General features: G+C 42.0%; 3 long non-coding RNA genes across 3 annotated transcripts; 1 reads left to right on the top strand and 2 right to left on the bottom strand.

Annotated features, from left to right (window-relative positions):
- Positions 1-11,862: 11,862 nt before the first annotated feature.
- Positions 11,863-58,858, top strand: LOC147912903 (uncharacterized). The gene is made up of 4 exons (XR_015549581.1): positions 11,863-11,964; positions 55,963-56,162; positions 57,759-57,797; positions 58,739-58,858. It is a non-coding gene; the product is annotated as an uncharacterized LOC147912903 (long non-coding RNA).
- On the bottom strand, positions 24,329-48,332 carry LOC147912904 (uncharacterized). Its single transcript, XR_015549582.1, has 4 exons — positions 48,268-48,332; positions 34,052-34,128; positions 28,166-28,232; positions 24,329-24,951 (listed from the first exon to the last, which is right to left on the bottom strand). It is a non-coding gene; the product is annotated as an uncharacterized LOC147912904 (long non-coding RNA).
- Positions 58,859-58,883: 25 nt separating the features above from the next.
- On the bottom strand, positions 58,884-103,863 carry LOC147912902 (uncharacterized). The gene is made up of 3 exons (XR_015549583.1): positions 103,838-103,863; positions 79,171-79,370; positions 58,884-59,142 (listed from the first exon to the last, which is right to left on the bottom strand). It is a non-coding gene; the product is annotated as an uncharacterized LOC147912902 (long non-coding RNA).
- Between the last annotated feature and the right edge of the window lie 5,872 nt (positions 103,864-109,735).

The following is a 109,735-nucleotide window of genomic DNA, read 5'->3' as shown; positions in this document are numbered from 1 at the left end:
TTTATCCATGCTCCCAGCCCCCAACACTGGCCCCAGGACTCACACAAGTGTCCAGTCCTGAAACCAAGAGTCCACATCTAGTTACACCCAATCAATCACCAATCTTGCTGATTCAACATTACATTTTGCAATTCATGTTTCCTGTATGCTAGGGCACCAGAACTATGCATAAACACAGGTGATCGGTGTGGTAGCCCACAGTGCATTATGCATTTGAATCTCCAATTTATGTGCTAGAAAAAGGTTGAGAATTGTGACACAAATCACTACCATAGCTTCAAAAAACCCAAATCCCATGTTGCTCCCTTGCTTAAAAACCATTAATGACTTCTGGTAGCCTACAGAAAACATAATTTCCCTACATTGAACATTTTCAGCAATCGAAGTTCTAGAATTTCTACATTGGAGGGGTTAAGGAGAGGCAATCTGGTTGAAATGGGGAAGATTGGAGGCTTGTCCAAAGCTGTGTTTCTAGCTAGTTTCACTTACATTTGTCTTTGTTTGGTGAACCTGGGGAGTGGTTAATGGTGATGCAGAATATGTAAGAAACAGGTCTCCTGCCCATCACTGTCTTTCGGTGTGGCCATTGTTATTTGTTGTAACTCCAACATACTCTCTGCATGCCTCAGGCTCTGGCCACACTGAATTAATTGTTTCCTGGAATAAATGTTTTATTCTCCCTCCTCTAATCATTCCTTCATCTCCTGTTTGATATGTAAGGCTCTCTATCCCATCTCCATTTGACAGGAAAGTTTCAAAGTCACCCTCACACTATAGATAAAAATTAGCTCAGAATAGATCTAAGACCTCAATGTAAGAGCTAAAATTATAAAACTCTTAGAAGAAAACATTGGAGTAAATCTTTGTGACCTGAATTAGGCAATAGTTTCTTAGATATGACACCAAAAGCTCAAGCAACCAAAGAAAAAGTAGATAGATTGGACTTCATAAAAATTAAAAACTTTTGTGCTTCAAAGGACACTATCAAGAAGGTGAAAAGACAACCCACAGAATGGGAGAAAATATTTGCAAATCATAGATCTGATAAGAGACTTGTGTCCAGGATATATAAAGAACTCTTACACCTAACAATAAAAACACAAGTTAAATCGCCCAATTAAAAAATTGGTAAAGGATTTGTATAGACATTTCTCCAAGGATGATATACAAATGGCTAAATAAGCACAGAAAAAGATACTTAACATCATTAATCATTAGGGGACTGCAAATCAAAACCACAATGAGATATTACTTCATAGCTACTAGAATGACTGTAATTAAACAGATGGGCAATAACAAGTGTTAGTGAGGATGTGGAGAAATTGGAACCCTCATACATTGCTGGTGGGAATGTAAAATAGTGCAGCCTCTTTGGAAAATAGTTTGACAGTTCCTCAAAAAGTTGAACATAGAGTTACCATACAACACAACTGTTCCATTCTTAGGTGTATACTCAAGATAATTGAAAACACATGTTCCCACAAAAAAACTTGTACATAGATGTTTATAGCAGCATTATTTATAATAGCCGGAGTGGAAACAACCCCAATATCCACTAACTGATGAATGGATAAACAAAATCTGGCATAGCCATACAATGGGATATTATTTAACTATAAGAAGAAATGAAGTACTGTTACATGCTACAACGTGGATGAACCTTAAAAATATCATGCTTATTGAAAGAAATCAGACCCAAAAGGCCACATGTTGTATGATTCCATTGGTATGAAATATCCAGAATGGGAAAATCCATAGAGACATAAAATAGATTAGTAGTTTAGTGGTTGCCAGAAGCTGGGAGGTAGGAGTGTGGAGTAGGAATGGGGAGTGACTGCTAGTGGGTGCAGAGTTTCTTTCTGGGGTGATGAAAATGTCTCAAATTGGATAGTGCTGATGGTCATATTGTATTATAAATATGCTAAAAACCACTAAATTATACACTTTAACTTTTTTTTTTTTAGTGAGGAAGATTGGCCCTGAGCTAACATCCTTTGTCAGTCTTCCTCTTTTTGCTGATGAAGATTAGCCCTGAGCTAACATCTGTGCCCATCTTCCTCTATTTTGTATGTGGGATGCCGCCACAGTGTGGCTTGATGTGTGGTGCGTAGGTCCGCACCTGGGATTTGAACCTGGAAACCCTGGGCCACCGAAGCAGAGAGCACAAACTTAACCACTATGACACCAGGGTGGCCCTGTAAATTATACACTTTAAAAGGATGAATTTTATGGTATGTGAATTGTATCATGTTAAAAAATATTTAAAGTCTCCTCATATTATGACCCTATAAACTAAGGTTATATGGCAACATGGGCACATGCTTATAAGATAGTATTTAAATTAAAAAGCTAGGGCCGGCCCTGTGGCTTGGTGGTTAAGTGTGCGCGCTGCGATGCTGGTGGCCCGGGTTCGGATCCCAGGTGCGCATCGAGGCACCACTTCTCCGTTCATCCTGAGGCCGAGTCCTGCATACAGCAACTAGAAGGATGTGCAGCTACGACATACAACTATCCACTGGGGCTTTGGGGGGAAAAAATAAAATAAAAAAATAAAAAATAAAAAAAAAATAAAAATAAAAAGCTGAATACAAAATTGTATGAGTATAAAGACTTTTTTGAAAGAAAAAAACAGGCAACGTGAAAATAAAGCAGGAAAGTAATAACTTCCAAATGTTCTTGTATCCAGGTATTAGATATAAGATTTTATGGTAATTTTTTCTCTCTGTGTTAGCTATTTGTTCTGGTTATCTATTGCTGTGTAACAAACCACCCCCAAATTCAATAATTTAGAACTATTATTTTATTATGTCTCATAATTTTATGAATCAGGAAATTGAGCAAGGCTTGACTGAGCAATTCTATTCCATGTAGCATCAACTGGGGTAATTTGGTGGCAGCTTGCCTGGTCTAGAGGTAAAAGATGGCTCCACTCACATGACTGTTTGGCAAGAACAGCTAGAACGCTGGGACTTTTATGACCCTGTGAAGCTACCTTACCACTTTAACTGTCAATTTTTGTGCCAGTGTTAATTTGAGTCTCTCTTAACTAGCAGCCAAATGCATGTCCTAAATGATGCAAAAAGGAAGGCAACTAACATCTACTGAAGGCCAACTTTGTACCAGGTATTGGGTCAGTCATTTTACATACATTGGAGGTGCCACATCTTACATAGTGTTGAGTTCTAAACCTAGGGTGTGTATTACTTGGTTCTTCTCAAAAGTAAATGCTGAGACAGTTAGGAGCGAAAGAGGCTTATTGGAGGTAATGCCTGTGGCAGATAGAAGGGAAAAGAAGCAGGATTGAGCAGGGAGAGCCTCAGACTATATTGCAGATCTGACAAAGTCTCTGCCAACCTAAAAGGGAGTCCTGGAGCAGAGATTACTCTTTAGAACAGACCCACATCAGGCAGAAATTGTCAGGCCCTAGTACCCCTGCTGTGCTCTGTCATTGGCTGGCACTGCCCAGAAAGAGCACTGACTTGGATTGAAAGCTGTCAGCTAACTGCACTCCAGCAGCATAGAAAGTTCTTTCTTGAAGTGAATAAACATTAGGTAGAGTCAACAGTACCTTAAAGTCTTATCCTGCAATCACATCTTGCTTTATCAAGTGTTGGTGCACTTTTTCCCCAGATTAATGAGCTTCTCTTTTATGAAACTTTACATTCTTAGAGAACTTTTGAGATTTTCTATTTCCTCTATCAGTTTCATTAAGCTGTGTTTTTCAAGGAATTTTCCCATTTGATCTAAGTTGTGAAATGTATTGGCATAAACTTGTTCATAATATCCTGTTAATATCCTTTTAGCATCTGTAGGCTCTGTAGTGATGTTTCCCCTATAATTTGCATCTTCCTTCTTTTTTCCCTTTATCAGTCTTGCTAGGGGTTTATCAGTTTTATTAATCTTTTCAAAGAACCAGATTTGGTTTTGTTAATTTTATCTATATTTGTTTGCTATTTCATTGACTTCCGCTGTTATCTTCATTATTTCCCTCCTTCTACTTATTTTAGGTTTAATTTGCTCTTCTTTTCCCAGTTCTTAAGGTAGAAGCTTAAATTATAGATGTTAAACCATTCTTCTTTTATAGCATGAACATTTAAACCTATACATTTCCTTCTAAGCACTATTTTAGTTGCATCCCACACAATTTAATCTGTATCATTTCTATTATTATTCAGTTAGAAATATTTCCTAATTTCCTATTGTGATTTCTTCTTAGATCCATAAGTTATTTCAAAGTGTGTGACATAATTCCCAAACTTTGGAGAATTTTCTAGTTGTCCTTTGTTAGTAATTTCTCATTTATTTCCATCATGGTCAGAGAATATGTTCTGCATGCAATCCTTTGAATTTTCTGAGACCTGTTTTACAGCTCGATACCTTGATGAATGTTTCATGTGCACTTGAAAAGAATGTGTATTCTGTACTTATTGGGTCTAGTGTTCTATAAATGGTAACTCAAGCTAGTTGGTAGTGTTCTTGAAATCTTCTGAATTTTTTTGTCTGTTCTTTCTTTCAGTTATGAATGAAATATGTTAAAAAATCTCTATGATTATGGATTTATCTATTTCTCTTCTTATATCTATCAATTTTTGCTTCATTTATGTTATTAGGTGCACGTAGTTTGGATTATTACTCTCTCCTGTTGAAGCAACCATTTTATCATTATGAAATGTCTTTCTCTCTGGTCCTTGTCTTGAAATCTACTTTGCCTGATACTAATACAGCCATAACTGCTTTCTTATGACTAGTGTTTGCTTGGTATATCTTTTTAATCCTTTTACTTTCACCTATCTGTATCCTTTTATTTGTTTATTTATTTATTTATTTATTTATTGTATCCTTTTATTTATAATGTGTGCTTTGTAATAGCATATAATTAAATGTGTTTTTATTCAATTTGACAAGTTCTAACTTTTATTTGGAGCATTTAGTCCATTTATGTTTAATATAATTACTGATATGGTTAGGTTTTAAGTTTAACATCCTGTTATTTGTTTTCTATTGTTATATCTTTTTGTTTCTTTATTCCTTCATTTTTGCTTTCTTTTGTATTAGTCAAATTTTTTTTTTTTTTTTTTTTTAAAGATTTTATTTTTATTTATTTTTTCCCCCAAAGCCCCAGTAGATAGTTGTGTGTCATAGCTGCACATCCTTCTAGTTGCTGTATGTGGGACGCGGCCTCAGCATGGCCGGAGAAGCAGCGCGTCGGTGCGAGCCCGGGATCCGAACCCGGGTCGCCAGCAGTGGAGCGCGCTCACTTAACCACCAAGCCACGGGGCCGGCCCTCAAATATTTTTTATTATTCCATTTTTTTCCTTCTCTTTTGGATTTTTAGCTCTACCTTTTTGCAGTTATGTTGGTGGTTGCCCTAGAGATTATAAAATGCACTTATAGGGGGCCGGCCCTGTAGCGTAGTGGTTAAGTGCACATGCTCTGCTGCTGGCAGCCGGGGTTCAGATCCCGGGGGCTCACCGAGGCACCGCTTGTCAGGCCATGCTGTGGCGGCGTCCCATATAAAGTGAAGGAAGATGGGCACGGATGTTAGCCCAGGGCCAGTCTTCCTCAGCAAAAAGAGGAGGATTAGCGTGGATGTTAGCTCAGGGCTGATTTTCCTCCCCCACAAAAAAATAAATAAAAAATAAATAAAATGCACTTATAATTTACTGTAGTCTAGACTGAATTAGCTTTTCACCATTTTGTGAACAATGTAGGAACCTGAAAACAATATAATTCTATTTACATCCTCCTTTTGTGTTATTGTTGTCATATATTTTACTTCTACATATATTATAAACCCCACAAGATATTATTGCTTTTCTTTAAAAGAGCCAATATATTTTTCATACAATTTTTAAAATAGCCTTTTATGTTTAGCCACATAGTTATCCTTTATTGTTATTCCCCTGAGTGTGATGAGTCTTTTTCTCTGGCTGAATTACGGTATCTGTGGTTTTCAGAAGTTTGCCTATGATGTCTTTAGGTATGGTCTTCTTTATGTTTTTTTTGCTGGCTTGGAGTTTGCTGTACTTATTGGATCTATTGGTTGATATTTTTCATTAATTTTGGAAAGATTTCTGTAATTTGCTCTTCTTGTTTTATTTCTTCTGTCCCACACTCTCTTTTTTTTCCCTTGTGGGTCTCTAATTACACATATATTAGACTTTTTGATAGTGTCCTACATGTCTCTCTTGCTCTGTTCTGTTTCCTTTTTCTTTTTTTTTTCTTCTTTGCTTCTTTTTGGGTAATTTCTATTGACCTGTTTTTTAGTTCACATATCCTTTCTTCTGCTATTCCCAATCAGCTATTCATCCCATCCAGTATTGTCTTTTTCGGTTCTAGAATGTTTATTTGGATCTTCTTAAGAGCATCTATTTTTCTGTTGAAAATCTGCATCTTCTTATCCACTCTGTCCATCTTATGCTCTGATTTCTCTAACATAATAGTTGTCTTAAAGTCCTTTTCTGCTAATTCCAGAATCTGGGTCATACGAGGATCTGCCTCTATTGATTGTTTTTTTCTCTTGATTATGGGTCACATTTCCCTGCTTCTTTGCATCTGATAATTTTTTATTGTATATGTGGACATTGTATTTAAAAGAACCAAAGTGACTGGAGCAAATATTTTTTCCCCAGAGAGAGTAAACCTTTTCCTCTGTCAGTGTTCTAGGATGAGTGGCTGATCACTCAGATCCAATTAAGAGCTGAGCTTAATTAGGGCTGGATTACAGCTTTAATTAGTTTCAGTTCGTCTGGGCTTCAAATTTCTTAAGGGCAAGGTATGATCTATGTGTCTTAGGGGCCCCTCCTTCTAGTGGGGCTTGGACCCAATCATTGGGAATTGATGGAAATCTCTGCCTTTCAGTCCAGGCCCTAGCCTCCTGCACTGCCACTCATTTAATCAAAGAGGAGGACTAGCTCTGTGTTTTGGATTCTTATATATTCTTATCTGTTGCTCTAGCCCATAGAGATGTTTAAAGTATCAGTGGTTTCTTCTTAGTCAAGCAGAGCTCTCTGATTGTGGCAGGCCCTATCATCTGCCTGCCTGTGTCCAGACTTGGCAAATGCCCCCAGTAGCCACTAATCTCTTCTCACCTCTGAAATCTTGTCCCCCTTCTCCAGAGTTTAGTTCCTTTAGACTAATTTGTGATATTTGTAAAAACAAATATGATATTTTACTTAATCCATTTTTTCCCTATCTTTACAGCGGAAGTAGTGGTCTGTTGTGACCTTTCACAGCCTAATTAGAGGTGGAGTTTGGCAGATTTTTTAGCCATATTTGTATCCACTAAGGATATGTCCATTAAATCCTTGGGGAGGCCCTCACAGCCAGTTTTTCCTCCAGAGTTGGGATAGACTGCTAGTACTTCAGTTAAATAACCTATGGCGGGCCTGCCCTGTGGCTTAGCGGTTAAAGTGTGCGCGCTCTGCTACTGGTGGCCCCGGGTTTAGATCCCGGGCACGCACCAACGCACTGCTTCTCCGGCCATGCTGAGGCCACGTCCCACATACAGCAACTAGAAGGATGTGCAACTATGACGTACAACTATCTACTGGCGCTGTGGGGAGAAAAAGGGAAAAAAAAATGGAGGAGGATTGGCAATAGATGTTAGCTCAGAGCCGGTCTTCCTCAGCAAAAAGAGGAGGATTAGCACGGATGTTAGCTCAGGGCTGATCTTCCTCACACACACAAAATAATAATAATAACCTATGGCATTGTTGGCTTGCACTTAAGGATTACGTTTTTTGGAAACTACGTCCCTTCAAACACCAGAACCACTCTCAGTACAGTGAGATGCTCATTTTATGAGAGACACACTGAAACTGAGACTAATTAGTGGTGCTATGGAGGATGTCTCCCATCTCATATTTGCTCAGGGATGCATGCGCATTGGGTGGAATTGTTACTGATTTCTGTCTCTCTCACTTGCTCTTTTCAGAGCATGATCGTGGAATTTACATAGTTAAATGCACAGATGATACATTGTCATTGTTTGCTGTCTTTTAATTAACAGTAGCTTTCTGAGTTACGTTTTTATTCCTAACTTTAAAATGAGGAAACTGAGGCTTAGCGAGGTCAAGTAACTTAGATCCAGGATTAAGGTGAGAATCATGGGGCCAGCCCTGTGGCTTAGCGGTTAAGTGCGCACACTCCGCTACTGGCGGCCCCGGTTAGGATCCTGGGCGTGCACCGACATACCGCTTCTCTGGCCATGCAGAGGCCACGTCCCACATACAGCAACTAGAAGGATGTGCAACTATGACATACAACTATCTACTGGGGCTTTGCGGGGAAGAAAGGAGGATTGGCAATAGACGTTAGCTCAGAGCCGGTTTTCCTCAGCAAAAAAAAAAAAAAAAGAGGAGAATTAGCATAGATGTTAGCTCAGGGCTGATCTTCCTCACACACACACACACAAAAGGTGAGAATCATGGATTTCAACCAAGTCTGTATGATTCCATTATATATGTGCATTACACTATACTAGAATGGCAAAGAGAATTTTTCATCAAGTGACAACTCAAGCAGATGACACTGCTTGCCTGGAGATTTGTGTTGAAAACTCTGAGGTTGAGTCTGAGACCATCAGGACTTTGTGCTATGATCAGTTATCAGCATCTTCAGTGGACAGAGAGTGGAAGACGGGTGAAACCAGTTCCCAGTCTCTACCTATACCGTCTCCCTCCTAGTGTATGCAGTGAGAGTATGTATGGTCAAGTGCTTTGTAAACTTAATAGCACTATATAATTAGTTATATTATTCTTACTATTACTCAAATATTTGTCCAATGACCTTAACAACAAACAATAGAAATAGGTAAGAAGTGTATGTTATTGGAAAGTGAGCAAAATCATGGAAATTATCTCATAATTACAGCCTAATAAAAATATTGTAAATTCTATAATGAATTTATTTATGGAAAAATCTTTCTAAAATGCAAATCTGATGATGCCAGACCTGGCCCTTAAGCACCCCCTTGAAGCCTTCAATGGCTTCTCGTCACCCTATGTTCTTCGAATAACCTTCAGTCTGTTGTTTAAAAAACCCTGTGTGAATTGACTCCTGCTTAACCCTCCCATCTCACCTCTTGCCACTCGCCTTTATTGTCCCCCATTCTCTCCACTTCCAGCCTTTGATCCCCATTCCAGAAGCCATATTAAACTTCTCTCAGATTCTCCCTCTCCAGCCTTCCCACTGCAGATCTGTCTAAATATCACTCCAGTCCAGGAGCCTTCCCATTGCTGTCCTGAGAGCTGCCATCTGAGATAGTTGCTCTCCCACATGATCCTATCCAACCTGTACTAACTCTGCCTTTGCACTAATCATATTGTAGTGCAGTTGCCTATTTACTTATCCATACTCCCTGGGCATGACTCTCAAGGACCTGGTCATGGAGGGTGCTACCTCCCCAGGTCGGGCATACCAGTTTCTGGGCTTCTTCCTCCTCACACATGGGTGATGACACTTCCCAGAAGCCCTCCAGGACCAAGGGCTCTTTCCTCAGTAGTTGTCCCCTTGACAGAGTCTTGGCCCAGGTGGCAGGGACGGCCAGCCCCCTTTTGACAAGGCAGGCAAGCCCGATGGTGCTCCTCTCCCTCTGCCTTGCACCTGTGCACTCAGGCAGAGGGCCAGGAGAGGGCTTTTCTCAGCGCTTAGTTGTGTATTTCTCTCAAGACGAGTGCCATCGGGCCGGCCTGGTGGCGCAAGCGGTTGAGTGCGCGGGCTCCACTTCAGTGGCCCGGGGTTCGCAGGTTTGGATCCCGGGCGCGCACCAATGCACCGCTTGTCAAGCCATGCAGTCGCGGCATCCCATATAAAGTAAGATAGGCATGGATGTTAGCCCAGGGCCAATCTTTCTCAGCAAAAAGAGGAGGATTGGTATCAGATGTTAGCTCAGGGCTGATCTTCCTCACAAAAAAAAAAAAGAAAAGAAAAGAAAAGACGAGTGCCCTAGGAAGAGGAAAAGCATGGAAAGCTGTACTGAATCCAGAGAAGAAGGTGGGACCTGCTGATGGAGGAGCCTGCCCGGTGTGTTCCCCGTTCCCTAGGTGGCCTGCCTAGTGTGGCCCCACTCCTTTGGCAAGTCTTTCTCAGCCTTCTGTCTTGACAAGGTTTCTCCTCCTCCTGGAGGGAAAGATTCAAGTTGTGATGTGACACTGTGTTTTGTCACGGAAGAAATGAGACCTGGGTGGATCCGGCTGGCAGAGGGATGGCCTTGATCTCCTCCCCAGATCAGAGGTGGCACACAGGGCCCGACCATGACTTACAAAGAGCAGAAGCAACAACCTGAGCAGGAGGGTTTCAGAGGAGGTGAGGCACAGCTGAAGGAAAAGTGAACCAAGTGCCATACAACACGTGCACCCTAGACTAGTATGAGAGAACCGCGGAAAAGAATGAGGAGCAAACACAAGCAGAGACAACAGAATGATCAAGTTGGACAGGTGTAGATTTGGGATCCGGCAAGGAAAGAGGAAGAGAAAGACTGAATGTCTCTTAGGCCGTATTTGGAGATTCCAAGAGTGACAATGACCCCAAGCCATGCTTTGGCCCGCAAGAAGAACCCCCAGAGGCGCGACGATCAAGAATATCCTATCCAGGACCAAAAGAGCAAATGTACTAAGTGCTAACCCAGGATCTGAGAAGCTTGGAGACAGGGCGAAAAAGAAAAAGAAAAAACAGAGAGCGATAGGCAGACAGAGCATTTTCCAAGGAAGAATCCTTGCCCTGAAGACCCCCTACTCCCAACCCCCGGGGACCAACTTCCTAGTAAAGAGAGTGGAAGCCAGGAGGTGAAGTGTTGCTAGGCCAAAACAGACAGCCCAACTGGCAGTGGGCCAGTGGTGAATTGGCCATAAAGTCTGCAGTTGAGTCGATCCTGCCATCCCAAAGCGACTCTCCTCTTCTTGATCATGGTACTAGGATTAGGGAAGATGGGAGCATTGGGGAAGGGGGGTGGTAGGGTGGCACTGGATTCATGAGCACCTTCTCTGAGCTCTTTTGCTATTAATCCTCCAAGTGTAAATGGAGTTCCTGATCAGGTCTTTCTGTGTTCTTGTGTTTGGAAAGGTGTCTCTCAGGATGGAGAGGGGCTTCCTATAGCTGCCGGTCCGAAGCCATCGCCAAGCCAGGCACACCTTAAGAAAACCCAGAAGAGACTTCCAGGAGGAAAAGAAACAATTCACACTCAGCCACACAGCAGAAACAGAGCTACACAGCTGCAAGGTCCCTGGGAGGAATGAGGTCTGTAGGATGCCCAGGCCTGGCAGGTAAGCCTCATCCCTCCAGTGGGTCATGCAGTTCCATGGGCTCGGCCTGTGGCTCCAGGTGCTGAAGCCCCAGAGCAAGCAAAGCCACTCAGAAGCACATAGGCAGTCCCCTCTTGGGGTCACAGGGCAGATCCCTTTAGGGAGAGTTCCAGGCACACTCTCAAGGCTGGCTTGAAGAAGGAATACTACCCCCTGGCTCCTGATGCTGCTTAGTCAGCCAGGCGCCTGCCCGGCCTTCCTTCGCTCTCGGAAGCCCCAAGCACCCATTCATCCATCTATTCATCTTCCCTTCCTTTCTTCCTTCCATCTATCCATTCATCCATTCATCAGCAGGACCCACTGGAAGACACAGGCCGCAGCCCCCGACTAGCGCGTGGACCACGATCTGTACCTGCACATGCCCACCACCAGATGGCGCTTCTGCTCCCTCAGAACCTAGAGGATACGTCGCTTAGAAACCATGGCGGTCGTTGTGAGGCCAGAGGCAGTGGTTGCCCGCGCATGAGTAGTTTGAGGGCTGGCTTCAACTCCAGGAAGCTGGGCTCCCAGAGGGTGGGTAGAGGAGGAAGGATGGGAGAGGGTTGAGGTGGGAGAGCTCGCCCACCTTCCTCTCCTGAGGTTCCCTGAGATCCCTGACCTCTGGTTCGATGCCGCCCTCTCGGTTCCTGTGGTGGTGGCTGGACTCGGTGGTAAGAGGCAGGTACGTTGGGCACCTCTGTATCCCCAAATCCTGACCTGGGTGGGTGGGATTGGGAGACTGGGTCAGATTTGGGGGGATGAAATCTGGTGAGGCAGGGCCCATAAAGATCCCTGAGACCTGCTGGTAGTGACTGTCATGTCAACTGAAAATCCATTTTCCATGAGACCCGTACCTCCTCTAGATGTGGGCAGAGGAGGCCCACGCCCTGGTGCCACACCCCAGGGGTCCCTGCCTCTCACAAGGCCTTCCAGGAAACTATTGCCAGCCCCCCTCCCCTTCTGTCCGTTTCCCCACCTTCGTCCACCTCCCGGCACCCCGCCGCCCCCGCCTTACCATGCTTAGGGTACCTGGGCAATGGCCATGGAGGATGCTATCTCCTGGGTAGTGCACACCAGTTACCTGGCACCCTCTTCCTTGGACAGGAGTGATACTTCCTGGAGGCCATATCCCACGGCTCTTTTCTCCATAGTTGTCCCCCTGACAGGTTCTTGCCCCAGTTGGCAGGGACTGCCAGCCTCCCTTTGACAAAGCAGGCAAATCATATGATTCTCCACTCTCTCTACCCTTCATCTGTGTCTTCGGGGAGAGGGCCGTGGAATACCTGCCTTTGACGTGGGTAGAGGAGGCCTCTTCCTGGATGCACATTTTAGGGGAATCTGTCCTTTCTTGTGCTTCTCTGGAAATGTTGGGTGTTCCTCCTCATGTCCATAGGCCTGGCCAAGTTGAGCCTGGCCACGGAGGGCGCTACCTGAAGTATGGGCGGCAGTTTTGGCAGGCACTTTCCTATTTTTCCAGGGTCTGTTCTATCTCCTAGAAGCTCCTGCAGCCAGGCCTCTTTTCCTATTATCAGCTATTGTTAGAGTCTATCTTCAGATAGCTGTACCCCTGAGTGTCGTTTTAAAAAGGAGAAAAGACAGATGTTACGAATGTCCCTGTTACCTGCATGTGTTTACATAACGAGTTGACTAGGTTCTGACTTTCTCTTAAATGGTTCTTAGCAACCTCTGCAGTCTCCTAAGCCATCTCTCCCTTAGCTGGTCAGATATTCTCCATGAGAAATGCCCTTGGCATCTGGAAGAATGGCTGCCACCTACATAAAGGGCACATTCTGGGGTACTGGAATTTCCTCCTGAAATGAAGGAAATTCCATATGCTGTTTGGTTTTCCCTGGCTTACTTGTATTTCTCACTGACCTGTGCTTTCCTTCTCCATGCACTTGCTCTCTGATAGAGTTCATAAGCCTTTCATTTCACTGATTTAGGGGGGTGGAAGGCAGTGAAGGAGGACTGGTGGAGTCAGACCCTTTCCACTGCCTCCTACTTACGATTTACATATTCCTTTGGCAAGTCTTGAGGTGTTTGTGTTTAGTGGAGTTTTTTGCTCTGTAGGAAATATTAAAACTTTTATTTTACACATTATCTTTTACAGAAGAATTAGGCTTGGATAGAATTAGATTCCATATATGTATTTGATCTTGAAGATGTATTTTTTTTTTTGGTGAGGAAGATCAGCCCTGAGCTAACATCTATTGCCAATCCTCCTCCATTTTTTTTTTTCCCCAAAGCCCCAGTAGATAGTTGTATGTCATAGTTGCACATCCTTCTAGTTGCTGTATGTGGGATGCTGCCTCAGCATGGCCGGAGAAGCGGTGCGTTGGTGTGCACCTGGGATCCGAACCCAGGCCACTGGTAGCGGAGTGCGCGCACTTAACCGCTAAGCCACGGGGCCGGCCCTGAAGATGTATTTTTAAAACAAGGTGTCAACCTTCAAAAAGAGAAACCAGTTTAAGAGCCAAAGCATTTATTTGGGATCAAAGAATTGCAATTTGGGGAGCACAGATTCAGGTAGAAACCTAAATAGTATCCCACTAGGGAGTAAAAGTCAGGGGCTTTTAAAGGCAAAGAAGAAAGGTTGCGTTACAAAGAATTTTAATTGCAGTTGGAGGCAGAAGCTAGTCTTGGCTAAATGTTGATTGATGGTTGATTCTATCTTCAGAAAGTCCTCAATCCTCAGTCTTTGTGATCATAATGTCTATTCTCCTGTTAACTTCTCAAACAGTTGCTCATAAAACAACTGCCATTTTGGCCTAGTCCAAGGTTCAAGACAGCAAAGCAGTTTATCTGGAAAGGCAGCTCCAAATCCATTTTAAAATGGCTCCACTAAAGTCAGTTTTGACAAAGGTGAAGTAGAAGCTATTTGTTCTAGTCATTAAGTGGGCAGAATTTGCAGTAAGAGAATATCAGGGTTGAGTATTGAATATTTTTTTATTTGTTCTAGTCATTAAGTGGGCAGAATTTGCAGTAAGAGAATATCAGGGTTGAGTATTGAATATTTTTTAACAGAGTTTTAGGTTAAAAGAATATAGTAGTAAGAACTGTGTTGGCTTTGAAATTTGCCTGTGTGATTGTGGGTCAGGTGAAACCCTATGCCTCATGGGAGATGGTAGACCTTAGTGGCCTGGGTCTTAATTCTAGCTCAGTCACTTACCACTTGTGGGGACTGGGGCCATTTACTTAAATTCTTTTTGGAATTGTTTTGTCATCTTTAAAATGGCGATTTTGTGTGTGTGTGTGAGGAAGATCAGCCCTAAGCTAACATCCACACCAATCCTCCTCATTTCGCTGAGGAAAACTGGCCCTGGGCTAACATCCATGCCCATCCTCCTTCAGTCTATATGGGACGCCGCCACAGCATGGCCTGACAAGCAGTGCGTTGGTGCACGCCCGGGATCAAGACCTGGGCTTGCCAGCAGCAGAGTGCACACACTTAACCGCTACGCCACAGGGCCGGCCCCTAAAATGGTGATTTTTGTAGTAAAGTTTAAGTTTACCTAAAGAGAGTCCTGGTTTTTCTACTTGGCTCTTGGGACATAATCTCTACCCCTTGGAATGTTTTGCCTGATAAAAGTGACTTTGTTTACCTGGGGCCTTGGGTTAGGCAGATATGAACAAGGTTATTTAGTGTACAGGCCTTGGGCCAAGCCAAATAGTAACAATATGATTTAGGTGGAGGCTTTGTGTCACACAAGCAAGTGATTTATGGTCAGCAATTGGGTCACATACCAGTCAACTTCCAGAGGGTCTGCAAATATAGGCAATATTGGTACGTAATAGGCAATAAATAGGCAATTGACTGTGGAGTTTTGATAAAGACTCAGATACCAAGGCTGAAGTGAGCTTCCTTAGTTGGCAATACTCCATGCCATCACACATCAATGCCAGGATTAATAACCTGTCCCTGGCTCCATGGGAAGAGGACAGTTGGAAGCTCTGCATTTGGACCTTTCCTAGTGTCTGCCTAATGCACTTATTCCCTTGACTGATTTTTATCTTTACCCTTTAACTGTAGTAAACTGTAGCCATGAGTATAACAGCTTTTAGTGAGTTCTGTGAGTCCTTCTAGTGATTTATTGAACGTAAGGGTGGTGTTGGGGACCCCCAAACTTGCAACTGTTGTTAGAAGTGAAAGTAGACTTGTGGTCCATTCCAAAAATTAGCAGTTGGCTAACATCACAGTTGGCATCAGAAATGGGATTTGTTAGAAGGACCCTGACTCACTAAAATATGTGGTTTGAGAAGAGGAAGGATGAGGAGGTGACTTATGATGAACTTTGTTTCCTGGATGACCACAGGATCAACCATGGTATTGCAACTGCGGTCATGCTGTTATCAGTAACTGGAGGTAAAAGTTACCAACGGAATTTGCAAATGATGGATCCAAAACCTAAAAAAAAGGCACAATGGATGTGTAAGAAAATGCAAAATAACAAGAAACAAACTAAGTATACAATCCCTTGGTTATTGTTATCTGTAATAGCTAAAATAAATATAAAGGAAAATGGTGGGGCCAATCCTAATGCCGGGCCAGTCTCAAATTCCTGCCCATTTAAGCTACCACCACCAGCCTCGGGGCTAGCATCAATGGGAAAAATTAAACTGACAGTAAAGAAAATGTTGGAGTGGATCTTGATGCTAAGAAAGCTTGGATTCTGGCTGGTCTCAGGGCCACTATTGAAGGAAAAAGTTATGCTGAAACAACAGGTAGAGAAGAGTGATTTTTAAGAGAACAATGAAAGAGAAGGGGTAAGTCAAGGGACTTGTCCCAGCAGAGTGGAAATCTTTGAAATGAGATGAATAAAGCAAACGTTGACTAGGACAAAACAAGCATCTTAATACAGCAATGTCCGTGGTTGGGAGGACAGATGGGAGCCCCTCCTGGTCCCCCAACATTAAAGAATCCTAATCAAATCTCTATTTATCCTAGTTTAGAGGAATCTAAAAAGCCAGAATGCAAAGATGCCAGCGGAAAAATCTGACTCCAATCTTGGAGGGTGTGGGGGTGGGCGGCGAGTCGGGGCTGCAATCTAATTAGCATAAGAATTGATGAAAGGAACAGGGTCCTTTGGTCTGACCCTGACTGAGGACCCCAAGCTATATACACATGAATGGGTAAAATTGTCACAGGGTGGAGAAGAGATTTCTCTGGGACTCAGTGACACAGAGCCCCAGGCATTGTGATTCCAAAACCTGTTGATGAAGTCCTAATGGGCACTACAGTTAGATTGGGTGGATATACAAACACAATGGTTGATAGGATTAAGGTGAATGTTTGAATGTAAATTGGACTGTTTGAACAAACTTTATAGGAAGTGGCGGTGTCTCCTTTAGCTTAATTTATTACAAGGATGAATATTTTGTCTTACTAGGAATGCTTCCCCTACATAGTATTATAAAACAGAAGGCATGCAAATCTGCCCTTCTGCTAATGTTGATTGGACATGTTAACTGGGAAGCAGTACACAGGTTGTTATTTTGAAACAGCATAGAATGTCTGGTGTACAAAAAGAGATTCTCTTTTAATGAAAGCCATGCTAGAAGTTGGAGTGTTGGTACTGACGAATTCTGTACAATAGTCCTGTGTGGATCACAGACTGGGGCTTATGATAAAAGCCAATGAGTGCCACTCAGTTATGACCACTGGGATTTTGGAACAGAAAACTTCCATTTAAGAGATAATTAGCTGGCCATTGGGCTTTGAGATTGCCCCTATGACTGAAAGACATAAAATAATCCTGAAACCTTAAATACCCATTATGTCTTGCGTGACGGTGGAGAAACACTCTTAACGAGAAAGGAGTGCCCAGAAGAATTCCATAATAAAATGGAAATGGTTTGTGCAGGAACATGCCACTGGGGAAGTACACTTAAGAGGTACTTACTGTATTCATAAGCAGGGCCTCTTTTCCGGTAGGGCTGACTTTGGAAATATCTGAGGAACTGCCAGATCCTATGATCACATGGGCAATGCTATATGAACAGCTTTGTATTGATCAACAAAGAGCTGCTTGGTTTGTGGATGGCAGTTCCAAGATGAACCAACAGCATCCTGTTTGAAAGGCCATCACTCTGATTGAAGGAGGTAAAAACAAACTAACTCAGTGGGCTGAATTACATGCTGTTTGCCCCTGTATTTGGTTTTTTACAAATGGGCGGTAGCAATGAACTGCCCATATGGTCAGGTAGATGAGAAATGGAAAACTGGCCTGTTAGAGAGATCCCTGTAAGGGGCATAACCCTCTGGAAATCACTACAAGAATTTAAGGGGTACTTTAAAGTAGGGCATATCAGTCCCCAACAGAAGACCCTCTTTATAGGATTGGAAGTTGACTGGCAAGTGGATATCCTCGTGTGCTCACCTGAAGTGGCCAATTGATTCTATGGAGTGAGCAGACATGGGGAGATACAGCAATGCAGAGATGGGCTGAGTATGGACATCTTCTTCTTGTACCGCCGCAGGCATAAAATGCCAATAAGGACTATTCTGTCTGCCAGCAAGAAAGAGACTGCAGATGGCTAGGGGGCAGCCTCTCTGGGGGTGAAGATCCCATACACAGCTGGCAAGTTGGACTAAGGCTAGTAGTCCCTGGGGGCTACAAATGGGTTCTGAGAGGAACAGACACTTACTCAAGACTGGGCCTTTCATATCTGATAGTAGATGCAAATGCTTAAAATACAACAAAAGGACGGGAACAGAAGCTGTTGTACCAATTTAGACCACTGAGTTACATTTCTTCAGACCAAGGGATACACTTTCAGGCCAAGGGATACACTTTCAATTCAAAAGTGGGCCAAGAGATATCACATCGAGTGGACATATCATACTGCATATCATCTTCAGAGCAATGGTTTGATGGATGGGCAATGGAAACACTTGTTGTCTAAAGCACAGGTGGGGGGAATAAAGGGATGAGGGTTGGTTTACATGTCTTCACAAGTGTGTGCTCACACTCAACATAAGGAAGGCCAAGGGAGGGTCCCCATTGGATAGATTCCTCTGCTCTTCTGGGGAATCTGGGGAAGAGGGTGTTGGTTGGGGAGGATGCTGGTACAGTCATGCAGTTCTTCCCCACATCATCTCGACTTTCTTTTTTCCTACCTGATGCAGTGGTCCAGGACCAGGGCTGCAACTCTGGGTGCTGGAAGCAGGGATGATCCCTAAGCAAATAACTATAACTAGACCTTTAAACTTTTATATCAGAATTCCCAAGGGCCTGAGGGGGTGGGTTGTACCTTCACCCCATCTGGGAAAATTGGGGTTGATGGGGAATGTAGCTGTATTGCGTAGTGGTCAAGATATCCCATTAGCCCGGTCTGGTGGCGTAGCAGTTAAGTTTGCATGCTCTGCTTCGATGACCTGGGGTTCGCTGGTTCGGATCCTGGGCGTGGACCTACGCACCGCTCATCAAGCCATGCTGAGATGTCATCCCACATAGAGCAACTAGAAGGATGTACAACTATGACATACAACTATCTACTGGGGCTTTGGGGAGAAAAAAGGAAAAAAGGAGGAAGACTGGTAACAGATGTTAGCTCAGGGCCAATCTTCCTCAAAAAAAAAAAAAAAGATATCCCATTAGCTCTGTACTAATGTAACGGGAGTGGACTGAGGGGGAGGCACTTTCTGGACTAGTGTATTTGTTTGCTAGGGCTGCCATAACAAAATATCAGACTGGGTGGTTTAAGCAATAGAAATGTATTTTCTCATGGTTCTGGAGGCTGGAAGTCCAAGATCAAGGTGTCATCAGGTTTGGTTTCTCTCTCTCTCTTTTTTTTTTTTGGTGAGGAATATCAGCCCTGAGCTAACATCTGCCAATCCTCCTCTTTTGGCTGAGGAAGACTGGCCCTGGGCTAACATCTGTGCCCATCTTCCTCCACTTTATATGGGACGCTGCTACAGCATGGCTTGACAAGCGGTGTGTCGGTGCGCGCCTGGGATCCGAACCGGCGAACCCTGGGCCACCGCAGCGGAGCGTGCGCACTTAACTGCTTGCGCCACCTGGCCTGCCCCAGGTTTGGTTTCTCTTGAGGCCTCTTTCCTTGGTTTTGCAGACAGCTGTCTTCTTACTGTGTCCTTACGTGGCCTTTTCTCTGTGTGCACATATCCCTGTTGTCTCTTCCCCTTTTTATAAGGACACTGGTCATCTTGGGTTAGGACCTCGCACTTACGACTTCATTTTACCTTAATCACCTCTTTAAAGGCTCTATCTCCAAATACAGTCACGTTGGAGTTAGGGTTTCAACACATGAATTTTGGGGGGCACAACTGGTATTGCCACTAAAAATCTGGACCAGTACAGTGCCTGAACCTAACATCTCTTATAAAAGTAGAAAGGTTTTAGTAAAATGATAGAGGGAGTGAAGAGGGAATAATAACTGAGGGTAAAAGAAAGAATGAATAAATGGATTATGCAATGAGTGGATCCAATATTACACTGGTGCCTCGAGAGAGACTCAGAGCAATAGAAGATATTGTCTCAGGTCAATTGTTATAGATGCCCGAAAGGGTGAAGCCATGTATTGCCAAGACCACTCATGGTTTTGGAACCTGAAAGGTCAAATTGAAGCCTGCAAACCTCAGCGACATTGCTCTGGGACATACAAGATGATGATGGACTGGACACATTGTTAATGACTGAATGGGACTCTAACAATGTGTCAGTACTTTTTTTTTTTTTTTTTGCAAGGAAGATTAGCCCTGAGCTAACATCTGTTGCGAATCTTCCTCTTTTTACTGAGGAAGATTGGTCCTGGGCTAACATCTGTGCCCATCTTCCTCTACTTTACACGTGGGATGCCTGCCACAGCATGGCTTGATAAGCTGTGTGTAGGTCTGCCCCTGGGATCTGAACCTGCTAACCATGGGCTGCCGAAGTGGAGCATGCGAACTTAACCACTATGCCACCAGGCAGGCCCCCTGTGCCAGTATCTTTTGGCTTTTGTTTTTCATATTTCCTTTGCTGTGATGTGGTATAACACTGGCCTTGTTGATAAAAGCAAACTCCCTTATGTAAACAAGTCTTATGATAAGACTAGCCTTGATGATCAAATATATTGGAAGCTTGAGTTAAAGCCTCCTTAGGATGTACTACTGATGTAAAATGACCTGAAGAAGAACTGGATTTAGCTAACCATCAGCTAATTTCTATACTAAACAGTTCTGGGCAAGTTAATTATAAGGTACAAATAGTGGTTGATCAAGGGGGAGAAAGAGTAGTCAAATTTGTACAAAAATATGAAAATGTATTAATGGCTTTATAGAATGGATTAGTTATTTCCTTAAATCTCTCTCCACCCCACGTTGGCTCCTCAGAGTATAAGACAAAAGATGATTGTTTTGCTTTGAGAGCCTTAGCCAAAAGCCAGGAGGTGGCCTGTGTAGTAAAGAATTTAACTTGACCCAAAAGAAGGTCTGGTGTTTGCTCTTGGCTCCTGGGAAGTATCTCCAAGCCCTTGGAATGTCCTACCTGATAAAAGTGTCTTTGTTTACCTGGGGGCCTGGGGCCATCCAGACAGTAACAGTGTGATTGAAGGTGGGGGTTTTGAGCTATACTAACTGTAATTTAGGGTGGGGACTCGGGAACTTTTGGTGATTTCATATCAGTCGACCTCTGGAGGGGATGGAGCCTGAGGTCAGCCATGTGGGCAGTCAACTGTGGAGTCCTAATAAAGACTCTGGACACCAAGGCATGGGTGAGTTTCCCTGATTGGCAGTACTCAGTGTGTATTGTCACACACCAATGCCAGGAAAGTAACACTGTCCCTGATTCCAGGAAGAGAAGACAACTAGAAACTCTGCATTTGGAAATTTCCTGGTCTCTGCTCTATGTAATTCTTCCCTTGGCTGATTTTAATTTGTGTCCTATAGCTGTAATAATCTATAACCGTGAGTATAACAGCCTTCGATGAGTTCTGTGAGTCTCTCTGGCAAATTACCAAACTTAAGGGTGGTCTTGGGGACCCCCTAACTTGTAATTGGTTTTAGAAGTGAGGGTAATCTTGTGGGCTATTCCCTAACTTGGCAGTTAGCTAATTTTGCATGAGACTATTAATGGAATTGGTGTAACTATTCAATAATTTATCATAATAAAGAAGAAACAGTTTCTTTGAGGCTCTTCTGGTTTTCACTAACAGTTTCCTCAAAGGCTTTCCAGGTTTGCCTACTCCCTTGTTTTTATGGCAGCACCCCAGTTCCATTTGTCAAAACTCATGAAATTTCATACTTAAAAGCAGTACATTTTATTTTATGTATGTCATGCCACAATAAAATTGATTTAAATGATACGGGGTGTGGACAGTCAACTGTGGAGTCCTAATAAAGACTCTGGACACCAAGGCATGGATGAGTTTCCCTGATTGGCAGTACTCAATGTGTACTGTCACACATCCATGCCAAAATAACTACACAAAAAACCTACACAAAAATAACTACAATTAATATGTTGAAAGACATCAAAGAGATTTCAGTTTTGGCAAAGAATGGAAACTCCTATAAGATGAAAAAGATCCAAATGGTATTGTTACCACGCAAAATTGGGGTTCTCTTGCCGGATGAACACAAAAAAACAATTACGGCACCAGCTTTGGGGAAGAGAAATCAGCTTTATTATGCGAGATTGATCTGCACGGAGACAGGGTGTATGCCCTCAGGTCTGTCTCCTTGATTCAGGATTTGGGGCAAAATTTAAGAGGTTAGGTAGGGCCGGCCCTGTGGCTTGGTGGTTAAGTGCACACGCTGCGATGCTGGCGGCCCGGGTTCGGATCCTGGGTGCGCATCGAGGCACCGCTTCTCTGCCCATCCTGGGGCCGAGTCCCACATACAGCAACTAGAAGGGTGTGCAGCTGTGACATACAACTATCTACTGGTGCTTTGGGGGCAAAAAATAAAATAAATAAAATCTTTAAAAAAAAAAAAAAAGAGGTTAGGTAGAACAGACTGGCACATGGAAACTCTGGTGGGACAGGTTTTGATTGGTGGGCTTCTAAACATTTATGACAGAGTTCTAAACATTTATGATGAGGTTCTAAACTTTTATGATAGGGTTCTATACATTTATGATGAGGTGGGGAAGGAATTTTAACACCAGGTCTTCCTGAATGAGGGACCCCTTGCTTCTGATAAGAGTCCTAGTTTTAAGTTCTGGTCATGTCCCGGTCCTTTCATTCTGTAGGGAGGAGAATCTTTGGTTCTGAGGTCATTTCAGGTCAATATTTCTTCTTCTGTGCATGCTCTGGCTACATGACTTTGTAAATTTTCTGAAAAGCAATTCTTAATCTCTCTGTTGATAAGAGATGGAGTCAGTTGAACTGGTCCTGGAGGGCCTGCAGTTACAAATCCCCCCATTTTGTTGTTCATTCCTCAATCTTGAGGGATATAGGGTAATGACTGCTCTAACTTCTTTCTGCTGATAAGGGGCGTAGGTTGTTCCACCTCATTGAACCAGTCTCTTAGTAAGATGATGATGCATGTGGGCTTCCAAAGTTAGGCCTATATTATGTAAGCAAGTAACCAGGTATTTAATAAGGAGTATTTCTAGAGAAACAGAAAAACAAGGTTAAAGGTTAGAGCAAATTATAAACCAGTTTCTGAGCCCAGGGGGCAGCTAGTCAAAAGGTTTCTAGATGTCAGGGTTGTAGCATCTTTTGCAGTTTGAAATGTCTTTGATGATGTCATCAGGTGTTCAAGTATCTTTCTGAGTGGCTTACACAGCAACAGGCATGAATCTCTCAAGTTTATGTCAAGTTGTTCAGCTTCAGTTTGTAGGACTTCAGGAAAAAGAGTGGTTTCAGTTCTCAATGATTCCAAATGAAAATGACAGAAAAAATTGAAAACATTAGTTTGGGGATTTTTAACCAGATATTTCAGGAGACTAGAAGAATTCAGGATCCAGTCCAATTTACAGATATAAAAGAAAACTTCAAAGACAATTATCAGAACTAGAATCTAATATCCATGAATGTATACTATAGTTTCTATTGAAACATAATTTTTCTCTCTAAAATCACCTTAATTTTTACGAAAGATAGCCAAATTAGGACTAATTGGTTGGCAAAATTAGTCTAGTTTCAATAAACTTGACCCAATTATTTACATAAGTACAGCAAGAATAGAAATTGATCATATAGGCTCTTTTAAATCTGCTTTTCTGGAACTTTTCATAAAGAATCTCAGATTGAACTTTCAAGGCCTCGAGAGGCCAGGAAAACCAAGCCAAGGACTTGTCATCAGACTCTGCCTGCAATACCTATAGATTTGGGTGAATTCCTCTCTTATCTTGAAGTTCACCAAAATATCCTGTGGTTCTTTGCACCTGCTGGGGTAGTGACCTTCTTTATTCCCCTGGTAAGGTTTCTGGGAACTGGTAAGCAAGGTACCAGGCCAATATTTCCAAGTGGCTTTATTCTGTGAAGTCAATCTTTGTCCCTCAGCTGTCTCGTCATAGTGGAGTCTGCATGTTTCTCTCAAATATGACATTCCAGTCAAAATTTTGGTAATATAACCAATGTTTCCAATCGTGTCCTGTTATAAGGAGAACAGATTCTTATTGAACTTATGCAAATAATTGTATTGCTACGAAGACAATACTCACTCACTAAGAGTTTCCAAATTCTGGAGGGATCAGGTAGGGAGAAAAAAGATAAATGTTTCAATACTGCTTAGAAAAGTATAATTTACCAAATTGTATACATTATAGTTAGCTTAAAAGAGAAAAAGTTCTTAAATCTGGAAAAAACAAAACATTAAAAATCAGAAATATCTCATGAAAAATCATAAAAATTATAATCATCCTCATTAGTTCATTCAGTCCTGTGTAATCAATTCTAGACCTTAATCTTCTGTTAGCAGTTTCATGAAGTCATCAGTTTCTCCATTAGAGTTGTGTAATTTCTTACCAAGCTCAATTTTATAATCTGAAAGTTTATCAGAAACCTACATTCTAGAGCAAGTGTCAGAGTCCTTCCCATGTGAATCTCTCTGAAGATGAAATACATCTGCAAAAATATCAGAGTAAAAGAACTATCTGCAAATGACGAAAGACTTAAAAAGGGCAATTGACAAAGAAACTTGGCTATTTCTGTGACATACAACACTTCAAGATAATAACTAGAATTATGGCTGACAACCAGGACAGATCAGAATTTTAGGAATGTTATACAATTTTATTTATTTATTTTGCATTTTATTTTATTTATTTACTTTTTATTGCAGTAACATTGGTTTATAATATTATATAAATTTCAGGTGTACATCATTATATTTTGATTTCTGTGTAGATTACATCATGTTTTCCACCCAAAGACTAATTACAATCCATCACCATACTCATGTGCCTAATCACCCCTTTTGCCCTCCTCCCTCTCCCCTTATGCTCTGGTAACCACCAATCCAATCTGTCTCTATGTGTTTGTTTCTGTTGTTTTTATCTCCTGTTTATGACTGAGATCATATGGTATTTGACTTTCTCCCTCTGACTTATTTCACTTAGCATAATACCCTCAAGGACCATTCATGGTGTCACAAATGGCCAGATCTCATCATTTTTTATAGCTGAGTAGTATTCCATTGTGTATATATACCACATCTTCTTTATCCATTCATCCCTTGATGGGCACCTAGGTTGCTTCCAAGTCTTGGCTGTTGTGAGTAATGCTGCAATGAATATAAGGGTGCATATATCTTTACACATTTGTGTTTTCATGTTCTTCGGATAAATACTCAGCAGTGGAATAGCTGTATCATTGTTAGACAATTTTTAAAACACTTATATCAATAACATTTACCCACACAATATCATAGGTCCCCATGAAACAATGCTTAGTTATCCATTTAACCATGGTGACAGTTAAAGATTTTCAGGCAAATGCAGAAAATTAAATAGCTGTAAGAAAAACCTTAGCACCGGTGGTTAAAGACCTTGTAAAAACAATACAAGAAATTAATTTTGAGAAAACATAAAATCCCTACCCTTCTGGTAGGCTACTCAAAGAAAAAAAACCTTTCATAATCTCTTTATCAAGAGCAGACTAAAATTTTAAGAAAATTATCCTTTTAAGAGAGAGAAAACCAAATTTTAATTTTTGCAACAGCTTACTTTTATTAAAATTCATTTATTTAACTGAATTCATTTTAATCTTAGCCAACTTGACCATGCACAAAATTCTTTCCTCAGGGTTCCTCTTCCACAAACCTTCTATAACTTTCTTTTTACATTCAGAATTTGTCCCATGCCTTCTTTCTTCCCTTCTAGTCCTTTAGGACAAATTTATCTTTAACAAAACAAACAAAAATATTTCCATTCTTTATACCTTCTTTACTGAAAACATGCATCTCATTTTCCTTGAATACAAAGATGCTTTCCTTATTAATTTTTAGTAGCTTCAATCACATATGTTAATTGGAGTTTTTAACCCTTACAGACCTTTATTTTTAGTGAAAACTAAGAAGTAAGCAATTATGAACTGTCTTTTACATTAGCATTCTGTGGCTTTGCAAATTTATAAATAATTTTCATAATTTCTAGAAACATGCTACTTCATAGTACAATTTTTAATAAAATACAAGACATGTTTACTAATAGACCCAAACATCTTTTGGTTTCTCTGTAATAAGAAGCCAAAAGTAGATAAACTTAGACATGTTTAGCAATAATGTTTCAATATTTTATCTTATTCGAAAATGACCCAGATAGTCAATGAATTTTTTATCATTTAACTAAATTTTAGCAAAACTCTAAGGTTTTAGGTTGCCAAAAAGTTTTGAAGTCAAGTACATACTCCATAACACATAATTATTAAAAAGTTTACCCCCAAATTTTTATCTTTTTCACATCTATTTAGTTTACTTATTCCCAATAATTACCTGCAAAACTTCATGAGACATTAGGCAAAATTAGCCATCATTTTAAGTTATTATTTTTGCTAAGCAGTTTTGTAAGAGAGATAACATGAGCTTATCTGACCAAGAAACTTAAAGGCTGCATGTCTGCATCATATCCAATGCTGATAACTCTGAAGACATGTCCATTTTAATCAAACCAACAATCTTAAATAAGCTTTCGTTTACCAAAGATTAATTTATATCATATTAACTTGAAAGGCATTTGGGTTAGTTACTATTACATTTAGAAATAATTTATATAAGCACTTACTTTTAGCCAATTGAATAGAGCTCTTTTGAAACTATACCATCCAGAGGTAAGATATCACATATATATATAGACACACATTTACAGAGACTTCACAGCTATTGTTTTAAAATTACTGCCATGAATCAGGTACAGTAATACAAGGTTCCCTAGTTATGAATCCAAATTTTGTTTTAAACTTTTTCTACTAACATTAGTGGAGAAGACACTTAAGATTGTAGATTTTGGGCAAGGGTACACTTATGGCTGTTTTTCTTTCCTTTTTTCCTTTTTTTTTTCTTCAGTCTTAGGAATTGGTGATGTGCTAGATAGTTCCTGGTGAGTTTTGCAAGCTTTTTGAGATAACGGAAATGGGTGGAATATGAACTGCCTCTAGAGCTGCATTTCCAGTCTTGCAAGGATTTTTTTTTTTTTGAGAACGGTTGCTCTTAATTCCTCAGAAATTGGGTTGTAATTTAAATGACATTATAGGATGATCGACCTGTCCAACTACATCATCCCTAATTTGCTTCTTCCCCTCTGGGTGCTAAGTTTTATTTTAACTTAGGGAACAAGGCCTGGAAAGAAAATTCCTATTAGTCTCTGAATATCAGCTTCCAGTTTGGCCAAATTTCTGATCATAAGTTGCTAACTCCTTTCAAATATCTTGTCAGGTTTCAGTCAGGATGAGCAGTGACTATACCTGGCTGTACTGAACAGCAGTTTCCCAGAAAATCTCTGAGTCTTGTTAACTCTGAGAGGGGCTCATTTTGGGCCCTCCTTCGAAGATAGATTACGGGATGTCTGTAAAGACTTTTCTTTTAGGTACCTTTCATAACTTAATTTTCTATTAGCTTTTTGCAACAAAACTTTCAATAAGGTTATTTTGGAATTTTGAAGACTTTACTTTTAAGTGCACTTTTAAATGATATTATCTAATCAGAACGTTCCTTCTAATGGCCGAAGTAATTCCCCTGAGGCCGACAGCAGTTTGGTAGGAGCCTTAGCCTCAAAAGGGAGTGCAACTGCATTTTTGTCCAACTGTATTTTTGGGAGCCACCCCCCAACCTGACAATTATCAAGCCAAGCCCTCAGGACACAAAACAAGCTTGGTAAGATTCTGCAGTTCTTTGTAAACATGTACAGCCTCTGGAAACTTTAGGTTGAAAGGTGGAGCCCTTCACTTTTTAAAGATTAAAGATTTTTCCTTGTTCCTTGGTTTGGAGGCTCAAAAAGAGCCCAAAATGGCCACTGTAATTTAAAATTATCCCAGGTTATCTTGCCATCTGTTTACAGTTATCCCCATTTTAAGGGGCTTTTCCTAAGGTGGCTGCAACAAACAGGGTAATTTCTAAAGAAAAGTTCCTTACAATTACTGAGAAACTCAGTCCCCAAAACAACCAATTCAATTCAGACAAGCATTAACACACAGTACAATTCTACATATAGCACAGACCAGACTACTAGCCAGTTTGCCAGGAGAAGCTCAGAAGCAGTGCCAGGAGCTACTCAGAACCAGATTGCCAGGGGCAAGTTGGAACCAGTGCTGGGAGTTGCCCAGATCTAGAAGCAATTTCACAAGTGAACCTTTTTTCCTGCCTCTAATTGCCTTGGGTAGTCCAAGCCCAAGGTTCAGGTCTTAGCCTGCCAGGATTCCCCAGAGTACAAGCTGACCCTATATTTCCAGGAAATCAAGCCAGAGACAAGGTAAAGGACAGTCATTTTCTTAAAGTTACTCACCCAGAGCTCAGAGACATCCTGATCCAGAAGTTGTTTCTTCTCCCAAAAGGAAAAAATGCCTTGGGGCCTGGAGCACCACAGGGGGGAAACAGGAATTTGATCAGTTAAGCCTCTAGACAAAATTGTCTAGGTGGCTGCTTAGGGTCAATGAAAAGACTCCACACCACACCAGGGGTTCCAGAGCCTCAGGCGGGTGTTCACAGGACCTTGTCCCTTTGTGGTCGCCAAATTGTTACCACACAAAACTGGGGTTGTCTGCCTGCCACACACAAAAAAACCCAATTAATTACAGCATTGGCTTTTGGGAGAGATATCAGTTTTATTCTACAAGATCAATCTGCAGGGAGACAGGAGGAATGTGCCCTCAGATCTCTCTCCCCAATTCAGGATTTGGAGTGAAATTTAAGAGGTTAGGGAGAACAAGCTGGCATATGGAAATGCTGGTGGGACAGGTTTTGATTGGTGGGCTTCTAAACATTTATGACAGGGTTCTAAACATTTATGATGAGGTTTTAACTTTTATGATCAGGTTCTAAACATTTATGATGAGGTGGGGAAGGAATTTTAACACTGGGTCTTCCTGAATGAGGGACCCCTCGCTTCTGATAAGAGTCCGGCTTTTAAGTTCCAGTCATGTCCCGGTCCTTTGGTTCCGTGGGGAGGAGGATCTTTGGTTCCGAGGTCATTTCAGGTCAAGATTTCATCTTCTGCACGTGCTCTGGTTATGTGACTTTGCAAATTTTCCGAAAGGCAATTCTTAATCACTCTGTTGATAAGAGATGGGGTCAGTTGAACTGATCCTGGAGGGCCCGTGGTTACAGTGTTTTCCTGACTTTAAAATAACTGAGAAAAGGAAATCAACAGATTGGTTTAAGAACAGGTTAGATACAGCTGAAGAAAAAGTTGTCCAACTGAAACATAGGACATAAACTCCACAATAAGGTGTGAAAGAGAAAAGGATAGAAAACAGAGCAAGTAAAAAACGTAAAGAGAAGGCAGGCAGGCAGGTGCCCTGGGGATCAGATAGGGGAGGCCATGCCCTGCCCCCACATTTGGCTTGCCCCGCCTTGCCCCCTGGGCCTTCTGCTGCCCCCAGGGTCTGAGAGCAAACCAGAAAGTCTTCTGAAACCCAGGGGGTGGCATGGGATGGGTTGAGGGTGACAGGGCTGTCCTCTCTCCTGTGCTTTTGAAGCTTCTAAAGAGCCTCAAGCCGGGGTCGCCATTCCAGGGTGGAGGGAGGCAGACTGAGCCCATCCATTACCCCAAACTCACTACGTATCTCTGGACCGGCACTGTTTCTTTTTTCATTTAACAAACAGAGCTGGGGCTGAGGTTCAAAACCTCCCTCCTCCCATTGTGTACTTTGAATAAATGACTTCACTTCTCTAATCCTGTTTTCTCATCTATGAAATGGGAATAATAGTAATGCTGCTTTTGTAGCGTTTTTAGGATTTAATGAAAAAACAAGTAGTTAGCACATAGTAGGCCCTCAGGAAAGGGGGCTGTTACTGTTGATGCCCTCACCCTACCAGCCCAAGGGGGACCACTGGCCTGACCTACCAGAAGCCCAGCCCTGCAGGTTGTTTTGGGGTTGAGCAGACAGAATGGCTAAGCTGTTGCAGGAACTATCAAGATACAGGCTCAGTGACCTTGAACAGGTTACTACTCCTCTCTGGATCTGTTTCCCTGTTTGTAGCAGTCAGGTGCTATAACGCAAAAACTCTGAGGGACAGCAATGACAGTACATTTATGGAGCACTTACTGTATGCTTCATGCTTCACCTGCTTCCCAACAACCCCAGGAGGCCGCTCATGTTACCAACATCCCCACTGTACAGAAAGCAAGGCTCAGAGAGGTGGAGTGACATGTCCACAGTCACACAGCTACAAGTAGTCATAAAAGCCAGCAGTTGGGCTCTCCTGTCTGAGTGGCTTGGTCCCCTAGGGGCACTGGGCCAACTTTAAAAGAGTTTCCACTACTCCTTCTCAAGCTCTCTCCCCCTCCTTTCCAGCCTTCATTGAGAGGCCCTCCCCGGGTTGATTTAATCCTCACCACAACTGAATAACTGGGGCTGTTATCCCCACATGACGTGTCTGTAAAATGAGCTTCAGAGAGGCAAAGTGATTCTCCCGGGGTTATTTAGCTAATCAGTGAAACCGAAACTTCAGTCCAGGAAGCCTGACTTTAGAGGCTAACCTGTCTCCATAGTGCTGTTTACCGAGCACCTACTATGTGCCAGACATTGTAGCCCATCTGTCATCCTCCGCACAGACCGCACCTCTATTTTACATGAGAGAAACAGGGTCTCAGAAAGTTTAGGTAAGTTTGGCCCAAGGTCACAGAGCCAGTAAGTGGTCAAAGAAACATTTAAACAGGTCTGCCTGTGTCCCCCAAACCTTTCATGCCTCAAAAGGGGGAAAGAGATGAGCCCAATCATTCATTCATTCACTCAACAAATACTTATTGAGCACCTGCTACATCAGACACAGGATGTCCCACAATAAACCTGACCTGGCCTCGCCCTTAAGAAGCAAACAGTCTTGGGTCCGCCCATGAGGTGCTCAGAGTAAACAGACACCAATTCTAGATTTGGGGTTTGGAGAAGATGTCAAGGGAGGCTTCCTGGAAGGAGTGGTTCTGGAATTCTGTCTACCTTCTATCTGGGTCACCTAGGCAAGGCATTTATCTTCTCTGTGTCTCTCCAACTGAAAAATGGTGATAAAAATGCCCACCTTGTCCAGTGTGTCTCAAAAGTTGTCAGCAGTTATTACTAATGTTATGATCCCACTGAGCCCAGGGCAGAGAAAGTGGGCAAGGAGGAAAGAAGGGTGATGACACCAAACTCTAGCCTCTGGGAGAGGACAGGCAGAGAACTCAGGAACACAGGAAAGACTGATGAACAGGCTCCCTAGAGGCCTCAGACAGGGTGTAGCCTGGGTAAGTGCAGGGCCAAGTCTGTGACCTCAGCTAGGCCCCTGGGGCCTCTGGCAGGAAGGAGATGAGGGCTTTGGAGGGTGTGGCCTGAGGAGAGAAAAGAGCGAAGTGTTGAGGGGAGGCCTCTCCAGGTGTTTTCTTCCTTGGGCATTCTGAATCCTAGGCCCTATCGTAACTTAATCATTCTTTGTAGTAAACATCCCCTGCTTAAAACACCACGTGGTTTCTGTCTTCTGAATGGGCTTTCACTGATACTTGAGAAATTGTTATTTTCTCCTTCATGCCACTATTTTGTGATTTTTCTGATGGATTATATTACTTGTGTGATGTTTTTAAAGATTCCATTCAAACATCTCCTTCTCTTGTTACCACACAAAAATGGGGTTCTCCTACCTGATGCGCATAAACAAACCAATTAACTACGGCATCAGCTTTTGGGAAAAGAAATCAGCTTTATTCTGCAAGATCCATCTGCAGTGAGACAGGGTGTGTGTGTCCTCAGATCTATCTCCCCGCTTCAGGATTTGGGGCAGAATTTAAGAGTTTAGGGAGAACAGGCTGGCATGCGGAAACACTGATGGGACCGATTTTCATTGGTGGGCTTCAAGCATTTATGGTAAGGTTCTAAACATTTATGATAAGGTTCTAAACATTTATGGCAAGGTGAGGAAGGAATGTTAACACCAGATCTTCCTGAATGATGGGCCCCTTGCTTCTGATAAAAGTCTGACTTTTAAGTTCTGGTCCTTTCGTCCTCCCCTTTGGGGAGGACAGTCTTTGGTGCTGTGGTCATTTCAGGTCAAGATTTCTTCTTCTGGGGCCAGCCCCATGGCATAGCGGTTAAGTGCACGCGCTCCGCTGCTGGCGGCCTGGTTCAGATCCCAGGGGCGCACGATGCATCGCTTGTCAGGCCATGCTGTGGCGGCGTCCCATATAAAGCGGAGGAAGATGGGCACAGACGTTAGCTCAGGGCCAGTCTTCCTCAGCAAAAAGGGGAGGATTGGCATGGATGTTAGCTCAGGGCTGATCTTCCTCACAAAAAAATAAAGGAAAAAAACAAAAGATTTCTTCTTCTGCACATGCTGTGGCTACATGACTGCAAATTTTCTGAAAGACAATTCTTAATCACTGTGTTGATAAGAGATGGGGTCTGTTTGAACTGGCTCTAAATGGGCCCATGGTTACACTCTCTGAAGCACTTTCTGAGTTCCTCAGCTTGGTCAGTTATTCCCTTCTTTGAGTTGCTCATTTGTTAGAGATCTTAATGATAAAAATATTGGTGATAGAACTAATAACCAAAGCTGCTCATCACTGAATGTCTTTTCATGTGCTAGACACGATGCTGAGTGTTTTATAAACATTTACTTCTTTCATCTCCACCCCGATTCTCTGAAGTAGATATAATTATTATTTCTATGGAGCAGGTGAGGATGTTTGGGCTACCATGGATGCAGGGACATCCATCTAGCAAGTGTCAGAGCCTGAATCAAAGCCAGGCCACTCTGGCTTCAATGCCTGTGTGTGTGATCACCACCAGGTACTGCCTCCTGTTTTCATGCTTTATTCAAATCTAGTTGAGTTTTTATTTTGTCTTTTTTATTTTAGAGCATAACTCCCACACCGGATGGGGATTAATTGTCCCTGCCTGGGAAGGGACATAGTGAATTTTGACGTTAGATCCTTCCTACTCTTTAGGTGTTAAAATGGACTTTCTCTTATGAAATGACGAAGACAGTGCATGTAAGGTGTGTTTTGTTCCTTGCCCTCAGTTAGCAAAAATTTAAAAGTGGTATCCTATATTTTAATTGCCCTTTTTTCTTTTTTCCCTCAATTTTCTGATTCATGAAAGTCAAAATCTGGGATCTCTTCTCCTAATTACCAATGTTAGGAGGAAATCTATGTTCCTACTGAGCCAACAAAAATTATGTTGGTAATCTTGCCTGCAAAGTTTTGCCCATTCCAAATAAGCCCCCAAATTTTATTGAACATTTTATACTCATTCATTCATTCATTCATTCACTCACTCATTCATTCCAATAATAAATATTTATTTAGCCTCTAATTTATGCCAGGAACAGTGCTAGGTGCTGGGAATAAAATATCAAGCAAAACAGAGTTGCTCCCTCGAGTTTACAGTCTACTGGGTGAGCCAGGAATGAATCAAACAGACACACACATGCAACTGTGAAATTGTGAGCTATGAAGGAGAGGTAGAGAGTGCTTCGAGAGGCTGTGATCTGCGCCGGGAGTTCAGGGAAGGCTTCTCCAAGGAAGTCACTCATGAGCTGTGATCTAAAGGATGAAATAGTGTCAGCTGGTGGAACAGTGGCAGGGAGAACATTCCAGTTAGAAGGAAGAGCATGGGCAGAGGCCCTTTTGCACCAAGGAGAATGGTGAGTCTGAGGGCAAGAGAAAGACAGTGGGGGTGGAGGAGAGTTGAGTGGAGGGGACATGGCATTCAGATGAGAGTAAGAAGCAGACAGGTGCCAATCCTTGTCTTGTGTGGCTTGTTAAGGGTTTTACTTTTCATCCCAAGAGCTCTGGGGAGTCATTTAAGAGTTTTAAGCCCCAGGCACAAGAGAAGAGAGTCATTTGATCAGATTTGCATTTTTTTGTGAGGAAGATTAGCCCTGATCTAACATCTGTTGCCAATCCTCCTCTTTTTGCTGAGGAAAATTGGCCCTGAGCTAACACCCTTGCCTATCTTCCTCTGCTTTTGGTAAGCAGTGCGTAGGTCCACACCCAGGATCTGCACCCAGGATCTGAACCCGGGATCCAAACCCGCAAACCCCGGCCCCCGAAGCAGAGCACGCGAACTTAACCACTGTGCCACTGGGCTGGCCCCCAGATTTGCATTTTTAAAGATCCTCTTGGCTGCAGTATGGAGAAGAGGCCAAAGGGGATGCAGTGGGTAGGGGGAGACATATTAGGAGTCCATTGGATGGTACCAACCTGAGAGTCACATGGACTAGGACCAACATTGGAAGAGAAGGCAAATGTATTCAGGATCCTGGCCAGAGGAAGATCATCTAGAACAGGAAAGAATCAGTTGTTATTGTGCAGGGCTCAGGTGAGCAGGCGAGCAAGCATAATGCAATGTTCAAAGACCTGACCCACCGCAATATTTTGGGTAGAGAAGCCAAGCTGATGTCCTGGTCTGTCCAGAACATTCTTAATTATAGCACTTGAAAGTCTCATGTGCCTGGAAACTTCTAAACTCCTCCCTCAGTGGCAAACTGAGATAGTCACTGTAATTTAACCACCATGTCTGATGTGTAAATCAGGGCCCACCTGCACTTTGCTCTGTTTAGCATTTCAGTAAAATGTATCAGGCAGGCTTAATGAGCTAAACTTGAGATCTTGCCTTTACTGTGCCCTGTAGTATTGATTAAACTACATTCACTGTGTAGTGTCTGGGATAAGTAGTATTATAAGCAAGATAATTTATGTTACCAATTGGCTTTTCTCTAAACTGGGGAATTGGGATGTTCTGAATAGTCAAATATTCTGATTAATATTTATATCATGTTTATATAAGGAATCCTAAATTTTAATTTGAAAAAGCATTTTTATTAAAAGAAATCATACTAGGCAAAGCCTGTGGTCACATGCTTGAGCTGGAATCCCATACGACCTGAGTTCACATTCCAGCTCTGTCATCTATAAGCTCTGTGTCCTTGGGCTTATTTCTTACTTAGCTCGTGCCTCAGTTTCCTTGTATATAAACTAGAGATAACAATATTTACTCCTGGGCTGGCCCCGTGGCTTAGCAGTTAAGTGTGCGCACTCCGCTGCTGGCAGCCCGGGTTCAGATCCCGGGCGTGCACTGACGCACCGCTTCTCCGGCCATGCTGGGGCCGCGTCCCACATACAGCAACTGGAAGGATGTGCAGCTATGACATACAACTATCTACTGGGGCTTTGGGGGGGGGAAATAAATAAATAAAATCTTTAAAAAAAAAAAAAAAAGAAAGTTTTAAAAAGCTGTAGAAAGGCTGGGAGAGAGGCCAGGAAGAGGACCCACGTGTGCTGGGTCTTCCCAGCAGGTGAGGTCAGAGGAAGTCCCCTTAACGGTAACCCAGACTCCCACGTGCCCACATCCTGTCAGCTGATGGAGGAGGACCGTCTCCCTCTCCCCAGGCCTCCCTGGGTGCCTGGTGATGTCTGGGTCCTGAGGACTCTGAGGTACATCTTTCATGTTCTGCTCCTTCCATCTCTGTGTCCAGCTAAGAGCACTGCCTACCACTGCCCTCAAGCCACCCGTGCTCAGGGTGCCAGGGCAGTAGATGGCTCTGTGCCAGGTACAGCCGAGGCACTGGCCAAAGCTCTGAGCCACACAGCAGCGGCCGGGCCCATGTGTCCCTGTGACATCATTGCACTTCTAGGTCTGACCCTTTCTGCTCTGAGGCTACATCCCAACCATGTGGCTCAGCAGGACTCACAGCCTGCCCTCCCTTCCCTCTTCTCCACACCTTCCGCCTTTCCTCACACCCCTGAGCAAAAGCAGTCTTCTGCCAAAATAAACCAGTCTTCTCCCCTGTCCTTGTCTGCAGCGGAGATTGCAACGGGATCCCCATCGTGGAGCTGTGAGGGGTGAAGGAGAGAAGTGGTGTAGAGCATGAAGCACAGGCACAGGCACGTAGTTAGTGCCCAAGAAATGGAAACTGTTATTATAGCATCATCTCAATGAGAAAAGCAAAAAGCCCACTTCTCTTGCAAAAAGAAATTGTAGGGACTGGCCTGGTGGCGCAAGCGGTTAAGTGCGTGTGCTCTGCTGCGGCGGCCTGGGGTTCGCCGGTTCAGATCCCGGGCGCGCACCCATGCACTGCTTGGCAAGCCATGCTGTGGCGGCGTCCCATGTCAATTGGAGGAAGATGAGCACGGATGTTAGCCCAGGGCCAGTCTTCCTCAGCAAAAAAAAGAAGAGGATTGGCAGATGTTAGCACAGGACTGATCGCCTCACCAAAAAAAAAAAAAGAAATTGTATATTTATAGAAATCCCATTGTTATATTTATTATTTATGGTCAGTTTTAAAGACATAAAACATTACAGTATTGGTGTCAAATGTGAATTTTATTTCTATGTCTTTATTAAAATACAAACAAAAAAAATCCATTTGTCAGCTGAGAGAGGGGGATGTTTGGAGTTCAGTGGGCTGCACGAGGAGCTTGTTTATTTCACATTTATTTTACATTGTCATGGTCTCAAAGTGACCTTGTCTGATGTGATGTTTTGTGAAATTGTTTATATCCCACAGGAGAACATGGCCTAGCAGTGAACATCAGACCTGTTTCCATATGTTAGGGGATTTTCTTTCTCAGGCCTCATCATTCACACACATTCACTCAACAAACATTTAATGAGCACCTGCTGGGTGCCAGGCCCTGCCGCAGTTGCTGGGGATACAGTGGTGAAAAAGACAGATGTGCTCCCCGCCCCTTGGGCCCCCAGCCTGCAGGGGAAGCAGAAAGAGGAGGAGAGTCAGAAAAGGGGAGGTGCAGGTGCAGCTGTCTGGAGGGCCAGAGAGCGTCCCTGAAGAAGAGCCAGTCACAAGGAGCAGGAAAGGTATTGGCTACTGAGGAGGTGGGGACTGCCCGTGTGGAAAGGTTCCTAACAGAAAGGGATGGTCTTGAGAAATGACACTGCAGAGCTGGCAATGGCTAAAACTCTAGAGCCTGCTAGACCATGTCAAGGCTTTCCAAGGTATGTGGTTTATAAGAGCAAAAAAAAAAAAAAAAAAAAAATGGAAAAGGGGCCAGCCCCATGGCATAGTGGTTACGTTCATGTGCTCTGCTTCAGTGGCCCGGGGTTCATGGGTTCAGATCCCAGGCATGGCCCTACACACCGCTCATCAAGCCACACTGTGGCAGCATTCCATATGCCAAATAGAGGAAGACTGGCACAGATGTTAGCTCAGGGACAATCTTCTGCAAGCAAAAGAAAAAAAAAAGAGTAAGATTGGTAACGGATGTTACCTCAGGGCCAATCTTCCTCACAAAAAAAGAAGAAAAGAAAACGGCAAGTGTTCAATAATTTTTAGTATAAACAATGCTATACCATGCAGGTCTTAAAAAATATGATGCAGGTGGGTATATATATTGGCACGGCAATATATCTAAAATATATATATTTTTTAAAAAGTAGGTTTCTAAAGATCGTGTACAGGATGCTACAATTTAAAGGTATGAATATGTACACCACAAATGCCCAAACACAGGGTGACTACAAATCTAAGGCAATATTTCCAATGCAGCAATAAAAAATATTTCACTGGGAGCCAATAAACTATTGTTGGGGTTGTCCTGATTCTATGAACTTTTAGGGAAATGAAATGTGTATTACAATACTTACTAGTTTAGATATAATTATATATTTAAATTATATGAGTAGGGCCGGCCCCGTGGCTTAGCGGTTAAGTGCGCGCGCTCTGCTACTGGCGGCCCGGGTTTGGATCCCGGGCGCGCACCGACGCACCACTTCTCCGGCCATGCTGAGGCCGTGTCCCACATACAGCAACTAGAAGGATGTGCAGCTATGACATACAACTATCTACTGGGGTTTTGGGGGAAAAAAGCAGGGGGATTGGCAATAGATGTTAGCTCAGAGCCCGTCTTCCTCAGCATAAAGAGGAGGATTAGCACGGATGTTAGCTCAGGGCTGATCTTCCTCACAAAATAAATAAATAAATAAATAAATAAATTATATGAGTAATATATGTTTTGATCTTTTCCAATTTCATTTTAAAAAAATTTTTTTTACACAAATTCAGTATAAGTATCTCTAACAGCAGTGTTTTCTCACCCCCAAAGCGATTTTTGAGGCTTCTAAGCCAGTTTCCCAGGGCCCGTCAGCTTCTCTTCTAAGTAGAATGAGGAGTGGAATCTGGATGTTATTGACAAACTACAAAGATGCATTCATGTGATATTAGTATTTTTTTAATTCAACCTTGTAGGTATATCTTTTTTACCACCACAATATCAATATAGGATTTCCCTTTTGAATAGCTGTTAAAATACTTTTCTGCAACACCATCCAATCCATGCAGGTGTACAATGATCTTCCCAGGAATAATCGCTAAATCTGAGTTAAGTTTTTCTGCCATTTGTTTGACTGATTTCATAGGGTGACCTCTTTAACCTCCAAAGTTCAAATTAATGGAGATCCTTTAAGTCCAACGAATGTTATCCAAACTGGCCTTTGTTCTTCAAAATGAAGTCCTTCAGACAACTGCACCCTCTCCCATGAAAGACTTTTTAAAGATTCACATGTAAGCCTCCTCCCTCTTTATTACGGGATAATGCGGTGGTGGGGGCAGGGACTCGCCTAGAAATAAGAATGGAAGAACATAGACCCAAGTATAAACGGTCAGGGTCCCTTGGTGATGCGATTATATGGATGGTTTGTATTTTCTCCATTCTCTACATGTGCACTTTCTAATTCTTCTACCATGAACATGGATTACTCATATAATAAGGAACAAAACAAACAGTAATAGTAATAGATGCCTTGTTTTCAAAAATAAAGAAATCATTCAATCTCAGGCCCCAGGCCCTCAGGCTCCGCCCAAGTCTCTGCATCCCCTCACTTTGGGCAGCAAGCACCTCCTGACTCCAGGGCAGATGCTCTTCAGCTCCTGTAGGGATCAAGTTCTCCTCTTCATGCAGTAGGAACTGGGGAAAGGGGAGAGGCCAGCTCCAGGACACTTGAAAATACCCAGGCTGAGAGCCTGTGGGGAAGCCTGTGAGAGGCCTCCACCACCCAGTCTTTTTTCTTGGCAGCCTTAAATAGAAAGAGAAAATTCCAGCACAAACTGAACTTCAATTTCCAAATGTCAAGAGAGCAGGGAGGACCGGTAAGGAGGCTGGCTACTCAGTGTAAGGCAGCCCAGGGCCTGGGGACAAAGTGCTGCAGGGAAGGCGCCCCAGTCCTTCATCCCCAGGGAAGGAGGATAAATCCCTCTCTACCCCTTCACACTCTCCTTCCCCCTCTCCCGTCTGTTAGTTTTCTGGAGAAAGGTTAGAAGGTGTCCTCTTAACAAAGAGGGTTTATTCTAAGGGCAGCCTGGTCCTGCAGAGATGGAACCTTCCCAGGACCTGGAGGAGGCCCCTGCATAGAGGCTGGACTCCCTCCTGGAGCAGAGCCTTCAGCCCCAGGAAACTGGAAGGAGGAAGTGAGGACACTTGGCAGCGCATTCAGTGGTTCGTGTAGGATCAGTGCTTCCACAATGAGCAGGTTTTGGACCAAGAAGTCAGGGTGCTGAAGGTGGGGAAGGTGAGCACTTGGGGACCCAGGGGCTTTGAAGCCAGCTCTGTCCCTTTGGGGGATGAGAGACCTTGCGGGAGGTTGCTTCATCTCTCTAAGCCTCAGACTCCTCTTTACAACTTGTTTGTCATTGTGGGATAAATAGTCATCGTCATCATTGTTTTTATATTGGGGATCCAGCTCTCTGAGTCCCAAGGAGTCTGCTGGAATATGAATAGCAGGTCTTTGTAGTAATTGTGCTTTTTGTGTCTGGTTTAAATACTTCTTTGCCTCCTAAGTGATAAAGATATTCTGCTACATTTTTCTTCTAAAATGGCACTTACTGGTTAGGTTAGAAACTACCTAGCAATTATGTAAAAGCAGAGGGAAGTTTATGGGCTACATGGGTTTTAAAGGGCTGACACAGGAATTCAACACCTATTTATACCATGGTTTCTCCTGTGAAAATAATAACTTGTAATTCAACTTTCAAGATGTCATGCTAAATCAAAACTATCTTAACCACAAGTCTAGATTTTTTTTTATTCTGCTAGAATGAAAATAATATAACACTAACTTAAATTAAGTAAATCAGGCTTTACCTGGAGGTAATAATGGCTGCCAAACGTGAGGCTGAAAAAGAAGGACACACAGCCTTAAAAGATCTTTAAAAGCAGAAACCAAAGACTAAGGAGGTGTTATTAGCAAAGAATGAGCTTAGAAATACAAGTTCAAGAAATTTGAGCTCCTGCAGGTGTCTAGAGAGACAGGACTTTGCACTCTAAGCTCTGACGCTCCCACTGTCTCAACTTTACAGTGTTTTCCTTTGGAGCACCGGCAACTTATCTCCTTCTGCTAAAGATACATCAGCACCTGTGCTCTCTGAATCCAAAAGCGATGAAGGAAATCCCTACTACAAACGGGGTACACATTCTCTCAAGGATGGGCTTGAAGGTGCTCAAATATTTTAACATATATTCTCCATAAAGTGCTCCTACTGATTCCAATGTGCTGTGTTTCTTAAGATATTCTCCTTATGGTCACATGAGTACCCATATCTTGAAGTCCCCAGGCCCACCTTTATGGGTAGATCTTATATTTGAGACTATTTGTCAAAATAAGAAAAATTTTATTTTATCTTTCTTTTCGCTTTCTCAATGATCTCTATTTCTAGAAGTTGAAACACCCTTAGAATAACTATCTCCAACTATTTAGAGAAGAATGGAAAATGCCTAAAATAAAATATGTATGGAGTTAAAGACCTTATTTTGATAAATATTGGTAAACAAGCACTAGCCATGAGGACACATCTTCATTATATTTCTTCCTGTATTAAGAGTTGGAGGGTGGGGCCGGCCCCGTGGCTTAGCGGTTGGGCGCGCGCGCTCTGCTACTGGTGGCCTGGGTTCGGATCCCGGGCGCGCAGCGCCGCACCGCTTCTCTGGCCATGCTGAGGCTGCGTCCCACATACAGCAACTAGAAGGATGTGCAACTATGACATACAACTATCTACTGGGGCTTTGGGAAAAAAAAAGGAGGAGGACTGGCAATAGATGTTAGCTCAGAGCAGGTCTTCCCCAGCAAAAAAAAGAGGAGGATTGGCATGGATGTTAGCTCAGGGCTGATCTTCCTCACAAAAAAACAAAACAAAAAAAAGAGTTGGAGGGTGCATTGCACATAATGCAATATTTCTTTTATTTCTGCCTTTCTCAACCTTGTTAAGCACTATTTTTTTCTTAAGTATATCTAGTTATCCTGGTTTCATCTATCCATATTGGGGTGAGATTGCTGTATTTTTCTAGAGTTGAATGTGCTGATTCCCTCTGATTTCCTACCGTGAGTGCCCTGGAGAATCTTCTGGGACTGGTAACTTTTGCAGGGACATCTCTTGCTGTACTTAATCCCTGCCACCACCTGACATCCACATTCTCCCTTTTTCTACTATTCTATCTGCTCAGGTCAAAACACCTAGCACCTAAATTAGGGTTATATAGGAATTAATAGGAGATCTGAAGTCAAAATTGCTTTAAGGTCTTTTTTTTTAATGATACAATTAAAACATATAGTCACAAAAATACAGGAAAATACAGAAAATTACAAAATGAATGACTTATTATTTATAGGTAAACACTATTAACATTTTGGTGTACAATGGTAGCATTTAAAATATTTATATATAACTGTAAAATATGTATTTATTAAAAAATTTATTTTTGAAGTGATTATAAACTTGTTTCCAGCCAAAATGGAGCAAGATCCTTACAAATAACCTCTCTCATAGATTACAAATAAAACTCTGGAGAGAAGTAAAAAAGCAAACAATACCAGGCAAATGGGGACAGAAGTAAAACTTGACTAACAACCTGTAAGGGGTGATTATGTGGCTGCTTTTCCTCCTCGTCTCCCTGCTGTCACCCCAGGGCAGGGGGAATCCTGCAACTGTACAGCAGGCACTGAAAGCAAACCTCTGGGAGAAACGCCCGATTTCCAGCCAGACGACTGGGAAAGGAGGCCTCTGTGTGTCAGAGCGGGGACAATCCCTGTTTCATTTTGTTTTGTTTTACTCTCTTGGCCACTCCCTGAAGACAATGCCGGTTATGATCGGTACTGCAGCTCCAGCAGTGGCACAGGTGCTCTGAGAGATTACATGGCTTTCTGGCCAGAGAAGAGGTGAAGGGACTCCTGTTGTCTGAAGAGTGTAGGGAAAGCCCCACTGATTTTGCCCTCTTTGCTCTGGCTAGCTCTGTCACCTCAAAGGCTGACCTGGTCACAGCTGCAGGACAGCCCAAAGGGTTAAACCCTGAGAGGAACATGTAAAAGAGGCCCTGGCAAGTTTGAGAAGGATAAATCCTGAAGAGGAGAAAACTGGAGAGGGGCATCACTTAAATCTGTGTATGAACCAACACAAGTCCCAGGCTCACTCTGAGCAGCACATGCACAGAACAGATCCAAATAAGCAGAACAAAGTCTTTGAGAACTGAACTCCAACATAAACCACCACTCAAGCCCCAGCTTAACCCCTGAATGATGTGTGTGAGAAGCAGACACAAACAGCATAGCAGAGACTTGAAATCTGCACTGAGACTGGAACAACTGCCAATGGAAGGCAAGACAGACATGCGGCCAAAGCATAACTGTGTTGATCGCTTAACTAAAACAATCAATCAAAACATCACCCTGCACAGGATTCTAATAGGAACCAGAGTTTCACAACATAACATGCAAAATGTCTAGGATAGCACCCAAAATTACTCAAAATAACATACAAGGAACTAGGAAAGTCTAAGCAATTCTCAAAGGAAAAGACAATCAATAGATCCAACTTCAAAATGACCTAGACATGGAATTATCAAACAAAGCAGCTGTTATAACCATGCTCGATGAGGTAAATATTCTTGAAATGAATTGAAAAATAGAGGTTCTCAGCAGAGAAATAGAAATTATGAAAAAGAAGCAAATAGAGACTTTAATATAATTAAGAATACAATACTCAAAATGAAATGTTCACTGATGAGCTCAATGCAAGAATGGAGAAGGGAGAAGAGTCAGTGAACCTGAAGACAGATCAACAGAAATGATACGATTTGAAGAACAGATAGAGAAATATATTCAATGAAAATGAACAGAGCCACATAAGTATGAACTCATGTTTATCTTAACATAGATACAGATGGTTAGATATAAAAGTATTTATAGATATGTGTACATACATGTGTTAGTATACACATATATCTCCCTGCTCTGTCCACTGAGTGGGTCTGGAAGCAACATCACCCCAACAGTGAGCACCCTAGCAACCAGATTTTGGTTCCTAATAGTGTTTTCCAGTGAAAGGAACCAGGGCTCCTTAGATGAATGGCTGATTCTAGGACTAGGGCAGGAAATACACAAGATGAGGCTGGAGCAACTTTTAGTGCTGAAAAGGACTCAAACAAAAAAAAAAAACCAAACAACAAACAACTGGTGATGATGGGGATATGTCAAAGAGACACAGAGCAAACTAAAAGAGCTCCCAGTTGCCAAAGATGCAACCATTTTAGTAACAAAATAAATAAAGTATTATTGGATTATAATCCAAAGTAAAAAATAAATATCCATGAGCCCATACTGACATAAATGATTGAATAAATAAATAAATGGGGAAAAAAGACAAATCTACTATGCAGACGAATTCCAAATAATTTATATAAATACTATGCCCTTGGAGAGGTGGAGCATAACTCCCCACTCTAATTGTGCATAATGACATTCTTCTAAAGAGTACAGTATGGAAATAGTGAACAAAGGCGTACTCTATAGTGGAGAATATTTATAAACACTACTTCAAGACAAGCGATCAAGGTCAATGTCAATAGTGATGTCATGTTAAGAGTATGCACTCTTGACACAGTGTGATGATAATAGCACTTTATTTTTTTTTTTTTAAAGATTTTATTTATTCATTTTTTTCCCCCCAAAGCCCCAGTAGATAGTTGTATGTCATAGGTTCACATCCTTCCAGTTGCTGTACGTGGGACTCGGCCTCGCGTTGGACGGAGAAGCGGTGCCCCGGGGCGTGCCCGGGATCCGAACCCGGGCCGCCAGCATCAGGGCACGCACACTTAACCGCTAAGCCACGGAGCCGGCCCCATAATAGCACTTTACCTCTGTGGTCGCCTCTCAAAAACACGAGTCTGGTGAGAAAAGCCTCATAAATTCCAATAGAGACATTCTACAAAATATCTGACCAGTAATCTTCAAAAGTTTCTAGGTCATCAAAAACAAGACAAGTGTCACAGCAAGAGGAGCCTAAGGACACATGACTCCTAAATGTAATGTGGTATCATGGGCAGGATTCTGGGACACAAAAAGGACATTAGGGGAAATGAGGAAATCTGAATAAATTCTGGGCTTTAGTTAATAATAACATATCAATATCATTTCATTAATCATGACAAGTGTACCACACTAATGTAAGATATTTATCATAGGGAAACTAGGTGTGGGGTAAATGAGAACTCTGTACAATCTTTACAATAGTTCTTTAAATCTCAAACTGTTCCAAAATAAAGTGTTTATTCACACACACACACACACACACACACACACACACACACACACACACCAAAGTCTCCAAGACCTGTGGGACAGTATTAGAAGCTTTAAGATTCATCTCACTGGAGTTCCAGAAAGAGGACGGACAGTTTGATGCAGAAAAAAATATTTGAGGAACAATGGCTGAAAACTTCCCAAATTTGGTGAAAGAAAGCTCAGAAAACCTCATGACACAGCATATTCAAACTGCTGAAAACAAAAGATGAAGAAAAATTCTGGAAAGCAGTTAGAAAAAAATATACACGTACAGACAGCCAGAGAGAGAACGATCTGAAGAATTCAGGGTCACCCGTCAGAAACCACAGAGGCCAGGAGTGGAGCAACACTATTAAAATCCTGAACAAAAGAATTATCAACCTTAGACTTCTATATCCAGCAAAAATATCCTTAATGAATGAAAGAAAAATGAAGGCAGATGCAGATAAAGAGAATTCATTACCAGCCAACCTCCTCTAAAAAGATGAGAAAGGACCTTTTTCAGGCTGAAGGCAAATGATGCCAGAAAGCCTGAAACTTCAGGAACAAAGGAAGACCAACAGAAACAGTCAATATTTGCATAAATATGTTAGCCTATTTTTCTCCTCTTAAATTCTTTAAATGTTAATATGACTTTGAAAGCAAAAATTATACCAGTGTGTGTGTGGGAGGGCTCAATGCATATAGATGCAAAACATGTGACAACTATAATATAAAGAGTGAAGGATAAACAACTATATGATTTAAAGGTTTCTATATTCTACCTGAAATGGTAAAATACTAACTCTAACTGGACTTTGAAAAGTTTGATAAACAAATTGTTATCCTTGGAGCACCACTAATAAATACATACACACACATATATATATACTCACTCAGGAAAATATGTATAACCTGAATAGTCTTTTATCTAAGAAATATGAATAAAGCAGCTAAAATCTTTCACATGCAGATTTTGTATGACCATAAATTTTCATTTCTCTTGAGTAAATAACTAGTAATGGGATTGCTGGGTCACAATGCAAGTGTGTCTCTCACAGCCTGCCACCATGGCCTCCACGCGCGACTGGCGCCTTACTCCTGTTCTGAGCAGCTCTCTCCTCCAGGATCCCCAGGGGAAAGGACAGATGGACACACAGTTGCTGACCTCGAAGCTGCCACCTCTGGCCAGCACTAAAGATCCTGAGCGCGGGGCCGGCCCCGTGGCTTAGCGGTTAAGTGCGCGCGCTCTGATGCTGGCGGCCCGGGTTCGGATCCCGGGAGCGCCCCGAGGCACCGCTTCTCCGTCCAACGCAAGGCCGAGTCCCACGTACAGCAACTAGAAGGATGTGAACCTATGACGTACAACTATCTACTGGGGCTTTGGGGGGAAAAACTGAATAAATAAAATCTTTAAAAAAAAAAAAAAAAGATCCTGAGCGCGACTCCCCAGTGGTTCCCACTCTGCTGCCTCAAGAATCCCTGTCCTGCACAATCTCCCTAGGGTTCAGGGAAGCTGAGCCCCGCCTTGGGGGTGCATATTTTCTTGAGCATTCTTGGCACGTGCACCCTTTCCCCCCATGCACTTCGATCACCCTTCCTGTCTTTGCTCACACGTTCCAAATATGCATCTTTAGCAACAGACCAAATAGAGAGAGCTTTGCCTCTGGCTGGGTGGGAAGCTCCGCAAGAACTCTCCCGGCCTGTGATATTACGGAACTGCTCCTCATGCACGCTACCCGGGCAAGCTTCTGTCCTTGCCACTGCTCCACCCCTGGGACAGGGTCCCGCAGAGCGGCCTGGGCCCCGCCCCCACTGAGTTCTTCTGTCTGCCCTGCCCGGAACGTGCTCTCAGACGGCGCTGCCAGGATCCAGTAACTACATGCCGTTGGATGCTGCAGACCCGTGTTCCTTTCTGGGGTCTTTACTTCAGCGTCCTGACGTAGAAATCAGAGGAGGTGGGTGCTGTCTGCCCAAACGCCATGCCGTCCTGCAGCTCAGTTACTGCAGCGGGCAAACTGTCTGGCATAGGAGGAGGTAGTCCCCGCGACGCCACCTGGAACATCCAGTCATCCCCTAGACCCTTGTGCAGAGGAGACTGTGTCGGGATCTCAGAGAGAGTGGGGAAGGAATCGCCAAACAGGAGGAATACCCCAGAGGCAAGAAGAAGCCAGACAATCAGAGAAGGGGCCCCCAGAGCGCTGGAAGCCTACAGTCCGCATTTGGGCCCCTGGTGGTCAGCGCAGGCTGTAAGAGAACAGGCCTAGGCCGCTGAGGAGAAACCTCTCTCGCCGGAGCTCAGCAGACACTTCCACTAAGAAATCCCATATTTTTTAGGAACTCACGCCCCAAATGAAAGCCTATCCCGAACTCACACAGCTCCACTGGAGGTTGCCCGCCACTGCAGCGGAGGGTCCAGCCGCATGGCACCCCGGCTGCCCGAGAGGGCCACACAGAGCCAGGAGGGAGGGCTGTGGGCCCAGCCCCCAGCTTCAGCCGTGTCCCAGAGGAGATCCAGAGTGCAACGGTTTCAGATGCCACCTCAGGGCAGGCACAAACACCAGGAACTGGAGAACCGACGGCGCTACCGCCAATAAATGAGAAATTCCTCTGCTGCCACACAGGGGAGGGAGCCTCAGAATCTCCCACCCCGCCCCGGCTGGGTGGACCCAGACTAGGAGAAGGAAGCAGCGTGCCAGCGCCTCACAGTGGACTCGGGGCTGAGACTGAGGCCGTCTGGGACTGCGGTGCCTCACAGCCTTCCCTTCCCTGTCTGTTGCTAGGACCGCTCCTCCGTCAGCCTCCCCTCCCGCCCTCAGCATCATCCACAGCTGCAGAGGCGCAGGAAGCAGCAGGACGCCCGCGGCTCGGGGGCCATCCTGGAATCCGCTGCAGCGGCCACCTCTAGGGGTCGCTTGTCTCAGAACGCAGCTCACCAGACCCCGTCTTTTCCTCAATGCCAGAGCCCCTTCCGGGCATCTCAGCCCTTTTCACCGTGCTGACCCTGCTCCTCCCCCATTATTCAGACACGACCTGGCTGGCCTGTGTGCTAGGCCCCCAAACCCTCCCGTCCCTGAGTCCTCCCCCACCCCAGGGACGGACTGTGAACCCAGCTCAATTCCTGACTCGCCTGCTCCTACAACTGCTGCTGAGTGTCTTCCCCCTTTCATGTTCAGGGCCACTTGGGGGTCCCCTCTGAAAGGGACAGAAGAGGCCCTTTGCATCCCAACGCCTCAGTCTCAGTTGCAGCCGATTCCAGTTCCGCCTTCCCCGCTGCTCCCAGCACCTCAATCCTCCTGTGAATCCTGTTAAACACAACAGAGTCCCCTACACCCATGTGTGGATTCTCCTGTCTTCTCGCAGACCCTCCCTCTCCAGCTCCTGGTACTAGTGCTCCTCTCCCCACGGCCTGCTCACTGCTGTTTCTCAAGTCAGTTCCAGCCCCTCAACTAGCACATCTGCATGTTCGGCTCCCAGCCTGCTTGTGACCGGCAGGCCACACCTCCACCATGGACATCCCTCCACCTTCCCACAGAGGGGGCTTCCCTCTGGCTCCAGTGCGAGCTTCTTTCCATTTGAACAGGCCCAACAGATACCTCTCGTGGCAGTGCTGCCTCAGCCACAGAAACCACCAGCCTGCATCGAGGGTCTGAGGCCCCAACCCAACATTTCAACTTTCCCTGGACTCTGGAGCTGCACCCCACCCAGCCCACATTTTGGGCCCCCGATGGGCAGTAGCACGAAACCACTACCTTTGACAGCTCTCCTCAGTTTGGAAACCTAGCAGCTCCAGCTCTAGTCCCAGCCTCCACCCCTCCCCCAGGCCAGCCAGTCCGTGCAGCACCACACGGTCAGCTTCTGCGGGTTCATTACTCACTCCTTCCACCTGGGGCACCCATGCCAGCAGCCAGCCAGCCTTTAGAGGCCTCCAAACTGTTTCCCTCTGACACAGATGCTGCCTCTGGTTTTACAGCTCCACCTACATGCCTGGTGTTGTGAGCAACGTTAGGCCCAACATTTGGCAGCACAACTCGCCCCCTTCAGGCTGGGGGATTCAGCAGCACCGATGGGCTTGGGGAGCAGAGGCCGGCCCAGGTCTGAGCTGCACCACTGCAGCACTCAGCTTTAGAGCAGACATGACTGAGGCCTCTAGCGCCACAAACCTCTATGGTGGAAGCTTGCGCCTGAACACCTGGGCCTCCAAGCCAGAGTCCTCCTATGTTGAGCAGGAAACCCAGCACCACTGAGGATCATCCTGTGTTTGAAAGCACTAATGTCCCCACCTTCAGTCAGAGCCCTGGGGCCATCCAGGCGGAGCCTCTTGTTGCAAGTGGAAGGCCCTGCCCCACTGAGAGCGATGCTGTGTTCAGATGCACAGCCATTGCAGCCTTTACTCCCAGCAACCCTGGCTCCGTCGTGGGCACAGCAACAAGTCACCTTGCCTTTAGGGCTCCCTCATCACCTTTCCAGGGCTTTGTTGGAGGCAGAACCGTTGGGCCATCAACCAGTTCATTTTCCTCTGGGTCAGGATCCACGATCCCAGGATCTAGGAAATGAATGCCGGCCTGAGAGAACAGCTGCCTCAAGAAACAGCCGCATCCACTTGTCCCCCCAGGCCCACCTAGTCGGTAATGCAAGTCTACCCCTGATCTCTGCATTCCTCCAGCAAGTTGGAGCTCCAAGACCTCTAAGTGTTGGGGGGAAGAGGCAGAATGAGGCCAGACAAAAGTCCACTCGTTGCTGTGAAAGAGTTCCTCTGTGAGCCTGGAGAGAGACGTGCCCACATCGCCAACCTGCCCACCCTGCCCCGACCTGTTTCCAGTGGAAGCCCAGTTAGAGCTTCCCTTCCTGCCTTTCCCTGGAGGCCGGCCTGCTGGAGGGCAGGTAAGACATCATTCTCCTCCCGGCATCTTTGCAAGGGGGGATCAACGTCCCTAATCCTTTGTCCTGCTTGGTCTGGTTGTAAGAGGAGGTTGCACTCCGCGGGCCCTCAGGTTGTGGCGCACGTTCCTCACCGGTACCTGAAGGGTACCTTTGAAGAGTACCGGGGGGGACATGACGGGGAAACCAGCTTTGCCTAGGGAACTGCCCCAAGGAATCCCGGGAGGCTACACTCGTGGACCCACTCCTCCCACCAAGCCGGTCAGCTCTCTCTCTGAGGGATAGCATTCTATTCCCACCCCCTTCCCAGAAGACTTGCCCCCACTCTTGGGTGGCTGGAGGCTGTTAGCCTGGCAGACTCACAGTCAGAGTGGCCTCGTGCCAGGAGGAGGAGGCCCTCGGTGCATTCCCACCAGTCTCAGCAGCTGGGATGCCCACTGCTGCCTGCATTTGCCTCCTCCCCTTCCCCATTTCCCTCCTGAAACCGTCTGCCTTCTACACGTTTTATAAGTAGAGGCTTGTCATTGTTTCTTTATATAATGCTCATGTGTCTTTGCTCTGTAAATCAAGTATGGAGAAAATATTGACTTGTACCAATGGTAACATGTGAAGTGAGATTTAACCATTTAAAGGTCCTGTGTCTTAGCTAATGGGGTGTGGAGAGTAGCTCAACTTGATGGCCACAGTGAATATTCGAAATGTGTTTTGAATGTAAGGAATGGTGGCCTAGGACGAAGTCGGCCCAGGGGAGGGAGGGACGGAGGATGACGCAGCCCTGCCTGGTGGAACTGCGGCTTCTCCCAGGCCTCTCTGACCTCAGAGTTGGCTGGATCATCCCTAGTGTACCCTAGGAATCCAAACTCTACACACTGAGTCTTTTTTAATGTGGCAAGTTCTTTTTCGACTTTTTTTCTTTTAATTTAGACATAGGCAAATTACTTACTCACACTCACACTCACTAGAGAGTATGGACCCAGCAGCCTCCAGGTTCCTGAGCTGGGGCAAGTGAGGGAAGACAGCACACGTCTCACATAAACCAATGACAATGATAGACCCAGGATGTGACATATGACTGAGCAATTCTTGTCATTTTGCTTTTAAAAAGCACAAGGACCCCTGAGTACACATCTTTCTTTTCCAGGAATAGGGATGGAGGGTTACTATTTGGGAAAAAAAAGCTAAAATCAGTTAATTATAAAGAAAACTCAAAATTTGATAACCACCCTATGATGTACATATATTTATTATCCTCACTTTGACAGATGAGGAATAGGCACAAAGATCTCAACTAATTTGCCTGAAGTCACCAAATTAGTGACCCATGCCAGATCCTGGATACAGATGAGCCTGGCTCTAGTCTACACGACTACAAATACCAAACCACAAGAGCTACAATTCCACCCAAGCTGAGCTGACCCCAAAGTCCATGCTGTGACTCTACCACAGCCAAGTTGCTGAAAATGTAATCCTCTTAAAGTATTTCACCAGCCAGGAGAGTCATCTTACAGATGGAGGAAAGGGGCTAGCAGTAGGCATTGACCTCTGCTCTTCACATATTATTTTATCAAAACATTTAGTGAGTGATGACTCCATGCTAGACCCTGTGCTAGGCATTGGGCATTTGGAGGTGAAAGACAACTCTTGTCCTGGAGGAGTTTACAATATAGTAGGAGAGACAGATGAAGAAGCAACAATTATATCTTAAGGAGTAAATGTTAAGCTTATAGAGAAGGGAAGAGGGGCATCTAACTAAAGCTGGGGAGATGAGACTAGAGCTGAGACTTGAAGAAGGAGGAGGCAGCACCAGGTGGTAAAGGACTATTTTTAGGCCAAAGAAATAGCACGTGACAGGTAGGGAAGGGAGAGTCAGTGGAACACTGACATCCAAGTGTGGATGGAGTGTAGACAAGGAATGGCCACCTATATACCATGTGGCACTTAGACTTTATCTTGAAAATAATGGAGAGCCATGAGAAGACTGGAAGCAAAAAAGTGACAATGATATATAGATATACAGATATTTCTAATCTCTGTGGCTGCTGTGTAGAGAAAGAACTGAATGGGGTCCAACCCAGACAAAGGAGACTTCGCAGAGACTCATGCAAACCCTGCCCATGGAGTACCTGCTCTAGTGGAGTTAAATGTGGGGACTGCGAGGACGTAACTGGAGAGAGTGGTTAAGGAGGTAACTGTGACAAAATGAGGCCCATCCTAACCTTCTGGCTTAGATATATGAATTTTTAAAAATTCTGGAAAAACATTAAGTTCAACTGCGAATATAAGATGCCTGTGTAGCAGGCAGTTAATTCAGTCAGTCATTCACTTATCATATTTAATGAGTCCTTGTTATGTGTCAGGCACTGTACTGTTTTTCCAAGAGAAAAAGTCAGACAAAATTCCAGCCGATACTGAACCTATGTTCTTTTGGGGGGAAAAGAAAATAAGCAACAAACATAATAAGTAAATTTTCTAGTATCTTAGAAGGTAATAATGCTATGGAGACAAAAGCAGGATATGGGGGATTCAGACAGGATTGAAAGCAGCATCAGGTTTGATGCACCCAGGTGGGAAGGGCGGGCCTCATCAGAAGTGGTGTGTGAGCAAAGGCCCGAAAGAGGTGATGGAGAGAGCCATGCAGATAGCCGAGGGAAGAGCATCTGCGCAGCGGGAACAGCTGTATGCCATGCAGGATGTCTGGTGTCTTCCGAGAACAGTTCTTAAGCTAATGCCTCTGGAATGGAGTCAGCAAGGAGAGCCCAGGAGAGGAGGAGAGAACGGAAAGTAGGGGCACAGGTTGTGGGAGGCCTTGTAGGCCACGGTAAGAGCTGTAAATTTTGCTGTGAGTGAGCTAAACATGGATTGGGGGATTTTGAGCAAAGAGTGAAGTGAGACCTAATCTTACTTGGGTTTTAACAGGATCGTCCTGGCTGCTGGATGAGAAGAGAATGCAAGGGTAAGCAAGGCAGCAGGCAGACACTTAGGAGGCTCTCGCAGCAGTCCAGGCGAGAGTCCACAGTGGCTCAGACAGAGTGGTGGGGGTGAAAGATGGTTTGGTTCTGTAGATATTTGCATATATGAACATGTGTGTGTATATTTAACAGTTTATGTTGGATTGAATGTGGGGTGTGAGTGTGAGAGAGGGAGAGGAGTCAGTGGAGTCATCAGTCAGGGCTACAGAAGGATTTTGGTATCATCTAAATATATTTGATTTTTGAAACCATGGGAACATATCAATGACAGTGCATAAAATGAGATTCCTAACAGAAAAAATCAATAAATTGGACTCCATCAAAATTAAAAACTTTTCTCTGACAGACCATTAAAAGGATGGAAAGAAAAGTAAAAAACTGGGAGAAAATATTTGCAAACCATAGATATAACAAAGAACTCTTATCTACTATATACACAAAGACACCTCCAAACTCGACAGTAATAAAACAAACAATCTAATTAGAAAATAGGCAAAAGATATGAACAGACATTTCACTGAAAATGATCTCTGGATAGAAAATAAACACTTGAGAAGATATTCCACATTATTAGCCATCAGAGAAATGCAAATTAATACCACAATAAGATACCACTACAAACCTATTAGAACAACTACAATAAAAGAAAGTGACAATAACAAATACAAGGTTAATACGCAAAGGTCAATTGTTTTCCTCTCTACCAGCAAAGAACTATTGGAATTAAAAACACAGTATCATTTACAATAGCACCAAAAAAACAAAGAAAAACTTACAGATAAATCTAACAAAATATGTATGAAATATATATGCAGAACACTACAAACCTCTGATAAAAGAAATCAAAGAAGTTCTAAACAAATGGAGAGATATTCTATGCTAATGGATCAAAAGTCACGTGATTAAGTTAATTGTTCCCAACTTGATGTGTAGATTCAGTGCAATCCCAAATTCTCAGCAAGCTATTTTGTAGATATCGACATACTGACTCTAAAGTTTATACAGAAAAGCAGAAGACCTAGAAAAGCCAACACAATACTGAAGAACAAAGTTGGAGGACTCACACTTCCCAATTTCAAGACTTATTATAAAGCTATGAAGCTTTGTATTACAAAGCTATAAAGTTATCAAGACAGCTAGATATTGGTAAAATATAGACACATAGACCAATGTAACATAACAGAGAGCACAGAAACAGACCCACACAGAGTCAACTGAGTTTTGACAAAGGAGCAAAGACAATTAAATGTAGAAAGGATAAGCTTTTCAACAAATGGTGCTGGAAAATTCTGACATCCACATGCAAAAAAAATGAATCCAGACACAGACTTTACACCTTTCACAAAAATTAACTCAAAAGGAATGGCAGACCTAACGATAAAACATAAGACTACAAAACTTCTAGAAGAAAACGGGAGAAAAATCTAGGTGACCTTAGGTTTGATGACGAGTTTGTAGATACAACACCAAAAGTACAACCATGAAAGAAAAATTGATGAGTTAGATTTTAGATTAAAATTTAAAACTTCTGCTCTGAAAAAGACAATTAAGAGAATGAAAAGACAAGCCACAGAATGGGGGAAAATATTTGCAAAACACCTATCTGTTAAAGAACTTCTATGATAAATATACAAAGAATACTTAAAACTCAACAGTAAGAAAACTACCCAATTTAAAAAAGGGAAGAAGATCTGAACAGACAGCTCAGCAAAGAAGATACGCAGATGGCAAATAAACATATGAAGATATGCTCAAAATAATTTACCATTAGAGAATTGCAGAGGAAAAAACAACAGTGAGCTACTACTACACACTTATTAATACGGTAAAAATCCCAAAACCGAAAATTCCAATTCCTGGTGGGGATATAGAGCAACAGGAACTGTCATTCATTGCTGGTGAGAATATAAAATGGTACAGGCATTTTGGAAGACAGTTTGGCAGTTTCTTACAAATCTATTCATAGTCATACCATGCGATCTAGGAATCATGCTCCTAGGTGTATACCCAAGTGGTTTGAAAACTTATGTCCACGCAAAAACTTGCACACGAATCTTTACAGCAGCTTCATTTATAATTGTTGAACACTGAGCGCAATCATGTCCTTCAATAGGTGAATGGATAAATAAACTGTAGTACATCATATAATGGACTATTATTCAGAAATGAAAAGAAACGAGCTACTAAGGCACAGAAAGCCATGGATGAATCTGAAGTGCATATTGCTAAATAAAAGAAATCAGTCTGAAAAGGCTACATACTGTATGACTCCAATTATACGACATTTTGGAAAAGGCAAAATTGAAAAAAAAAAGTAAAAAGATTAATGGTTGCCAAGGGTTTGGAGAGGGAGAAAGGGTTGAATAGAGGAAGTATAGCTGACACTTTAGGATGGTGAAACTATTCTGTATGATGCTGCAATTGTGGATACATGACACATGACACATGTGCGTTTGTCAAAACCCAATGAACTTCACAGCATAAAGAGTGAATCTTAATGCATGCTAATTAACAAAAAATCACTTAGGAGGTCAGGGGAATCCCAGGATGGAATGCAGAATGTAACAAAACAATATACAGTAATTGTATTACAAATGTATGAAACATCTCAATGAAAGGGGTGGGGGGAAAGTTGTTGACCAACGTAACTTCAGAAATGAGTGGAGTCTGTAAAACCAAAGGCAAAAGAAACTGTACATAAGCAGTGTACTCCAGCTGATTAAGCTGTTCCACGGGGGGTAGGTTAACAATACTGATACTACTATAAATGTACACCGGAATTAAACAATTAACTGAATGAACGGTAAATGGGATGAACCAGATTTCTCACTGCTGGAGTAAGAGTTTATAAATAAGCCAGGGGAGGAAGACAGAACGATCTATATGATAATGTGTTAGATTTGGGGACATCAGAAGGAACTCATGTTTAGCTTAATAAAACTACAGATGGTTACATATAGAAATATTTATGGATATGTGTACATATACAGGTTAGTATACACACATATATTTCCTTGCTCTGTCAGCTGAGAGGGCTTAGAAACAACAAGACCCTAGTAGCAACAAGAACACCTAGTGCCCAGATCTTGGTTTCTAATACTATTCTCCAATAAAAGGAACCAGGGCTCCCTGGAGAGATGGAAGATTCTAGGAATGGGGTAGGACATAGACAAGATGAACCTGGAGCCAGAAACTAAAGGAGTAAAAATAAAAACAAAAAATAAAAAATAAACCAGAACCTTAAATGATAGCAGTACATTAAAGGGATACAGGAGCCAAATGAAAGAGCTCCCAATGGCCAAAAATGGAACAATCGGAGCAATAAAAATAAATTGTATTTGATTGTACCAAAAGTATAAAATAAATATCCATGAGTCCATAGTGATACATATAAAATGGTTGAATAAATAAATGGAAAAGAAGAGACCAATCTCCCAGCTGAAGGAGTCCAAATAATTTATGTAGCCATTCCACCCTCAGTGAGGTGGAGTATAACTTCCCACTCTTTAGGCGTGGGCTGCACATGATGACTTCCTTCCAAAGACCACAGTCTAGAAAGGCAGGTGGGGCAGGGAGGGGGAGAGAGAAACTTCATGATGGAGAAACCTAACAAACACTGCTTCAGCCTGGTGATCAAGGTTAACATCAAAAGTGACGTTGTGTATGTACCTTTGATAAGACGGGAGGAAAATGGCTCTTTACCTCTGTTGTCTTCCTTCCAGAACTCCACTCTATTCATGAGAAAAACATCAGACAAATTCCAATAGAGAGGCATTCTACAAAATACCTAATCAGTACTCCTCAAAACTCTTAAGGCCATCAAATTCAATAAAAGACAGAAACTATCAGTCAAGAGGAGCCCAAGGAGACAGGACAACTAGATGTAATATGATATCCTGGATGGGATCGTGGAACCGGAATGGTAGGTAAAAACTAAGGAAACCTAAATAAAGTATGGACTATAGTTAATGATAATGTATTAATATTAGTTAATTATAATAAACATACCATATTACGGTAAGATGTTACTAATGGGGAAATGGGGTGCCGGCTATATGGGAAATCTCTGTCTGATCATTGTAATTTTTCTGTAAATCTAAATAGTTTATTTAGAAAAAAATTAATAGAATTTGTTGGCTTTTGTAACTGAAAAGTCCAAAGATAAATGAGGCTTCAGGTACGGTGTGATCTAGATGTTCACTATGTCATCAGATCCCAACACTATAACACATCAGCTCTGCCCTCGCCAGTGTTTCAGTTTGACTTGAAGCTAATTTCCTCACAACTGCATCAGTTCCAGGTCTCCCGTCTGGACATGCACCTTCCAACACAAGAAGGAGAGCACCTTTGCCCCAACATTGTAAACAAAATTTCTGAGATTCACTTTGACTGGGCCAGCTGAGTTTATATGCCCAACCCTGAACCAGCTTGCAGAGAGCCCTCCCTACACAGAAGCATGCACAGTCCCACAGCCTCTGAGCTCCAGAGGCCAAAGCTCTGAGTGTGGCTCAGATCTGCCCCCACTCTCTCTCCAAGCCCATCACCCTGGACCCAGCCCACCCCCCCAACCACCTGAGAAAGGGGAAGAGATGGGCCCTTGTGGCTAAAGAGGCTGCACTGCCTAACGCACGCCTGCAGGCGGACCGGAGACTCCAGCCAGGGCTGACACAGACAGGCACAGCCCCCACCACACTCCAGTCATGGCTCAACAGTGATTTCACTTCAACCCTGTACTGACCCCCAACTACCTCCACAGCACCCACCAGTGCCCAGCACAGGCAACACCTCCCCTGGAGAAGTCCCAGCCAACCAGCTGCAATTCTCCCCCTCCCCCTGAAATGTCTGGACCTCAGTTCTTTCACCTGTAAAATGGGCAGGACAATTCCTGCCCTGCTCTGTAGCCATTTGAGAGATCTAGTCAAAGAATTTACCCACATACAGACATCCTGTGGGGTGAGGTTTCACCCTTTATGGGTTGTCAAAACCTCAACTTCCTGCAATTAAAACAAGAGATTTAATAGATATATCCAGACGCGAGAAGGGAGGACCAGAGGGTTCCACTGCAGACAGCAACATCGGCTGCGCACACAGCCTCCTGTCACGTCCTTTCCCACATGGATCACAGCAGTCCTGGGCTGAACACTATGTAGGGACCCAGGGTTCATAGACCAGGACTCTGCTTAGGAGATCACTGAGAGGCCTGCTGTCCCCAGTCTGCTACTCCCAGAGAAAGGTGGTCGCCAGTCCTGCTTTGCAGATCCCGCATGGAAATTCTGAGTCTGGCCTCAAAGGCAACCCTGCAGCAATTGAAGCAAATTGTAGAGGGACTGGACACCCAGCCACATGCCACTGACTGGGAATGTTCAGTGGCCAGGGGGCTGCTGGGAGGCAAAACTCATGGAACACGATAGTACTTCAAATTCCTGTCAAGACCCCTCCCCATAATCTTTAAAACAATAATAATTTTATATTTTGTGAATAGGTAACACATGCTTATGTTTTTTTTTTTTTTAAAAAGAAAGGAAATCAAACTGTTGAAAAGGATGTCCCATTAAGGGTAAGTCTTCCTCCCATTCTGACCACCAATCCCTCAGTTCTGTCTGGCTCCCAGGAACACATTTCTCATTTTCTTGCATCTCCTTCCATGGATACACTATCCACACACAAGCAGATGTATGCACCTAATTGTACTTCCTATTTTTTGTGCATTTCTAGTTTTTTACTTCAATTATTAAATTATTTAATTCTTAAATTAAATTTTCTTAGGGACAATTTCATAGCCATACATATAGATCTAAAGAGTAATCATAAAATATAAAGTTCAAAGCAGGATACTTTTGACAGCGAAAGTGGGTGATACCACACTTATGCCAGGACAATGACACAAACCAGGACTGTCCTCAACAAATGGGAACATACAGTCATCCTAGAGCTAATCAGTCTTTGTGACAGCTGTATCATAATCCAATGCACAAAAGTATCTCAATTTATATAACCAGTGACCCACTGGTAGATTATTAGGCTGCTTTCAGACCTCAGCTATTGCAACGAATATCCTTGAACGTACATCTTTGCACACTGTTCCCACTGTCTGACGTGCTAAATCATTTAACCTCACAACAGCCCTATGATATATCTGTGCAATAGGCACTAATATTATCCCCATGTGACAGGTGAGGCCTCTGACTATTTCTAACTAGGAGGAGTGGTTATTTGGAGAACTGTTTCAAGTTGTTACTGCGGTTGGGGTGCGTCAGAAGACAGGATGACCCAGTGGCCCTGCAAGCCTAGGATGACCAAATGTCCTGCTTTGCCTGGGACAGTCTGGCTCACGCCTGTTGTCTCTCACAATTGCTGACAGCATCTCCTTTTACTTTTAAAGGTGTCTCAGTAGGGCGATAAATTAAGTGGTCGGTTGCCAGAAGGGGGAGGCTTTGGAGACAACACACAGCCATGGGTGGGCCCCAGAGCTCTCACCATCCCCTCCCTCCCTTCCAGTGAGCAAGGATCAGCCAGGAGAGGGTGAGACAGACCAGGGAAGAAGCCTAGACTATCGGTGAATGCCTGCAGCCCCATCTGGAAGATGAAAATGGAGATCAAGGGGACACGAGGTCTCAGTGGACAGCAGCGTTTCTCCTCCAGGAGCCAGGAGGAACAGCGAATGGTCAGCGGCCAGCAGACCCTGCTGGATTACTGGATCTTCTCTATGGTGGCATCCGAGTGCTGGGAACCTTACTTCTTTGAAGGTATTGAGCAGCAAGACCAATCCTTACATCATCAAACCTGATGGCTCCAACTGGACCTTGTAAGAGAAGATCGATGCAGCTGGTGGGCCTTGAGTGGTGGATCATAGGCTAAAGTTCCAGGGTCAGAACCAGTGGAATTGCTGCCGACTCACAGACCTGCAGATCAAGGACAATGATGCCATCGTGGTCATTAAAAGAGACTGACAAGGGCCTAGAAGTCCTCAGGGGTGGCCACACCCAGGCTAAGCATGATCTACACTCCTAATGGTCCTGCTTCTGCTTCCCACCCCTGTCTATTCAGACTATTGTGATCTTTCTGAAGCATAAATATGAACATACCCTTGCCCTGTTTAAAATACTCCAATGGCTCCTCATTACCTACAGAATAAAGTTCAAGTTCCTGCGCTTGGCATTCAAGGTCCTTGACAATCTAGCCCTTGCTTACCTATCTAGTTCCCCTCACCACTCTCAAAACACATCCTACACTGTAGTCGTGCCCAAACACTTTCAGTTCCCCCAAATGCTGAATTCTAGGTCACAGGTCCATGACATTGAGTCAACAATCTTTCCCCCCATGTTTTCATCTTTTAACACCCAAAACTCTTAAGTCATTGGTTCTCCAAGTATGAGCCCAGACCAGGAGAATCAGCATCACCTAGAAACATTTAGATAAGAAAAATTGTTAGCTCCTAAAGTAGACCTCCTGAATCACATTCTTGGCAGGGCCTGGCAATCTAACATTCTAACAAACCTTCCAAATGCTTCTGATGTGTGCTCAAGCCTGACAATCACTGCTACAGGGGATCTTTTGGACCTGACTCCCATGAACCTCACAGGACTGAGCAAATAATTCTCTGTGCCCAGATCCCAGACCTAGTTCAAACTTCTATGAGAACACCTGGGGCCCTCATTGTGTTCCTTTGTTGGATCGTCTGTCTTCCCGGTTTAATTAGACTTGGAAGGAATGGTGGCTTATTCATTGTGTCCCCATGGCCTGGAATCATGCCTGCCCAGAGCAAATGCTTGGCATATGCTTGTTGAATAAATGAACAAACAAAAGAATGGCTTGAATCTTTAAGTATTATCTTCTTGAGAGTCTCAGCCCAATGCTGTTTTGAGTAGACATTGTTTGAGGTGCTCCCCCTGCAGCCTATGTCTCATTCTTTTAATTACCTACACTCACCTACCATACTGGAGAGGAAGACCTGGCCGTGCTCATACCCAATAACTTTAACCTCTGTCCACAGCTTACTGGGAGAGAAGTGATCATCTGATCCAGGGCAGAATCTGTTTTTTTGGCAGGACTCAGACAATCAGATTTTGAGTCTTGGGGAGTGGGAACTAGAACAGTGAGCTCCTTGTACAATTAAATGTGAGGGTGAGTGTCTAAACAGGAATGCAGTCAGGACTGGAGGGGGCTAAGCAGCTCCAAGACAGAGCTCCAGCCTAGCTTATACATTAGGAAAGGGAGAGCGCCATCAGCATAGACAAAGGAGCCACACACAGCAAGAGACAGAATCAATAGCCTTCATAAAGTCCCAGAGAGACAGAGAGAAAAGCTACAGGATGCTGACTGTTCTACCTTTTCTCCATGGAATTCTCCCTGTATCTTTTCTTCAACTTAAGTTGAGTGAGTGAGTTTTCACTCATTGTGTGTCAGAGTGGGTGTCTTTTCTGACCCAAGAGCCTCGACTAAAATCTATTTCAGTAGCTCAATGAAATTGTTTTTGTCTTCCTTGGTAAATTAATATCCTACACATTTATATGGCATTTACACCAACAGTCTCTACAAACACAGTGTCATTTGATTCTTTTCCTCACAGCTGCACTGGAAATTAAATAGACAAGTAGAATTAATACCCCTCCTCCATTTTACAGATGAGAAAATTGAGGTTTAGAGGATAATGACTGATGTTCAGAGGGCAATAAATATGGAAGAGGAACCATGACAACCTCAGCAAGGGCATCCTGGAGCATCTCATAGATCATCCGGAAGGAAGACCTTTCTTTGCCACCTTCTCTGGGCCTCTCCCACAAGAACATATCCGGAGCTCTAGCCTCATCATCCTCTTATCCTTCTTCAGTCCCTTCAATAATACTGTTCAGACCAAATAACTTCACCTCTCTAGCCATAGCTGATTTCACAAGGGATGGTTATTTGACCTGGGATAGAAGCAGTCCATTGGCTGTGCAAAGCCAATCAGGTTTTGAATTTTAGAGACTGAGAACTATTATTTATTTTTTTCCCCAAAAGAATAAATTTATTCACTGTCTCACAGATATGAGAGTTATTTATTCTGCTCACTCTCTTCTGACTGATTCAATAAGTTGAGATGTCAGTCCTCAATTAGCTCACCTGAACATGATATTTTAAACTATTGAACCCGCTTCTTCATTAAACAATATTTTTTGAGGGTTTACTATGTACAAGTCACTGTTCAGGCATAATCAAAGATACCATAAAAATAAAAGTCTATGGGCCGGCCCTGTGGCTTGGTGGTTAAGTGCGCGCGCTGCGATGCTGGCGGCCCGGGTTCAGATCCCGGGTGCGCATCGAGGCACCACTTCTCTGTCCATCCTGAGGCTGAGTCCCACATACAGCAACTAGAAGGGTGTGCAGCTATGGCATACAACTATCTACTGGGGCTTTGGGGGCAAAAAATAAAATAAATAAATTCTTTAAAAAAAAAAATAAAAGTCTATACACTCAATATAGATATAATTCATATTGTTTAGATGACTCAAACATATGAGAAGGCAGTACATAATGCCAAATAAGTGTGGCCACCTTGAAAGGAGAAACTACTCAAAAGTTGGGGTGACCTATGGAGTTTTATACAGAAGTTGGGGTTTTAGCTGGTCCCTAAAGAATGGATAATATTGAAATTGGGGACGAGAGGATAAGACATTCCAAATGTAGACCATCTCCATTAAAGTCATAGACCTAGGAAATCTTAAGGCTCCTACAGAGAGGATGATAACAAAATCACTTTACCTAGAGCTAAAAGTTTATAAAAGGAAGTCAACAAGAATGGCCTTGGGGCCGGCCTGGTGGCGCAGCGGTTAAGTGCGTGTGCACACTGCTTTGGCAGCCTGGGGTCCGTAGGTTCGGATCCTGGGTGTGCACTGACGCACCGCTTGTCAAGCCATGCTGTGGCGGCGTCCCATATAAAGTAGAGGAAGATGGACACGGATGTTAGCTCAGGGCCAATCTTTCTCAGCAAAAAAGAGGAGGACTGGCATCAGATGCTAGCTCAGGGCTGATCTTCCTCACCAAAAAAAAAAAAAAAAAAAAAGAATGGCCTTGAATCACTAAGCATTGACTAGTGGATCACCAGGTGACATCTGAAGCCACTCCTCATATTATAGAAGAGAGATAGGTGTCCCAGTAGCCAAATCCATGATTTAAGTCTGTGGTACAAGGACAATCCTTCCCTGACGTCTCATGCTATCACCCTCGGCTACCTCTTCCCACATAGCATGACACTTACAGATAACAAGATTTAACACATAAGTTCTAAAACTCCAACCTTGCTACCACCATCCACCCAGTTCCCAATAAGTTGGGAAACAGGCAATATAGGAGACAGGAAACAACAGAAAGGTTTTAAGCAGCGGAATGATATCTTTGAAAGATGGGTTTGGTAGTGAGTATACTTGAACTGTATGAACTTGTAGGTAAATGCAGGCAGGTAGACTGTGTCGGAATCCATTTATATGAGTATTTGTTGAGTTACGATGTGACTGTGTTCTATTTACATTTACTAACTTAATTTTAAGGCAATCCTATAAAGATGATAATATTCTGATTTTTTTGTGTGTGTGTGAGGAATATCAGCCCTGAGCTAACATCCATGCCAATCCTCCTCTTTTTTGCTGAGGAAGACCGGCCCTAAGCTAACATCTATTGCCAATCCTCCTCCTTTTTTTTTTCCCTTTTTCTCCCCAAAGCCCCAGTAGATAGCTGTATGTCACAGTTGCACATCCTTCTAGTTGCTGTATGTGGGATGCCGCCTCAGCGTGGCTGGACAAGCGGTGCGTTGGTGCGCGCCCGGGATCAGAACCTGGGCCGCCAGTAGCAGAGCGCGAGCACTCAACTGCTAAGCCACGGGGCTGGCCCCTAATATTCTGATTTTATAAATAGGGAAACTAAGGTACAATGAGATTTAAGTAACTTTCCCAGTATCAATTCACTAACAAATAGGAACTCGGATATGAAACCAAACTCTTATAACGTTAAAGCTCATCCCTCTTGTTACTCTTTCGTTTACTCTCAGCTTTATTGAGGTATAATACACAAAAACTGTATATATTTAAGGTGTACAATGTGATGTTTTTATATATGTATACATTGTGAAATGATTACCACAATCAAGCTAATTAACATCATTGTTACCTTTTTTTTGTGATGAGAAGGCTTAAGATCTACTCTCTCAGCAAATTTCAAGTATACAATACTGTATTATTAATTATATTCACCCTGCTTACATTAGATCCCTGAAATTTCTCATCCTGCATAAGTGAAACTTTGTGCCCTTTAACCAAAATTTCCCCATTTCCCTCACCCTCCATTTCCCTCACCCTCCAGGCCTGGCAAGCACCATTCTATTCTCTACTTTTATGAGTTCAGCTGTTTTTTTTTAGATTTCACAGATAAGTGATACCATAAAGTATTTGTCTTTCTCTGTCTGGCTTATTTCATATTACCCTCCAGGTTCATCCACGTTGGCTCAAATGGCAGAATTTCCTTCCCATTTATGGCTTAAAAATATTCCATTGTGTGTGTGTATCCCATTTTCTTTATCCATTCATCCATTGATGGACATGTAGGTTGTTTCCATACCTTGGCTATTGTGAATAATGCTGCAGTGTACATGAGAGTGCAGATATCTCTTCAAGATACTGATTTCATTTCTTCAGATATATACCCAGAAGTGAGACTGCTGGATCATAGGGCAGTTCTATTTTTAATTTGTTGAGGAAACTCCATAATGTTTTCCATAATGGCTGTACCAATTTACAATCCCACCAACAGAATGCAAGTGTTCCCTTTTCTCCACATCCTCGCCAACACTTGTTATCTTTTGTCTTTTTGATAGTAGCCATTCTAACAGGTGTGAGATGATATCTCACTGTGGTTTTGATTTGTATTTCCTTGATGATTAGTGATTTTGAGCACTTTTTCATGTACTTGTTGGCTATTTGTGTGTCTTCTTTTGAGAAATGTCTATTCAGCCCCTTTGACCATTTTTAAATCAGGTTATTTGTTTTCTTACTATTGAGTTGTTTCAGTTCCTGTATATTTTGGATATGAACCCCTTATAAGACATATGGTTTGCAGACATTTTCTCCCATTCTATAGGTTGTCTCTTCACTCTATAGATTGTTTCTTTCACTGTACAGAAGCTTTTCAGTTTGATGCAATCCCATTTGTCTATTTTTGCTTTTGTTGCCCGTGCTTTGGGGGTCATAGCCAAAAAAATCACCGCCCAGACCAATGTCAAAGAGCTTTTTGTCTACGTTTTATTCTGGTAGTTTTACAGTTTCAGGTCTTACATTTAAGTCTTTAACCCATTTTGAGTTGATTTTTCTATATGGTGTGAGAAAGGGTCCCATTTCATTCTTCTGCACGTGGATATCCAATTTCCTAACACCGTTTATTGAAGACACCGTCCTTTCTCTATTGTTTGTTCTTGGCATCTTTGTTGAATGTCAGTTGACCATAAATGTGTGGATTTATTTCTGGGCTCTCTATTCTGTTCCACAGGTCAATGTGTCTGTTTTTACACCAGTACCACACTGTTTTGTTTACTATAGCTTTGTAATATAGTTTTAAATCAGAAAGTGTGACTCCTCTAGCTTTGTTCTTTCTCGGGATTGCTTTTGGTATTCAAGGTCTTTTGTGGTTCTATATGAATTTTAGGATTGTTTTTTCTATGTCTGTGAAAAACACCATTGGAATTTTAATAAGGATTGCATTGAAACTATAGATAGCTTTGGGTAATATGGGCATTTTAACAATATTAATTCTTCCAGTCTATGAACACAGGGTATCTTGCCATTTATTTGTGTCTTCTTTGATTTTGTTCATCAATGTCTTATAGTTTTCATTGTCCAGATCTTTCACCTCCTTGGTTAAATTTACTCCTAAGTATTTCATTCTTTTTGATGCTCTTGTAAATGGAATTGTTTTCTTAATTTCTTTTTTGAATATTTCATTGCTAGTGTATAGAAATATAATTGATTTTCGTATGTTGATTTTGTATCCTGCAACTTTGCTGAAATTATTCATTTGTTCTAACAGTTTTTTGGTGAAGTCTTTAGGTTTTCAATATATAATATCATGTTGTCTTCAAAGAAAGATAATTTTACTTCTTGCTTTCAGATTCGGATGGCTTTTATTTCCTTTTTTGTCTAATTGCTCTGGCTAGGACTTCCAGTACTATGTTAAACAGAAGTGGCAAGAGTGGGCATCCTTGTCTTATTCCTGATCTTGGAGGAAAAATTTTTAGCTTTTCATCATTGAGTATGATATTAGCTGTGGGCTTGTCATATATGGTCTTTACGTTGAGGTGCATGCCTTCTATACCTAACTTGTTGAGAGTTTTTATCATGAAAGGGTGTTGGATTTTGTCAAATGTTTTTTCTGCATCTATTGAGATGACCATGTGACTTTTATTCTTCATTCTGTTAACGCAGTGTATCACATTTGTTGATTTGCATATGTTGAACCATCCTTGCATCCCAGGGATAAATCTCACTTGATTATGGTGTGTGATCCTTTTTATGTGCTGTTGAATTTGATTTGCTGGTATTTTGTTGAGGATTTTTGCATCTATGTTCATAAGGGATATTGGTTTGTCATTTTCTTTCTTGTAGTGTCTTTGTCAGGCTTTGGTATTAGGGTAATGCTGGCCTCATAGAATGAGTTTGGAAGTGTTGCTTCCTCTTCAATTCTTTGGAAGAGTTTGAGAAGGACTGGCATTAATTCTCCTGTCAATGTTTGGTAGAACTCACTAGTGAAGCCATCCTGTCCTGGGATTTTCTTTGTTGGGAGGATTTTGATCACTAATTCAATCTCTTTACTTGTTATTGGTCTGTTCAGATATACTATTTCTTCATGATTCAGTCTTGTAGGTTGTTTGTTTCTAGGAATTTTTCTATCTCTTTTATGTTATTCAGTTTATTGGCTATAATCGTTCATAGTAGTCTCTTATGATTCTTTGTAGTCTATGGTATCAGTTGTAATGTCTTCTCTTTCATTTATAATTTTATTTTATTCTTCTCTCTTTTTTTCTTAGTCTAGCTAAACGTTTGTCAGTTTCGTTTATCTTTTCAAAAAATCAGCTTTTAGTTTTGTTGATCTTTTCTATTGTTTTCTATTTCATTTATATCCACTCCAACCTTTCTTATTTCTTTCTGTCTGCTAACGTTCAGCTTAATGTTTTTTTCTCTCTTTCTTTCTTTCCTTATTTTTGCTGAGGAGGATTTACCCTGAGCTAACATCTGCTGCCAATCTTCCTCTTTTTGTATGTGAGCCGCCACCACAGCATGGCCACTGACAGATGAGTGGTGTAGGTTGACACCCGGGAACTGAACCCAGGCCACCAAAGCAGAGAGTGCTGAACTTAACCACTAGGGCACCAGGGCTGGCCTTTGGCTTAATTTGTTTTTCTTTTTTAGATAAGAGATAAGACCCCTGTATAGCTTACCAAAACCTTGTTCTTTTTGGTTTGAATTGATCAATTCAGCCTCAGTCCAGAAGCCCCAAAGCACTCCACACATGCACCCTAATAAAGGCATGTGTCCCAAGTCCTCTCTCTCTCTCTGCCTGCATAGTGCCTTGACCTCCCTGTGCGGCCCCTCAAGGCACGCTGTGTACTTCCTCCAGGACTTGTGAATAATAAATTTCTCTTTCAGTTTGCCTTGTGGTAGTTTAGTGAACCACAGCTACAATCTGGCACTTGTGCTTCAATTAACAAATATTAATTTAACAAAATTACAACAGTGGTGTATTACATTGATGAATTTTCATAGGTCAAACCATCTTGAATTCCAGGAATAAATCCCATTTGGTCATGGTGTACAGTTCTTTTAATAGGATGCTGAATTCTGTTTGCTAGTATCGTTTTTGAGAATTATTGCATCAATATGGGGGATATTAGTCTATACTTTTCTTTAGTGTCTTTGTATGGCTTTGTTATCAGGATAATGCTGGCCTCATACAATGAGTTTGGAAGTATTCCATATTTAATTTTTTGGGAGAGTTTGAGATAGATTGGGGTTAATTCTTCTTTCAATGTTTGGTAGAATTCACCAGTGAAGCCATCTGGTCCTTGGCTTTTCTTGTTGGGAAGCTGATTCATTCTCCTCACTAGTTATAGATCTATTCAGATTTTCTATCTATTCATTATCAGTCTTGTTTGGTTGTGTGCTTGTAGGAATTTGTCCATTTCATCTAGGTTATCTAATTTGTTGACATACAATTGTTCAGGGTATGCTCTTATAATACTTTTAATTTCTGTATAATCAACAGTAATATTACCACTTTCATTTCAGATTTTAGTTAATTGAGTCTTCTCTTTCTTTCTTGGTGAATGTAGCTAAAAGTTTGTCAATTTTGTTGATTTTTTCAAAGAATCAACTATTAGTTTCGTTGATTTTCTCTACTGTTTTTCTATTCTCTATTTTCTCTCTGCTCTAATCTTTATTATTTCCTTCCTTCTGCTAACTTTACACATAGTTTGTCCTTTTTCTAGTTCTTTAAGGTGTAAAGTTAGGTTGTTGATTTGAATTTTTCTTCTTTCTAAATGTAAGCATTTACAGCTATACATTTCTCTCTTAGCACTGTTTTTGCTGCATCTCATAGTTTTGGTATGTTGTGTTTTCATTTTCATTTTCCTCAAGATATTTTCTAATTTCTCTTTGATCCATTGGCAGTTTAAGAATATGTTGTCTAATTTCCACATGTTTGTTAATTCCCCAAATTTCCTTCTGTTATTCATTTCTAATTTCATTCCATCGTGATTAGAAATGATACTTTGTATGATTTTAATGTTTTAAAAATTTATTAAGACTTGTTTTGTGGGGGAGGGACGAAGTCAAGATGGCGGTATAGGCAGACTGTGAACTCACCTCCTCCCGTGGACACAGCCAATTTACAACTACTCGTGGAAAAATTACCCCTGAGACAGAACTGAAAACTGGATAAGAGGAACTCCTGCAACAACAGACAATCCTAATTGAGGTGGAAGAGGCAGAAACTCCCTTCTGCAAAGGAAAAACGCCGCCTTCACAAGCCAAAGCGCCTCACGGCTGCCCGGGAGCAGCCCAAAGGTACACAGCCTCCCTGGAGGCGCGGGGCCCCGAGCCGGGGAGCGCCCCCGCTGTGGGCATTTTGTGGACCCAGCACAATCGAGACGAGTGGCATAATATCTGACTTTGCCTGCTACTAAAACTTTGGGGAGTACCCCCAGAAAAGCTGGTTCACAAAGAATTTAAAACCAGCTCTTAAAGGGCCCACACGCAAACTCACCCGTTTCAGAAAGCAACCTAAAATCACCAGAAAGAAAGGTGCACAGTGCTTTGGTGAAAAAAGACTCACCTAATAGGCCCTGAGTGCATCTCGGTGAGAGGTGAGACCTCACCAGGGACTGGGACATTGGCGGTGGCCATTGTTGTGGCCTGGTGTGGGCATGCTGACACAGACACCGTTGGAGTTCTCCCTGGGGCCTGCTGGCCCAGGTCTGCCCCACCCACTAGAGCACCGATTTGGTCCAGCTCTGCCAGGGCAGGCAGCCCACCCTAGAGACTGGCCCCACCCCACAGCGGGCCCTCGGGCAACTTGTGGGCCTGCATAGATTGGTGACTGGATTCTCTGCAGCCTGGCAACTGAGCCGACTTTGGTGGGGCAGGGTGTGCACAAGGAGCGGGTGGAGAGTGGGGGGGGTGGAGTGGGGGAGGCTCCCGCCATGGAGAGACTGGGTCTGCTTCGGGGGGTCGGGGCGCACACATGGGGCAGGACTGTGTTGACTGTGTGTGTGGACCTGTGGGTGGCGGGGCTTGTCAGCTGCAGAAGACTTGTGCTTCTCAAAGACCCACATAGGGGGTTTGCCCCACCTTCCAAAGCCTGAAACAATTGGGTGCTCCCGTGCCTGAGGCCAGCCCCACACCTGCAATCCTCAGAGAGCCGACAAGAGCCCTAAAGGCTGGAGGTTTATGGCATTTGTAAGCCCCTGAGCCTAACAACCTGCCACAATGGGGGCCTACTCACTTAAAAGAAATACTGCAACACAAATGTGGTATTAGAACTTGCAGACAACTGTGCTGGGGCTCCCCACACCTGATAAAGAGACTGAAGGGCCCACAACAACTATAAGCAGCTGAGCATTACAACAGCTGGCCAGGAGCATAACTCGGCCTCCCTGGGCACCTACAGGGAGAGCAAACAGGCCACAACAGAAGGACACACATAGCCCACATAGGGGTCACCCCTGGAACATTAAGAACTGAGGGAAGCACACTGCAGGCCTCCTAAGCCATCACTTACATAATGTCACCTATCCAAGAGCAGGAGATGTAGCTAACCTACCTAATACGTAGACACAAGCACAGGGAAAGAGGCAAAATGAGGCAAAGGAATACATTCCAAGTAAGGGAACAGGACAAAACCCCAGAAAAGGAACTAAGTGAAACAGAAATGAGCAACCTACCGGACAGAGTGTTCAAAGAGTGTTAAGGATGCTCACTGATCTGGGGAGAAGAATAGATGAACTCAGTGAGAATGTCAACAAAGAAATGGAAGATATAAAAAAGAACCAATCAGAAATGAAGAATACAATACTGGAAATGAGAAATTCACTAGAGGGACTCAAAAGCAGAGTAGAGGATACAGAAGAACGGATCTGCGAGCTGGACGAAAGACTATAGGAAATTACCCAAGCTGAACAGGTAAAAGAGAAAAGAATTAAAAAGAGTGAGGACAATCTAAGGGACCTCTGGGACAACATCAAGTGCATTAACATCCGTGTTATAGGTGTCCCGGAAGGAGAAGAGCAAGACAAAGGGGCAGAGAATCTGTTTCAAGAAATAATAGATGAAAACTTTCCTAACCTAAGGAAGGAAACAGACATCCAGGTACAGGAAGCACAGAGAGCCCCAAACAAGATAAACCCAAAGAGGCCCACACCAAGACACATCATAATCAAAATGTCCAGAATTAAAGATAAAGAGAGAATCCTAAAAGCCGTAAGAGAAAGTCAAGTTACATACAAAGGAAACCCCATAAGGCTATCAGCTGACTTCTCAGCAGAAACCTTACAGGCTAGAAGAGAATGGCATGATATATTTAAAGTGCTAAAAGGAAAAAACTTACAGCCAAGAATACTCTACCCAGCAAGGTTATCATTCAAAATGGAAGGAGAGATCAAAAATTTCCCAGAGAAGCAAAAATTAAAGGAGTTTGTCATCAAGAAACCAGTGCTACAAGAAATGTTAAAGGGACTGATTTAAGGGGAAAAGAGAAGACCACAAATAGGAAAAATTGTCTATTTCCATGATAAGAGGGTAATGGATACAAATGCACAAAAAAGAGGTTAGATATGATATCAAAAACATAAAAGGAGGGAGGAGGGGAGTTAAAGAGTAGAGCTTTCAGACAGAGGTCAAACTAAAGAGACCATCAATTCTGTATAGAAGGAGAAAGGAACAGAGAAGGACTACTAAAACACTGAGAAAAAAAAAGGTAAAAAATGGCAGTAAGTACATACTTATCAATAGCTACTTTAAACGTCAATGGACTAAATGCTCCAATTAAAAGGCATAGGATGGCTGATTGGATAAAAAAACAAGACCCATATATATGCTGCATACCAGAGACACACTTCAGAGCTAAAGACACTCACAAACTGAAAGTGAAGGGATGGAAAAAGATACTCCACACAAATGGCAATGAAAAGAAAGCTGGGGTAGCAGTACTCATATCAGACAAAACAGACTTTAAAACAAAAACTGTAAAAAGAGACAAAGAAGGACATTACATAATGATCAAGGGAACAATCCAACAGGAGGACATAACACTTGTAAATATCTACGCACCCAATGTAGGTGCAATTTATATTTACCTATGTATTTAAATATATAAAATTAAATTTTATATATTTACCTAAATATATAAAGCAACTATTAACAGACATCAAAAGAGAAATAGACAGTAACACAACAATAGTAGGGGACTTTAACACTCCACTTACACCAACGGATAGATCATCCAAACACAAGATCAATAAGGAAACATTGGCCTTAAATAACACACTAGAACAGATGGATCTAGTAGATATATACAGAGCATTCCATCCAAAAACCAAAGAATACACATTCTTTTCAAATGCACATGGAACATTCTCCAGGATTGATCACATATTAGGCCACAAAACAAGTCTCCGTAACTTTAAGAAGATTGAAATAATACCAAGCATCTTTTCTGACCACAACCGTATGAAACTAGAAATCAACTATAGGAAGAAAATCAGAAAAGCCACAAATACATGGAGATTAAACAAAATGCTACTGAACAACGACTGGGTCAACAAAGAAATCAAAGGAGAAATCAAAAAATACCTGGAGACACATGAAAATGAAAATACGACATGCCAGAATTTATGGGATACAGCAATAGCGGTTCTAAGAGGGAAGTTTATAGCAATACAGGCCTATCTCAACAAACAAGAAAAATCTCAAATAAACAATCTAACAATGCACCTAAAGGAACTGGAAAAAGAAGAACAAACAAAGCCCAAAATCAGTAGAAGAAGGTAAACAATAAAAATCAGAGCAGAGGTAAATGAAATAGAGACCAAAAAAACAATAGAAAAAATTAATAAAACCAAGAGCTGGTTCTTTGAAAAGATCAACAAAATTGACAAACCTTTAGCTAGACTCACCAAGAAAAAAAGAGAGAAGGCAAAAATAAGTAAAATCAGAAATGAAAGAGGAGAAATTACACCTCAGAAATACAAAAGATTATAAGAGAATACTATGAAAAGCTATATGCCAACCAATTCGACAATCTGGAAGAAATGGATAAATTCTTAGAATCATACAACCTTCCAAAACTGGATCAAGAAGAAGTAGAGAATTTGAATAGACCACTCACCAGTAAGGAGATAGAAAGAGTAATCAAAAACCTCGCCAAAAATAAAAGTCCAGGACCAGACGGCTTCCCTGGTGAATTCTACCAAACATTCAAAGAAGACTTAATACCTATCCTTCTCAAACTCTTCCAAAAAATTGAGGAGGGAGGCAAGTTCCCTAACTCATTCTATGAAGCTGACATTACCCTGATACCAAAACCAGACAAGGACAACACAAAAAAAAGAAAATTACAGGCCAATATCACTGATGAACATCGATGCAAAAATCCTCAACAAAATACTAGCAAATCGCATACAACAATACGTTAAAAAGATTATACACCATGATCAAGTGGGATTTATTCCAGGTATGCAGGGATGGTTCAACATTCGCAAATCAATCAACATAATACACCACATTAATAAAATGAAGAATAAAAATCACATGATCATCTCAATAGATGCAGAGAAAGCATTTGACAAGATACAGCATCCATTTATGATAAAAACTCTGAATAAAACGGGTATAGAAGGAAAGTACCTCAACATAATAAAGGCCATATATGAGAAACCCACAGCTAATATCATCCTCAATGGTGAAAAACTGAAACCTATCCCTCTAAGAACAGGAACCAGACAAGGATGCCCACTCTCACCACTCCTATTTAACATAGTACTGGAAGTCCTAGCCAGAGCAATCAGGCAAGAGAAAGAAATAAAAGGGATCCAAATTGGAAAGGAAGAAGGGAAACTGTCACTATTTGCAGATGACATGATTTTATATATAGAAAACCCTAAAGAATCCACCAGAAAACTTTTAGAAGTAATAAACGAATATGGTAAAGTTGCAGGATACAAAATCAACATACAAAAATCAGTTGCATTTCTATACACTAACAACGAAGTAGCAAAAAGAGAAATTAAGAATACCATCCCATTTACAATTGCAACAAAAAGAATAAAATATCTAGGAATAAACTTAACCAAAGAGGTGAAAGATCTGTACACCGAAAACTATAAAACATTGCTGAAAGAAACTGAAGAAGACACAAAGAAATGGAAAGATATTCCGTGCTCTTGGATTGGAAGAATTAACATAGTTAAGATGTCCATACTTCCTAAAGCCATCTATAGATTCAATGCAATCCCTATCAAAGTTCCAACAACATTTTTCACAGAAATAGAACAAAGAATCCTAAAATTTATATGGAACAACAAAAGACCCTGAATAGCTAAAGGAATCCTGAGAAAAAAGAACAAAGCTGAAGGTATCACACTCCCTGATTTCAAAATATACTACAAAGCTACAGTAACCAAAACAGCATGGTACTGGCACAAAAACAGACACACAGATCAATGGAATAGAATCGAAAGCCCAGAAATAAACCCACACATCTATGGACAGCTAATCTTTGACAAAGGAGCCAAGAACATACAATGGAGAAAAGAAAGTCTCTTCAACAAATGGTGTTGGGAAAACTGGATAGCCACATGCAAAAAAATGAAAGTAGACCCTTACCTTACACCATACACAAAAATTAACTCCAAATGGATTAAAGATTTGAATGTAAGACCTGAAACTATGAAACTTCTAGAAGAAAACATAGGCAGTACGCTCTTCGACATTGGTCTTAGCAACATATTTTCAAGTACCATGTCTGACCAGGCAAGAGAAACAATAGAAAAAATAAACAAATGGGACTACATCAAACTAAAAAGCTTCTGCACAGCAAAGGAAACCATCAACAAAACGAAAAGACAACCTAACAACTGGGAGAAGATATTTGCAAACCATACATCTGATAAGGGCTTAATCTCCAAAATATATAAAGAACTCATGCATCTCAACAACAAAAAAACTAACAACCCAATTAAAAAATGGGCAAAAGACCTGAACAGACATTTCTCCAAAGAAGATATACAGATGGCCAACAGACACATGAAAAGATGTTCAAAATCATTAACTATCAGGGAAATGCAAATCAAAACTACAATGAGATATCACCTCAGGCCCGTCAGAATGGCTATAATTAACAAGACAGGAAACAACATATGCTGGAGAGGATGTGGAGAGAAGGGAACTCTCATACACTGCTGGTGGGAGTGCAAACTGGTGCAGCCACTATGGAAAACAGTATGGAGATTCCTCAAAAAATCAAGGATAGAACTACCATATGATCCAGCTATTCCACTGCTGGGTATTTATCCAAGGAACTTGAAAACACCAATGCGTAAAGATACATGCACCCCTGTGTTCATTGCAGCATTATTCACAATAGCCAAGACTTGCAAGCAACCTAAGTGCCCATCAAGGGACGAATGGATAAAGAAGATGTGCTATATATACACAATGGAATACTACTCAGCCATAAGAAATGATGAAATCCAGCCATTTGTGACAACATGGATGGACATTGAGGGTATTATGCAAAGTGAAATAAGTCAGAGGGAGAAGGTCAAATACCGTATGATTTCCTTCATTAAGCAGTAGATAATAACAACAATAAACAAACACATAGAGATGGAGACTGGATTGGTGGTTACCAGAGGGGAAGGGGGGAGGGAGGAGGGCGAAAGGGATAATTGGGCACATGTGTGTGGTGATGGGTTGTAATTAGTATTTGGGTGGTGAACATGATGTAATCTATGCAGAAATAGAAGTATAATGATGTACACCTGAAATTTATACAATGTTATAAACCAATGTTACTGCAATAAACAAAAAATTTAAAAAAAAAAGACTTGTTTTGTGGCCTAATATATGGTGTATCCTTGAGAATTCTGTGTGCACTTGAGGAAAACATGTAGTCTGTTATTGTTAGGTAGAGTGTTCTATACACGTCCGTTAGCTCCACTTGGTCTACAGTGTTGTTCAAGTCCTTTATTTCCTTATTGATCTCCTGTCTGGTTCTTCTATCCATTTTCAAAAGTGGAGTATTGAAGTCTCCTACTATTATTGTAGAGCTGTCTATTTCTTCCTTCAATTCTGTTAGTGTTTGCTTCATATATTTTGGAGCTCTGCTATTTAGTGTATATATGTTTACAATTGTTATGTATTCTTGTTTAATGGACTCCTTTATCAATATATAGTGTTATTTTTTATCCCTTGTAACAGTTTTTGACTTAAAGTCTTTTTTGTTTGATATTACTATAGCAGCCTCTGATATTTTTGGTTACTATTTCCCTGTAATATTTTTTAATTTTCTTTCACTTTCAACCTATGCATGTCCTTAGATCTAAAGCGAGTCTCTTATAGACAGCATATAGTTGGATCCTATTTTTTTATTTCAGCTTTATTGAGGTATAATTGACATACAAAATTGTAGGTTATTTAAAGTGTACATTGTAGTATCTGACGTATGTATACATTGTGAAAGGATTCTCCCCAGCTAGTTAATTAACACATCCATCACCTCATATATTTATCCTTTTTTTTTTTTTTTGGTGAGGACATTTAAGTTCTACTCTCTTAGCAAATTTCAACTATACAATACAGTGCTATCAAAAACAGGATCCTGTTTTTAAAAAATCTATTCTGCTAATCTATATCCTTTGGGGAGTTTAATCTATTTACATTTAAAGTAACTATTGACAGGAAAGGGTTTACTTTTGCCATTTTGTTATTTGTTTTTCTTTGTATGTCTTATAGTTTTTTTGTCCCTCATTTCCTGCATTACTGCCTTCCTCTGTGCTTAGTTGATTTTTTTGTAATAACATGTTTTGATTCACTCCTCATTTCCTTTTTGTGTATGCTCATTGTGGTCACCATGGACATTACATATAACATCCTAAAGATACAACAATCTATCTTAATTGATTCCAACTTAACTTCAATCTCATACAAAACCTCTACTCCTTTACAGCTCTACCTCCCACTTTATGTTATTGATATTGCAAATTATATTTTTGTATATTGTGTGTCCATTAACATAGATTTATAATTATTTTATGAAAATTTCTTTTAAATTTTGTAGAAAATAAAAAGTGGCATTTAAAAAACAAAATTACACTAACACTAGTTTTTACATTTGTTTGTGTATTCACGTTTACTAGAGAACTTTATATTTTCATATGGCTTCAAATTACTCTCTAGTGTCCTATCACTTCAATGTGAAGGACTTCTTTTAGCATTTCTTGTAGGGCAGGTCTAGTGGTAATGAACTCCCTCAGCTTTTGTTTATCTGGCAATGTCTTCATTTCTCCCTCATTTTTGAAAGACAGTTTTGTCAGATATAGAATTCTCCGTTGATAATTTTTTCTTTCAGCACTTTAAATATAGCATTCCGCTACATTCTGGCCTCCAAAGTTTCTGATAAGAACGCCACTAATAATCTAACTGAGGATGCCTTGTACATGAGGAGTTAACTCTTCTCTTGCCATTTTCAATATTCTCTTTGTATTTTGACAGTTTGATTATAAAGTGCCCTGGTGTGGATCTCTTTGGGTTTATCCTACTTGGAGTTTGTTGAGATTCTTGGATTTGTAGATACCTATCTTTCCTCAAATTTGTACAGTTTTTGGCCATTATTTCTTCTTCTTTTTTTTTTTTGTGAGGAAGATCAGCCCTGAGCTAACATCCATGCCAATCCTCCTCTTTTTGCTGAGGAAGACCAGCTCTGAGCTAACATCTATGCCAATCCTCCTCGTTTTTTTTTCCTTTTTTCTGCTCAAAGCCCCAGAAGATAGTTGTATGTCATAGTTGCACATCCTTCTACTTGCTGTATGTGGGATGCCACCTCAGCATGGCCGGACAAGCGGTGCGTTGGTGCGTGCCCGGGATCCGAACCCAGGCCGCCAGTAGCAGAGTGCACGCACTTAACCACTAAGCCACAGGGCCGGCCCCCATTATTTCTTTAAATAATCTCTTTGGCCCCTTTTCTCTCTTTTTCCCTCTAGGACTCCGATAATGCCTATCTTGGTTAACTTGATGATGTCCCATAAGCCCCTTAGGCTCTGTTCACTTTTCTTACTTCTTTTTTTCTCCTCAGACTGGTGATTTCAAATGACCTGTCTTCAAGTTCTCTGATTCTTTCTTCTGCCTGCTTGAGTCTGTTGTTGGATCCCTCTAGTGAATTTTTCATTTAAGTTATTGGATATTTAGCACCACCATTTCTGTAATTTCTACCTTTTCATTGATATTCTCATTTTGTTTATATATATAGTTCATGATTTTCTTTAGATCTTTGTACTTTCTTTTAGTTCTTTCAGTATATTTAAGACAGTTGTTTTAAAGTCTTTGTCTAGGATGTCTGATGCCTGTGTTTCTTCAGAGATGGTTTCTGTCACTTCATTTTTTTCCCTTGAATGGGCCATGTTATCCTGTTTCTTTGTATACCTTGTGATTTTTTTTTGTTGAAAATTGGACTTCTGAAAAGATAGCCACCTCACCCAGTTTTTGGAGACTGGCTTTTTTGCTACTAGAGAACTTCATTAATTAGCAGGGCATGTTCTGAGTCTTAGGATCAGCCCAAGGTAAAGGCATATGTCTTCTCAGGTATTTTCTGGGTATATGTCTTGCCTGGGACTATGTTTGTGTTTTTTTTGATTCCCCCATATACAAAGCTGCTTTTAAATGTCTTAATTTCTCAAATAGTCTCATACCAGCTTCTTCTTAGGGCCTTAGATGTTCTATTGTGTTCCTCTACCTGGACTCTCTTGCCTTATGTATCTGTGGATCTGTAGTGCCCCTGCAGCTTTCCAAAGCAGTGCCTGTTGCTTCCCAGGGTTTTCCTCAGCCTGAAATACAAGATATGCCACTTTGCTCTATCTGAGCTTCAAGTTAGGTGAAACAGAGACCCATCCCTCAGGCAGCATGTAGATAGGCTAGAATGTTGCAATTAAGGTCTGCTTTCCCCCATCCCCTCATGTCGGTTTGAGGAAGGGAATTGGGCTGCTTCTTTCTCCCAACCACACCACAATGCGCTATATTGGGAAGGGTGAGTAAAAACAACTCAAAATTTCCTACCATTTTAAATGTGGCTTTTTCTTGATTAGGCATTTACTTGGTTGCTTAGACCTTTAACTGTTTTCCAAAGCTCCTATTAAGTTATTTTAGCCACTCTCTAGTTGTTTTTTAAATGTTTCCAGGTGGGATCAAGGGCCTGGATCTTCCTAGCCTGCCATCTGACGTCACTCTTGTAAATTTTTAATATAATAAGCACAACTATAAAGTATCATCTGTAAAAATTTAAAATTCTTATTGAAATATTAATGATTATACCAAAACTATAAGTTATAATATCAGCTCCATGAAGCAGTCATGCAGGTTTTCTGACAAGATGGAAGGAGGTCCTATTTTCTAGCAGCTTCTAATGCCTAGCCTAGGTAGTAACTAGCCAAGAAACAGCATCTTAGGAAGTAAAGAAAGGGGAGAGTCACTTGATGTTCCAGGGCTCAATTGCTGGGTCCTGCTGACGTAGCTGGTCCTCCTGAGAATTCCTCAGGGATAGAACTATGTAGAGTGGCCAGAAGACAACTCATTTTCACTGGGCTCAGTAAAGATCCTTTATTTCTATCACCTGTAGACTGTTTAAATCCTATGATTAAATTTATTATTGTCCAGAGTTGAAATTTGTATTATTTTAGAACATTTTCTTGAGTTCTTCTACGACTTACCTTTTAGCAAACAAATAAATCTCAGTCCTCATGACTTAGCAGAAAAAGAGAACATTATATTAAAAATTTCTGTTGATTTTAAAACATGATTGTTTTAAAAACTACACTCCAAAAGAAAGACTTTTATGAAAAGTGGATGATTACTAACCAAATCATAAAATTCATATAACTACCAACACTCACAGCATCATTATAATAATCTTTTTAATCCATAGAGGGCATGTCCAGAGCAGAATTCATCATTCTGTTCAGTGATTCTGTCAGAGGAAAAACTGATGTGGCTAGCAAGGCACGTGGAACTTAACCTCAATTACATGAGAGTCTAATGGTTCCAGCAATCACACAATTCTTAGTGAAAGATAAATTTGCAGTCAATGTACTATGAAAAAATATGGATTTACTGGAGGCTGTCTAACAGAATGGTAGGTTAATTACTTACCCTATTCAGAAGGAGCACAAGGAGTGCTTCTCTCCCACTATATTCACAAATTATGGCATCAAATCTGGGGTTGACAGGTGAAGAGGAACATTTTCAGGTCACAAGAGAAATGTGGATGTCATCATAACACAGGTCATCAATTACTGCTTGCCCAAATCCGTGCTGAAACTTGCTCTGTTGTGCCATTCACTTCATCATGTCTGCAGAAGAAGAGCAAGAGTTACGCTAGAACTACATGGGACCGAAAGCTTTACTTTCACAAATGAAAAGCTGACAGTAGGAATAACAGAAAGGCATGAATTTCTGTCTACTTTCCTGAAAAGCAGCCAAATTGAAAATCCGAATTTCCTTTAGCAGCATATATACAGAAAAAAACTGCAAAATATGACAGGGAAAATTTACAAAACCAGTTTTGGAAGATGGTGGCATAGGAGGATCTTGAACTTACTTCCTCCCACAGACACAACAAACCTACAACTACCTGTGGAACAACTTCCTCTGAGAGAGATCTGGAAACTAGGTAAAAAGAACCTCCACAACAAGGGACAACACAGAAAGGGGCAGAAGAGGCAGAGATACAGCCCAGCTGAGGGAAAAACCACACCCTGGCCACGGGACTTCATGGTTAGGAGTGATCTCAAAGGTACGAAGCTTTATCTGGAGGAGCAGATTTGAGCTCCATATAAGGCACCCCAGCCCTTAGATCCAGTACAAGAGAGGTGAGATCCCAAAACACCTGAATTTGAGAATTAACGGGGAATATGCCCAGGAAAGCTATAGAACTTCAGGGTAAGGAAAATCTGCTCTTACAGGGCCCATGCACAGACTCATTTGACCCAGAAACCAGCACAAAAACACCAGATAGCAAAGCGCAGGGCCGCTCCCGTGGCTTGGCAGTTAAGTGCGCGCAGTCCGATACTGGCAGCCCGGGTTCAGATCCCGGGCGCGCACCGACACACCACTTCTCCAGCCATGCTGAGGCTACGTCCCACATACAGCAACTAGAAGGATGTGCAACTATGACATACAACTATCTACTGGGGCTTTGGGGGGGAAAAAAAAAACTGATCAGAACCCTTTGGGGCCGGCCCGGTGGCGCAAGAGGTTAAGTGCGCGCTCTCCACTGCAGCGGCCCAGGGTTCGCCGGTTCAGATCCCGGGCGTGCAGCAATGCACCGCTTGTCAAGCTATGCTCTGGTGGTGTCCCATATAAAGTGGAGGAAGATGGGCATGGATGTTAGCTCAGGGCTAGTCTTCCTCAGCAAAAAGAGGAGGATTGGCAGATGTTGGCTCAGGGCCGATCTTCCTCACACACAAAAAAAGAGTGCATAGTTCATCGGTAAAAGAGACACAGTTACTGGGGCCAGCCTGGTGATGTAGTGGTTAAGTTTGCATGCTCTGCTTCAGCAGCCCAGGTTCACGGGTTCGAATCCCAGGTGTAGACCTATGCACCGCTAATCAAGCCATGCTGTGGTGACACCCCATATACAAAATAGAGGAAGATGGGCACAGATGTTAGCTCAGGGCTAATATTCCTCAGTGAAAAAAAAAAAGTTACACTAAGCTTGGAGTGCATCCTGGAGAGGCGGGAGGCAGCTAGGTCCACCCCCCAGGGACTGAGACACTTGCAGCAGCCATTACTATGACCTAGTTCAGCTGTGTGACACAAACACTGTCCAGCGCCATTGGAATCCTTCCTCTACCCTGTTAGCGCTGGGGTCTTCTCTGCCCACTAGAGCCCCTGAGGCAATTGAGCACAGCCAGGCAGCTCAGGCAGCTCGCCTCAGGGACTGGCCCTGCCCACTAGCAAGCCTGCAGCTGACTTGTGCCACCAGGTCTCACAAACAGCCACACAGGCGATCTGCCCTGCTTGCTAACCCCTGAAATGATTACATGCTGGCAAGTCTGGGGCCTGCCCCACCCATCAGCACTCTCGAGGCAGCTGTGCACTGCAGAGCTGTGTAGCCAGTTGGCATCAGAAGCCTGCCCCACCCAAAAGCAAGCTGGCAACAGCCATGTGCCACGCAGCTAGCCTCACTGGAAGACTGCCCCACCCACCAACACATCTGAGGTAGTCGAGCAGGGCTCTGCAGCAGTTGTGTGCCCTCATGCTTAGCAACCAGCCACACTGGGGGTTGGACTCATTCACCAGCAAACTGGCAGTAGTTGTGCACTACCAGACCTTGCAAACAGTTATGCTGGGGGCTTGACCCACCCAATAATGTGCCAGTAGCAGCCACACAAGGCTGGGCCTCACAATCAGCTGGCCCAGGGGCCAGCCCAGCCTACCCACATGCCTGCAGCAATAGCAACTCTGCCACAACAGAAGGGCGCATGCAGCCCACACAGGGGATACCCCTGGAGCATTTGGCACAGGTGACAAGGGGGAGAATGCTGCTGGGCCCCATAAGACATCTCCTACATAAAGCCACATTTACAAGATTGAGAGATGTAGCTGATCTACCTAATACACAGAAATATGCACAGAAAGGTAGGCAAAATGAGGAGACAAAGAAATATGTCCCAAATAAAAGAACAGGACAAATCCTCAAAAGAAGAACTAAAAGAAACAGAGATAAACAATTGACCTGAGAAAGAGTACAAACTAATGGTCATAAGGATGCTCACTGAACTGGGGAGAAGAATAGATGAGCACAGTGAGAACTTCAACAAAGAATTAGAAAATATAAAAAAGAACCAATCATAGCTGAAGAATGCAATAATGGAAATGAAAAATTCACTAGAGGGAATCAACAGCAGAGAAGAACAGATCAGTGATCTGGACAAAAGAGTAGAGGAAATCGTCCAAAATGAATAGAAAAAAGAAAAAAGAATTAAAAAGAACAAGGACAGTCTTAGAGACCTCTTGGACAAGATCAAGCATACTAACATTCACATTATAAGAGGAAGGAGAAGAGACAGCCAAAGGGGCAGAGAAATTATTTGAAGAAATAATAGCTTAAAACTTCCTTAACCTGGGGAAGGAAACAGACATCCAGGTACAGGAAGCACAGAGAGCACCAAACAAGATGAACCCAAAGAGGCCCACACCAAGACACATCATAATTAAAATGTCAAGAATTAAAGATAGGGCCAGCCCCGTGGGTTAGTGGTTAAGTGTGCACGCTCTGCTGCTGGCGGCCCAGGTTCGGATCCCGGGCGTGCACCGACTCACCGCTTCTCCGGCCATGCTGAGGCCGCGTCCCACATACAGCAACTAGAAGGATGTGCAACTATGACATACAACTATCTACTGGGGCTTTGGGGGACAAAAAAAGGAAGAGGATTGGCAATAGATGTTAGCTCAGAGCCGGTCTTCCTCAGCAAAAAGAGGATGATTAGCACGGATGTTAGCTCAGGGCTGATCTTCCTCACAAAAAAAAAAAAAAAGAATTAAAGATAAAGAAAAAATCCTAAAAGTTGCAAGAGAAAAGCAACAAACTACATACAAAGGAAACCCCATAAGGCTATCAGCTGACTGTTCAGCAGAAACCTCACAATCTAGAAGGGAGTGGCAGGATATATTCAAAGAGCTTAAAGGGAAAAACCTACAAGCAAGAATACTCTACTTGGCAAGGTTATCATTCAGAATGGAAGGAGAGATAGAGTTTTCCAGATAAGCAAAAACTGAAGGAGTTCATCACCACTAAACCGGCCTTACAAGAAATGTTAAAGGGACTTATTTAAGTAGAAAAGGAAAGGCCACAAATAGGAATAAGAAAATTATCAAAGAAAAATTTCACTCGTAAAGGCAAATATACAGTAAAAGTAGTGGATCAACCACCTATAAAGCTAATATGAAGGTCAAAAGACAAAAGTACTAAAATCATCTATATCTATGATAAGAGGCTAAGGGATACACAAAAATAAAAGAGGTAAAATATGATGTCAAAAACATAACATATGGGAGGTGAGAGTAAAAGTGTAGGGCTTTTAGTAAAAGGTTGAACTTAAGAGACCATCAATTTAATATAGATTGCTATTTATGTAGGTTATTATATATGAACCTCATGGTAACCACAAACCAAAAACCTATAATAAATACAGCCAAAAAAAGAGAAAAGAACTTAGACATAACACTAAAGAAAGCCATACAATCACAAGAGAAGAGAGCAAGAGAAGAAGAAAGGAACAGAGAAGAATTACAAAAACATCCAGAAGAAAGAAACAAAGTGGCAAAAAGTACATACTTGTCAATAGTTACTTTAAATGTAAATGGACAAAATGCTCCAATAAAAAGACATAGGGTGGCTGATTGGAACAAAAACAAGACCCCACTACATGCTGCTTACAAGAGATTCACTTCAGCTTTAAGGACACACATATGTTCAAAGTGACGGGACAGAAAAAAATATTTCATGCAAACAAAAGAGAGCAGGTTGCTATACTTACGTCAGACAAAATAGACTTTACGTCAAACACTGTATTAGAGACAAAGAAGGTCATTAAATAATGATAAAGGGTCAATTCATCAAGAGTATATAACAATTGTAAATACATATGCCCCCAACATTGGAGTACCTAAATATATTAAGCCAATATTAATAGATATGTAGGCACAAAGAGGTAGCAATACAATAATAGTAGGGCACTTAAATACTCCACTTTCAACAATGGATAGATCATCCAGATAGAAAATCAATAAGAAAATAATACTTGAACTACAACAATGGACAGATCATCCAGACAGAAAATCAATAAGAAAATAATAGACTTGAACTACATTTTAGACAAAATAAACCCAAGACACATGTATAGAACAATTTATCCAACAGCAGCAGAATAAACATTCTTCTCAAGTGCACATGGAACATTCTCCAAGATAGATCATATGTCAGGTCACAGAATAAGTCTTAACAAACTTAAGAAGATTGAAATCATATCAAGTATCTTTTCCAACCACAATGATATGAAACCAGAAATCAGTAACAGAAGGAAAATCAGAATATTCACCATTATGTAAGAATTAAACGATTCACTCCTCAAGAACCAATGGGTCAGAGAAGAAATCAAAAGGGAAATCAAAACATATCTTGAGACAAACGAAAATGGAAACACAATACACCAAAATTAACGGGATGCTGCAAAAGCAGTTCTAAGAGGGAAGTCCATAGCAATAAACACCTATATTAAGAAAAAAGAAAGATCTCAAATAAATAACCTAACTTCACACTTCAAGTAACTAGAAAAGAACAAACAAGCACAAAGTTAGCATAAGGAAGGATATAAGAAAGGTCGCAGCAGAAATAAATGAAATACAGACTAGCAAAACAGTGGAAAGATCAATGGAACTAAGAGCTGTTTTTTTGAAAAGAGGAACAAAATTGACAAACAGTTATCAAGACTAACTAAGAAAAGAGAGAAGCCTCAAATAAAATCTGAAATGAAAGAGGAGACGTTACAACTGATACCATAAAAATACAAAGGATCATAAGAGACTACTATGAACAATTATATGCCAACAAACTGGATGAATAATGAAAAGAAATGGATAAATTCTTAGAAACATATACTCCACCAAGACCGAATCATGAAAAAATAGAATATCTGAACAGACATATAACAAGTAAGGAGACTGAATCAATAATCAAAAATCTTACAACAAAGAAAAGCCTAGGACAAGATGGCTCCACTAGCGAATTCTACCAAACATTAAAAGAAGAATTAATGCCAATCCTTCTCAAACTCTTCCAAGAAATTGAAGAGGAAGGAACACTTCCAAACTCATTCTATGAGGCCAGCATTACCCTAATACCAAAGCCAGATAAGGACACTACAATAAAAGAAAATTATAGGCCAATTCCCTAATGAACACAGATGCAAAAAACCTCAACAAAATACTAGCAAACAGATTTCAATAGCATATTAAAAAGATCATACACCATGATCAAGTGGGATTTATCCCTGGATGCAAGGATGGTTCAACATCCACAAAGCAATAAATATGATATGCCACATTAACACAATAAAGGATAAAAATCATATGATCATCTCATTATAAACAGAAAGAGCATTTGACAAAATTTAACATCCTTTCATGATAAAAACTCTCAACAATTAGGTATAGAAGGCATGCACCTCAACATAAAAGCCATTTATGACAAGCCCACAGCTAATATCACATTCAAAAGCTAAAAGCTTTTCCTCTAAGATCAGGAACCAGAGAAGGATGTCCACTATAACGACTTTTATTCAACAAAGTATTGGAAGCCCTAGCCAGAGCAATTAGGCAAGAAAAAGACATAAAAGTCATCCAAATCTGAAAGGAAGATGTAAAATTGTCTCTGTTTGCAGATGACAAGATTTTATATATAGAAAACTCTAAAGACACCACCAAAAAACTCTTAGAACTAAAAAACGAAAACAGTAAAGTTTCAGGTTACAAAATCAACTCACTAAAATATTTTCATTTCTATACAGTAACATGAACTATTGGAAAGAGAAATTAAGAAAGCGATTCCATTTACAATTGCATCAAAAAGGATAAAATACTTAGGAATAAATTTAACCAAGGAGGTGACAGATCTGGACACTGAAAACTATAAGACATTGATGAACAAAATTGAAGACACTAATATATGGATAGATATCCCATGTTCATGGGTTGGAAGAGTTAATGTCATTAAAATTTCCAGGGGCCGGCCAGGTGGTGCAAGTGGTTAAGTGCGTGTGCTCCACTGCGGCGGCCCAGGGTTCGCCGGTTCGGATCCCGGGCGCACACCGACGCACTGCTTGGCAAGCCATGCTGTGGCAGCGTCCCATATCAAGTGGAGAAAGATGAGCACGGATGTTAGCCCAGGGCCAGTCTTCTTCAGCAAAAAAGAGGAGGATTGGCAGATGTTAGCACAGGGCTGATCTTCCTCACAAAAAATAAATAAATAAATAAATAAAATAAAATAAAATAAAATTTCCATACTGTCCCAAACAATCTACAGATTTAATGCAACTCCTATCAAAATTGTTTTTTTTTAATTTTTTAATTAATTATTATTATTTTTTTTTTGTGAGGAGCTCAGCCCTGAGCTAACATCCATACCAATCTTCCTCTTTTTTGCTGAGGAAGACTGGCCCTGGGCTAACATCCGTGCCCATCTTCCTCCACCTTACATGGGACGCCGCCACAGCATGGCTTGACAAGCAGTGCATTGGTGCACGCCCGGGATCTGAACCCGGGCCGCCAGCAGCAGAGCCTGCGCAGTTAACCACTATGCCACGGGGCCGGCCTCTCTATCAAAATTCTAAAGGCATTTTTCACAGACATAGAAAAAATAATCCTAAAATTCACATGGAACCACAAAAGATCCCAAAGAGCCAAGCAATCTTGAGAAGGAAGAACAAAGCTGGAATCATCACACTGCCTGATTTCAAACTACATGATAAAGTTATTGTAATAAAACAGTAGGGTACTGGCATAAAAACACACCATAGATCAACAAAACAGAATAGAGAGCCCAGAAATAAACCCACCCAGATACGGTCAACTGATCTTTGACAAGGCTGCCAAAAGCACACAATGGGGAAAAGATAGTTTCTTTAATAAACGGTGTTTGGAAATCTGGTTGTCTACATGCAAAAGAATGAACTGGGACCCCTATCTTACACCACTCACAAAAATTAACTCAAAGTAGACTAAAGACTTAAACCTAAGACCTTAAACCATACAGTTCCTACAAGAAAATAGGGAAAAAGCTCCTTGATATTGGTCTTGGCAATGATTTTTTGGTCATGACACCAAAAGCATAAGCAACAAAACCAAAAATAAGCAAGTAGGACTACATCAAATTAAAAAGCTTATGCAGAGCAAAGAAAACCATCAACAAAATGAAAAAGCAACCTATGGAATGGGAGAAAATATTTGCAAGCCATATGTCTGGTAAGAGGTTAATATATAGATCTAAAATATATAAGGAATTCATCAAAGTCAATAACAAAAAATAATCCAATTTAAAAACTGACAAAGGATCTGAATAGACATCTCTCAAAAGCAGATGTACAAATGGCCAACAGGTACATGAAAAAGTACTCAACATCACTAATTATTTGGAAATGAAAATCAAAACCACAATGAAATATCCCCTTACATCTGTTAGGATGACTATTACCAAAAAGAAAAGAGATAAGTGTTGCCGAGAATGTGGAGAAAAGGGAACCCTTGTACACTGTTGGTGAAATGTAAACTGGTACAGCCATTATGGACAACAGTATGGAGGTTCCTCAAAAATTTAAAAAGGGAACTACTTGGGCAGGCCCCGTGGCTTAGCGGTTAAGTGCGTGTGGTTAAGTGCGTGTGCTCCGCTGCTGGCGGCCAGGGTTCGGATCCCGGGCGCGCGCCGACACACCGCTTCTCCGGCCATGCTGAGGCCTCGTCCCACATACAGCAACTAGAAGGATGTGCAACTACGACATACAACTATCTGCTGGGGCTTTGGGGGTAAAAAAAAAAAAAAAAAATCTTAAAAAGGGAACTACCATATGATCTAGCAATCCCACTTCTGAGTATATATCTGAAGGAAATGAAATCAGTATCTTGAAGAGATATCTCTATTACTATGTTATTCACAATAGCTAAGATATGGAAACAACCTACATATTCATTGATGGATGAATGGATAAAGAAAATGTTATAATATCATTACATATACATAATAAATTATAATATCGTGATTATAATTATATAAATTTGATATAAATATCATAAATACATATACATAAGAATGTTATTAAGCCATAAAAAAGAAGGAAATCCTGCCATCTGAGACAACATGGATGAACCTGGAAGGCATTTTACAAAGAGAAATAAACCAGACAGAGAAAGACAAATACTGTATGGCATCACTTACATGTGGAATCTTAAAAAAAAAAAAAAAAAGTCAAACTCATAGAAGCAGAGAGTAGAATGGTGGTTACCAGGGGCTAGGGGGTATGGGAAATGGGGAGATGTTGGTGAAAGAGTACAATTGCAGTTATAAGATGAATAAGTTCTGAGAATCTGATGTACATCATGGTGACTATAGTTAATAACAGTGTATTATATACTTGAAATTTGCTAAGAGAATAGACCTTAAGCCTTCTCACCATACAGAAAAAGCAACTATGTGAGATGATGGATGCGGTAATTAACTTGACTGTGGTATATATTTCACAATGTGTACATCTACCAAATCATCACATTGTACACTTTAAATATGTACAATTTTATATGTCAATTATACCTCAATAAAGATGGAAAAAAAAAGAAGGACATTGTGAGAATAGGTTGAAAGCACAGATTCAACCTGAAATGCTCTCTCTTAGGATTGGCTGAAACTTCTGAGAAACATGGAGGGCCAACTCCACCTTGCCCAAGTTTCCCCTTAGGCTGCACAGGTTCTCCAACAATTAGGCCCAGCCCAGAACACGGATGACCCATTACACACTGATAACTGTCCTTTAATTAGCACTGACCTTCCCAAAACCATTCTAAATTTTAATTTCTTTTTTTTATCCACTGCTGTATTTTTTGAGGCAATTTCTATTCTCCATTTTTAGAAGAGAAATTTAAAAATCACTCTAGCTTCTGGACTTGGCTTCAGCTGTTGTCTCCCTCCCCTCCCCCACTCCCACTCCCACTCAGCTTGAAGGCCGCTTCCCTGCCTTGGAAGCATTGCTCTGGCCCTGATGGCCACAGGCGTACTGGGCTTCAAGCTCAAGGCTCTGCCTGGGCCAGCTGCTGCGTCCAGGGGCTCATTTCTTCCTGGAAAGACAAAGCCATGGCCTCACCCCACGCCTGCACTTTGCCACTGCAGCCAGCCCAGGTGTAGGAAGGGCTCTGTGGAGTCAGAAGTGCCGAGACAGGCAGATGGCACCGCAGGGATAGTGAGCCAGGGCCAAACTGGGCGAGCCCCTCCTCCCGAAGTCAGGGAGGCCCTGCCTTCCTAGTGCCCAGGCCATGGCTCCAGGGAGAAATCCGCCATGGAGGGCACAAGTGAGGCCCTCTGCCTGGGGTCGCAGGTGTCACGCCAGGGCCACTGCAAGCCTGGCTCGGCTTGCCTGCTTTCTCCGAAGGAGGCAGGCCGACCAGCCGAACCTGGCACCTGGGCCAGGGCCCTTCCAGAAATAAATAAATAAATAAATAAAAATAATAAAATAAAAATCACTCTAATTTTAATGAACAAAAATAATACAAAAGTAAAATTCCTTTTGAATTTTGAACAAGGTCCCTTACACTACTTAATTCTGTATAGAAGTCTCTACACTGAGACTTATTTCCATAGCACAGGTAGTGATATTTGGCTCTGGTTGTCCTCATTTGGCTTTTATCCAAAGAGGCATTCTGCAAAACCAAAAAAAGCTCTAGTACAAATGAAAAGTGAAAAATCATTAATCATTAACACAGCTAAGACAACTAAAATTAAAATTGTCAGGCTTTTCTGTTTGTGTGTATTTGTATTAATTCCAGATGATACTAAAGGCCAAGAAAGAGGATTAAGGATTAGGTCTTAACTATCCAGCAACTATGATTATAACTTTTGAATCTTCAGATATATATTATTTCCAATTCAAATAAGGAAGATCTAAAAGCTGACTAATGTTATCAACAAATCTTAACAGCTCATCTAAGGAAACTAAAATAGATGAAACCTTTGTTTACAGTTAGGGGAACATCTTAACCAAAAAAAACAACAAAAATAAGGTCTACCTCTAAGGTTTAAGGACTGGCTTTACAAGTGAAAGAGAAAAGTTTGTTAAAATCCTTCTCAGAATAAAAATATCTATCTCATAGTCAGTTGACAGTTCTCAACCCTTCTAGGAGAGTTGAAAGGCATGCTTCTTTTGGTACTGCCAAGTTAAGTTATGTATAGAAAATTTATTTCACAAGCCATACAAGAAATGTATTGGTTGTTAGGAGGAAAAATTATATAGACAAGATAAGGGTGCTCTTATTGTAATGGCACCAATAAAATACACTCAAACCACCTGAGTAAATGTCACTACACTTTCAATATTCTCTCTGTATACTTACATAAATCTCATAAAAAATGAACAAATTTTGCTATTTTCTTGTTTATTATGAAGTTAGCTGTATAAAGTTTCCAGCAGATATACTTCTATGATTCAGAGAACTTTGAGTTGGTTTGTATGAAAGGAAACACATCTTGCTAGGAACACGCATAGGAAACCCCCAACTAGTAGCAGAAACCTGCTTGGCACATTTGCTTAGACTATTCCAGAGTATTGATGACTCAAGTACTCAGCCAACTGAGAACATTCTCTCAGCCGGCAGCCACAGCAGGAAGAGTCCAAAATGTCTCAACAGGAAAAGGACATGTTCCCTTTAAGCTGCTGCTTTTATGGCGGGTATTTTTTAATGTGGAAGAAATCTGATGCATTATTTAAAAGAAAAAGGCAAGTAAGACAGCATACGAAGAGACAAATGTTCTAAAATCAGCTATTTAAATGATAATGCCAGCAAAAATTTTATTTTAAGATGTTGGAAATGTAATATGTAAGCCTATATAGAACACGTATTCGTAAGAGAGTAAATACCCAAAGCAAGTATGGAAGGTAATCTGATTCAATACAAAAATTCAACATTCATCATTTCTGGGTATGAAATTGCTGAACTTTTTCAGATTTTCTTAAATGAAAACCCACCAGTGATACTCAAATAGTTCACTTACCAAATCACAAATTTTTATTGCATCCAACTCCTTATATAACAGATTTACACATGACATTCCAATAACAAGAAAATGCCTAACTTCCCTAGCTTAATGGAAGCTGTTGAAAAAAGAAAAAAGAAAACATGCAACATTTGATAACAGAAAGTCAGATAAGCGACACCTGAGTTCATCCTGACACAGCCACCTACCCACCTAAGTCATCTTGGTCCTCTGGTTGTTGGTTTCTTCATCTGTAAAACAACGGAACTAACATAAATGATTTCTAGAATTCCTTCATAATCTAAAGCAAATCTCTAGGGAAAGCTTCTTCCACTGGGATCCAGCCCTCGCCCTTCCAAGTAAAACACACATCATTCATTGAGAATCAAATGAGCCACTAGCATCCACAGAGTTATACACATAATACATACACTCAACTATGAATGTTGAGTAGGTCTTTAATTCCAGTCATTAATCAATCAATCAATCAATTTATTCAATAACAATTTATTGAGTTGTTACTATGTGCCTGGCACCATGCTGGACACTGGGGACACAATGGTGACCAAGCAAATCTGGCCCCTGCTCCCATGGAGCTGTCTACTGCAGGAGACACACAGTAATTAAATAATCACATAAATGTAAATATGCTGCTCTGACAAGTATTGGGAAGTGGAGGGTTGGGGGAGTCAATGATTGGGGGAGTGGAACCAGAAAGCTTAGCGAAGTGACACTTAAGCTGAAATTGAGAGAATAGGTAGAAGTTAATTGGGCAAAGAGGGAGAAAAAGAGAGTTCCAAGGAAGAGGAACAACAGGTGTGCAGGGTCCACAGCAGGCGGCAGCAATACTCAGAACCTTGACTACTGAAAGAAGCCTGGAGAGGCTCAAGTGCAGAGAGCAAGGCTGAGAAGAGCCTGGGAGGTCAGCAGAGGCTGGATGACACAGGACCTTGAAAGCCATATTAAAAGTTTTTATTTTTATCTGCAAAGTTTTAGAAGCCATTGAAAAATTTTTAATTGTGCGTGTGACATAATCAGATCTGCATTTTAAAAAGGTCACTCTGAATGCAGCTGGAGAATGGATGTGGAGGTTGGAGAATCCTAGAGGATTCAGGGAAGCAAGTTAAGAAGTTATTGCAGTTGTCCAGACCAGAGATGAGTCACAGTCAAATGGAAAGAAATGGACGGAATCGACAGACGTTCAATCAATTGGATTTAAACTGATTTGGATGTGGAGGATGAAACAGTGATGCCTGATTTGGACCTGTGCAGCCATCTGGTGGTGCCATTCCCTGAGCACTTTGGTGCTGAAAAGATTTCTCACCTCTCAGTAGAAGCTCCAAAGAGCCTTCTCTTTACAAGATAGGATGTATGAAAAGACTGAAAACATAGGGAAATATTTAGATTACTTATTGTATTTTTTCAGATTAATAACTAGACCTATGGATTTAAATTTGAGGTACTTTGCCTGCAAAAGCTCCTGGAGCTTGAAGGAAAACATACTGAACATATTATTTGAAAATGAAACTAACAATGTTTAAAATAAAAATCTCCCAATGTTTCCAGAATTTTCAGACGCCCTATAGAAACAGGTATTTTGCCTCTTAAAATCTTTTTTAAATTTTTATTTATTTATTTATTTTTCCCCCCAAAGCCCCAGTAGATAGTTGTATGTCATTGCTGCACATCCTTCTAGTTGCTGCATGTGGGACGCGGCCCCAGCATGGCCAGAGAAGCAATGCATCGGCGCGCGCCTGGGATCGGCACCCAGGCCGCCAGTAGCGGAGCGTGCGCACCTAACCGCCAAGCCACAGGGCCAGCCCTTGCCTCTTAAAATCTTATTACACCTTATGACAAATCATTTTGTCTGCCTGATTCTTTTTGGTAAAACTATTTCCTTATCAGCACACCTCCATTCTAAAGTAAAGAAAACAAAACAGAATATCAGTGTCTACAACAGAGTACAAGAAATTGTAAGATGTAACTCATAGAGGAAAATTTAGTTGTTTACTTAACTGCCACCTAATAACTTCTGAAGGTCTCAGCTCTTTATAAAAAAAAAAACTCCATAGATCCTAACTTCACCATTAAAGGAAAATACCTCTAGGAGTGGATAGAAAAATAAAGCCAACTTTCAGGAGGAAACATTTGGAGTAAGTATTCTGGGGAACATTTGTTACAAGAAGCTTATACCATTCTTAACGCCTTAGCTTACTACTCCAAGTCCATTTTCCTTCCAAACGATATCAAGACTTGAAAAGAAAATTACAGTCCTTAATTCTTCATGCTCAATTAATTGGACTGCATAATAGTAGCTGAAAAAGAAATTCTCCATGCCTCAAAGGAAAGCAGGAAGAAATCTCTTCTGAACAGCTTTATTCAGGTATAATTCACACACCACTCAGTTCAAAGTGTACGAGTCAATGGCTCTTAGTATACTCAGAGTTGTGCAACCATGACCACAATTTTAGAACATCACTCCCCAAAGAAAACCCACATCCATTGGCCATTGCCCTACCCCTACATCTCCCCAACCCTAGGCAACCACTAATCTACTTTCTTTTCCTATAGATTTGGCTATTCTGGACATTTCACATAAATGGAATCACACAATATGTTGTCTTTTGTGATGGGCTTTATCACTTTGCACAATGTCTCCAAGGTTCGTCCATGATGTAGCACGTGTTAGTACTTCATTCCTTTTTACTGTCAAACAATATGCAATCATATGAATATACAGCATTTATCCATTCATCAGTTGATGAACCTTCGACCTGTTCCACTTTTTGTTTATTATGAATAATGCTGCTATGAACATTCACGTACAAGTTTTTGCATGGACATATGTTTTCATTTCTCTTGGGAATATACCTAGGAGTGGAACTGCTGGACCTTATGGTAACTCTATGTTTGACCTTTTGAGGAACTGCCTAATGGTTTTCCAAAGCAGCTACAACATTTTACCTTTCCACCAGCAATGCATGAGGGTTCCAACTTCTCCACATCCTCATCAACATTTGTTATCATCTGTCTTTTTGATTATAGACATCCTATTGTGTGTGAAGTGGTTTCTCATTGTGATTTTGATTTGCATTTCCCTGCTAGCTAATGAGGTTGAACATGTTTTCATATCTTCTTTCAAGAAATGTCTTGCCCATTTTAAATGTTATTTTTTTATTATTGTTGTGAGAGTTCTTAATGTGTTATAGATAAAAGTTTCTTATCAGATATATGATTTGCAAAAATTCTCTCCTATCCGATGGGCTGTCTTTCTACTTTCTTCATGGTGTCCTTTGAAGCACAAAGGTTTTTAACATTGATGGTGTCAAATTTATCTATTTTTTCTTTTGTTGCTTATGTCTTTGTCGTCATAGTTATGAAACCCCTGCCTAATTCCAGATAATGAAATAAATGCATGAGTTTTTTGGGGGGGTCTTTGATCCATTTTGAGTTAATTTTTGTATTTGGTGTGAAGGGTCCAAATTCATTCTTTTGCATGTGGATATCCAGTTGTCCCAGTATCATTTGTTGAAAAGACTGTTCTTTCCCACTGAATTGTTCTGACACCCTTGTTGAAAATCAATTGACCATAAGTGGGAGGGTTTATTTCTCCAGTTTTAATTCTATTCCATTGATCTATATGTCTATGCTAATGCCAGTGCCACATTGTCTTGATTACTGTAGCTTTGTAGTAAGTTTTGAAATTGGGAATTGTGAATCTAACAACTTTGTTCTTCTTATTCAAAATTGTTTTGGTTATTCTGAGTCCAGAAGAATCATTTAAAAGTATTTTGAGTAGAATGATAACAGAAAAATTGAGGGTCCTAATAGTCTTTTTTTCCTAATATTTTTTAATCATGATAAAATACATGTAGTCATCTCTAAAAACCACCAGAAATAACACATTCACACAAAAATGCAGTTACAAAACAATTTTTGTGACCGCTTATCATAACATAATCAATACTAGGATAAATAGCATTGATAAATAAAAAATAATAAACCAAATTAAAAAAATAAGACAGTCTGCAGTTTTTCAAATTTTAATATTATGCAAATGAACTTGCAATTTAATAGCTGAAATAGGGCACAATTTATCCTACTTTAATCTACACAGTTTTTGTCATATTCTCAAGTCAAAATTACTCAAATATATCAAGTTCTTTCAGTTCCAAGAGTCACTCAAATGCTCTACAGACTTGCCCTTATGATTCCTCTGGGGCTGGGCCCGGGCATCCCTTCAGGGTCTACGGCAGACAAACCCTCCACATCCCACTCCAGTGGAGAACTCAGGGCAGTAACACTGTCTAGTCAATGTATGAAATGATAAGAAATTCACATAGGAGAGAAAGACAGTAAAGGGAAACTCAGCGTTTTCAATTGGCTACCGTAACTCCAAATCCTCGTCTTGATACAAATTATGTTTCTTGCCATATGTATTTTGACAAAGACTCTCAAGACGAAAGCACGCTTCAGTTACGGATGTTACTTCGTCATTAGTTTGTAAAGTCAAAGTTGCTAAGCAGGGCTACAAAACAAGGCCAGAGACTCCGGACTACAAATATTGTCAATTTATTCAGGAAGTTCATTAAGAGGATTTGCAATAAATGTATAAAATGTAATGTCATTTGTCACCCTATTTTTCATCAGAATTCATGCTTTAAATAACCAGAAATCCAAAGTTTTATTTACAAATAAAATGAGCTTTAATGAACACATATATACTTTGCTATATTTATTTAGAATGAAAATTATGAGGTTAGCTTATCACAGGATAATTTAATAAGCAAAAGTTTGCCATTAGCTTCCGTGTGCACCACAGAAAACTTCCTCTTTATTTGTTCTTTTGTCTTCTAGGAAAATAGGAAGGCTGACAGTCTCTATCACAAAGTTGTCAGGTAAAACTGACATTCAGTTATTCAACTGATATTTACTGTGCATCTACTTTGCCAGGAGGCATTCTAGAAACTGGAAGGCACAAAAATATAAGATATTCTATGCCTTCAAGAAACATGGAATACAGTGGTACCAGTGTTCACTTTCTTCTTCATGCCTCTTACAGGAGTTTCCAGTAAGCTGGAAAATAATAATTCCATACTTTATTTATTTTTAAGTTTCTACTTGTTTTAGAATAGTCAAATCCATAGAGACAGAAAGTAGAATGGTGGTCTCCAGGGACTGGGGGCAGGAGGTGAATGGGGAGTTATTGTTTAAAGGGTACAGAGCTTCAGTTTTGCAAGATGAAAAGAGTTCTGGAAATGGATGGTGGTGATGATTAGAGCACAATGTGAGCATACTTAATAACACTGAACTTTACACTTAAAAATAGTTAAGATGGTAAATTTTATTTTATGTGCATTTTACCACAATTAAAAAAAAGACTATGGTATGCTATAATATGTTAGCACATATGGGAAAACAAAATAATAGACTAACAAAAAATTTCTATTCATTTGACCCAAAATGTAATTACTTTTCATCTACCTTTATAACTCAGCATTCATTCTATATCTACATTTTACTCAAATACATTGTACAATATTTATTCAAATACATTGTAAAATAATATTTCCTATTATCGTGACTTTGCACAAGCTGGTTCCATACTACATAGCCATCTTACACCTCTCTTCCCCAGTTACACCTGTTCTGAGCACATCCCCCAGAAGCACATCCACAGGCACAGCTTGACCCTCAGTGACCCACAGACACTGACTCTGATGCCCTGTCCTCTGAACTCCTGCAGAGCTCACAGTCTGCGCTGCAGAGTCTAGCATCAAAGAATCTGACATTTTAGGCCTATATAGAAGCTTTTAAAGTATTTTTTAAACTTTTACACATTTTAAAGTAAGTCAAAACATTAAATTTGCCTAACAGATCTTGTAAAGAAGATTTTTTAAAAAACTTTCCTGGAAAATCAAGTCCCTAATCCTTATTACACTTCATTCACATGATAAAGTGTCTGAGTGAGAAGAGTTCTTGGAAACCATGTACTCTGAATCCCTCATTGTACAGATACGGACACTGAAGCACTTTGAGGTCAGAAGGACCCGAATGCACTTGTCAGATTTGATCGCTGACGGGATTAGGAGGGATTATAAAAAATTAATTTTCCGAAGAAAATAGGCAATAACCAAAAAAGAGAGGTCAATTATTTCCTGCTGTTTGAGGAAAGGTAAGGCTTTTGGGTAAGAGTTTATTAAGGACTAGAAATACAGATAGAAAACCAGTGTCTGGCTCTGGTCGGTGCAAGTTGCCCCAATTTGCAATCATCATACTGCCCTGATCCATTTCCCAAAAGTCATAGAAACCAAGCCACTTTGCAAAAACCTAAGAACCGTTCAAGCTGTGGTTTCCAAATGAAAAGATTTAAACGATCATCAGTATCTTGAGAAAGGCTTCCCAGATGACTCTCATCTCTCTCCAATTTCCTGGGCTGAGATTCACTGTTTTAGAGGTAACAGGAAGAAACTGGCAAAAGCAGGCAAGGCTTCTTCCTGATTCCAGGTAGCCTGGCCAGCCTCCTTTTACGGGCTCTGTCTGAACTCAGATGCCTTCACTGAACTTTTCCCTTGACTTTGTTACACTGACTGAATGGGAAAATGTCAGAGACAACTAGTTTATCAATAAAGAATCTCCTTTTTAAAAATATTAATATTGTACCTCTAAAAGGGTTAAGAGACGTGAGTCAAATAAGATAATATACGGGGCTGCCCGGTGGCACAAGCGGTTAAGTGCACAAGCTCCGCTTTGGTGGCCCGGGGTTCACAGATTCGGATCCTGGGCGTGCACCGAGGCACCACTTGTCAGGCCATGCTGTGGCAGCATCCCATATAAAGTGGAGGAAGATGGGCATGGATGTTAGCTCAGGGCCAATCTTCCTCAGCAAAAAAAAAGAGGAGGATTGGCATCAGATGTTAGCTCAGGGCTGATCTTCCTCATACACACACAACAAAAAACTAAGAAAAAAAATAAGGAAATATAAATAAAGCCTGTAGTAGTCCTAGCACTCAATAATAGAGTCTAGTATAACAGTGGTAATCTAGTAATAACTTTGATTATCCTTCAATACATTAGTGGGAATTAATTTGAACCATTTGCTTTGCTACTGATATTTAAAGGAAATCAACTTAACCAGGGGACTGGAAGCTTCAAATTGAGAGTGAGATGGAGGAGTAGAAGAACTTGGAGGGCTGGAGCAGGTCTGGAGGGCTGCTGTGACACGGGGCCTCTGAATTCCACACAGCCTGCACAGAGAGGCACTTGGCGGCGGGGGTCATTCCTTACTTCTGTTTCACATGACTCCAAGCTCCCAAGATCCAGAATTAGATTATCACCATGACCAGTTTAACAAACTATGCTGTGATTTAAACAGACTTCTGCAGGTTAAGTTAGAAACTTACCCACTATTTATAATAATGCCGAATCTATATGAAAAATGCCATCTGAGTTCCAAATAACTGAGTCAAACTTTGAATGCAATCCAGTCCCGAGTTGGGGGTCAAATGTACATACTGCCTCCAAAATAGCAACTGTGTCCGGGCTCTCAGCCGCTCACATTTCCTAGAACCACATGGTTCACAACTATCCTTTGCAGGTAAGATGCATCATTTTCTTCCGCTTGATAAGGTAATTCAGCTTAGTGCACTTAAGACATCTCTATCCTGAATAAGAAGATCAAACTTGCAGTCTTGGGGGCAAAGAAGACTGCTAAATTACTGTCACCTGTGATAGCACAATAACGCAACAATGGCCCATGTAAGAGAGGGTTGATGGAATGGTTACTCTATTTCTAAAATAGACAACACACATCTTGTTAAATATCATCCCAAAGAACTGTGGTCAGCACTGGTTGGCTCCAGCCACTTTCTTGCCAAGAAAAACTAGCATGACAATGTTAACCTAAAGATACTACTATCCACAAAATGAATCCATCATTTAGCTTTTAAAGTAACTAGGCTCCTAGTAAATCTCTCTGCCTAACAGAGATGAGAGCTCAAGTTCCCATGTGTTTCTCAGACTCAGTGCCCAAACACTCAGGCAGTATTTGATTTTTTTATATTAATAAATCAGTCACAGGGGGCCAGCCCGGTGGCGCAGCGGTTGGGTTCCTGTACTCCACTTCAGCGGCCCAGGGTTCGCAGGTTCGGATCCTGGGCATAGACAGATGCACTGCTTGTCAAGCTACGCTGTGGCCACGTCCCATATAAAAGTAGAGGAGGATGGGCACGGATGTTAGCCCAGGGACAGTCTTCCTTAGCGAAAAGAGGAGGTTTGGCAACAGATGTTAGCTCAGGGCTAATCTTCCTCATCAAAAAAAAAAAAAAATCAGTCTCAGTTCTTTAAGTTTCTAAGTATGAAAGGAATTAGAAAAGGATGCTTGACCATATAAGGAGGAATTTAAGTATCTTTCACGTGAAGTAGTCAAATAACGGTGATTGAACATTTGTCCTAAGGAGAGAGTGCTTCTGAATTTTAAGAAGCCCTACAATGTCAAGAGTGGAAAACACACCTAAACGCTTCACTCTACTCACATTTCTTTCTCATGTGTATTTATGGACTTTCACAAAACTAGGCTTTGTTCCTCCTGGAAGAAGGTCTCAGCAGTTGTTAGAACATGGGGACACACAGTCACTTCCACGGTGGGGCAAGAAAGGGTCATACACCAAACTGCATGCCCAGACTCCCAGTCTTTCTTTGTTCCTCAGCAACAGAATGACCACACTGTGAAGCAGTGATCAACTTCTACTAAGCCTAAAGGGCTTTAATTATGCCCATTACAACCTGTGTAGTTCTAGCACTGGACTTGTGTTGTCCCTGTGCAAACTGAGAGTTTTCATGGATAGATGGCCTAATAGTGCCAATTATTCTGGAAAGACACACTCCAAGGTCACATTTGCAAGTTAGTTGGCCTTGCAAACATCTGAGATAAAACCTTACAACTACCACTTTACAGGTCACTTTAGAAATAAAATATATTTAACTTACTTCATTTGATTCTACACAGTTCCAGTTCATTAACAGACATCTAAGAATGAATAGGGAAGGAGTACATTTATTCAGTGTCTACTCTATATTATGCACTTTGCATATTTTCCTTTATTTTTTCTTGACAATAACCTCACAAGGTAGCCATTAGTATCCCCATACTACAGAAGAGGAAACTGAGGCTCAGGGATGGGAGGTAACTTAGCAAAGCCATAGCTAGTAAGAAGTGCAGAAGTGGAACGAAACACAGCTTAGTTTGGCTCTAAGGCCTGAGCTCCCCACTGCCTCACTTGCTCTAAATACAAAACTACCTTAGGAGCAAGAAACTATATAAGGTACATTATCAATCACTTCTTGAGTCTAATATGACAAGAAATATAAAGTTTATTTTCCTCCTTCTCTTCTTTACTACTTTGCCACAATCCAACCACTTTAATGAATACAAAAAAAGAAAATGTATCCCAAAAGGACCAACTGGTTTCTCCTAATCCTCAGGAAGATGCTAAGTGAAATCTTTTAATTAAGTTATTAAAAATGAACACAGGAACACAAAATATAACTAAGGAATACTCAGACGCTCTGAGAGAAGCAAGAGAGCATGAAGCAAAGAATGAAAAGTCAGAAAGTATGTGCCCCTAAAACCCGAGTTACACTCATTATCGGGGGTGCACAGGTAGCTTCAGTGCTGACAGACTCACCGTTAGGCCAGCCTGGGCACATGTGTGTGGGTAAGATGTGCTAGGATGTGTTCTCTGGCCATATGACCTACTGAGAAGTGTGTGTGTCAGTTACTACCATTCATTAGTAGAAAAGAATCCAGATGAGGATGTTCTGCCCTATGAAAAACGTCTCACTCAGTTTTACATGTGAGTAATTTTTGGGTAAGAGCTGGACTTGGATGCCAGAAAGGCAGAGGGGAATTACCCCTGTGCTTCATGTCATTTTAACATAGGCAACAAAGATGTGAATAGTAATCAGAGAAACTCACTGACCTCAGCATCTTTCTGGTTAATTTATTAAATAATTATTTGTTAAGCAAATATCCACTAGGAACTAGGGAGAGAGCTGTCAGCACGGTCTGCCTTCTATGTGAATTTCTCTCTCTGACATCCTGTCTTCTAGGTGTCTGCCTTCTGCCTGTAGGACTGTAAGGTAGGGTCCAGGTCCAATTCCTCGTAGCAGACTATAGAGATGAATGTAGGCTGTGTGAGGGCAGGGACAATGTCTGCCTGTGTGGACAAGGAAGGTTCATGGAGGAAATGCCTCATGACCGGGATCCCAAAAGACAAGTAGATTCAGCAAATAGAAAGAGGCTGGAGTAACAGAGGCATCACAAGAGAATTTGAAGCCTTTGAAGACTGGGAAGTTTTCAGGAAATGGTACTGGAAATGATGACAAAGAAAGGAAAATAGTAAGAGATGAGGTAGGCTGAAATCAGAGACTGCCTTGATCCATATTAAGAAGTCTGAACTTTATTCCGTAGGCAATGAGGTGGGAATCATCAAATGATTTTAACAAGGGAATGACATGTCTCCCAATGAATCCAATTTGATCTACAGCACATCTTAAAAGGAACTAATTCAAACATTTCCCTAACCTTCTCTTTTACGCTTGGCTTTTAATTTACATAACAAAAATATTGATGAGGATGTGATTTAAGGTCTCACTGATTTCTAACAAGTAAGACTCTTGCTATGGTCTGAATGTTTGCGAGTCCCCAAAATTCATATTTTGAAATCCTAATCCCCAGTGTCGTGGCATTAGGAGCCCTCGTGAATAGGATTAGTGTTGTTATGAAGGAGGCCCCAGAGAGATCCCTCACCCCTCCTACCACGTGAGGACACAGTGAGAAGTTGGTGGTCTGCAACCTGAAAGAGGGCCTTCACAGGAACCCGACCATGCTGGCACCCTGATCTTGGACTTTCAGCCTCTGGAACCGTAAGAAATAAATTTCTGTTGTTTATAAGCTACTAGTCTATGGTATTTTGTTACAGCCGCCCATGACTAAGACAACTCCATCATGCGTACACTGAACATCATCAAAATGAAAACCTTTGTGCTTCAAAGGACACCTTGAAGAAAGCAGAAAAGACAACTTACTGAATGGGAAAGAATTCTTGCCAATCATATATCCAATAAGAAACTTTTATCTAGAATACATATAGAAGTATTACTATTCAATAACAAAAAGACAAATAACCCAATTAAAAATTGGGCAAAGGAGCTGACTAGGTATTTCCTCAAAAAGATATATAACTGGCCCACTAGCACACGAATGTCATTAGCCATCAGGAAACAGCAAACCAAAACCACAATGAGATACCACTTCCCACACAGTGGGATAGCTACAATCAAAAGGACAGAGGATAACTAGTACTGGTGAGGAGGCAGAGAAACTGGAACCCCCATACCCTACTGGTGGAAATGTAAAAAAAGTGTAGGTTCTCTGGAAAACAGTTTAGCAGTTCTTCAAAAGGTCAAACACAGTGTTACCACATAACCCAGCAATTCAACTGTAGGTAGATACTCAAAAGAAATGAAAACATAGGTCCAGGCAAAAACTTGTACATGAATGTTCACAGCAGCATTATTTGTAATAGCCAAAAGTAGAAACAGCTAAAATGCTCATCAACTGGATGAACGGATAAAATATGGTATATCCATACAACGGAATATTTGGCAATAAAAAGAAATGAGGTACTGATACACGATACAACATGGATGAACCCTGAAAACATTGTGCTAAGTGAAAAAGCCAGTCACAAAAGACCAAGTGTTGTACGATCAGCCTACATGAAATTGCCAAATAAGTAAATCCATAGACACAGAAAGTAAATTGGTAGTTGCCCAGCGAAGATGGATTTGGGAGTAAATGGGGAGCACTAATAGGTTTGGGATTTCTTTGGGGGACATGATTAAAATGTTCTAAAACTGATTGTGGTAATGGTGCACAACTCTGTGAATATACTCAAAATCACTGAAGTGTACACTAAATGGGTGGATTTTATGGTATGTGAATTACACATTAATAAAGCTGTTACAATAAAAAAACCCTTCTATTACGCATCATGGAACTACAAACTAAGCTCTCAGAAAGGAATACAGAATAGAGTCAAAGGTTCAACCGCCCACTTAACAATATCTATTTCTAAAGCAGCAGTCATGGCAAATCGAAATATTAAGACATAAATATTCTGCAATGATTAAGGATTGAAGTTTGCACATTCCCAGTTATATAACTAAGAGCTGATCATTTATCTGAACATTATATTTCATAGGCATTAGAGCAACTTCTGATGGTTAGAGTGGATCAGAGAAGTGACAGATGCATGAAGTATAACATTTAAATTTTAAAAATCCAACTCTTTTGAAAAAGGCTGTTTGCCTACCCTGAATCTTTTCTGAAACTCCATATAAAGTAATAGACATAAACGCTGATTACAGCAATCTGCAGGCAAAGGAACAAAAGATCAATACTGGGTCTGCAGTGATATTTCACTGGCATGTGTCAGTGAAGAAAATGTTCTACTATTCAAATTCATCAGGCTCTAATGTTCCTTCCATAAATAATTAAAAATAAATACAATATTTTGGATTTGTCAGAAAGGTGAGTATCTGACTTTTACACCAATCCATTCAGTCCTCAGTAGAAATGACCATAACCCACCGCAAAATGCTGCACTTTGGCGTCTAACATACAACACAACTCTCTATTTTATTTCACTTTTTTCTACTTATTGATGAAATCTCTCAGCTCCAATGTCACTATTAGGCTTCGTATCCAAACAAACCCCCATTTCTTTAAATGTCTTCTTCAATGTACAAAATCAAGTCCAAAATAGATTTTTCCCATTTCTTTAGTTTTACAGGGAATGCAGCAAGGGAATTAATATCAGACAGATATCCACTGGCCTTCGCAACTGAACTGACAGTACAAAGCAACTGCTTACATTTCATCGGTCTCCGTCTATTCTAGCAGAGTTCTGCCAGATGAGAACAATAAGACGCAGGATTGTATAAAACGACTAACGGACCTACCAGGGCTGCGCTACTTGAGTCGCTACCACGTCCCCCAAAGGCCTCTCCGCCCAACAACACCGCCAACCGCCACCACCTCCTGCCAGGCACGCAGCAGCGCGCGGGGGAGGGGCGCCGGCAGCCGCTGGCCCCGCCCCCGCGCTCGCACCGCCCTCCCCCCCCCCACCGCGCCCGGGCCCGCCCTCTGCGCCTCGCTGCGTCCAACCAGAGCCGCCAAGGTGGGGCCAGCTTCCCACGAAATCCTGTTCGTGGCTTCTCAGAGCCCTGCCAACTGCCCATCTAAACGCTTCAAACTTCAAGCCCCGCCCCAAATCCTCGAATTCCCTCCTCTAGCTTATGAAGCTCCGCCCCTGCGCCTTTTCACCTCTCACTGCTGCCTCTGGAGACTGTCAACGGTTTAGTCCTCCCTCCACCTGCCATTCTTATATTCCTACTGGGTGGCATCCCATGGGCTGGGCCACACCTATGTCACCTCAACAGCTGCATAAGGCGGGTCTGTGTTTGACCCCATTTGCAGATGAGGAAACAGAACCTCCAGGATCCCCCCTACCTCTCCCCAGCCAAAGTCATGCACATTTGGTTAAGAAACTGGGCTATCTGAGGCCTGACAGCCAGAGCAGCGGGGTGCGGATGCCAGTCCCAAACTGTCAGATTGTGTGACCTGGGGGCAGTTCTGAGCCGAGATGTTCTAATCTTTAGCATGAGCTTTAGCATGAGGAACTTGGCCTATCAATAGCCAGAGTACCTTTCAGCTCCAAAATAACCAAGATTTCAGGAAGCAGACTTCTCAACAGCAACAAATGGAAGCCAGAGGCAGCAAGATAATATCTTTATAGGGTTGAGGTAAAAACCCAGAACTTGGCATCTAGGAAATGTATCTTTCAAGAATGATGATAAAATATTTACCAATAAAAACAAGAGTTCGCCACCAAGAGACTTCAGTAAATGAATCTCAAATGGATGCTCTTCAGGAAGAATGAAAATTATCCCAGAAGGAAAACCTAATGTGCAACAAAGAATGGTGACCAACAATGGGAAACATGTATGTGAAGGCAAACAAACACTTCTTAAAAATATTAATTATCATAATACTATCTAATTAGTGGTATTAAAAAAAACAGAAGTGGACTTCCCTTCCAACCATGAGGGTGTAACAAGGACCAGATTTACCTTTGCTGCCTTCAACAAATAAAAAACTGGAAAAAATAAATAAAATGACAGTTGAAAACAGGCAAATCAGAAGAAGAATCCCTGAGAGAAGGAGAAGAAAGAGGTGAGTCCTGTGACGACCCTAGTGTACTGCCTGCAGAGACTTTTCAGGCCACAGCACAGGAAAGTTTATGCCAGCTGCACTGAATTGAAAAGTGTTGAGAACTTAGGAAAGCCAAAGTGGCTAGAATTCCAAGAAATTATACAGTTGATAGAATTCATAGAAAAGGTTGTTAAATAAGATGTTACAAATAAAACTTCATATGTTCAAGAAGATGGAAGATGCTACAAAATGTGCAAGGAAGCTTCTTGAAAGGGGGAAGGAGGGTTGAGAGTGTAGTAGTGAAATCCCTGGAAGGTTAGTCCATTGACAGACGCAGCTGCCAGTGAGTGCTGTCAAAACTCACAGAAGATTACGTGACACTGGGTATCCTGCATGCTGGATGGTGGCTGCAGCTCACCATCAGAGTAGGAATGGAAAACCATTTCAGAAATGGGAAAAAGAGCCCTATCTTCATGCAGTATCTCTCTAATCTCATCTACTGAAAAGCTTATCTTGATGCAGCTGACAATGGGGAAATGCTTAGGGCTACCCTCCATACTACAAATCAGAACAAAGAAAGATGGATTTAAGGCAGTGAGGAAATAAGTTGATAACAGGTATAAGGAGTATCAGAAACATTTAAACCTTTCCTGTCCACCTCTGACAAAGAATATTCAACTTGGGAGTTGACAGTGAAAACAGAGGTCTCTATTTGATTCCATATAGCAACAAGGCAAGTACAGGTAATGAATAGGAAGCAATCACCAACGTATTATACCAAGAAAGTGTCAGATTTCCATTCATCTGTTTTGCCAAACTTAATTTGTAGATTCATGATTATCACATGGAAAATTGTACTAAAATATATATCAAAAGGAACAAAAACAACAAAATTAACAGTCAACCACACAGTCAAGAACAGCGTTCATGCAGAAAGTCACTGGGACAAATGGGGACTGCAGGATGATGAGGCCCAGAGGGTGAGCACAGGGGAGAAGACAAGGAAGGGAAATTTTCAGGCAGGAAAGGGAAAGCAGTCTGTCTTCTGAGTTTAACAATGAAAAAGTAAAACGAAAAAAGGAAGAGAGAGAGGGAGAGACGAGAGAAAGAGCGCTTACCGAGGAAAAACCCTGGTCCCAAAGACCCCCTCCCCCCGCCCCCACCACGCCCAGCACCAAGCCCAGCCCCTGGGGACCCACTTCCCAGGAAAAAAGCAGAAGCCAGGAGGTGAAGTGCTGGTAGGCCAAAAGAGACAGCTCAGCTGGCAGTGGGGCAGTGGTGAGTGGGCCATAAGCTCTGCCGTTGAGTCGATCCTGCCGTGCCCAGGTGACTCTCCTCTTCTTGATCATGCTACTAGGGTTAGGGAAGATTGGAGCATTGGGGCAACGAGCGTGGTAGGGTGACACTAGAGTCCTGAGCACCTTCCCTGAGCTCTTTGGCCATTTTCCCTCCAAGGGTAAAATGAGTCCCTGATCAGGTCTTTCTGTGTTCTTGTGTTTGGAAAGGTGTCTCTCAGGATGGAGAGGCACTTCCCACAACTGTCGGTCCCAAGCCACGGCCAAGCCAGGCACCCCTTAGGAAAACTCAGGAGAGACTTCAAGGAGGAAAAGAGACAGATGACACCGAGGCACACAGCAGAAACAGAGCAAGGCAGCCACAAGGTCACTGGGAAGAACGGGGTCTGCAGGATGCCCAGGCCCAGCGGGGAAGCCTCATCCCCGCAACTGGTCATGCAGCTCCGTGGGCTCGGCCTAGGGCTCCAGGCGCAGAAGGCCCTGAGCCAGCCAAGCCACCCAGAAGCACACGGGCGGCCCCCTCTTGGGATCACAGGGCAGGCCTCTTTGAGGCTGTGCCAGACAGTCCCAGTCACCCTCTGAAGGCCGAGCTGAGGACGGGATACCACTGCCTGGCTCCTGATCCTGCTTAGTCAGCCTGGAGGAGAGGAGGAAGTGTGGCAGAGGGGTGCAGGTGGGGAGGGCGCCTGCGCATTCCTCTTGTAAGGTCCCGGAGATCCGAAATTTCTGGGTGCCTGCCGCCGCCGCCGCTGCGGCCCCCCCAGACTCCGCCCCTCTGCTTGCCACCATCACCGCCACCTGGGCGGCAGCATTAATGGTTGGCGAGACGTGGGCCCGCTGGGCCCCTCTCTGGACCCGAATGCGGACCGCAGCGGGTGGGAATGGGTTCTGATGGGGGGCGGGTGGGGTGCAATCCGGGGAGCCTGGGGCGATGAAGATCCCCAGAATCCCGCCCCACGTGACGGTGGCTTCAACCGCACATCTACTGACCGTGGGACCCGAGCCTCCCCTAGACGTGGGCGGAGGAGGCCCGTGCCCTGCTGCCACAGCCCAGGGGCCCTGCCTATCCCCGTGCCTTCCGCGAATGTGTTGACTGCCGCCTCGCCCTTCCCGCCTGTCGCCCCGCCCCCAAGGCACCCCCTGCCCTCAGGCGGTACCTGGGCATGGCCGCCGAGGACCCGGCTGCGGAGACCCAGCAAAGGCAGGGAGCGCTGCTGGGCCCTCGGGCCACTGACGCAAATCCTCCGCGTCAGGCCTTTGTCACCTCCACAGTGGGGATAATCCCCAAGGGGCTCCGGCCGATCTCAAAGGAAGCACGCTGAAGAAGGAGCAGCTTCTTCCAGGCCCCGGGATTGTCAGGAAGAGTTTCTCAAGGGCTCTCCGGGCTCGGACCCCTCCCGTGGTGTTCCGAGTTCTGCTGACGGCAGCAGCCCACCTCCGGGGACGTCCGCCAGAAGTCGTGAGACCCCAAAGGGAAATCCCTGCGTTTTCCTTGATGTGAATGATGCTTTAAGACAGGTACGTGGCTAGGTACAGAGGACTTAGGAACATTAGTTCAGTCACTGGTGCAAGACACAGAAGGGAAATGCTCAGTCTTGTCAGGGAACGGAGGCCCATTTCTGCGTTTAAAAACCAAACTAACCAAGGCAATCAAAAAGACGTATGCCTGTGACTTACAAATAATGGAAGCCACAACCTGTGCAGAAGGGTTGATGTCAAAACAACAGTCCTCAAAGAGCGGTCTGGCAATCCCTAGCGGTTCCTAAGGTAAAAATTATTTTCACAATAATTCCAAGAGTTTTTCTTTTGACTGTCATTCTCTCATGAGTGTACAGTAGAGTTTCCCAGTCTACATGACATATGACATTGCTACAGACTGAATCCAGAAGCAGGTATGAGAAGCCTGCTGTCTTTGATTAAATCATTTATTTACAAAATTCTATAATACTGCCACTCTTTTTTTTTTCCTGAGTAAGATCAGCCCTGAGCTAACATCCGATGCCGATCCTCCTTTTTGCTGAGGAAGATCGCCCTGAGCTAACAGCCGTGCCCATCTTCGTCTACATTATATGAGACGCCACCACAGCATGGCATGACAAGCTGTGCGTCTGTGCGAGCCCGGGGCCAAACCCGCGAACTCCTGGCCACTGAAGTGGAGCACACACACTTATCTGCTTGCACCACCATGCCGGACCCTTTTTTTTTTCTCTTGTGAGGAAGATCAGCCCTGAGATAAGATCCATGCCAATCCTCCTCTTTTTGCTGAGGAAGACTGGCCCTTGGCTTACATCTGTACCTATCTTCCCCCACTTTATGTGGGACGCCGCCACAGCATGGCCTGACAAGTGGTGCATTGGTGCGTGCCCGGGGTTCCGAACCCGTGCAGCCAGTAGTGGTGTGTGCGCACTTAACTGCTACTCCACTGGGCCAGCCCCAAGGCCACTCTTTAAGTATGTTTGTTTTGGAAAATAATCATTTTTACTAAAATGTTATTTATGTTAACATGTAATGAGGTTATTAGTTTTTAATTGAATTGAAAATATTTTTAAAATTTCAATCTGCAAATTCCTCTTGCAAAATGCCCCACTGTCTTAGGTCAGGTTCCCTGGGAAACAGAATCTGAGATGGAAATTTATGATGTGGTTTATTAGGAACAGCTCTTGGGAATATCATCTGTAACGGAATGAGGGAAACAGAATTGGGTGGAAAGTGAAATGGAATTGTCATGCAGTTGCAATCCCTTGGGGAGCTCTAGAACTGAGAAGGATCTCAGACTTCTAAATGGAGGCGCAGGGGGCCAGATTGCTCTTGGGGAGGCAGAGTAACCGTGCACAATGCAGCCCCCTTCATCCAAGAACAGTTCCTATAGAGGAACTTGGCTGTGAGTTGTCAGCAGTCAAGATTCTCAGCAGTTGGCAGCACAGTGCCTTAGTCCTTAGGGGGGAATCTTGACGATTCTGAGGCATAGCTTACACTCTAGAGTTCCGGTAAGGATCAGGCTGAAATGACTCATGGCAGGACTATGGCTGAGATCACACTCTTGACTTATTCCTCATTCCTGTCTTGCTTCCTCCATGCCCTAAGCCTTCTCACTGGGAGCCCTTCCTTAATAAATCACTTGCATAGGAATCCTCATCCCTAGTCTACTTCTGGGAAACACAAGCTAAAAGAATATCCACAATAGATCTCAATTCCATCCCCCAATCTTTACCCCAAAATGTTTCTCCCTAGTCTGCTGCATTCTTAGCAAATGGTTGACCAGCCTACCAGTTGTTCTCCATAAAAATGTAGGCGTCATCCGTTCTCTCTCTCTTCCTCATCTTTCATATCAGCAAACTTCAAATGAAGTTT

Source organism: Ceratotherium simum, chromosome 33, assembly GCF_057802395.1.
Source record: "Ceratotherium simum simum isolate JZ-2026a chromosome 33, ASM5780239v1, whole genome shotgun sequence".
Lineage (NCBI taxonomy): Eukaryota > Metazoa > Chordata > Mammalia > Perissodactyla > Rhinocerotidae > Ceratotherium > Ceratotherium simum.
This window is presented reverse-complemented; position numbering and strand designations above follow the sequence as displayed.